This window comes from Tenrec ecaudatus, chromosome 2 (assembly GCF_050624435.1).
Source record: "Tenrec ecaudatus isolate mTenEca1 chromosome 2, mTenEca1.hap1, whole genome shotgun sequence".
NCBI lineage: Eukaryota > Metazoa > Chordata > Mammalia > Afrosoricida > Tenrecidae > Tenrec > Tenrec ecaudatus.
In genome coordinates this window covers 175,842,574-175,986,752 of record NC_134531.1, presented here as the reverse complement: position 1 = coordinate 175,986,752, position 144,179 = coordinate 175,842,574, and positions in this window count along the sequence as shown.

The following is a 144,179-nucleotide window of genomic DNA, read 5'->3' as shown; positions in this document are numbered from 1 at the left end:
TGGTTGGTTTCCTTACTTTGGGGCTCAAACAAGTACAGTTGTATCTTAGACAGTTGCTGCCAAGCTTTTAAAACCCCAGTCACTACTCACTAAACTAGGATGTGGAAATCCGTCATGCTGATTTATGAACTATGCTATGCAAATTGACCTCAATGTCCTCCAAGTATATCAATCATCGTATGCCCTTGAATGAGTCGTTATGTTCTCAAAACTCAAAAACTACCTGCCATTGTGTTAATTCTGACTCAAAGTGACCCTTCAGGATAGGATAGAACTGCCCCCTGTGGGTTTCCAAGATGTAGCTCTTCATGGGAATATAAAGCTGCTGGTGGTTTTGAATCAGTGGTCTAGTGGTTAGCAACCCAGTGTGTAACCCCTATGCCACAAGTTCTGGAAAGTATTTAAAACCAGTGCTTTATTATATAATATGAATGCATATACAACATGTATAAATATGAACACACCGTGTGCTGAAATATATATATATTTATAATATATATGCATAAATATCTACTTATGTAGCCATGCAGATAAGTTTTGGTTGTTATTACTGTTACTGAAAAGTTCTCTATGTTATAGAATTTGCCAAATGTGTCCCTGATTCTCGTGCACTTCTTATTGTCATTATTTATCTTAGCCAAGGTATGCAGACTTCACCCGGATTGCATAATATATAAAGAAATGGAATGTGGAGGTGACACATAACTCCTTCCAAGTACACAGAGGGAAGGAAAACTCACAATCATTGGCATCAGCTTCACAAGCATGTCTCACTCATCAGCCTTCCTTCCAATGCTGAAACTAACTATCCTTTCCACAGGACTCTTGGCTCTTCAGCTCTATTCAATGATTCATTGCAATGGGCCCACAGAACTCACAGGCAACACTGATGATTATGGCGTTTTTAAAGGAAATTAACACAAAAGCCCAGGAAACAACTATTCCAATAATACAGCATCTTATCAGCCATGTCCATAAGCTGGCTGGCCTCTTTCTGGTCAGTGGCTTTCAGCTACACAGCCCTCTGTCCTGCTCCTGCCAAGTTACAAAGCTCTTTTAGGGCTGCCAATAGTGGTCAGAGGGCATGACACTCTGCATTAAGCCTTAGCCTAAGGCAGTCAACTCCAACCCTGAAGGTCAGCAAACCCAGCTCCCCAAATTAAGTGCCTGGAGACACCCTCCTATATAAGCCAGCCACCTGTCTCGGAGGCATTCAGCTGTACTCGTTCCATGGACTGGGAAGTCTACCATTCTGTCCGTGCTCTGGCTTCTTGTTCTGCTGTCGCTGTGTCCCTGTCACCTCGTTACTGATACCCCAGTGTTAGAGCTGTCTCGGGGATCTCGGGGTCCAAATGACACACTCAACTCCTGGATCTTCTCCCCTTACTGCTTCGGAGATGGCCTGTAGTATGCCTAGCAGGATGGCAATCACAATTGACCATGTTGACAAGCACTCACAGCTGAATCCCCTTAATGTCTTCCCCTACTTCTTTTTTACCGAGGCTCATCATCAAAAGCTTGTTTGGTGGAAATAAAAAAGACTGTGGTTTGAACACTCATGTTAAAGAACTCACTGCACTGCAGATATTGTCTTTTCCAAGCCCTAAATTAGCAAGTGACTGCTATCTAGGAAGTGGCTCCCTCTCCCTCCTTAGGCTCTTCTCTGGCGACCATTAAAGTATGTTGCCTCCTGTGCATATGCCTATTCTTGTTGGTCTAGAAAGCACGAGCCCATGAATTATGTTCAATATAGAATGAGTTTTCAAGTGTTCATTCTTTTCCATCACATGACAATTGTATAAGCATAATAATGCTCCCCAAAAGTGCCCACCTCACAACCCCCAAATCCTATAAAATAGCATTGCTAAATGGAAATGAGAGTTAAGTCAGCAGATGTTCTTAAGATTGCTAATCATGTGACCTTGAAATGGGAAGACTAATCTGCATTATCAGGTAGAGCCAATGTCCTCCCAAGAGTCCTTATCAATGAAAGAAGCAGGCAGGAGTGTTAGCGTAAAGCAGTGTAAGAAAAGCTTGAAGGGGCAGTTCTAGCTTTGATGAAGGAGGAAGGCTCTGTAAGTCAAGGGAAGTGGATGGCCTTGAGACGATGGGGACGGCAAGAAAATCAATGCCCCTGTAGAGCCTATGAGAAGCAAGGCATTCTTCCTGAAACCTTCATTTTACCCAGTGAGACTCATTTCAGATTGCTGACCTTCAGACCAATAGGATGACGTGTGTTGCTTTAAGTCAATGTATTCGCAGCCATCTAATAGAGCAGCAAAAGGGAGTTGAGAGATATTGGGACATTGAAATAGGAGGATACTATTATAAATACCTAAAAGTGCCGAACCAGCATTGGGAATGAGAAATGTGCAAAGGAGAGTAGAAAATGGAGGCGCATTCTAGAAAATGCTAGATAGCCATTTAGATAACAGTAGAGAAATTAGGAAAATAGTGAGTGACAGTGAGGAAGCAGAGGCAGTAAGGAGAATGATAGAACGACGCTGTGTAGGAGATAAAACCTGAAGTCGTGTGAACAGAGTATTGGTGAGGAGACTATGATGGTATAACTACCTGCCAGCCATGAGAGGTAAACCTCGCTGAGTATTTTTAAGAAATTTTGAAAGACTGATGGGAGTTTTGGTACTAATTTAGGAAGTAGAAATAAAATTGCCAAGCCTTTTTTCACAGGATACAGAACTATATGTGTGTGTTACTCCACGAGAGCAAACATATTGCTTCATAAAGTCCCAATTGCTTTTCAAAAGAAAGCCTCGAAATAGAGATGGGCTGAGGTCCGAGACTGTGGAGTCAGCAGCGAGAGGAAAGTAATATACACAACGACAGCTAACACTAAGCTACACGTGAGTGTCTGCGTGGCAAGGCCAACAAGGTGGGCATGGCTTGGGTCATAGGAGAAACTCCAGAGAGCTTCTGGCCAAGCAGCTCAGGAGACGTTGGTAAATAAAAATTACTGAAAGACTGAACCCTTATTTCCACACGCCGAGGGCTCAAGTAGAAAGAAAATGTTTTGAGAATGATGATGGCCACATATATACAAATGTGCTTGACACAGTGGATGGATGTGTGGATTGTGATAAGAGCTGTAAGAGCCTCCAATAAAATTATATAAAACAGAAAAAACATAATTACATGAATAACAATGACACAGGGAAGAAGAAAATGTTCTAGAATCGAATATGGTGACAATTGTACAATTCTTTGGATATGATTGAATGAATTATATGACGTGGATAAAACGCTAATAAAACTTAAAAAATAAAGCATATAAAAATAGTCAAAAATAATGGTAACGATGATGGTAACATTTGTATGAATATACTTGATATAATTAATTAATTAATTTTTAAACTATCAAATATTTATCACAGCTTTACTGAAAATTTCCTAAAATTGGAAGCAACTGAGATGTCCTTCAATAAGAATCTGTTTCTGTTTCATACAAAGAAACATTATTCAGCTACAAAATAAAATTAAGTATCAAAACATGAAAAGCCACGGCGAAACCTTAAACACAGATTTCCTATGTGAAATAGGTTCACCGTAAAGTCGATGTACACCACAATTTAACTTTATGGCATTGTGGACAAAGGAAAGCTTCAGGAAGAGTAAAATAAAAAATTAGTGGTTGTCAGTAGTTTGAGGCAAGTAAAGAGGGATGTATTGATTATGTATTGGTATATTTTAGCACAGTGGAATTGTTATGTATGATACTATAAGAGTGGATACATGGCTATGCATGCAAACTCACAGCACATCACAGAGAATGAAACTTAAAGTAACATATGGATTTTAATAAATATTAATGTATCATTTTTGGTTCATAAATTGGAAAAAATATGCCGTCTATATAAGATGTTAATAACAGCAAACTACGTGTACAAAAAAGGGGGCAATAAGAGGACTCTGTATAACTGCTCAGCATTTCTGCCAATCTAGAATTATACTAACGAATGAAGTCTTTACATTTCTAAATATCAGAGAGTATGTCTGACCATAAAAAGATTGCATTAAAAATCATTCATAGAAGTGCCAGCTATCAGATAAAATAACATCTGGGTCTTAAAGGCTTGTCTCCAAACAAGCAGATATGTAAGTGAGATGACAAGTCCACATGAAAGAAGGACACCATCATCAGTCACAAAAGGATTGTCAATCATATAATCTGGAGTCGAAGGAGGGCATGGAATCACAGCCTAAATTGTGAGAATCCAGTTTGCAGAAGGCTATGGATGACAGTAGGAGCCCACGATGCATTTGTGGGAACTACATGGGAAATAAGCCTCTGTTAAACTGACCCCATCCATAATAGAGGGGTGGAAAGGAAGAGGTGACTGAAGAGTGCATTGGAGAAAGCTAAGGTGCCCGGCTATCAAAAGATATAGGCATCTGGTCTCAAAAAGGCTTGAAGATAAACAAGCGGCCATCTAGCTGAGAAGCATCAAAGCCCACATGGAAGAAGCAAACGAGCCTGTCTGACCACAAGGTGCAGAAGGGACCAGTTATCAGACATCAAAGAGCTAGAAACCATATCAGTGGGTGCCCACCTCCCTGATACGATCAATGAAGAAAAAAGTGTGCATAAGCAAATATAGTGAAGAAAGCAGATGGTGCCCAGCTATCAAAAGATATAGTGTCTGGGGTCTTAAAGGGTCAAAGATAAACAAGTGGCCATATAGCTCAGAAGCAACAAAGCCCACATGGAAAAAACACACCAGCCTGTGTGACCACGGGCTGTCGAAGGGATCAGGTATCAAGCATCAAGGAACAAAAAATCATATCATTGAAAATGTGGGTGAGTGCCGAGTGGAGACTCCAAGCCCAATGCTAGCCAACTGGACACCCCTTGCTGAGGGGTTGTGTGGAGAAGATGAACCAGGTAGGGTGCAGGGTAACAACGATGAAACATACAACTTTCCTCTAGTTCTTAAATACTTCCTCCCCGGCCCCCACTATCACGGTCCCAATTCTACCTTGCAAATCTGGCTAGACCAGGGGATGTACATTGGTACAGATAGCAACTGGAAACACAGGGAATCCAGGACAGATGACTCCTCCAGGACCAGTGATGAGAGTGGCGATGCCTGGAAAGTGGAGAGAATGTAGGGTAGAAAGGGGGAACTGATTACAGGAATCTACGTATAGCCTCTTCCCTGGGGGAAGGACAGCAGAAAAGAGGGTGGGGGAAGATGTCAGACAGTGTAATATATGACAAAATAATAATAATAATATATGAACGATGAAGGGTTCGTAAGGTAGTGGGGAGTGGGGAGGGAGGAGGAAAATGAGCAGCAGATATTAAGGGCTCAAGTAGAAGGCAAATGTTTTGAGAATGATGATGGCAACAAATGGACATATGTTCTTGACACAATGGATGCATGCATGGATTGTGATAAGAATTGTATGAGCCCTCAATAAAAATTTTTTTAAAAGAAATAAAATCCTAAAAATAATTTTTAAAAGAGGGGGGGGTGAGTGCATTGGAGAGATGAGTATAGAAGACCAAAGGGTTAAACCTGACTTGAGCTGTTAAAATCTTGTCAGTTGATCTGATGCACGCTGGACCTGATCTCGTTTTCAACATTTTCTGTATTTTTTGTTTTGTTTGTTCATATTAGGGTTTATCTCAGATTTGTTATGTCACTGAGGCTAACTCTTTTGAATTTGTGTTGTTTTTCTGTTTTTCAGTATATGAAACTCAGGATTTATGAACTTATAGCAAGTGGAATAAAGGTTTCTGAGGGGATGGAGGTGCAAGTTGTGGTGGAGGTAAAAGGGAGAGGATGTCAAGGAGTCCAGGAGCAAAGAATGTTTGGAAACTGATTGTGAAAGCAATTTTTACAATACTGCTTGATGTGCTTGAACTATGGAATAATATGATATATGTATTGACACCAAATTGTAAAAAGTAAAATAAAATTTGTTGCAGCAAAAGACAGTAAATTTAAAAACCAACCACAGAATATCCAAGAGAACCTCAAATAATTGTAATTTTAAAAACCCTTGGATTAAAGAAGAGCTCACAAAAGAATTTAGATAACATTGTGAGCTAAAGGAGAATAAACATACAAAATGCCTGGAAGTGTAGAATTCAATTAAAGTAGTGCACATAGGGACATTTTCAGGTTTAAACAGTGACACTTACTAAAGAATTGTGGATGCTAAAGCTGGCTGTTCAAACCCACTAGTTGCACAGCTTGAGAAAGATGAGGCTGTCTGCTACTGTAAATTTCACCATCTTCCAAATTCTATGCAGTGGTTTTATTCTGCTTTATAGGGACACTATAAGAAACAACTCAATGGCAGGAGGGTAATAGGATTAGGATATTTTAAGTCATCAAAATCAAAACTTAAAAGAGGGTACATTGAAGGATCGCAAGGAAAAAACAAGACAGCCAGGGTACAGCAAAGCACCAATGAAGCACATCACATTCTTCTAGTTTTTAATGCTCCCCCCACCCCCACTATCATGACCCCATTCTGCCTTACAAACCTAGATAGACCGGAGCATGTACACTGGTACAGATAACAGCTCTCCATACATGGAATCTAGGATGGATAAATCCCTCAGAAACTTCCATAGGACTAGTGATACCATAAGGGTAGGGGGAAAGGAGGGGGGGAAAGAGGGGGGAGAAGGGGGAACTGACTACAATGACGTATATTCCACCCACTCCACCCATAGGGGACAGAGTGTGGTTACATGGATGAAGGGAGACAGCAGGTGAGGTAAGATATGTACATAATAATGATTTATAATTTATCAGGGGTTCATGAGGGTAGAAGGGTGGGAGAGGGAGGGGAAGAAAAGGAGCTGATACCAAGGGCTTAAACAAAAAGAACATATTTTGAAAATGATGATGGCAACATATGTACAAATGTGCTTGATACAATTGATGTCTGGGTTGTTACAAGAGCTGTAAGAGCCCTCAAGAAATAGATTCATTTATAATAAATAAATAGAATTAAAAATCAAAAAGAGAGGGTATATTGAAAAGATCAAAAGTCAAATTAAATCAAGAAAATAAAAAGAACAGTAATAAATGAAATGAAGAATTTTAAAAGTTAAGCCAGTATTAATGTCAGGCAACAATATGTGAAGATCGATAATATTGGTCAACCCATGGCCAAACCCTTGAAGAAAATAAGAGACACAATATGAATCACTCAGGGTAAGCATGAAAGAGGATGCCCTCTAGGGCTCTTATGAGCAATAAAGAAACATAAATAAGTGATTACATAATCTTACCCCAAAACTTTGATAACTTACATAAAATGGACAAATTTTCTAAAAGTTACATCTCAAAAATATGAAGTTTATGGGGAAATAAAGTAGACACAAACTACATGATATACATATACATACATATTTCTCAAAATATATTTAACTGAATGATACATTTAAGTGTAGATATCATTTAAATAAGTTTTATATAATTAAGAGACTAAAAGGTGAGCTATATAGTAAGAAAATAAATGCATAACATATAAGTAAGAAATGCATATACAGAATGAATAAAATATCTGGAAATAATAAAATGGGAACCTCCTCAGAACTCAATTAAAAAGTAAGTAAAAGCTATTCCTTGGCCCTTCACAAATGGAGCTCTGAATGCACCCGGTACCAGAAAAGGGCCTCCGGTGTGTTGCTGGGCGCTCCCAAGTGGCCTGTGACCCTGGGCAATGCATTCATGACCAGGAATATGCAAAAAGAAAGAAAAAGAAAACAGAGAAAACTAGACCATGTCACACACCTTAAAAAAGAGCTCAAAATAAAAAGATGAGCAATATGAAGAATAAGAGGATTGTGGAGTGATTCAGATTCAAATTCTCATAACTGCTATTAAATTGTGCAACTAGCGATCAGACCTATTGCTGTCACATTGACTTCAACTCACAGCATTCCGATAGGAAAGAACAGAACTGCTGCCTGAGTGTTCCGGATGATAATCTTTACGGAGGTAAACAGCCGCACCTTACTTCCCTGGAGCAGCTAAGTTGGTGTGTTCGAACCAAAGATCTTTAGTTAGTTAGCTGCACATGTGTAACTAGTGCATCGATAGTCATTGCACAACTATTCCTTGTAGAATGGTGGTTTAGAAACTGTACCCCAAAAGCAACATTACACCAGAAGTTTCAAAAATTTAAAGAAAAAACAAATGAAAATATAATAAAATTTTTCTGTGAACTTTTTTGAAGCCACCTAATTAGGATCACAGATCTAATGTGGAACCCACCTACTGCCTCTCCAGAATGGAATAGACAAATCATGTGGTATGATGTACAATACAATAATACACAATGAAAAGTGAACTGTAGCCATAGAACTACGTAGTTGGATTTTGAACATTTATTCATGAACAATATCAAACTGGAGTTCTGACATAAAAAATGTAAGTGGTCCTCCAAAAGGCTGGGGAAAAGACCATTATCTTTTATAGTCATTTTCCAGGAACCTGTTGAAGTCTCCTTATATGTCCTGTGGAACTGTCCATATTAACTACAGACAAAACTAATTATATTGTAGTGCTTTGGAATGTATAATTTGGTATTAAAATTATAAAGAATATTTAAAAATATAATAATAACTATAAAAGTCAGGACAGTGATAATTTTTAGAGGAATTGGGTTGTTTTGAGGTGCCATCGAAATAGACCTGACTCATAGCGACCCTACGCACAGCAGAATGAAACACTGCCTGCTCCGGTGCCAGCCTCACGAGGCTTCCCAGCTTGAGTGCACCATTGCTGCCACCGTGCCAATCCCCCTCGTTAAGGATCTTTTTATTTTCCCATGCCCCTCCACTTTGCCAAGCGTCATGTCCTTCGCCAGGGACGGTTCTCTCTGAATGAGTCTGAAATATTTGAGACTAAGCCCTTGCTTCGAAAGAGCATTCTTGGTGGTCTTCCAAAATAGATGAGAGGAATGGGGAGGGGACAGAATCACACATATTTGGGTTATGTATGTGTTTTGTTTCACAATAATAATAGAATGGTTGCTGTTGTGTGCTGTCAATTCCAACCATGCCAACTCTCTGCAATGGAGCTGAACTGCCCTCCATGGTTTCCCATGCTTTCATTTTTAGAGGAACACATAACTGCCTTTTTCTCCTTCGGAGCAGATGGTAGGTGGAAACACTGACCTTTGAGTTAGCAGGACAGGGTTTAACCATTGTGTCTCCAGGCTCCTTATAATAATAAAGTACAATACACTTAAATCTGCAAAGAGAAAAAGTTCTCAAAAATGGCTACACACCATCCTGTTTAAATCGCAGCTTTCTTTCTCCAGAATAATTATTGACTCAAGTCATGATTTTAACCCATGGATATAAAGCCTTACTGTGGGCCTTATTATACATTTGAATCTTCATTCCACACATGTGAATGTGTGTCTCTATGACTCTCTGTACGATATTTCATTCACAGGGCAATTCAAACAGCACAGAACCCCAGTGCTCTCAAATATAACATTGTGTGTGGTATTGGACTCAGTCGTACAATTTATAGGGCGCTACATAAATTAGGGAGAGTAGGGAAAAGTGTGTTTTTCAAACAGTAGCTTTCAATATGTAGTGAAAAGGAATATATAGCTAACTACAGATTTATAATTTATAACTAGAATTAATTATACTAATAGCATTATATGTGTTTCTTCTAAAAGTTTCTACAACTAATTCTGCTTCAGTTACATCAATGAATATTACATGACCATTATCATCTAGTTAGTAGTTCCAGGTACTGACAGAATAAAGGCAACAATCTAACCCTTTGATGAGACCTTTAGATATATTTCTTCCGTACAAGGGAATGCAGTATCAGTATTCCATGTGTAAATACGTTCAATTAACAATGAGTTATAATTGCACAGGGAGATGAAGATTAGTTTAAACAAGTCAATTAAATCATAAACATTTCAGAAATAAGAGGATGTGTTTGTAATCCAATTAGTGTGGTAATGTACTAATAAATTTACTGATTCAAATGGTATATTAATTGTATAGTAAAGCACAAGAAGAAAAAATAGTATATCTTAATTGTCATTAAGGGAGCTTTGGCTGCAGTATGACTACATAAGTTTGGAGAAAATTATCCATGTTAATGAGATCAAAATGCTTTCATCTAGAATAATAAATAAGGTTACTTGATGGTTCGGCTAATAAAAATGCATCCAAGGGACAGGGGAAATGACTGAACACAGTGTTGTCTGCCAGAAGCTAATTACACTAAGTTCCTGATGGGAGAGAATAGGACATTTTACAGTATGACCAAAAGAATCTTAAAAAACACTTCCATTGCTTACATTCTCAGATAACCATGGGACTCAAATATTCCAGGGATAATTCTTTATTGCTACCTCAATTATCACTAATTAAGCTGATATTAATATACTTTACTGCTGCTCAACCTTAAGTGAAATCAGTTGCACTTCACTGATGACTCAAGTGAATGAGCCTCTCCTATTCCGGCGTAATTGCCTATAATTTACAGGGCACAGAGAAACCTGTGAGCAGTCTAGTCAAGGTCATGGAAGAAGGTTGACTCATGTTGTTTTCAATCACTCTCTGGGATCTGGGCTGTAGGTGCTACCTGTTCACAAAGGGCATTGAGGACCAATCCTCAGGTCAAACGGCAAATTGATGACGAGCTTTACAGTGTACAGTTTAATACCTACAAAGTATTCTGGCTAAAATATTATGTTGCATAAATCATTTTTTAGACTTGCAATATTTTAAATCAATTTCATTGCCTGCAAATGGTCTTGATGATCAAGTCTGGAAGAACTCCAACTCATTTCTGTAAGCGTGGCCTGCTCCTCAAGGCTTCTACACTAGCATTGAAGATGGCTGTATCTACCTCTCCAGATCCCTCCCACTGGATCACATATCCAGCTACTTCAAAACTTCACAAAACACTATTCTTCTTCTTCAACTACTTCCTAATTTTACCTCACTTTAATAAATCCATTGTGAGAAGTTTCTATTTGCTCCTCGGCTTATTTCCCTGCTTTGTTTAGTCTAGTGCAAAATCATCTGGAAAGTGAAATGCAAGGAAATCATTATATCCAGTGATTAGCTAGGAGTCATTGAATATGAGAGAAGATGATGATCTGACATTTCTTGGTGAATCCTTTTATGATGAATTTTAATAAAAGGTAGTATTTTCGTAAGCCCAAACCAGGAAACCATGATAAAGAATAATCTCTTACCAATCCTCTAACAAACCTATATGAAACACTGGTTTTGTGTCAGGCACCAAACACAACAAGGTTCCTAACAGTGACAAGTCCAAATGTATTGCTTGGAAGAAAGATAGAGTAAACAAAAATAATCAAATAGAAAAATTATAAAAATATAGAAAATGTATTGGTAGATGAGGATAAAAATAAAGCAAAATAAGGAAGAAGGGGAATAAGAAAAAGCAAGCGAGGGAAAGGTACATTTTTTTTCTCAGTGGTCAAAGAAGGCCTATCTATTAAGATATTTGAGCACAAACGAGAGCATGTCATATGCCTTTAAGAGGGGGACTGTCTCAGGCAGAAGCAAGAAATGCAGATGTTTTCATATGAGGTTGAGGTGTGCTTGGTCGATTGGAGGGAAAAGAGAGCATAATGGCTGGAGTTCGGCAAGCAAAGGGGAAAGTTATTCATTATAAAGGAGATATTTCAAAGGGCAGACATTAAAAGATACTGTGAACTATTCTAATAAAGCTGCCCTTTACTTTTAGTGAAATATGAAGCCATGGAAAGATGCTGTGATCAGATTTATAGTTCAAAAGAATTCCATCACCCCTGGTTGCAAATGGATGCTAGTGGAGCAGCACAGATGAGAGACTAGCTAGGAGATATTTGCAAGAATAATGCGTAAAAGAGTTATGCTGCTGAAGGAATGGAGGGAGGTACGCATTTCAAATCTTACAATGATGCACATGTTAGAGCCAGTTGGCCAGATTAGGTGATGTACAAAATCCAATGGGGATGGAAATCCAAATCATAAGACATGACTAGGGCAGGTTTAATCTTCATGCTGAGGCTACAATATATAGAAATGGAGGGGAAAGGTATAAAATGAGGACATGAATAGGGTTTTCCCTTGTCATATTGCAGAAAGAGAAGACTGTGAGTGTGGGAAGTAGAGAGAGAAACAGGGATCCGTGATATTACATTTCAACCGTTGTTTCTTTATTCTTGGCATTATCCCTGGTAAAATCACCTTAAATGTTCTCTAATGTGTCCATGGTCCTGAACCTCTAACCCTGCTTTGAGAAGCCATTTGCATAAGAAAGCTGGCCCTTCTGTAGACTCAGGGAGACTAAAAGAGGGCTAGATGGCCTACCACTCTGTCCAAAGCCCCCACATGGACACAAGCGCCAGCTCTCATCACACTTCACTTGCACCCACACAGACGAAGAGGCCAGCCAAGATCCGAAGCTACAATTTCATGCCTCTAAATCAGTATTCAGTCATTTCTCAGCCAAACTGTCCATTTTGTTTCTGTCTTAAACCTTGTGCCCAATTTATCACCTTCCTATGTTGTTTCATTTTCTCAGCAAAGAGTTATCAACCACCTATTAAGCATTTGTGCTACAGGGAGTGCAAGGATAAATAGATAATATTTCTGCCCTAGAGACGCTCAGACCCTTGGGAGAGAGGCAAACATGCAAACAACATAACTGTTTGTGAAATGAGGCCTAATAGAAAACTGTACACCACACAGTGCTTTTTCAACAAGCCAGCACTCACTTTTGAATTGGTTATCAGAATTTCTAATTGCCTCCTTTTGCCTGCTGGCTGTTTTCTCAGTAAACGTGAAAGTGGTGACTTTCTTTGTTCTTGTATTCAAAGACCTCTTTAATTAAAGCCAGGATTCAACATCCCCCAAATGACTTTTCAATAACGATCATCACCCAGTCCTTCTGACAGGTTTGAGTTCTTGTTGTTGTTGTTGTTAGCTGCATTGCGTTGTTTTTAGGTGCCATCCAGCCAGTTGCTACCCATAGTGGCCTTATGCACAACAGAAGGAAACATGGCCCAGTCCTGAGCCATCCTTGCATTGTTCCTGGGCTTGAACCCATTGTTGCAGTCAATAGAGTGTCAATACATCTCCTTGAGACCCGTCCTCTCCTTCACTGCCCCCTCTACTTTACCAAACATGATGTCCTTATCCAGTGACTTGTCTCACCTGAAAACATAACCAAATTAAGTAACTTGCCTCTATGGAACACCCTGGCCTAATTTCTTCCAACACAGGTCTGCTTGGCCTTTTTAACAGTCCATGGTCCGTGCAGCATTATTCTCAAGTACCACAATTCAGATGCATACGTTTTCTTTGGTATTCCTTATTCAATGTGTAACTTTCAGAATCATATGAGACAATTGAAAATACAGTGAGCTACCCTTGGAAATTTTCTACTCATTTCTTTCACATCATCATTTATTAGCTACTCTATGATTAAGACCAAATCTCAGAGTCTCTTCTGACATCCACTTTGATCTTTTCTTTCTTTCCCATCTAATGACCTTTTGTTTTTTCATGAATGAAGGCCTTGATGTCCACAGTTCGTCAGATATTCCATTATTAGTGCTCATTTCACCAAATCTTGAGATGCTCTCAAAATTCAGCTGTGATGGATTCAAGGTCGTTTTGGCTCTCGAGAATATTTTCAGCTATATCCTAAACTTCCACAGGAGCAAAGGTACCTATGACTGTCCCACTGTCAGCCGCTAGCCTGGTTTTAGTTGCTGATATTGAACTTCTCCATTTTCTCTTCTCAGAGATATAACTTTTCTGATTTCTGTATATTCCATCTGGAGAAGTCCATGTGTATAGTCATTTTTTGAGTTATTGAAAAAGTGGTACTTGCTATGAACGAGTTGTTGTTTTTGCAATATTCTATCATGCGATTTCCAGCTTAATTTCTATCTGCTGTTCCTTCCTCTTTGTATTCCAATTGCCTATAATTATCAATGCATGTTTGAGCAATTTCTAACTGAACTCCAATTTTTTTTCCTTCCCGGCTTGTGTGGTTGGTACATACATTTGAATAATAGTTGTATTGATTGGATGTCCTTGAGAGCACCTGGGTATAATCTTATCAGAGACAGCATGGTACTTCATGATGGATTTTGAAATGCCCTTTTTGACATGGAATGCCGCACCATTCCTCTTCATTGTGTTTTCCTGCTGAGTAAATCATATGGTTTTCTGATTCAAAATATCCAATACCAATCCATTTCAGCTCCCTAATGCCTAAGATAGCGATGTTCATGTGTTCTTTCTCATATTTTATGACTTTCAATTTTTCTAGTCATACTTATCACATTTTAAATTTCAATCACTAGCACATTATTGCAGCTGTTTTTCCTTAAGTCGAGTCATTCCCATCAGTAAATGAAGATCCTAACGGATGTCTGCCTCTACAGAATCATATTTGGGCTACTGTGCAGCTGGACTGTCCTCTTCCCTGGGGAAGGCAGGGGAGGTCAGACTTGGTACTCCTGCCTCTTTTTATTCGAACTCATGATGACACCACGTGTGTCGTGTTGAATTCCTCCAGTGTGTGTTCTAGGATGTTACATTTTGGAAGCTAATTTCCTAGTGTAGCCCCCAAAGAACTTCTAGTCAAACTGAAAAACTCTAACCTAGTAGTGGAGTATTTACATTTGGAGTGACCTAAGGATTTGCAGTCTTATTGTTTTCCCCCAATAACAAAGAAAAATAACCAGAAATCAAAAGCTATTAAAAAAAACAATGGCATGAGTACCAAGTCTGACCTCCTCCAACTTCACTAGAAAAGCCCAGCTGCATATTGGCCCCAAGATGATGCTTTTGAGGTAGAGATTAGCTATGCCTCCACACTCCCATCTTCTTTTTCCTGTTCTGAGACTAACTGTCCATCCCCTGGCACTCTACTTCCTGCTAGGTTTGATAATACTTTCCAGTGGCCACAGAGAACCAAGAAACAACCTGATTATGATGGTTATTAGGGAAGTTAACTTATTGCAAGTTAAAATTAGGAGTGTTAAGATATAATTGTTCTGTTCACAGAATCTCTTCTCAACCATGATCACAGGCAAGTCTCTCATTGACATCAGCCACACAGTCCCTTGACCTCTCCCCTGCTCAAGCAAGTATTACAAAGCTCCTCTAGGGCTTAGATTGCTGGATACTCCAGCCCCTGTAAGGCAGCCTTCTCCCTGGACATCCTCGACTTTACTCATAACATGTGCTGGGGAGTCTCCTACCTTTGTCATTCTCTTGGTGCAGCTGCCTCCCCTATTGTCACCACCTCCCCACCGCTACAGCAGCCACCACTTCCCGACACAAGGATCTCAGATATGGTCTGCTCATGTCCCCTCTTTCTTGATGCTTCTGAGATTCTCCCTTCCTGCTTCAAGTCAGCTTCAACCCACAGTCCTACGCACAAGAGAACTAAACACTGCACGGTCCTGCTCCATCATCATAATCGTCCCTACGTTTGAGCCCATTGTTAAAGCCACTGTGTCAGTCTGTCTCCTTGAGGGCCTTCCTCTCTGTCACTGCCCCTCAACTGCGCCAAGCATTATGTCCTTCTTCAAGGACTGGTCTCCCCTGAAAATATGTCCAAAGTAAGTAAGACAAAGTCTTGCCATCCTGCCTCTAAGGATCACTCTGTATGACCTTCTTCCAATACAGGTCAATCTGTCCTCTTGGCAGTCCATGGTACTTTCACTATTCTTCTCCAGCTCCGCAAACCAAATGGATCTGCTCTTCTACAGTCTTCCTTACTCAACGTCCACCTTTCACATGCACAAAATACAATGGAAAATACTATGGCTTGAATCAGGCACACTTAGGCCGCAAAGTAATAGATTTGCTCTTACATGCACAGAAGTGGTCTTGTGCAGCAGATTTCCCCAATGCAAAGTGTCTTTTGATCTCTTGACTCTTTCTTCCATAAGCATTGCATGTGGATCGAAGCAAGACAAATTCTTTGACAACTTCACCCTTTTCTCCAATTAACATGATGCTACCTATTGATAAAGTTCTGAGGGTTTCTGTCTTCCTTACATTGAGTTGTAATCCATACTGCTGGCTACAATTCTTAATCTTCACCAGAAAGTGCTCAAATTCCTCCTCCCTCTCAGAAAGCAAGGTCCTGTCATCTGTCTCAAAGGTTGTTAAGAAGCCTTCCTCCAATCCTGATGCCACATTCTTCTTCATATAATGCAGCTTCTCTGATGATTTACTTAGCATATTAATTGGACAAATAAGGTGAGAGGATACAACCCTGTTGTTTCTAAGATATCTCACTTTATACCCAGCAAAATAACAAAGCTAATCAATCTCCAAGTTAGAATCTTCTACACTTTATTTTCATCCTCCCACCCAGTCCTTTAGTGGGAGTTTTAAAAAAAACTATTCTTGCAAGAACCCTACCAAGTAATTCAACTGGGTCATAAAAGCAGAGGATTTTCTTTAAGAACTCTAGGTGGTTCATATTTATTTCTTTATCTATTCAATGACCCTCACATTTGTTCAATACAAATGTGGATAAAATAAAACCTATGTGCTAAGATGGGAAAAGGCACTGAAACAAATCATGGAGTGCTTCGGATGACAGGATATCCACTGATTTTAAAAAAACTATTTTCTTGATTTGTATGGTCATCTTAAGTAAAGAAAAAGAATTCTCAAGTTGAAGGATATTGAGATTGGGAAAAAGTTTTACCAAACTTCTAATGACTATTTGCAGAGATGGAGGGATGTGTTTGTTTGTAAGGAGACAAAAACCTAGATTATGTGTTGCTTTTTAGCTGGTTTTCAAGGCTTTCTCCACGTCTCCTTCCCTGAACCCATGCTTCTCGTTTCTCCCCCTCTCCCCCCACCTCTAGTCTGTGCTTTACGCTGTTGTCACTGTATTGAATGTCTGTTGCATTCCGTTTCTTACATGACCTTCAAAGAACCATTTTCTCTTTTGCTTTTCTTCAGCTTCTCATCCCTTGTTTTAAGAACACATTTCAATTCTTTCTTTTCTCAGGAATAGTACTATGTGCTGAGTTGAAAACTTGAGTAATAGACTGTAAAAACTTGCATGCTGCTGATGGGGGATGACTGATATTTAAATACACGATTTTAATGTGATGTGATAAAAGCATAGTCAGGAAGCAAGATGGGAATATTATTTGGCTGATAATGGTAAATGCAAGAACAGGAAAGTCATTAAGAAATTTATCATATCTTCTTTCCATATTACTCATTGCAGAGCTTTCTGTGATTCACATTTGTTGAATATAGCCATTAGTTTACTTCATTCTCATTGAACCCCTATGAAATAAAATTATGAAGACACAGTTATTGTCAGCATTTAATAGCAGAAAAAACATATTTAGAGACTCTAGGTCAATATCAATGTTCTTAACCAATATGCTACAAAGCTTCAATCATTCATGGTGATATACTACACACTGTGCCACAAGAATCCCAGCATAGTTCTAGACATGTAGTAAATTGTGCTAGACATATAGTAAATATAGTGCTGGACATATAGTAAATTGCTTTAAAGTACTCATATTTCTTTGCTTTTATATATTTGAGCCCAAAGTCCATCTGTATATCAAGTTCAGAGGCAGAAATGAAACTCATACCTCTTAACTCCCCACCCCAATAACATATACACACATCAGACCTGGATTTAATTTCTTGCCAACTATGCATCTGCATGGCATAAATGGTAAATGGACTTGCATTTGTTTAATGGAGGGGAGCCTCTAAGAAAAGAAGAAATGCCATAGTACATATATAAAAATTCACCATCTTTCCCCATTTTTTATTACAAAAATATGTTCCTTCTTGTACAATTTTGAAAAAGAAGTATGAAACTAAAGCACGTGTTGAAGAATGCAGTTGATGTCATTGAATTGTACAGGTGGTAACTGTTGAATAGGTATATATTTACCTATGTATATTTTCAAAAACACGGAAACTTTAAAAAGAACATTTCCCTCTGCATTTCTCACTATAGATATTGAGGCAGTCAGACCATTTCACCTCATCCTCTGTGCACAGTTACCTGGTAGGGCTTTGATCCAACTGCCCTTCTGATTTTTCTCTCACTGTTTGCATAAAAGAAAAGCTTGAAATAAAATTTACTCTTTGCTCTCAGCAAGAACTAATACTTATCAAATGCCCTGGTCAAACACAATAAAATCACACTGTGTAAGGAAATTGCTTTTGTAATTGATTTACTAGTTTTCATAGAGGAAAAAACATTTCAGTAGCATTTTCATTAAATTGCTTGTCTACAACAACCAGAAATATATCTAGTTTTCTGTTTTAAAGTATCTCTAGAGTTTGAATTTTTAAAATTTAATAGAATAAAAATATTAAACATTATAGCGCATTGAAAGGTAAAGAAGAAAAGATCTCAATGTGCTTCTTTGTAAAGTGTAGAATTAGATGCTATTTATTAAGAAGACAGTGATTTTTACCTTTGCAGTTTCCATTTCAAAGAAAGCATAGTAATAGTAATAGGCTAGCTTTGTGTATACAAAAACAAACAAACAAGTCCCTTACCATTAGACCTTAGCCTAAAAATAGGGCCCCTTAAATAACAACAAACTCAACAATTGTTAAAATACTAAAAGAGGTCAAAGTAATAATGTGCATCTAAATTTCTTATGGTTGCATTCAGTTAAACAAAGCAAAACCTCTGCCCTGTTGAGCAAAAATTTCTATGAGACTGCAAGCTTCTAAGGACATGGTCTGTGGATAGGAAGGAAAGCGTGTCCCCAGCGCCAGACATAAGAATGTAGTCTAGCGTCAATGCTTGCCTTTTTGAGCAAGTAAAAGCCTTCATTTCCCTTTGAATCAAAATCAGAAGTATTGATGAAAATTGTCACAGTAGTTTTCACCAGCAGCTCATCAGAATGGAAGCCCTCTTCTCAGCCCCCTCCCCTTTGACTTCCCATTTTTAGGACACCTCAAAGAACAAGGTTAGTGCCAAGGTAGGAGAGTCAGAAGAATAGAAAGAAAAACTAGATGAAATTTAAAAAAATAGCTTGGGATAATCAGATCAAATGCTTGCCCTCTAAACCTCAAATGGTAATAATTTATATATATATATATATATATATATATATATATATATATATATATATATATATATATATATATATATATATATATATATATATACAGTTGAATCTGTAAATCTGTGAGCATTGTAATGAATTTGACAAAGTAAATGAATTTAAGTTGGACAAATTTAGTCTTCCAAGAAACTTGCTGGACATATTTATAAAATTTAAATGCATTCATTCCATTAGAAAAACATTTAATGAAATTTTTATTTGCTAACCACTGTGCCAAGTGTAATGGATTCAAATGCTATCATGCAATTCAATCTGAGAATATTTGAATATCATGGGAAACTTTAAATGTATTCTAAATATTCCCTTTCTCCAGAAGAAAAATATATTTGAAAACATATAAGAGTTGCATTCTGTTTCAAGGAAGGCATAGATCCTCCAAAGCCAATTCAATTGCAGGTAAAAGTGTGTTGTTGTTGCTAGGTAACATCAAATTCATTCCCACTATGCCCAAGAGAATCAAACACCACCTGGTGTGCTATCCTCACAATTGTTGCTGTGTCTGAGTCCATTGTTACAGCCATTATGTCATGTCATCTGGTTGAAAGTCTTCCTCTTTCACATCTCCCCCCACTTTAAAAAACCCACTCCCTGCCATCAAGTCAATACCAACTCATAGTGACCCTGTAGGACAGGGTAGAATTGCCCCTGTGAGTTTCCAAGCCTGTAACTCTTTACTGACATAGAAAGTCCCTCAGAGAAGTTGGTGGTTTAAAACTGGTGACCTTGGGGATCACTGCCCAATGCGTGACCACTAGGTTGTCAGGGAAACTCATCCTCCATGTTACAACACACATTGTCCTTTTCCAGAGACTGGTCTCTCCTGATAACATGTCCAAAGTTCTTGACATATAATCTCACCATCCATTCTAGGTTACATTCTAGATGTACTGTCTTTCTAAATAGACTGTTTCTTCTTCAGGAAATCCATAATTTTTTCAATATTCATCACCAGTGCCATGATTAGAATATATCCATTTTTCTGAGACCTTCAGTCACTGTCTAATATTCACATTCACATGAAAAATGGAAGACACCATGGCTTGGGTAAAGCATGCCTGTGTTAGACTGGGTTGACTAGAGAAAGAAATCCAGAGACACTCATATGTGTGTAAGAGAGAGCAATATACAGGAGAACAATTGTATATTGAGAAAATATCCCAGCTCAGTCCAGATCAAGTCCATAACTCCTATATTAAATCATGTCCAATACCAGTCTATAAATTCCTCCTCATACACAGCACATGCACTGATGGTGAATGCAGGAGACCCGCAGGCTGATGGGTGAGGCGTTTTGTAGATCCAATGCTGGCAGAAGCATCTCAGTGCTTACTTGGGTCTCCACATGGCTCATCCAGTTTTCCAAGGGTCTCAATGGCAAGAAAATGAAGTAGAGAGTGTATGGCCCAGCTCTAGGAAGAAAGAGAGGATGTTCCCAGAATCCTCATGAGAAGACCATGCCCACAGGAGGTATCATCAGACTGTGACCTAATTGACAGGCTAGACTCTGTCTTTATTTATCAAGTTGACATGAAAATATGTAATTACAACAATGCCTTAATCCTCAAAATGACATCCTTGCTTGTTAACATTTTACGATGTCTTGTGCAGCAGACTTGACCAATGTAACAAGTTCTTTGATTTTACAACTGTTGCGTCCATGAGTACTGATTAGATATACAAGCAAAAGGAAATCTTTAGCAATTTCAATATTTTCTCCACATATCCTAATGCTATCTATTGGTTCAGTTGTTTGCATCTTGGTTTTCTTTACACTGACTTATATTCCATATTTAAGGCTTCGGTTGTGTGTTTTTGTTTTGTTCTGTTTTCATCAGCAAGTGCTTCAAGTTCTCCTCACTCGGAGCGAGCAGGCCCCCACCACCTATTGTTATCCCGGCTTCCTCCAGTCCTGATGCTGCATTCTGCTTCAGATAGCCTGGCTTCTCGGACTGTTGACCCGGCACAGACTGAATACGAATGGTGAAAGGGTCCAAGCCTGACGCATAGTTTTGCTGATTTCATTTTTATTAAAAGATCATTTCATTAGGGGCTCTTGCAGCTCTTATAGCAATCCATGTATCGACTGTCTCATTCATATTTACATATATCGCCATCGTTATTTTCTAAATATATATTCTGTTTTAGCCCTTAGTATCAGCTCTTTTTACCTTCTCTCCCCCACTCTCACCCTTGTGACCCCTTGGTAAATTATAAATTATTATTGTCATATTTTACACTGAATGTGGTCTCCCTTCCCCCACATTTCTGTTGTTCATCCCCATGGAACGGGGTGGTGGTTATGTGTCAATCATTTCAATCAGTTCCGCCTTCCTCCCTTCCTCTCCACTCCTCAGCCCTGCTGGTATTGCTTCTCCCATACCTATTCCCAGAATCCATGTGTTGAGACCTCTTATCGCTTATCTGTACCTATATACATGTTCTTATCTATCCTGCAATGAAAGGCAGGACTGGGGTCCTGATAGTGGGGGGTGGGGAAGCCTCAAGGAACCAGAAGAATATTGTGTGTTTCATGGGTGTTATACTGCACCCTCGTTGACTCATCCCTTCCTTGTGACCCTTCTGCGTGGGGATGTCCCATTTTCTCCAGGTGGGTTTGGGGCCTCTCCTCCAACCCCACTTGTTTTCAAAAATATGGATTTTTTGGTTGGTTTGTTTATTTTGTGTCTTCTGATGCACACTATATCTTTTTCTAGCTGGGCACCATCTGCTTTCTTCACCACATTTGCTTATGCACTCATTTTGTCTTCAGTGATGCTGCTGGACGGTGAGCATCACAGAATGCCAGGTTGTTAAAACAAAATGTTCTTGTATTGAGGCAGGGCTTGAGCAGAGGCCCAAAGTCCATTCACTGTAGACAGTGGAACAACTATGGAATTAAAATCAACCATGAGGAGGATGTAGAGATCCTGGGGGTGTTGGAGCAACAGCAATCTAGCTGAGACGAATTACTAAGAGACAGAACAAGGGTGAGCATGATGGTGGCACAGGAAGAAGATGAAAGGAAACAGAGGAAAGATCTAGGTAGCAAAGCTGCAGACAGAGATATAAATATTTGTATGTGCATATGCAAATACATTAATTCATTAAAATAGAGGTATTGGCCTATGTACATATATTTATATAGCTCTCCTGATTTTAAACCACCCAGCATTCCCTTGTTCTGTTCAAATGAGTGTAAATCCTGGTAGCTTAGTGGGTTATGGACTAGGTTTAACAGTCATAGGGAGATTGGGGCTTTCTAATGCCATAAATATTTACATTTCCAGAAACCCACAAGGGCAGTTCATCTCTGCCCTATAGGGTCACTGTGAGATGGAATTGACCTGATGGCAGTGAGCGAATTCAAATGACTGCCTCTCGGTCCATGTGCAGGGTCTACATAAACATAATGAAGTGTTCCAGAATTCCTATTCTTCAAAAATCTAATTTCCTACATTTCTCCACCTAAAAATATTATTGCCCCCATTATGTATAAATGTGTTTTTCACTAACAACTTCAAGTCCATTTCAGTTTTACATTTCTTCCTCTTTTTTTTGTCCACTCAGACCAATATTTAGGTCCATGGTTGTGTTTATTCTGGGTTAATTAGAGAAACAAATTCATAGACACTCATATGTGTATAAGAAAGAACTTTATATAAAGAGTAATTGTACATTAAGAAAACATCTCAGCTCGGTTTAGATTAAGTCCATAAGTCCAATACTAACCCATATGTCCAATGCCAATATAAAAAAGGCCTCTTCAGACCTTTAAATCATGTGCAATGACGCCGAATGCAGAAAGATCACAGGCCAGTGGGTAGGAAGTCTTATAGATCCAGTGGCATTTTAAGCATCTCAGTGCTGACAGGGATCTCCACGTGGCTTCTCTAGCTCCCAGGGCTCTGACTGCATCAAGGTAGGTCCATGTGGCTTCTCCTCCGGATGTCTCACAGGGAGTGAGCCATGTGTACCACTTCCAGTGAGCTATTTATCTCCTGAACACTTCCAAATGATTGACAGGCTAGACTCCACCACTTCACTCTTAATCCTCTCAAGTTGACAATAGATTACCATAGTGATTTAAGGAATCTAAGGGGATTTTTTTCCTTTTCTTTTTTTGTTTTTAAGAAAGCACAATGTATATATTTACACAGCCCATATCTCAAATGACATCAAAAACACTATCACATAAATCCTCCGTAAATGTGATTCTTTTCTATCCCTGCCTCACTTTTCCTCCCTCTCTTGTCAATATCGCTTTTCTCCCCTCTCTCTGTTCCAACCTCCTTACCTGGCCTTTGTATAGTCACCCAAGTCTTGTTTTTTGCTATTAAAAAAAAAACACATTTCTTCTTTACTTTTCCTTATAATATTGGTAGTATTAAATATTTATCTTTGTAAGATTAAATTTTCTAAGCATAATGTTCTCTAGTTTTTTCCTTGTCTTACTATGTTTAAAAGAGTTGTCCCTATTTTCATTGATGTATAATATTCCAACATATGAATGCACCTGACTTTGTTTATTCATTCCTCTATTATCAGAGTCAATCGTGGTAATGTTACCCATAGTTTGTGATGATCCAGATAGCCCAATTCCTTTTCATAATAAATAAAAGACATGTAAATATCTTTCTGGTGTTCCCTTCATTCAATCAAGATCCATCTAATGGTACTGAAGATATCTTTGGTACCATGTCATCTTATGATTCCAACTCAAATGTCTGGCAGCTCTTTGTCAATGTACTGCTGCAACCTTGTTGACTTATCTTCAGCAAAATTTTGCTTACATATAATATTAACGATAATGTTCGATAATTTCTATATTCTATTAGTTCACTTTTCTTTGTAACAGGCATAAATGTGGAATTATTCCAACCCATTTGCCAGGTAGCTATCTTCCTAATTTCTAGGCATAAATTAGTGAGTGCTTCCAGTGTTTCATGAGCTGTTGAAATATTTCCATTGATAGTCCATCAGTGAATAGAATCTTGTTTTTCACTAACATCTTCAGTATAGCTTAAACTTATTCTTTTACACTACTTATTTTTTAAATAATATTCTACTTGGTAAAATGATTGAAAACCGACCAACTCTTTTTGGCAAAGTGATTATTTCCATTCTCTATTTATGTACATGGCATTGTTTAATATTTTCCCCATTACATCCTTTAATATTGGAACTTGAAGCTTGAATTTTTTTCTTCAATTCTTTCAGCTTGAGAGATCCTGAGTGTGTTTTTCCTCTTGAGTTTCTAACTCCAGGTATTTTCGTATTTCATTATTTGAATTTTCATCTTTTCTTCCATTTGCTTTAGCTAATATCTGTTCAAGAGTAACTTTAATATTCTCTTCGAACATCCATTTTAGTCTTTTCTCTTTCCTGTCTTTTTAATGTTTGTTTTTACATGTTCTTGATGCCATCTCACAGCTTGTCAAATCTTTGTGTTTAATATGTCAGATGTGCACTTGAAATATCTGCTGAACTCAGTGGAATATGACACAAGTTCTTTTTTTGTCCAGGTGGACGTGCTTTAATTTTTTTCAACTTTAGTCAGAGTTTTCATAGAGGCATTTGATGGTCTGTTCCACAATAGAATCATAGAAATGTTTCTTAAACAGTAATTTCAAAGAATTAAGCTATTGATTTTCAGAAATGTGTAGTTCTATCTCTAGGATATATACTTCTGAAAGTTGTATTTCCATCTCTCTACCATTTCCCTTGAGAATGCTGTTTTCTATTTAGATCATCCCAAATGGCAGTTTTTAAATCCATGAAGAATTCAAATCATGTTCCTTGTCAGTATACTTTGAATTTTGGAAGCACAAACAAGTTTGAAAAGGAAATACCGTCTTTATGGTCAGTGAGGTAAGTGTCCTGATAAAATCTTTGTAGCATGCTCTTTGGTACCCTGGAAGAATAAGTGAATGCATTCTTGGGATTGGGAAAAATTCCTTGGTGCCACATTTCTGGCCATTTTCTCACCAATACATTATTTTTATTTCTCATATCTTCTTCCTAATAAAAGTTATGTTCACTCTGTAACTTTTGAGCAAACTATCAAGATTGTCTGACCTCCTCTGTCAGTCTGTCCTCTTGTGGTGTTTTGTGTGTTGCTTCAAAGCTGGTATTTCACTGGTCGATGGAATTACAAAGGCAGCAGGGTAACCCAACGTGAACAGGGTGGGTGGGTGTTAGAGGAGACTTTGAAACTTGCTCTTAATTGAAGAATGTCAATGGGAAATGAAAGAAATGAAGAAGTTAACAACAGAAAAGAAAATTTTAGAGAGCACTCAAGAAAACAAAGTCAAGTAGAATAATAACTATGAGCAGCCCTGGAGTTAGAAAAACAAAAAGGAAGAACACACTCAGCATATCACTCAAAAGAACACACAAAACTAATTCAAGCCTTGAATTGCAATATTGAAATATGCCTTCCGCAAAATATTGAATGATGCAGAGAACCTCCAAAAATGGAAAGAATACACAATCACTTCCCAACAAGAACTTGTCAACATCCAATTGTTTCCTGGAGATAGCATATGAGCAAACAAATCAATAGTGCTGAAGGAAGAAGTTTAAGCTACATTGAAAACCTTAGCCAAAATCAAGATTCTAGGGATTAATGGCATACAAATCAGAATGTATCAACCAGCTGATAAAGTACTGAAAGCACTCTTTTATGCCAAGAAATTTGGAAGACAGCTATTAAGTTAACTGATTGGAAAAGATCCATATTTGTACCTATTTCAAAGAATACTCTAATAATAGAGCAGTATCATTGATATCATATGCAAGCAAAATTTTGCTGAAGATCATCCAACAACAGTTGCAGCAATACATTGACAGGGAGTTGCCAGTGGTCCAGGCCAGATTCAGAAGAGAATGTGGAACAAGGGATAGTATTGCTGACATCCGGTGGATCGAGGCTAAAAGCAGATAATACCAGAGGAATGTTTACTGTGTCTTTAGTGACTACGCCAAGGCATTTGACTGTGTGGATCATAGCAATGTTTGGATAGCCTTGAGAAGACTGAGTTCTCCAAAATGGGCTTCACTATACCTGTGAACAACTTGTACACGGATCAAGAGGCAGTGGTGCCAGACTGACAAAGGAATTCCACATGGTTTGATATCAGGCAAGGTGTGTGTCCTCTCACCATGTCACCATACTCATTCAAACTCTATGCTGAGAAAATCATCAGAGAAGCTGGATGTTATGAAGAATAATCTGACATCAAGATTGGAGGAAGGCTTATTAACAACCTGGGGTGTGCCCACGACACAACCTTGCTTGTTGAAAGTGAGGACTGAAAGCCTTTGCTGATGAAGATCAAGGTCTTCAGTATGAATTACATATTAAAGCCTTTAGTATAGATTACAACTCAAAATGAAAAAAGGCAAAAATTCTCAAAAATGGGTCAATAGGTAACACCAGGATAAATGGAGAGACGTTTTAATTTGTCAAAGATGTTGTTTTGCTTGGACCCACAATTATTCCTCATGGAAGCAGCAGTCAAGAGATCAAAAGATCTGTTGAATTGGGTAAATCTGCTGCACAAGACCTTTTGCCTGTATTGAAAAGCAGGAAGTTTACTTTGAGGACTGGGTTGTTACTACCACGAACCAGGGTATTTTCATTTGCCTCAAGCACATGTGAAAGTTGGATATTGAATAAGGAAGACTGAAGAAGAAAAGTTGTTTTGGATTATGGTGCTGCCCAAGAATATTAAAAGTGCCACGGACTTCCAGAAGAATGAACAGATATTTCTTGGAAGAAGTACATTCAGAGTGCTCCTTAGAGGAAAAGATGGCCAGATTTAGTTTTGTATACTTTGGAAGTGTTGGCAGGTGAGATAAGTTCTTGGAGACATCATGCTTGGCAAAGTAGAGTGGCAACAAAAAAGCGAAGGCCCTCGTGGTGACGAATTGCATCGACACAGCGGCTGCAGCAACGGCTCGAGCCCAGGAACAATCGTGAGCATGTTTTGTGGCCCAGAGGGATGGCTATGAGGTGGAATCCACCTGATGACACCTAACAGCAGCCACAACATCAAGACTATCATTTGGAATCCCAAATAACTGTCTCCAGAACCTTTTCAGCTGACTTCTCTGCCTGGAGTTTCACTCACCCAACAGATTGCCCTCCAAGAGAATTATTTTAATGATTTTTAAAGCATCTTAATGAGACTAAATAAATTACTAATAGAATTGGTTTGTATCCATCCACTGATTTTGGAGATATGTTTAAATGTGGTATTTTGGACTTGGGGGGTGTTAAAGTGCATGTGTATATTAACTGGAAACTAGTACAGTATTTTTTTACTTACCTTCACAGAGAAATTGTATTCATTCTTCTGCTCTCTTCCCAAGTAGTACTCTAGCACACTGCTGTGCATTGTCCTTTTGATTTGAATTAAATTCAGACTTTGTTCTGTACAAAAGCATCTTGATTAAAACACGTTTCACTAGGAAGTTCACAAGGCAGGGAAAGAAGGCAGTGATCTCAGGCCCTTGCAAACCCAGTGTTTACAAATGTTTGCTCACCTAAATACAATCATAGTCTGATTCTATTAAAAGAGTTATTATTAACTTAAAGCTATTTTTATCATTTCCATGTGTAGATAACAAACCGTATATGATGCAGAAGGTTTAGGAAAAACAAGCTTAGATGCTCAATTCCACATGGAAAGAGAACACCCCCAAATCAATATTTAGAATACTTGTTTGCACAAAGAACACTTTTTATAAGTTTACTTATCCTAAATTCACTTCGTCCCTGTATTATAATTCATGGATAATTCATGGATTACTGAAATTCATAACTGAATAATATGTAGATATCACCTAGAGATGCTAAGCAAATTCTTCTACTTGAAATAGCCTGTCTAACTAAGAATGGCATGACAAGAACCTTAGCATTTTCTCTCTGATTAGAGACACTATAGATTTTCAGTCGCTTCCATGTAATATAAATCAATAAAGAATAATTTTCCAGGCAGTAAATCAATTGTCAGTTCACAAACCCTAATACCCTTGTGCAGGATTTATTGAAAAAATGAGTGGCAGTCTTGTTAGGTGATGTACAGCATGCTTTATAGGACATAATAGAGCCAACCCCAGACTACTACATTCACCAGCATGATGATCCCAACAGGAATAACCCTTTCGTTTCCACGCAACACAGACTCACATGGATTTTCTAAAGATGAGTTGAAGCGCTTAAGAAGTAGAGAAATGTAAGAGTCTTAGAGTAGGAGAGTGTGTCACTCTTCAGAACGCTGTCACCCTGTGCTGGATTGCTCTGTTCCTTAGGTGTAATCAACTTGAAAACTTCATAATATTCTAAACGTTTACTTCCAAAATAGTAACCTCTGGTCTCATGTGATTTTTGAACACTTGAAATTGGCCAAAATAAATGGAGATGTGCTATTAGTGTTAAATCAACACTGTATTTTAACAACTTAGGAAAATAAGAACAACCTAAAACATCTTGCCAGCGATCTTTTTGTTTGGCATATACTGAAACAATAATATTCTGGAAAAATTTAGATAAATAAGATATACTACTGAAACCATTTCAATTGTTTGTTTTTATATATTGTTTAACGTGGCTATTAGACATTTTTAAGGTGCCTAATGGGGTTCACAAAATCTTTGTATTGTGTAGCTGTGTTCTATGTGGGCATATCGTGACCCGCAAATTAAAGCACTAAAACGGTGAAGAGGGTCTAAGTCAAAGGATTAAACAAATACGTAAATCTGCATGGAGAAGTCCTTACAAATTTGGACAAAAAGATGAACTGAATAACATTAATTAGAATCAATGAAGTGACTCAGGTGACTGAATTTCAAATTATATCATGGTTAGCTATTATAACCTATGAAATTTCAAGAATCAGACAGTTAAGTAGAAGAGAACAATATGTGTATTCTTCAAAGAAATGGGGATAAGATGGTAGTTTGGATGTTCACGGCAGGGAGAGGGCTCTCATAAGTCGTATGGTACATGACACTAGAGAATTGAAAGGAAAGAAATAGATATAACAATGGTGACAAAACCAGATTGTAGCTCATGAAAGTTATGAAAAAGATTCAGATGACAGACGTTTAACTGATGCTCTCTAGATATTTCCGTTTGGTGTACAGCTGTGTTCACGATCGTATGTTTAACATCTTGTACAGGGTCTGACTTTAGAAAGCATCCAACAAGTACTTGCTCAACGAGGCACTAAAATGATTAAATGCTAGGTGGGAAAGTCCTACTACATATAAAGCATATATCAAATGCAAAGCAAATACATATACATAACTTCTCTACTGTACTAAGCAGTTAACAATGGAGCCCTATTTGTGGTTTCTGGTAGCATTGAACTACTAACCAGAAGATCATTGGTTCAAATCTACTAGATGCTCCTGGAGAGAAGGAGGAGGTATACCTGCTCATGTAAAGATTTACAGCCTCAGAAATCTGACTAGGCTTGCTAGGGGTCAAAATTGACTAATTTACTACCAATAAACTAATCGGGGTTAGTTTTTCTCGGTTAAGCAAGCATTGAGAAGATTGATGGAGTTTGGGCACTGGGGTTGCAGCAATGGGCTCAAAAATGCCAACTGTTGCGAGATGACACGGGACTATGAGTGGTACTGTTCTGTTACGCTGTATGTAAACATCAGTGCTTCAGCATTGATTCCAAAGTATCGAATAACACACGAGAAAGAAATATCCACAAAGTGGAGAAATGAAACTCCACATAATGAAGAAGAAATTAATGAGTACAAGTGAGTGAAGATAAGAGATACTTAGAGAATAAGGGAAAAACAGTGCTGCACTGAAATCCACTGCCATCAAGTCAGTCCCACTCACAGCAGCTTCAGCAGGGTTTCTAAGGCTGTAAGCCTAGCTGGGAGGATATCACTTCACCCAGCACCCCATGGTGGGTCTGAACTGTAGACCTGCAGCAAGCAATCCAATCCTAACTGGTCAAAACCATAGAAGACGCCATAAGGACTATTTCTACCATTTTATGACAACACTAAGCAAGCCAGTTTTCTGAATTTCAATATAATGAGATTTTAAAATCAATAATAAAATTTCAGAAGTGTGTAATATCAATGATAATGGGGAAAACCAAACAAATGTTAAAACTAAAATCACTGTCATTGAGTCAATTCTGACTCACACTGACCCTAAAGAACAGGGCAGAATTCCCCTTGGCAGTTTCTAAGACCTTAACGATACCGGAGTAGACAGCCTCCTCTGCTCCCTCCGAGTGGCTGGTGGTTTCTAACTGCTGACCTGTAAGTTGATAGTCCAACGAGTTATCACCGTGGAATCTGGACTCCTTTACGATTCAGTGAGAACACTCAGCTGAACTGTCACCAGGCTTCTTCTTTAAATCGCAGTCCTGCTCAAACGTGGGCATTTTACCCCCAACCAGGAGTTGGCATTGGCTGCAGATGGTTTGGGTCACATCGGGGCATGCTACTAGCTTCTAGAGAGGAAAACCAGAGTAGCTGGTAAATAACCTGCAATGCACAGGTTGGTTACCTACAACACAAACGTCAGTACTATATAAGATTGAGAAACCCTGACAAAAGTAATATTTATTAAATGTGGGGCAAGAAAGTAGCAGCAATTTTAGAGATGTGCACTGATAGGACAGGTGAAAAAAGGTGTGCAAGATAGATGTAAATTTAAAATTAGAATGCAACACTTAAAATTCCTCATTCACCCCTGGGTCTCGTTGTTAATATCACTTCAAAAATTAGGAAGAATCATCTTTAAGATAATGAAAAAAAACCTCACCTTTATATGAGAGATGTATGCACATATTATACAAAAGGAGAAAAAAAAAACCATTGCCGTGGAGTTGACTCAGGCTGTTAGAAACTTGATACAGAAGTGAAAATTAGGTTTATTCTATTGTGAACAAAAAGAATTGTCATAAATTTAGACTGTGTTCATTTTTCATGCTTAATAAAATTTGAACACAAGCACCTGGAGAGAGAGTAGATAGAAAATATACCCATTAAAATATTTACCCTTCCAAGTAACCTAAAGTGGTAAGAAATATAGGCTTAATTATCGCCTTAGATTTTTGGCCACAACATGAATTTCAAATCTCACTACTGTTGAAAAATAGAGTGCAGGTTCAGTAGTGAATTTAAATCTATTGTTTTAAAAAATACTTTCCTTTGGGCTCCAAACTATAATCAAATATTCTATATCTCTATGAGTTGTAGTGCATTATTATGATATAAAATATGCTTTAAAGATATATTCATGATTTATAATCATTGCAACTCTCAAAAACTAATAGCCAGAAGCTTTTGACTTTTACCTTCAAATATTCTAACTGAAATCCAGTTAGAACACTCTGAATCAGCATAAGAGTTTCTTTCGTAGGAAACAATCATCGTTTTTAAAAAAGAACTCCGCTAATAGGTTCGTCATTATTAATAGCTTTATGTGTTACTCCCCATATGTGACATTTTTTAAAAGGACTATATTAAGAATATGCTTTAATTGCATTATAATGGTGAACTTTCCAGCGACCAAAGCAGGAAAGTTTATATGTGTATGAGCAGGGATCCTGAGAGACTAGGAATATGCAAATATTTTTAAATCTCTCACCATATTAATTTCCTGAGGCTACTAGGACAAAGTACCAAAAATAGGTGTCTTCATATCACATATTATTCTTTCACTGTTGTAGAGGCAAGGAGTCTTAAATCAAGATATTGCCAGTGGTAGAGCCTTTGCGAGGTTTGAGAGAGAAGCTACCTGCTTCTCATCTAGTCTCTGATCCTGGCAATCTTCAGCAGCCCGTGATTTGTGACCATGTAATCCCAATTGCTCCCTAGGTCTCCACTTGGCCATCTTCTTTGGGTCTATTTCCTGTATGCCAGTCTGCCTCTCTGTGTCCTCTCCTTTCCTATGATTTAGAGTCACCCTAATCATAGAATTATTTTCACTTGAGCTCCTTAATGAATTCCATCCAAAAATACCCGATTTCCAAACTAGAGATAGACATGAATCTGGGGGGTCTGGTCACGCTATCACTTACATCAGTTATTTATGGTCAACTATTTTGTTTCAATAAAGATCTGAATCGAAGGCCTGATCTCATTTTCTTTATGGAACCAGGCAAGAGCTATTTATAGATCATTCTTTCTAGGGAACAATGGTCTCATCTATAAATTGGGATCATGTTAACATGTGTCAAATAAAAAATAATTATAACTGACTTGGAATAAAATGACCAATGTGCCATTTATGGTTTTGAAGAAACTAATGTGAAAGATTGGCTAACTTATTTAACTTCTCAATGTCTGTGTTGTCATGAAAATATACTAAATCAATCCTGATTTAATATACTTGGATTTTTTTACCCAAGGTCTTCCATTTGCATGACCTGCCACCTATTAGTATTTCCTTTCATCGCACTGCCTTTATTTATAAGGTAGTATTGATTTTAATGACCAACAAAAATGTACATATATAAATATGCCTGCCACTGTTGATCCAGTGACCTGAGCAGCTGAAAGCTTTTGTTTGGTCAGAACCGTGGAATTTAATTTTAACTTAAATTAGAATAACCCTCAACAGAGCAGGTGTTCTCTAGTTTTCCATGTACACCAACTTCCAGTATCTTAAACTGAGCTGATCTCTTCTACTAAGCCTTTGAGTCTGTGACCATACCTATGATACATAGCAAATATTCGATAAATAAACATGAAATCAGGAGTTCACTATCGCAATCACTAGAAATCCTGGTGATGTAATGGTTGTTCACTGAGCTGCTAACTCCAGGGTCGGCAATGAGAAACCACCAACTACTTTGAGGGAGAAAAAAGAGATTCTCTACTCCCCTAAAGAGTTACAGCCTCAGAAATCCACAGGGACAGCTCTACTTTGTCCTACAAGGCTGCCATGAGTCAGAATCGACCCTGTGGCAGGGAGTTTGTTTATTTTAATGCGTGCTTTTTTCTGGATTCTAATCATAATAATTCTGTTTGGGACAAGTAATTCATTATCTAGAGAAAGAGCTCATCCCATTAAAAAAATTCCAATGTCTGGTAAGTCCTTCCTTTAGTCCTACAGATTGGACTCACTTACCTTCGTTCTTATTCCTCTCACTGAAATGTGGTGGGCTCTGACTGATAGCAACCATGTAGGTGAAGGTGGAATCGCCCTTGTGGGTTTCTGAGACTACTGTTTAGTGGAGGAGAAAGCCCCATCTTTCTCCTGTGGGGGGGCTGGTGCTTTCAAACAACATACCTTGAGGTTAGCAGCCCAATGCATAAGTGCTAGGCCACCAGGGCCCCCTTCCTGTCCTATGGCAAGATTAAGCATATCAAACCCTGCCGTTGTTCAACTCTCTTTTCTTTGCATAATTATTCAAACCCTGTATTAGGGTAACTGTCCTTTATTTACATCAACTACTCATTTCTCTAACAACCCTTAAAAATCGAAATTGTAAACTGAAATTGAGTTTTTATCATTGAGCCATTATGCTCACAATTGTCAAAGGAAATTTTCATGCAATAAAATGATTCTGTTGCAACCTAATGAATACTCAGCCCTCTCACTCCTGAAAGTGCAATGCCATGGGGAATCCAGTGTTTACAAGAAGGAGAAGGACAACAAGATATCCCGGGGCAAAGTTAAGAGGGAATCTTTTGTTCACTATTCTGGACCCAGAGGTCATAGAATTAGACAAAATAGTGTTCAGATAAAACTAATCTTTAATCAGTCTTAAACTTCACATTTGACAATAATATACAAGTTTCCTATTTTCCTAGTTTTCCTATTAACCACATTTGTAGTTCTCCAGGAGCTCTAAAGAAAAGTTTGAAGCTTGAGGATCTGTGGAGAACATTAACTTAAAACTATTGACCAATGATCAGATATCAGGAGTCTGGAAGTTTGACAGGGAGTCTGGGTCTGTCATTCATGGTATTGAAAATGCGTGAAGGAGAAAGACCACTCCAGGGGACAGTGATGTCTCCTGCTAGAGTGGTCATTGCCAGGTGAGCAGATGTCAAGATAGTCAGTGTCTGTAAGTGCTGTAGGAATTCTGTGGATCCAGAAGGCTAACACACTAATTTTGCTGATAGCTAACATCTGCTCATCAAGCCCTTGATGTTTACACCAAGGAGAAGATGGTTTCCTTTAAAGACAGAGTAATTCAAAGTGCCCCATTGTGAACACTGTGTGGAAGGCCATAGAGGGCCTCCTCTGGCTTCCCTGTTGCCTCTTGGCAGCAGTCAGATATGTCTGTACCTGTTCTTACAATGGTTCCTCCCCAGGCACTCTGATTTTCAGCTGGGTTCAATAATTAGTTGCAATGGAGGTGTATTAGGGAAGGTACCAGATTCCCTCAAATCAGGATCAGTCAACAGCAAGGGTATAGTCTTTAGTCCACAAGCAGCACCTCTTCTCAGCCGGCAGCCAAATCTCCCTCTGGTACTCTGTTTCTCAGCAACAAGGCTCTATGGAGTCTGGCTCTGTGAGCCAGGAAGCTTGTACGTGATGTACCTCGCAGTCTCGCTGTCCCATATTCTTGAAACAGCTTCTCTGGATCTGTCTCCTGGTCTCCTGGCGTTGGCCTCTGTACTCCGCTGGGGTCTTTTGTTCTGTGGCCGAAAGGTCTGCTGCCGCTGTTCTTGGGGCCACAGGATCTGATGCCTCTGTTTTCAGCCTTCAGAGAAGAGTACCAAACATGCTCTGCTTCCAAAGGTTCTGGAATGGTCTGTGTTCCTGCTTCTCTGAGGGAACTTTGACAAAGAGTAGCATGCCTTGACAGGGGTGTGATTTTTGTCTTTCAACAGACTACACCCACAAGAAAGCAGGTGGAACCTTAATCCCACGTTGTCACTTCCATTAGCATAAAAGAGAACTCCCTTCAAAATGTGATTGAAAACACACTACCTGTCAGTTAGTTCTAACCCAGAGCAACCCCATACACACCAGAATGGAACGCTGCCCATTCTACTCCGCTCTCACAGTTGTTCCTGTGCTTGAGCTGATTGTCGCCATCACCGTCGATCAATCTTGTTGAGGGCATTCCTCTTTTAGCTGCCCTCTACTTTACCAAGCACATTGTCCTGGTCCCTCCTAAAAACATATCCAAAATATCTACGACAAAATATTTTTGCCCTTCCCTCTAAGGAACAATCAGGCCATATTTCTTTCAAGGTAGATTTTTTTTAACCATCTGTCAGTCCATAGTTCTTTTCATATTATTTCCAGCACCATAATCCAAATCCAGCAATTCTTCTTTATTCATCCTTATCCGATATCCACTTTTCACATGCAAATGAGACCATTGAAAACACCATGGCTTGAGTCAGATGCACCTTGGGACCAAGTAACACCTTTGCTTGTCAACACTTTAAAGAGGTCTTGTGCTACCTAATGGTCCAATTGTGAGACTTTTTGTCTTTTTTACTTGAGTTGTAATCCAAACTGAAGGCTACCATCCTTGAACTTCATCAACAAGTATTTTAAGTCTTCCTCACTTTCAACAAGCAAGATTGCATCATCTGTTCATCACAGGTTGTCCCTAAGGCATCTTCTATCCCTTATCCTGCACTCTTCTTCATATAACCCAGCTTCTCTGATTATTTCATTCACATACAGATTGACTAAGCATGGTAAGAAGATACAGCCTTTATGCACACCTTTCCTGAAGCTAAACCATTCAGGATTCTCTTGTTCTGGTGGCACCTTTTCCTCTTTATCTATGTACAAGTCCATCATATCACAGTGATGTGTTCTGGGATTCCCATTCTTCTTGAGGTTAAGTAGTTTTTTTTTTTGTTTTTTTAATGATCCAGAGAGTTTACAGCCTTTATAATCAATAGAACATAAATAAACATCTTTCTGTTATTCTCTACTTTAAGTCAAGATTCAACAGACATCAGCACTAAGATCCCTTGCTCCACTTCTGAATCTGGTCTGAACCCCTGCTTGAGCTAATGAAATGGAGCTCTATTTCCATGCACTAAATATCATCAACTAAAACCAGAGCAGAGGCTTACTGGGGAGCAGGCCATTAACTGTTCATGTGTAAGCTCAGGTGAAGCTAAAGAAAATCCAAAATGGCAAAAATTTGAACTAAACCTAACCCACCTGAAATTCAAGAACAGATTTGACACATGGAACTTTAATGATGAGCTGTGGGAAGATATCAAGAACATCATTCTTGGAAAAAGGAAAAAAATAATGATTAAAAGTCAGGAAAGAAAGAAAAGATCATAGTGGATGTCAGAAGATACTCTGAAACTTGCTCTTTATCATGGAGTAGCTAAGGTAAATTTGTGAAATAGTTAAGTCAAAGAGAGTAGAAAATTTCAAAGGGCACATCTAGAAGGCAGAGTAAAATATTACAATGAAATATGCAAAGACCTAGAGTTAGAAAACCCAAAAGGAAGAACAAGCTCAGCCTATCTTAAATTGAAAGAACTCAGCAAAAATAAATTCAGTCCGCACGTTGCAATGCTGAAAGATCCTATGGGCAAAATATTGAATAACGCAGAAAGTATCAAAAGAAGATTAAAAGAATGCATGGAGTCACCGTAGCAAAAAAAAAAAAAAACAACAAAAAAAACCTAGTTGAAATTCCACCGTTTCAGGAGGTAGCATATGAGCAAGAACCAACAAAAGTGAAGAAAGAAGTCTAAGCTGAACTGAAAGCATTAGCCAAAAACAAAGCTCCGGGAATTGATGAAATACCAATTGAATTTTTTCAACAAGCTAATGAAACACAGGAAGCACTTACTCATCTGTGCCAGGAGATTTGAAAGACTGCTATTTAGCCAACTGACTGGGAACAATCCATATTTGAACCCATTTCAAAGAAAGATGACCCAACAGAATGCTCCCATTAAAACCATATCACTGATATCACATGCAAGTAGCATTTTTCTCAAGATCTTCCAAAAAAGCTTCCAGCAGTACAGGGAGCTTCCAGAGTTTCGTGCTAGATTCAGAAGAGGAATCGGCATAGAGATATTGAGACTATGATTTATAATACATCATTCAAGGGATCCTGGCTAAAAGAGCCATATTAGATATTTGACTACATCTCACCTATACATTAACTACTGGTGTTAGGAAGGACAGAGACACTGTTTCTAACACTTCAAAGTATGTAATATTTACATTTTCATTTTACCCCATTCAAGTTAGATGCTAACCTTGACCAAATAGTCTTTTTGATTCATGAAACAGTGGGTCAAAGTTTACACTTGACTCTTTCCTTGCATTCAATTATCCTTCCAGTCTGTCCTAGCTTTTTAGTCTCTTAAATGAGCCTGACAGTTTGCAAGACCTGTATGTGACAATAAGACTAAAGAACACAGGAGTCCCATAGAGAACATTCTCTAGAGACTGAGGGACATGATGGAAAATCCCAGAGTGCTAATGTTGAGCCAGAAATGAAAACTTGCTCTCAAGAACGATGACTGCATGAGAAGTGGTAAGATATAGACTAACAACAGACGAGGGGAAACGGCAATCCCAAGGCTCGGCTGAAGCACTCAGAGCTGTACAAACTGGAACTCTTCACACCAGGCAAAGTGTATAGATATTATGCACATCTTTATTAGCTTCCATTGCTGTGTCACAAATCATTACTAACTTATTGATTAAGTCCATGTGCATCTATTTTCTCACAGTTCTATAGATGAGAAGTTCAGGCAGTTGCAAAGGGTTTCTCAGAGGAGGGCCTGAGTGGCTGAATGGACCCTGTTTTCTGGCTATAGGTCAAAGGAGGCCTAGCATTTGCTATTAGTGGCCAGCCACACATTTCTCAAGTGGTTGTCTCCATTTCTAAATCCAGCCAGCAAAAATTAGTGGTTGCTTATAGATGTGGGAGAAAAGACGGTAAGAGAATTGAGAGATACTGCATAGGAGATTTCTTTAGTGTAAACAAAAGTGCTCTAAAAACAGGGAGTAGTAATGGTAGTAATGTTTGTTGGAAGTGAAGAGGACTTAAAGCAGCTACCGATGAAGATAAAGAACTACAGCCTCCAATATGGATTTTAACTCAGTGTAAAGAAAGCAAACATTCGCATAACTGGGCCAATAAACAACATCATGGTACATGATGTTGTAAATGAGAAAAGATTAAAATTGTCATGGATTTCATTTTACTTGTATCCACAATCAGCTTCCATGAAAGCAGCAGTCAAGAAATCAAATAGCATATTCCAAAAGACCTCTTTAAAGTGTTGAAGAGCAAGGATGCCGCTTTGAGGAATAGGTGCACCTAAATCAAGCCATGGCATTTTCAATCACTTCATATGTCTATGAAATTTTCAAAATGAAAAAGGAAGACTGTGGAAAAATTATACCTTTGAACTATAGTGCTAGAGAAGACTATTAACATACCATTGACTGCCAGAACAAACCAATATGTCTTGTAAAAATACAGCCATCATGTTCCCAGAGGTTTGTAGGTTTGTAAGACTTAATCTAATGTGTTTTAGACATGTTGTTAGAGGGATGACTTGTTGGGAAAGGGCGTCATGCTTGGTTAAGAGAAATGGGCAGGAGGATGGAGTAATCAAGACTCTCAATGAGCTAGATTGAAAAAGTGGCTCCAACAATACACTCAAACATAAAAATTGCGAGTATGGTCCAGGACCAAGTAGTGTACACAGGGTTGATAGGAGTTAGAACCAACTCCATGACCCCTAATAATAATAGCAATGAGTGCAAAGAAGAATCCTGGGTGTGCTAATTTACTTAATGGGCTGCTAATTTAAATATAAATGGTTGGAACTCACCTGTGGATCTTTGGAGAAAAATTACACCATCTCTTTTCATAAAGATTTACGACCTTTTGAACACTGGGGAGCAGTTCTACTCTGTTCTTAAAAGTCACGAGAAGCCAGAATCTACCTGATGACCATAGTGTTGATGTAGGCGAAGTTGTAAAGCAGCCATCTAGCTGAGAAGCAACAAAGCCCATATGGAAAAAGCCCCCCCAGCCTGCGTGATCAAGCGGTGCCGAAGGGCTCACCAACCTGAACACAATGGGTGCAGAAGCAAATGTGGCAAAGGAAGCAGATGATGCCCAGCTATGAAAAGATATAGCGTCTGGGGTCTTAAAGGCTTGGAGGTAAACAAGTGGCCATCTAGCTCAGAAGCAACAAAGCCCACATGGAAGAAGCACTCCAGCCTGTGTGATCACGAGGTGTCGAAGGGATCAGGTATCGGGCATCATCAGAACAAAAAATCATATCACAGTGAATGAGCGGGGGTGTGCGGAGTGGAGACCCAAAGTCCATCTTTAGGCAAATGGACATCCCCTTTCAGAAGGGTCTCAGGGAGGAGACGAGCCAGTGAGGGTGCAGTGTAGCAATGATGAAACATACAACGTTTCTCTAGTTCCTAAATGCTTCCTCCCCTCCCCGCCCCCGCCCCCCACTATCCCAATTCTACCTTAAAAATCTGGCTAGACCAGAGGATGTACAGTGGTGCAAATAGGAACTGGAAACACAGGGTATCCAGTGCAAATGATCCCTTCAGGATCAAGGATGCGAGTGGCGATACTGGGAGGGTGGAGAGAGGGTGAGTTTGAAAGGGGGAACGGATTACTCCTCCCTGGGGGACGGACAACAGAGAAGTGGGTGAAGCGAGACGTCGGGCAGGGCAAGATATGACACAATAATAATTTATAAATTATCAAGAGCTCATGAAGGAGGGGGGGCGGGGAGGGAAGGGAAAAATGAGTAGCTGATGCCAGAGGCTCAGGTGGAGAGCAAATATTTTGATAATTACAAGGGCAATGAATGTACAGATGTGCTTTACACAATTGATGTGTGTATGGATTGTGATAAGAGTTGTATGAGACCCTAATAAAACAATAAAAAAAGAATCCTGAGTGCACCATGACTAAGAGTTTGGCTGCTCACTGAAAGGACAGTGATTCAAAGCCACCAGCGGCTCCATGGAAAAAATGACTTTATAGTCTGCTCCTGTGAGAGGGGATGCTTAGGGAACTCTATGGACGAGTTCTGCTCTGTCTGATAGGGTAGCTACCAGAATTGGCTCATTGTCACAAAACATAAACAACAATAAAAGTGTTTTTTTAAATGATCCAAAGTAACTAAACTAAAAATCTACATAGTTTCTATGGAAAATATTGTATAACTAATGTAATTAATATCTGGATATAGCCAGGTTTAGATTAAATTATTAATAATTTTGAGTTGTTGAGAATGTTGGAAGGTTATACTTCTCTTATACATACATTTAATAATTACTTCAAACCAAAAAATCTGCTTTATACAATTAGGACACTGTAAATTTAACTATATTTTTTAAAAACTTACTTTAAAAATAGCATCTGGTTGTTCAACCTATAAATTATATTGTTTACTCTTGGCTTCTGGTTATTAGCAAATATTTCACAAGTGGTTTGGAAATTCAATTCTAACTTATACTTTAATTATCAAGATTTATTGAGAATGTTGTATCAAGGGAAATCTGAAGTGTAAGCACCCAATATTTTGAAATATGTATTATTCCTTAAATAATATAAGTAATTAAGTTTGCATGTTTCAACTTACTTTCAAAATAAATTAGGTCCAGGTCACTCTTCTTTTACACACCACATTCTTGCATTTCGTGTGGACAGAGAAAGGGTTGCCCAGTGCATAGGAAAGCTTTTCAAAGGGAAACTATGGCTTTCTTACAAACTCCCAGGTATATAATGTTCACTTTCTATGTGAAACTTTGTGGGCTAGAGACTATACGTATACTGTATTCTCTGTCCTCCAAGAGTTGATATGCTAAACAAGGAAACAAAAGTAATGTATTAAAATGCATCATAGTGGAATGGTCAATGTCTGAAGAACAGAGAAAAGTTAGCAATGACATTAAATGTTAGCGAGGAGTATCTATGAGTTCAGAGGCAGCAGTGGTTTGGGTTTCCCGTTGATGTTGAAATGGGACCTTGTCACAACCTCTCATAGTTGCCTGCTGACTTGTTAGAGTTCCCCACTATAATGTAAGTTTCCTGCATTGTTACGAACTGGGCACGATGTCTTCAGTGCTCACCTCAGTGCCTTAAGAAAGCATATTAAATATTTGATAAATAATATATTCTACTGGATGTGATTGAACTATGGAATAATATGATCGATCAGACTAAGTCTCACAGACTTTTGCCGCATAATATTTGAGTGCACAAATAAGGTGATGTCAATTTTTGACACAGATAATGTTAAGGAAAAGATATGCTTGGAAAAGCAGAGTGTTTTAATAAGGAAGGCTAGCCCCACCTGGGTAAGAAGCATGCAGAACGAGATATGATAGAGTTTGAGTGGTTATTGCTACCTAATTGATACTAAAAGTAATATCACCAATTAAGAAACAAAGAAACCCAAAGCCAGAGGCAGGCCATAGAAAGAAAACTAGTTTTAAGTCCAATGTTTCCTACAAAGAAATAACTAGAAGTACATATTGATTATGTGCAGTGAGAGCATCAAGCAGTTTGAAAGTCAGAGATACCTGAATCATCAAGTTTGAATTACAGGGGTGTCTTTTAAATACTGAATGAGGAATCAATTTGTATAAGAGAATTATCCCTGGTATAATAATTTTGTATTATGATTGCTGTACACTATTTAAAATTTTCAGAAAGAAAGTGAGATTGTAGACAAGGTTTTGGAGAGATCAGATCAAATCCTTACAGCAACCATGAATCTGAGATTTGGGCAGAATCCAGAGTGGAGGCAATCTGTATGGGATATCCATAATATGGAGTTTCACTCAATATAAGCAGGTCATTATTTGATCTGACACCATTATCCATGACGCTACCATGGTGCACAGTGCACTACAATATCCAGATTTGGATTGGTTTCTGCCAAGAATGCAAATGAAAATTCTTTACAAAAGATCCTCTTCAATCTCCTACTTTATTCACTACCAATAGTATCCTTCCTATTCATATTTACACATTTTTAATAATGTTATATCCATAACTTCACCCACAGTGGATCCAGTAATTAATAAAAACTAGACCTGGTTAATAGGAGGACAGAAATTTTGAAATTATAAGAATGACCATAAACATTACAGAATAATTCCACGCTCACCTTCTCCCTGAGTAGAAAATTGGATTTTTCTGGCATGTTACTCGCTTTGAAACTCTTATTGTTCTTTAGCAACTAGTAAGATAAGGGTAAAGAAAATCAGTAGTAGGAAATAAATTCAAACTGCACTTTAAAAATATTATTAGTTGGGAATTAATGCATAATCATATATCATATCATTCCATAGTTCAATCACATCCCCGGCAGAATAGTGCATTTGCTACTACAATCAGTTTCCAAATATTCCTTTTCTACATGGACTCCTGGACATCGTCTCCCCTTCACCCCACCACCACCACTTTAAACCCCTCCCCTAAAGTCTTTATTCCACTTGCTGTCTCTATAGGTTCATCAATCCTGGGTTTCATATACTGAAAAACAAAAACACATATAACACAACTTTAAGAGGTTGACCCCCAAAATGAGCTGACACTTCTTAGATACACTCTAATGTGTACAGACAAAAAACAAACAAGACAATACAAATCAAAAATACAGAAAATGTTGTAAGCTACATCAGGTCCAGCTTGCATCATAGAGGGGATCTGCTGACAAAATTTTAACTGATTTTTTTGTTCTTGTTTTTTATGATGATGATTTCTTTTTAGATTTCTCCTTTTTGTCCATTGGGTTGACCTCCCTATACAGGTAAAACGTATGTGTGGCTAAGAACAAGGGGAACAGTTTTAACAATTCTCTAGAATTGTCATATGATTTTTAAGACTAATCCAGTCAGCTTCTATCTAATAGTTAACGTGGTTACCCTAAAATCTTTATATATTTCTTAAATTACTCCTTCTTTCCATTGAGAATTTCATGAAACTGAAAATCCCCAAGAAAGTTTTTTTTTTTCAATTAATTGGCTTTTCAAATTGATCCCCTTACCTTAGAACCCCCTTCCCCTCCATCCCTGTCCAGAATTTGCTATTTCTACTCAGTTCATAACTTAAATGTCATACCCTTATTGAGGTCTTATTTGGTCATTCCCTGCCACACCAGCTGATACTAACTCACTGTCATATCACCATGCTTTATTTCCTTCACGGCATTTACCTCTAAGAGAAGTTATCAAGTTCTCAATATGCTTGTTCCATATTGTCTGCATCCCCCACGTAGATCTAGAGTGAACGAAATCATTTAAAGTGAGTGTGTGTATGTGTGTTCATCATTCTATGCCTGGCATATTGTAGGCAGTCAAATATTTATCATATTAAATGAAATCAAGCTTCTAGACTTAAAACATGGTACAGAGAAAATGCATGCTGAGAGACTTCAGGATGAAGTCATCAGATACACAAGAATGCAAGAAGTTTTGCACGACAACTGACTTTAAATTGGCACACGTCAATATCATGTGGAAAAATAAAAGAAGAAACTTTAGATTAAAAAAGCATAAAAATAAAATTATTTGTATTAATCTATGTTAGATTTTTGTTTGGTGGGAAGCTACATAAAACACATTCTTCAGAAAATTTCAGAATTTTAGGGGGGATTACTCAATGATTTATGGAATTATTATTTTCTTGGGTATTATGATATTATGATCAAATGAATGGCCTTATTCTTAAAGGATCCATGATAAATTATTAGAGGTTAAGGTTTTTGATATCTGAAACTAAAACTTTCAAAGGAAATGACAAAATTACGTGAGAAAGAATATGAGAAAAAAGAGAAAAGGAATCTTTAGAGACAAAATTAACAATGGAATCTTGGAAGAGATGAATGGTGTTTATTGTTCTTGCTGTTGATTCAGTTACAGGTCTGAAAATTTTTTAATTTTAATCTTGGGAAAGATGACATTCGAATTAGTAACTTGCTAGAAGACAGAGAATAATTTCGATTGATTAATCCCACAAACTATCTACCATTGCTCCATTTCTTCATGAAACTAATGTCTGTTTTCATTTATTTAACAATAACCTAAACCATTAGTTGTTAAAAATTATTAATTCACGTCATTTCTATCATGTAGTTTCTTTATATTCACCTGTTATTCTCTTGTAGAATAATAGCGCATCAATTTCCTATTTGTATAAGTCATGAATCCTGAGTATCTCAATAACTTAGAGAGAGTTCCAGAAGAGGCAAGGGAAGAAAATTCACTATTGTATCCAAGTAACGTGTGCCTCACTGAGAGTCCCTGAGTGATACACCAGTTCAAATGATTAGCTAATAGTCGAACAACTGGTGGTTCAAGTCCCTTCAGTTGAAAGGTCTGGCAATCAGCTTTTGAAAAACAAGGCAGAAAAAGCCTATAGAACATAGTTCTACTCTGACACCTTTGGAGTTGCCATAAGTCAGCATGGGCTCGGTGGCAAATGAACGTTTTATTCATTTCCTATATGCATGCATCAGAACTTTCCCCAATGGCATGCCATTAAAGTCCCCGTGATTATTGCTGTTGGGTTCCATCAAGTTGGCTCTGATCCATAGCAACTCTGTGCACAGCAGAACAAAACACTACTTTGTGCTACGCCAACCTCACAATTGCGCTTACATTTGAGCTCCTTGTTGAAACCGCTGTGTTAACTCATCTCCCTGAGAGCCTTCCTCTTTTCTCTGCCCCTCGACTGTCTCAAACATGACACCCTTCTCCAGAGACTGATTTCTCCTAACAACATGTCCAAAGTATGTGAAACAAGTCTTGCCATGCTTGCCTGTAAGAGTCACGGCTGCACTTCCCCCAAACAGATTTGTCTGTCCATTTAGCAGTGCGTGGCACGTTCAATAGGCTTCTCAAATACACAACTCACATGCATAAACTCTTCTTGGGTCTTCCTTATTCCTTGGCTGACTTTCACATGCATGTGTGGTCATTGAAAATACCCTGGCTGGGGTCAGGTTCACCTTAGTCCTCAGAGTAACTATTTGCATTTTAAAACTCAAGTGGTTCTAGCAAAGCACATTCACAAAGTGCAATGTGTCTTCTGATCTCTTGACTGTTGCTTCCGTGAGCATTGACTGTGGATCCAATGGAGATGAAATTCTTGACAACTTCAATCTTTTCTCTTTGTACTGGTTTTTGTTTTGTTTGTTTGCTTGTTTTTACATTAGGTTATATCCATATGAAAGCTACACTTCTTGATCTTCATCAGCAAGCGCTTCAAGTCCTCCTCACTGCCAGCACTCAAGCTGTGTCAGCTGCATACCACAGGCTCTTAATAAGCCTTCCTCCAACCCTGCTGCCACACTCTTCAGATAATCCAGCTGCCATGACGGTGTGCTCAGCATACAGATCGCACAAGTATGGTGAGAGGATCCATCTCTGATGCACTCCTTTCCTGATGTGAAACCACGCAGTATTCCTTTGTTCTCGCAATTGCCTCTTGATCCATGAACAAGTTCAGCATGAAGACAATGAAGCATCTGCAACAACCAGTCTTCTCAAGGCTATTTATAGCTTGCTATGATCCACACTGATCACTGAAAATAACAACCTGCTGGTCCTAAATGGAGTACTCAAAACTTCCCATTTGAATGGAAGTTACATGTAAGGAAGAGTTTTGCCTATTTGTTCACACTCTTCTATTTCACAAGCCTAAAAGAGTGCCTGTAACACCTTGGGTGCTGAATAAATATCAGTGAATTAACGAATGAATTGAATTTCATAAAACAATGGTTCTCCAACTTTGAGCATACCTCAGAAGCACCTGGTGTGCTTGTGAATACTTGTAGATTGCTGGACGATATCCTCAGGATTTCTTACTCATTGTTCCTGAAACAGCTTGTTGCAATTCTAACACGCTAACAGGTGACGCTAATGCCGCTAACCTGGCAGCCACATCTTGAGAACCGCTGCTATAGAAATGCCACCTTTAATTTTCCCCCTGCCTTAGACAGTGGCTGCTTCAGAAAGTAAACAAAGGTGAAGACGAAGAAGATGAAGAAGAAAAAAGCAATATGCAACCTTAGGTACAAGATATTTAATGTTCCTCCTTGTTTATTTAACAAATAAACTTATTGTATTATAGAAACATTTAAGCTTAAGTTTAGTCACTCAAATTCCAGACATTTTCTCATGAATCAAGCTAAATATTTACCCTCCATAGCTTTGTCTCTGCTAGGGGAGACTGGAATTCCGTACTAGCAGCTCAGCAGATTTCTACTGAGGCTTCTATCTGTGCACTTGGACAGGGTTGGGAAGATATACATATCTCTATGCAACGCAATTGCTTCATGAACCATGTCTGCCCCCAGAGAAATCAGGTGCCTCATGCAATGCAAAAATTTATGTTAAAGAACTTCTGTTTATGAGAGGTGAGTGTGCAAACCAAATTTATCTCCCAGTGACACCTTTAGAATCAGAATTTTTCCAACTTCTTCCCCTTGTGAGTTGCTTGAAATTGCTGTTTTTCAAGTCAAGAACACCTGTTTAGTGTTTTCTCCTCACCCTCCCTGGCAAACGATCCACTAGGAAAACAGCATCTGAAGGTTTAATGAACAAGAAACACAAAGTATTGACAGGTTTCAGCACATTAGACAACCCTTACCCTGTCCTCCTAATGAGGTAAGATCAAAAAGGAAGAAAACAGTTGTGAAATTGGGCTCTGGAGTTTGTTTTCAAACTGCTGCAAATGAGCTCAGATAGAGTATCATTCTACGGGGTACTGTCATAAGCAATTTGCACATTGCTGTGAAATAACATATACAGGCATGACTTCAGTAAGTTAACAACTAGAGGTTTGATGTTCAGCACCAGGCACCCATCCAAATAACTTTCTATCTCAAATGCACAATACTATGGCAATCAAAACTCTACTTGTATCTTTCCCACTGGGTCAGATCTAACTACAATGCAAAGAACAAACAATAGCAAAGGCCTAGTCATTCTGAATTTTATTCTAATTTCGTGTGTATTGAGTATGTTGGCTGACACATACTGCACTGGGTAAATCTGTGGCACCAGACCTCTTCAGGGTCCTGAAGAGCAGGGATAGTGCATTGAGGACTAAGGGGCACCTGACCCAAACCTTGGTATTTTCCATTGCGCAACATGAATGGGAAGGCTGGATGTTGAATAAGGAAGGCTGTAGAAGAATTGATGCATCTGAAGTGGGGGGGCTCGAAAATATTGAAAGTACCATGGACTACTAAAAAGAAAAACCGATCTCTATTGGAAGAAGTACATCCAGAATGCTCCTGAGAGGCAAGGATGGCAAGACTTCATCTTACATGCGTTGGACCTATTGTCAGGAGAGACCCGCCCCTGGAGAAGGACACTATATTTGGTAAAGTGAGTGGGGTGGTGAAAAAGAGGAAGGCCTCAATGAGCTGGATCGACACTGTGGCTGCATCAATGGGCACAGGCTTGGGCACAATTGTGAGGATGGAGCAGGACCGTGGAGGGGTGCATCTGGTGTACACAGGGTCGCTTTGGGTTGGAGCTGACACGATGGCTCCTAAGAACAACCGAAACAACTTTATCTGACAACGTGCAGATTTTAGAGGAGAGAATAACAAAATATCCAAGGTAGACTAAAGGCTTCAGTGACGTATCTGCATGATGTAAAACTTCTGCAGCCCGTTTCTTTCACTAGTCTAAGTGAACATTTTTTGGCAGCTCCAGCTATCAAATGCATCAACTCCTTGTTTGGTTTTCTTTACTCAGTGTTCAACATTCATATGCCTCAGTGGCAATTGAATATACCGTGACTTGAGCTAAGCATACCTTGTCCTCAAAATGACATCCTTGCTCTTTAATATTTGTAAGAGGTCTTGTGTAGCATATTTGCTCAATGTAATGCATCATTTGATCTCTTAAATACTGCTTACATAAATACTGGTTGTGGGTCCAAACAAGATGAGATAATTGGCAATTATAAACTTTTTTCCATTTATCATGATGTTACCTACTAGTTCAATTGTGGTCATTGTTTTCCTTTACATTGATTTGTAATCCACATCGAAGTCTGCGATTCTTTATGTTCAACAGCAAGTGCTTCAAATCCTCTTAACTTGCAACAAACAAGCATGGACCATCTGCGCCAGATACTGCTAGTCCATTTCCCCTCACACGCCATCAACAGGGCAACAGCGGGGTGTGTGTGCTGGGTACACGAGTGGATGGGTGAGGCCTAATTGGAGCTATTGGGCGGCTCCTCCCCACAGGTCCAAGGCAGCAACTGCTCCTGGGGTGGCCCTTGGGCAGACTGGTCTTGGTTGTGCCTGCGGTGCCTCTCCAGGAGCATGTGGGTGGGCTGCTTCTCCACCTGCACCCGGGCAATGCCGTGGCCTAGCAGCCGGCCCAGAAACTACTCAGCAGGCCTTGGAGACAGTGGTGTTGGCTCTTGGTCTCCAGCAGGTCTACCTCAGCGCAGGTCTGGAGAGCCACTCTCCTCTCCAGCACCATCTGCCCTATAGCCAGAACCACGAGGAGAACCATCAGCAGTAGCAGCAGGAGCCGTTCAGGGCCAACAGCGACTGTGGATGGCATCTCCTTCCATGAGATGCTCTACCTGAAAGACGATAATGGCGTCCCCTTTGTCTGTGCAATCTAGGACACGGGTACCCTTGTGAGCAACAAGGCGGCGGCCAAGGGGGTGGTGCCTTTGGCGGCACTGATGGAGGAACCACCAGTCAGGGGCTGGATAGTCTCTTAGCCCTATAACGCCGAGCGCAACGTTTTCATAACATTTCATTAAAACGTATCTGGTACCGAAATGATTAAGCTTTTGGAGCCGACAAAAATGCCGACGAAATCGTCGCACATTAATAGTACAAATGCGTGTCGCTAGTCACACATTTCAGTGGCAAAATGCTTGGCTAGTGGCCCATGTTTTGACCGATTGTGCGTTTGTGGTTAAGTGGGCGTTGGCTTCAGTGCATTTTACGATAATTTTCAATCTAGTGAAGTTTTAGTGTTGATATTTTTTGTATATGTTCATAAAACTGTAGTTTTATATCAATGGTGTAATACTCATAAAAATATTATATTCATTATATATTTCCGCTTTTTCGAAACGTAATGAATTTATTATGTTTGTCTTTTGAATCAATGGTGACAAAAATTACCACAGCATGGATTGTGATTTGTTTTATGGAAAATGGTGAATTTATAACCTAGATGGAAGCGGTACAGACTCAGCCAAGGAACTAGATGCTAATGTTGATGAAATTGGTATATAAAATGTGTATTCTATTTAAAATTTTTGATTTTACAATATAAAATTTTAATTATATTGCTATTCAAACTATTTTGATAACAATATTTATTTTTCCCATAGGAAGTGAATATATGCCTGATTATTCTGATTTGGATGAATTAGAAGATCCTGCAGTTAGTAATGATAATACTAGTGAAGATGAGTTAGAAATTTCAGTTGTTGATATTGAAGAATCAATTCCAATAACTACAAGTTCCAAGCCATCTACATCAAGAAATTGAAGAATTCCTCTTTGTTGGCACATTTCTGGAGATGGTACAGCTAGGCCTATGCCTGAATGGTTAGGACAGATAGATTCTTCTTGGTTAGTAAAACATCCTGTTGAATATTTTAGACATTTTTTTCTTGAAGGATATATTACTCGTATTGTCTACTAATCAAATTTTTATGCAATTCATCAAAATCCCTAGAAATCTCTGACACTGAGTAGCCAAGAACTTGAGCAATTTTGGGGTACAATGCTTGCTATGTCGATGGTGAAGCTCTCAAGTTCACGTTTATCTTGGAAGAGCAAACTAAACTGTCCTATTGTATCAGAAGTGATAAGTAGAGATAGATGGGAAGATATAAAGTCCAAGATTCACTTCAATGATAATTCACAAATTCCCAAAGTCTGCAAGAGCTCAAAATGAGCATTGCCGAAGCTCTTCTTCTTGAAGCAAAAAGTAATAGACCAACAGAAAGAGGCTGACCTCTACGAGCTTTACTGATGTTGAGTTTGCTGACAAAAAGAGAATAGGTCCGGCCACCAAAAGTATCCCTGGAAGAGATACCCGTTTGGATGGTCTTCACCATTACCCTGAGGTCACAAACAGAGGAAGATGCAAAAATGTAAATTGCAAGAGTGCACCAGTATTTTTCTGCAGCAAATGCAAAGTTCATCTTTGTATCACAAAAGAAAAAAATTGTTTTGTTCAATATCACACTAAAATTATAAACAAATAAATTTTGTATTATATTTTATAAATAAAATAAGTTTTCAGTTTGTTTTTTCATTTAATAATAAAATAAGATGAAAATATAGAAATTAAGGTGCATTTTTTGTTTTGTTTTTGGTTTGGAATTTTTTTTCTTTTCTTTTTATTTTTTATCTACTTTCTTTTTTTGAAACATTTTATTAGGGGCTCATACAACTCTTATCACAATCCATACATACATCAATTGTATAAAGCACATTTTTCATTTTTTGCCCTTATCATTTTCAAAGCATTTGCTCTCCACTTAAGCCCTTTGCATCAAGTCCTCTTTTTTCCCCTCCCTCCCCGCTCCCCCCTCCCTCATGAGACCTTGATAATTTATAAATTATTATTTTGTCATATCTTTCCCTGTCCGGTGTCTCCCTTCACCCCATTTTCTGTTGTCAGTCTCACAGGGAGGAGGTCACATGTAGATCATTTTAATCGGTTCCCTCTTTCCAACCCACTCACCCTCTACCCTCCCAGTATTGCCCCTCATACCCCTAGTCCTGAAGGTATCATCCGCCCTGAATTCCCTGTGTCTCCAGCACCTATCTGCTCCAGTGTACATCCTCTGCTCTATTCAGACTTGCAAGGTAGAATTCGGATCATGATAGTTGGTGGGGAGGAAGCATTTAGGAACTGGAGTAAAGCTGTATTCTTCATCGGTGCTACATCGCACCCTGACTGACTCATCTCCTCCCCTAGGCCCCTGTTCAAGGGGATCTCCAGTGGCTGACAAATGAGCTTTGGGTCTCCACTCTGCACTTCCCACTTCATTCACTATGGTAACATTTTTTTTTTCTGATGATGCCTTATACTATATCCCTTTGACACCTCATGATTGCACAGGCTGGTGTGCTTCTTCCATGTGGGCTTTGTTGCTTATGAGCCAAATGGCCTCTTGTTTACCTTCAAGACTTTAAGACCCCAGACACGATCTCTTTTGATAGCCAGGCGTCATCAACTTTCTTTGGCATATTTGCTTATGCACCCGTTTGTCCTCCGCGATCGTATCATGGAAGTGTGCACCCAATGATATGATCTTTGTTATTTGATCCCTGATAACTGATCCCTTTGGAACCACGTGATCACACAGGTTGGTGTGGTCTTCCATGTGGGCTTTGTTGCTTCTGACCTAGATGGCCACTTGTTTATCTTCAAGCCTTTAAGACCCCAGAAGCTATCTCTTTTGATAGCAAGGCACCATAAACTTTCTTCACCACATTTACTTGTTCACCCACTTTGTCTTCAGCAGTTGTGTCAGGAGGGTGAGCATGATAGAATGCCAATTCAATAGAAGAAAGTATTCATGCATTGAGGGAGTGCTTGAGTAGAGGCCCAAGGTCCTTCTGCCACCTTAATACTCAACCTATAAATATATGCACATAGCTCTATTTCCCCATCCATATAAATATATATTTGCATTTGTACATGTCTTTATCTAGACCTCTATAAATGCCCTTTGCCTCCTAGCTGTTTCCTCTATTTCGAAGGTGCATTTTTTATTCTTATATTATAAATCCATGGATGAATGTGACGATTGGTTACATTTGCAAATTTATGTTTTTTTCCATGTATTTTGGTTGCTATACATATTGATAACTATGAAAGTAAAGAATAAAAACAAAACTTTTTTTTCTGCATTATAGGGTTAGAATGCTGTGCCCAAGACCAGAAGGGTAGTGCCAACTTTGCTAAATGACACTGTGTGCTGAAAATCAATGAGCACTCTCCCTCAGCACTTGCCTATCTGGACGATGCCAATGTGCTGACCTGCTATGCCAGCATCTGCTAGCAGAATGGACTTGTGCCAATTGCAAAACCTGCCTGATGAAGACCATAACCCCAAAAGTTGCCAGTATGTCACAGAGAAGATCCTGGCTGCTCTGTGCAAAGCCCTGAGAGACCGTCATGTGACCTTCCTATCTGGGGGTCACAATGAAAAGGAGGTATAACTCAACTTTAGTGCCATCAACTGCCACCTGCTTCCCTGGGCCTGGGTGCTCCCTTCTCCTATGGGCATGGCCTGCAGGCCTCTGCATTTTACATTTGGTGATGGCAGCAAGAAAATGTGAGGGCTGCCACTGAGGAATTCATTAAGTGGGCTGAGGTGAGCGATCTTGCAGCTTCCGCATGAAGGGAGTTGTGAAAACATGGGAATGATAGCACCGACCCTCTACATTGCCAGTCATACCTGCTGAGCACCCACCTCACCCCACAGCCCTTGACCTGGCCACCTGCACCCAATGGTGCCTATGGTCGTGACCCAGGCCGAACAGCCATACAGAGAAGAGTTGTACTGCTTCCCTTCCCACTCTCATCACTGCTCCTGTGGCCACAGGATGAGAGGCTAGGGGGCCTCTGAATCTGGGTTCAAGAGGACCGGCTAGAAGTCAGAGCAGAATTCCTGGGTCTTCATGTGCTCCTATAGCCCACATGTAACTTCCTCACAATGGGGTAGCTTCTCCTTGGACTCCCCTTCTAGTCTGTCTTCTTTTCTGGAACCACAGGTCTGGACACAGCCCTGATTCATGTCCTGAGTACATACCACATAGCAAAATAAATGGTAGCAAACAAACAAAAATTCTGCTCCATGTCTGTCACTGTGTTAGACAGTGTTCTCTTTAGAAACAAAACCAGAACACTTGTGGATAGATAGATATAGATAGATAGATAGATAGATAGATAGATAGATAGATAGATACAACATAAGAAATAAACAACTAATTAGTCCACAGAGCGGTACAAATGGCTCAGTTCAACTCACTTCCATGAGACAGTTAATACACTGTCAGTCCTTCAAATCAAGAGGGCTGCTGGGTGCAAGTCAAGGAAGCAGACAGCTGAATCTTCTGTAGAGCAATAAAGGCAGTCCAACCACAGATAGCAAATATCAGGGTGGATCACCAACAGGCAGCCAGATGACAGCGTCCGACAGTTTCCAGCTCAAGCGATGTATACACCAGCAGAAGGAACCTCGAACTATAGTGACACAGTCCACAGGTTGGGTGTTCCATGAGTAGCGTAGCTTGCAAATTTAGACAGAGAGCTAGCTAAGGTAGCCGCACATTGGTCTGATCATCAGAGAGCAAGAGACAGAAAGGCGAGGCTTCTGAGCCATTTAGCTTTTTGCTCTGCAATTAAATTGAAACCTTATTAATCCCACATGTGTTTATTAGCCAGGTTGGCACAATAAACCTACCCATCATAGTCACTAATATATTAGTAATTTTTTCTTAGAAATAACAGTGTTTATTATACACTCTGGGGGATGCTGGACCCTCAGGAAGAATCTCATAAATAAAAATGGTTAATATTTTGCATGGCTTTTTGAATTTGCTTACTACTTTATAAAATAAATATCCCTAAATTCATAAGGTAGTACAAAAGTATTAAACAGAAATTATAATAAAATAAAAACATATCAGTGTGGTGAACACAGATTTTAATTAATGAGTGTGTTAGGCTGGACTATCTAGAGTAACAAAATCAATGATTTTATATATCTATAAATTTATATATCTATATCTATATCTATATATGAATTTCATATTAAGAAGGCATCCCAGCCTCGTCCAAAATCAAGTTCACCGATCTGATGCTAGCCACGGCCCTCTTCAGACTCAAAGCTGCAGACTGGCAACACTGAAGCGTGAAGCCGGACGCAGACGGATTGGTGGCTGCAGAGGTCAGTAGGTACAGAGTTGCATGGATCCCCAGTTGGTGGAAACACAGCAGGACTCAAAGAGCTCCCCGGGTTGAGCAACCCAATGGGGCCACCTCTGAGGGCAGGCCCAGAATCCCAATAAGCAGGAAGGTGAGGGTGCAGAGAGAATAGTCCTCTCACTTGAACTCACTACCATCAAGTCAATGTCAGCTCATAGCAACCCTATAGGACAGGGTAGAATGGCCTTGTGGGTTTCCAAGACTGTAACTATATGAGTAGAAAGCCCAGCTTTCTCCTGAGGAGTGGCTGGCGGTTTTCCCCTGCTGACCACGTGAATCGGTGTAACCATTACACCACCAAGGCTCCTGGAGCGGCCACCAGGGTCTCTTACAAAAAGGCCACATCTCTCAGAGGCAACATCAGGCTGTGACCTGACTCACATGATTGCCAGGCTGGATATCACCCCTACACAAGTGCAAGTTGACATAAACTTTAGCTGCCTCAGTGGGTTACATGATCAAAAAGTTCGGCAAACTGTAACCTATGAATGCTGTATTACATGGCAAGAGAGAACGCGGCTGATGGAATTAAGGTTGCTAGTTACTGTTGTTGCTGGTAGGTGTCATCAAGTCGGTTCTGACCCATAGTGACCCTCAGGACACAACAGAACGAATCACTGCTTCTGTGCCATCTTCACAATTAGTCCTGTGCTTGAACCCATTGTTATAGCCATGGTACCAATCTATCTCCTTGAGGACGTTCCTCAAGTTAGCGGGTAGTTGGATTAAAGGAGATCAATAAGTCAGTTGTCCTTAGAATTAAAGTTAAAGATATTATCCTGCATCATCTGAGTGGGCCTCGTTGTCTTTGAGATGGTTCTACCCAATAGGACTTTACTGGAGCAGAAGACTTGAAATTTCTCCCCCAGAGAGACTGGTGGGTTTGAACTGATGACCTTGCAGTTAACTTTTTAATACTTACCCAACAACAAAGAAAACTGTTCAATGTTACCCACTTGCGTCAGAGTGATGCAATATGAGAAAAACTTGATTGTATATTGCTGTTTGTGAACATACAAGAAGGTTCCAAGTGAAGACAAGCAGCCGACCTCCAGAAGCAAGAGCAACATTCTCTCGGAGACCACAGGAGGGATAGTGACCCTACCAACACTTTTTATTTGACTCCCATGAAACCCATTTCAGACTGACTACTCGCCTCAGAAACAATAAAAAATATAAGTGATTGTTATTTGAACTTACTATTTTTTAGTAATTTCTTAGAGTCTCAATGAGCATCTAATAGAAGTATTATGGAAGAAATATGAAATACAATAGTTAAAAGAGGAAAAGTGTTGATTTGTAGGTTTAGAGTTCTGGAGATTAGGAAAATGTAGTTCACAATTACAGAATCAAAGAAGAAAGGGAAAGAAATTTTTGAAATATGCTAAAAATGACATAAAATTTTCTAGCATTCTGGTTATATGTTATGACATTAATAAATGTTGGCTATAATAAATCAACTATAGGGGGAGGAAATTCTGTGGCAGAAGCATCAAATTTCTTCATTTAACTTCACAAAGTTGGAGGAGAATCATTATCATCTTCAATAGCCTAAAGTTGATTTCTTTGAGGTTAGACATAATGTCTTCTCATTAACATTTTACCAATTCTGCCAACAACGTTCCCTCCCTCTCATGATACTTTCTGCTTTTCCGCTGAGTTCAGGAATTCATTGCAATGGCCACACAAAGCTCCCAGATAATGTTAGTGGTTACAGACTATATGAGGGAAGTGTTATTGTTGTTTGTTAGGTGCCGTCAAGTTGGCGCAGACCCATCGCAAGCCTGTGCACAGCAGAACAAAATCCTGCACGTCCTGTGCCATCCTCACAATTGTTCCTGTACTTGAGCTCTTTGATGCAGCCACTGTGCCAATTCATATGGTTGAGGGCCTTCCTCTATTTCACTGCCCCTCCACTTCACCACACATGATGTCTTCCCCAGGAACTGGTCTTTCCTGACAATATATTCAAAGTATATAAGATGAATTCTTGTCATCCTTGCTTCTAAGGAATTCCTTTCAAAATAGATCGGTTTGTTGATTTAGAAATCCATGGTAATGTCAATATTTATCTCCAGCACCACAATTCAAATGCTTCAATTCTTCTAGTCTTCCTTATTCAGGGTCCAACTTTCGCATTCATATTACACAATGGTAGATACCAGGGCTTGGGTCAGACACACCTTAGTCCTCAAAGAAACATCCTTACTCTTCAATATTCTAAAGAGGTCGTGTGCAGCATACTTATCTAATGCAGTATGTCTTCTTGATTGCTGCTTCTGTGAACATTGATTGTGTGTCTAAACAGGACAAATCCTCGACATTTCCCCATTTATCATGATGTCCAGTGGTGAGGATTTGGGTCTTTCTTACATTGAGGTGTAATCTATACTAAAGCTACAATCCTTGATGTTCATCAGCAAGTGCTTCAACTCCTCCTTACAGTTGTGTCGTGGCATCCTCAGGTTGTTAGTAAGCCTTGCTCTAATACTGATGCTGCGCTCTTCCTCAGGTAACCCAGCTTCTCTGATGATTTTCTCAGCATGAAGACTTAATAGGTACGCAAAGATGATATAACCCCGATGCACACCTCTCCTGATTTTAAACCGCGCAGTATTCCCTTGTTCTGCTTGCCCAGCTATCTCTTGATCCATGCACAAGTTCCAACTGAGCACAAAGAAGTGCTCTGAAATGCCCATTCTTCTCAAGGTTTCCACGGTTTATTATGGCCCACACAGGCAAATGCCTTTGCATAGTCAATGAAATGCAAATAAGCATCTTTCTGTCATTCTCTGCTTTGAGTCAAGGTCCAACTGACCTCAGCAATGATGTTCCTTGTTGCACATCCTCTTCTGAATCCGGCCTGAACTTCTAGCAACTCCCTGTCTGTGTGCTGCTGTAACCATTGGTGGATGGCCCTATGTAACATTTTACTTGTGCGTGATATCATTCTATACTTTGATAGGGAAATGTGATTCTTCTAGCAACAGTTTTGGTAACTCCCACTCAACAACTTTTTCCTGATTGCTCTAGGAAAGAGAAAGTGCTGACAGTATTATATAATTCAGTTGTGATTGGTTGTTAACAGAGATCATTGTGATTATAAAAATGTGTCACTATAATGAGGGTATTAATCAGTGTGCCGTCCTGCTGGGTTTAAACTCACCATCGCAGAAACAGGAAGGGAGACCTCACTGCCTTCAGGAAAGAAGAGTCAGCAGCGGAGCACATCCTCTGGACCCCAAGATCCCTGCAGGTTGAACCGCCCTGGTGCAAGGACAGAGAGTGGCCATGTCAGAGAAGTGGCAAAGGAGCAGCAACAGCCGAACCAAAAGCCAGAGTGTGAGATGGAGTGGGGGCCTTCCAGGCCCTCAAAGCGAGTAAATCAAAGTGCCTTCAGGCAGGAGGCCTGTTGGCAGGATGGGTTGTTTCCGAAGTCTTAGTTGGAGAGCTGGCGTGCTGACCCGCTAAGCTAGAGCCACTCTCTGTCGGGCCGTGGCATTCTCTGGAAAGGCATGTCCTATGGGCCTGTGTTGGCAACACTGCCGAAGCTCTGGAACATTGTCTGAGCGGAGGCACGGAATGAGAGGGAAGTGAGCTTGTGTGGTGCACAGCTGAGAAGAGGTTGCCCTGACTGGAAGAACCATATCCTGAACATTTCTGATCCTTACTTGCAATATGCTAATTTCCCTAATAAACCCTATAATTATTATTACAGTCTGTGCGTTCTGTGTGGTTAATGAATTATCAAACGCAGCTGAAATGTACAGGGTGCAGTGGGTGAAGGGATGCTTTGTGTCAGATTGGGTAAGGTGAAGGCTGGAGGTTTCCTCTCATGTGAATATGCCTCCGACTGATGAGTTTAAGTCCCACTCCTATCTCCCGCAGGCCATTGTGAAATAGAGGCAGTCGGCGCCATCCCCACTCCGTTTTTCATAGGATGAAGTTATAATAGGAGTGCTTACCTTTGGTGCAGTGTTTAATTGCAAGGTAAATCGTTCAAAAGCATCAGGCCCTCCTCAGGAAAAAGTTCTTTCTATCTCCCATACATAGTCACAGTCTCAGAAAAATAGGGGAGTAATTCTACCCTGTTCTATAGGGTCAATATAGGTTGGCATTGAGTTTATGGCAGTGAGTTTGACTTAACAAGCTGCAATTCAAGTTCAGGAAAGACTCAAGATTTAGTTCTTGAGTTATGAAGGCTTCTGGGTTTTGTCTGTAGGCAGACTCTCCTTAGGCCCCAAGATTCTCAGCCTATCAATCCCTCAGAATTCTTAGAGCTCTCGAGCAGACCCAGATTCCACCCACTGAGGAAATTGTTACACAGCTCTCTAGTTCCATTAATAAATGACCACAGGTACCCCCAACTTTGCCAGTAAGCCAAAGGGGCTTAGCTGTCAAGCTCAATGGGATGTCCAGTCTATCTCTGTAGACAGGTGTGCAGAAGTACTCAATCCACCAGCAAGCTTTCTCCCCAAATGTACTCACATCTTGGGGAGCCATCCACACTTTATAAAATATCTACAAATAGGCACATTTACAACAACAAATGTTATGTTAAACCTTATCAAATAATGGTACTTTATTAAAATTAGCCAAGATATAAAAGAAGTGAGAAAGCTTCTACTTGTACAGTTACCAAATGTCAATCTACATAAAACTATTAGTGATGCTGTTCTAAGTATATGGAACTCGGTGGTGCAGTGGGCTGCTAAATCATGGTTTGTAATTTAGACTTAGCAGCTGCTCCAAGGGAGATATGGGCTATCCTATTGGGACCCACCAAAGAGCCCTGGGGGCATCGTCAGTTACTTGTTGAGCTACTAACCACAAGGTTAGCAGTTTGAAACCACCTACTACCCAAAGACGGAAAGATAAGGCTTTCTAACCCTGTAAACACTTACAGTCTCAGAAACAGGGGCAGTTTGACCCTGTCCTATAAGATCATTTTGAGTCAGAATCGACTCAATGGCAGTTGAATTTTTTATGTTGTTCTTAATTGCGTCACTCTAAGTCAGAATTGACTTAATGACAATATTGTTTTATTTTTGTTTTAATCCTAAATATAATGTTAACATATTTTAATTGTTCTTGTCTTCAAATTCTTTATTATTCCCTTTAGAGTATGCTTCCATACCTAAATTTAAGGCAATATCATATTACAAAAGAAATTTGGGATAGAAACAAGTGATTCTCATAAGGAATGAAATTGATTAATCTAATAAATATCCACCAAATATCGCTTATTTCCTTCATGCTATCCATTCTACTACCTGACCAATTGGAGGATCAGTACAGACTAGATGCTATTGGACCACAGTGTACAAGTGTCACTCCGAATGGATACTGGGTTACATATGGAGATATTGACAGAGTACTTGCTATTCAGTCTATACAAATAGTCTATACAATTTGCTATAAGTCTATACTTACGGACTCAGAAGAGAATAAAGGTGAACCATGACTGTGCTGTAGAACTCTGTTTTATTAGTTGGCTACAAAATCTGGATAGTGTTCAACTCAAAAATTCTGCATATCTTAGTAGTTTGGCAAGATGCTCCAAGTTCATTTGAAAAGTATACCTCCTGACCCTGAAATCCCCCTTATTCAACTCTATACTAAAGAACAAAACACAAACCAGAGACGTGAGTGTGTGAGTGTGATTATGTACGCCAGCATAATTCTACAAGTGTTCATTTGATTATTTTCCTGTATTTTCTCACCATTCCTCACCCCAGTTCTCCAGTGTCAAGCAGATGGCTAGGCTGCTTGCTCTCTCGTCTCAGAGATTTCGAAAGGCAAAAAGCAGAAGTAGCTCATCTGTATTTCTTTATAGAGATGGTAGATTCATAGAATAAATGATAGTTGGTTTTGAAATAAACGGGGAAGAAATATTAAAAATCAAAGAAGCAAAATTGTTGCAGACTAAAGTAATGAGTAAGTATTATGAATCCCATGAACAGCCAAAAAAAAAACACTCCCTATTCCCAAAGTATGTGTAAGAATATCAAGAAATCGAAGTCCAAGAGTTGCCTCATCAAAGCGTCCAATGCTTTTTATAAATTCCCTTTGCCTCTTTTTTTCACCCCTCCTTTTTAGTTAGCTACCATATATATCCCTGGATTGGGTCTGGCCCTTGTCATTCTACCTGGACCTCACCTCAGGAATGTTTGTATATAGTAGCTTTTTCCCTATGCCCCTTTGTGTTCTTAACCTTACCTCAGCGGACTCATGTTGTACTTGTCCTTTTATGTTTGGCTTACTTTGCTTAGCTTAATTTCCTCCAGTTCTTCCCATGATATGATGTGCTTCATGTTCATCACTGCTTTTTAGGGATACACAGCACTCCGTTGTATGTATGTGCCCCAGCTTTTTAATCCATTTGTTTGTTGATGGAAATTTGAGTTGTTTCCAACTTCTTGTGATTGTGGACTGTGCCGCGATGAACATGGGAGCACAGATGTCTGGCCGTGGTTTGTTTCTTACCTCTTCTGGGTAGAAATCTGGCTAAGCGGATGGATGGATGGATGGATTGTGATAAGATTTGTATGAGTCCCCAATAAATTGTTATAAAAAACAAAGAGTTCCATGGCCTAATTGTGACAGAAGTAGCCTAATGGAGGCCCTGGAGAATGGGATGCTGATGACCACAGTTGGACTGGACTCCCCGGAGCATAAAAGCAAGTAGTGGGATCCAACCTCACTGGTGGTACGGTGAGTGGTTTTTTGATTGTTTGCTTGTTTTGGACAGTGACTGGGTATCTTTCCATTTTCTTTTTATCCTTTCAATGTCACTCAATAGTTTGCCCATAGAATCTTCCAAGATCGCAACTCAAGGCTTAACTTTTTCTTTGAGTTCTTTCAGTTTAAGCTCTGCTGAGGATGCTCTTCCTTTGGATACCCTAGCTCTAGCTCTCAGCACATTTCATTATAAAGTTGTACTTTGTTTTCTGGAGGTGCTATCGGGAAATTTATATTCAGCTCTTTGATTCATCCTGTCTTCCATTTTCTTTTTACCAATCTGTGATTAAGAGCAAGTTTCCGAATGTCTTCTGACAGACACTGAGGTGCTTGCTTGCTTGCTTGCTTGCTTGCTTTTTAGTGACCTTTCTGCTTCTCACGCGAGTGATGTTTTTGATGTTCTCCCACAGCTCATCAACGTGTCATTACTGTTCAAATCTGCCCTTCACACATTCTTGAAAGTCATGTGGGGTAGACACAAGGTCATATTTTGGCCCTAGTGCACTCGCTTTATTTTCTTCACTTTTATCCTGAAGTTATAGATGAGAAATTGGTCTGTTTTACAGACAGTCCCTGGCCTGGTTTTAGCTTCTGATATTGTGCCTCTCCATCATCTCTTCTCACAGATGCAATAAATTTGATTTCTGTGCACTTTATCTGGAGAAATTCATGTGCAGAAGTTCACCATTTGTGTTGTTCAACAAGAAATGTATTTGTTATGAACAAGTCATGCAAATTATATCATACAAGCTCTAAATTCAGTTCTATCACCAAGATCATATTTTCTAAATACTGTTCCTTCCTCGTTGTTTTCAGCTTTAGCATTCCAAATCACCAGTAATTTTCAATTTATCTAGATTATATGTTTGATCAATTTCAGCCAGACATTGTTAGTAGTTTTCAATTTCTACATCACTAGCTTTTATGGTTGAGGCATAAATTTTAAGAATTGATGAATTGATTGGATTTCGTCAAAGATGGATAGATATAATCCTATCACAGAGAGCTTCGAGCTCTAACTTGAAAGGCCCACTTTGACAATAAATGCAACCCCACTTTACTTGATTGTGTCATTCCCAGCATAGTAGATCAAATGATTTTCTGATTCATAATGGCCAATACTAGTCCATTTCAACCCATAGCCCCTCCCCTTTATTCATTCTATTTTTGACAATATCCAATTTTCTTAAATTCATACTTTGTTCATTCCAAGTTCAGACTAGTATCTTTGTGTAGCTCTTTCTTCTCACCTTGAGTTGCTCGCATTCTAAATGAAGGCTCCATTCCCACAAGCTTTACTCCATTCATGTCACCATGGTCAACGCAACTGTAAGAAAGCAGCTCCTTCGCTGTCACATTTCGAGGACCTTCCGACGTTAGGGTCTCCACCAGTGTTTTGCTTCTCTTCATAGGTCTTCAGTCCCTGACAATATTTGCGTGTTATACGTAAGGCTTTCTTTTAGTGTGTTCTTAGTCTGGAAGTTCCTTTGGCATCTGTTCACTTTGGGTGACCCAGAGCAAATTTGAAATACCAGAGCTAAAACTTCCAGAATCCAGTAACACACAAGTCACCACCTATGCCACAGTGACAGAGAGATGGTAGAGAAACCCAATACTCTCTAAGAATGCTGCCCCTTGCTCCTCCCAGGCCACCTCTGGATACCACTAATAAACATTGGTCTGTATGCCGTTGCTGATAGTAAACACTTTATACAAATGAAGTAATAAAATATTTGTTATATTATTGACATTTTTATATATTATGGATGAATCAAGCATTCATCACCAATTTTAAATGGGAAGAGTGCTCTTCTGAAGAATATAATTGTGACTTCTGAATGTATGCTTGCTTTTCTTCCACTTGCAGAAATGGGCCTGCAGGGATGTTGGCCTGCTGAGACGGGGTGAAAGAAGTGACCCATAAAAACACCCCCGCAACCAGCTCTGATGCAGAACTTCTGCCCAGAACCAATCGCACCAGATAGGGGGGCAGTTTTCTTCAGGGCAAATAGGTTGTGTTTATTTTCTTTTTAGAGAAAGGAATCCTAATGGCATTTTGTTCTTTCCTTCCCAGAGGGAGCCAAACTACCTGCCTCATTTTCTCCCAACTGTTTACATCTCAGCCAGTGTCAGATTATTCTTTGCTGTCATGCTTGGTTGCCTCCATGTTGCTGGCTTAATAAATCAGACTTCCCTGAATGTCCTCAAATATGGCCAGGAAGGTGAATCTGATTTTCTTTTTTTAATAAACCTACGCTCGCCAATCATTTTGACGCCTTTGCATTTCTAGAGCTAAGAGATATTCTTGGTACTTCACTATGTCCCCTATTAGTCCTCTCTGATTTTATTAAAAACCTTTTCTCTTTCATTAAAAGAAAAAGCCTCTGAGAAACCTCAGTTACAGATTTTTTGCAACCCACAATTTATGACTGCTACTTGCAAACTTCAAAAGCTTTTAAAAATAGTATTGGCTCTATTATTCTATATTATGGTAATTGTAGTAAAGATTTAAGAGGCACTTTAAGACTTTTTAGCTCTACAGTATATTTCTGTTCCAATTTCTTGCTTAGGCATTTGGGAAAGAGGCCTTATTTAAAAGCTTTACCCTCTGGCCCCTGATATACAGCTTTCCTCTTAAGTACAGTTGCTAGCCCTCACTGCACAATTAAGGAAGGTGGGTCTCCAATTAAAGCTCCGCAAAACATGGAGCAGAGCGCATCTTTCCAGAAGCCCATTCCATTTATGTGCACCTGACAATAATGACTATTTTCCTCATGTGCTAGGTACCTTTGACCCCTTTGTTATGTTTCAAGTCCCCTGGTAGCCCCCCACCCCTCCCTAGCTCTCCTAGGAAATCAGTGCAGATAATCACAAGATTAAATAACTCCAATGTCACAGCAAAAAACGTTCAAAGCCACTCTTTTCACAAACACTCAAGTGGCCCAAGGAATTGATGTTGTATTGAAATCAAGCTGACCTCATCCTACCTTCAGTAAAGACCTGTTCCTCCTCTTTCGTCTGCTTTTTTCTCTTATTGTCTCTTGGAGCATGGTTGCAATTCAAACCAAGCAAGGAAAACAGCTAATGCAATTCCCACCACTCTTGAGCATGGGTAAAACCCCAGTATAAAGGTTGCCCGGAGAGTGTCCTTTGCCTTCAAGGCACCAAATGGGATGAGCATTTGAAACACAATGTTCTCCACACACCCCATGACAGGGACATTTTTCTTGGGCACTTCTCGTGTGGAAAAACCATATATTTCCCACATCGCCCCTTGCCTCAAATCTGTAACAGTCTCCCTCTCTTAAAAGAATCAAACCAAGTCCCAGGCTGTCCTTATTCGGAGGAGAGTCCTCCTACTACAGAGCCACAGTCTTCTATTATGCCAGCGGTTGTCAGCAGGTGAGCTTTTCAGGTGAACTTTCTCACTGAGCACATCCCGCCCCCAACCCCCCACAACTCCCAGCTTTCTTCCACAGACAAGATGCGCGCTATTCCATAAATAATCCTAAATGTTTCCTCTTCGTTTTGCTTTGCTCTAAGTTTCCATGTAAATTTCAGAATCATGAAACATACAGCTATTCCGCCCACTGGTATTTTATGTTTTTAATTTGCTCAAAAGCTCTGAATGTCATTATATTTCCCCATTTGGTGCACGGGATTTTTACAGTTAACAGATGTTCACTTAATAGAGCCTCCTAGTGAGCAAATCCGTTTTTCCCTCTGGTATTCATGTAACTTTCGCGTCCTGCAGTAGCTGTTCTGGTGCCTGCCAAGTGATCTGGCAGCGGAGGCTCAGATCGCAAAGTGCAGCGGCTCTTTGTAAATGTATATTCTGGTTCCTTCAGCCCTACCCGTTCCAATTTAACTCCTTCCTCATTAACACACTGTGACAAAGCCCACAGGGGAAAGCGCCAGCTTCGAACACCAGACAGGTTTCATTTGCTGGTAAAGAGACAATCTGTACCCAATAAATATTTCCTTAGCCTCCAGCCACTGCACATGCCAAAATTTTGAATACATTGAAAACACTAAAGGAAAAGTTTCGCAAACAACTGTCCTGGCCAATCTCCTACTAACAAGTTTCATACTCAAATATATTGCAAGGCATCCAAGCAAATCACAACTCGGAAGCAAGTCCCAGTTGGTTCCTTAACTAAGAAGGTGATGTGGGTGTCTGTAGAGGGAGGGTGTTTATTATAAATGACCTTCCAGTTCCAAACATGACCTAAAGGTTTGAATATTCAGAGTCTTGCCAATAATCCCACTCCCCTCTTTAAAAAAAAAAAATCTCTTTTGAATTAGAGTACAAGAATTCTGATTCAAATTTCTCTCTGTTTAAGAGAAACCCAAAATATCAAATAAGTAGCTGGTATATATGGTAAATTCTTTACAAAGAAATCTAATATCTCAGCTTGCTGGAAATCCTTACGGTTGTTCCTTACTAAGCCCTAGAAGATTAAGGGTCTTGACAACTGAAGGATCAGGCAAGGTAATGAAGGACATGGGGATGTCATCAAATGCCATTCTTGTCCTCCTGTCTGTTGACTCCTGTACATCCACACAGGCATGCTGTGCTTTGCTTTCTGACAAGAGCTGTCTAACTTTCTAACCGGACCTTTCTCAATGACCTTATCTAAAATGTTGATGTCCATCTGGCTGGGCATTCTTGTCTTTTTGTTGTCCTTTGAGGATCAGCCAAATTTTCTATACACCATGAAGATTTCCCTGATCACATCACTCATCCTTAACCAAATTAAAATACAGGCATATCTCATTTTATTGTGCTTTATTACACCATGTGTTCACTTAGTGTCTCTGAGGTACATTTGATCATTCCCATAATATTTCAAAAAATATAATAATATTATTACACACTAAATAGACTATGTACAATATCATGTATATACAACTCTATGTGTGCTGGGAGTCCAAAAAGTGTGTGACTCATTCCATTGTAATATTTTGTGTATTGTGGTGGCTTGGAACTGAACAGTAATATTTCTGAGGTATTCCTGTGTACTGTTTTGTTGCTAAAATTTTTTTATTGTCCAAATGCCTGAGGCCTTTAACATTTATGTCATTTAATCAATATCTCAGAGATGCGTATCCTCAGAATAAGAAATTACACTCAAGAATCCAAAATCCCACTTGAAGCACTTTCTATTACCTCACACTCTTCTTTATTTTAATTCTTTTCATTTTCAACATCCTAACCATCTTTGTACCCTTACATGTCTTGGAATTTATTTAGAACCTTCAAAGTGCTACATGCTTTAAATGTTTTTTTTTTTCACTTAATCCTTGTAATTATAAAATGTTTATTCATTAGTCAAAGTCTAAACAGGAAAAAGAAAATGGTTTAGGTGTTTCAAGCTGAAAGAATTTAATAAGGGAAATCAGTTAGCAAGTTGATAGAATTGAAAAGCCTAACAGAAAATAGTAAAACTACCTTGAATTTAGCAACAAAGAGGACGCTATTAGTCCTCATCTCTGAAGGAACAGGAGAAAGGATTATGTTACCAGAGCCTGAGGTCAATACCAAAGACACACACAAAGAGCTTTAGCAGTCTTGTCTAATGAGAGCTGGGGCAAGAGAAAGAAATACAACTGTTGCAAGAGAGTCTATCTAAAGCAAACAGAAGAAGAAATACTCTTAATCCTCTCTTTTTCCAATCTCCAGCCTACCTCCAATATTTCCCATTCACCAAACCCAGAGGAAGCTAGTTCACAAGGAAGTCAAGAGGTTCTGAGAGAAAATAGTCCTAATTCCAAAAAACATAGTCAATCAATTTCTTTTTACACCTGAGAAAATTTAGACTGAGAATTGAGATACTCAAGTTAGATAGCAAAAAAGTGCCTGTTTCTGCATTCTAATGTCAATATTGTGTAATTTATTCCAATGCCCATAACATCACCCTGTCTTCACCCTTACACGTGAACGGAGCATTGCTGCTCACTGTGTGCATCTTAGTCAAGGTTCTTCAGAGAAGCCCTTCAATGTGGATTGCAACTCAGTGTAAAAAAATATCATTATAACTGGACGAACATACAACACGATGGTAAAAGGAGAAGTTTTCTATTAGTCCAAGATTAAAGGTGACAAGGATTTCATTTTACTTGGATTTACAATCAATACCCATGGGAGCAGTAGTGAAGAAATCGAAAGGCAATATGCAATGGGCAAGTGTCCTCAACAAGACCTCTTGAAGGTAAAATGGAACAAACATGGCACTATTTTGCAAATTACCCAGCAACTGGACTTGTGTTTTAACACATAAAATTAACCATCACAGTGTGGCTGGTGTCACACAAAACAACTTGGTTTATTCACAGGGAAAGACCTCTTTGGAAGAGCGTGTGGAGTATGTTGCTGCAAGGTTACTGGGAGCTCCCATCCACTGTATACAGTGATTGTCTTCCAACCAGAGGGGCTCATCTTGTGTCACTTTGAGCAATCCCTTCTTCTAGGTTTTCATTCCCTAATAGTTTTTCAGAAGTTCATTGTCAGGTACTTCTCAGTGGATCACAGTCTGGAAACTGCTGAAAGCTCTCCACTGCGGGTTAACCTTTGCGTCTATGAAATATCAGTGGCGTAGTTTCTAGTTTCATTATGAAACCTCACGCACCACAGCTAGAAAACTGAAAGATAGGAGGTGGACAAGGTTGTTAAGAGGACTACCTCAGATAAGTTACATAAAAGAGATCGTACTCTGGCCAGCACCATCTAAGTGTTCAATACGTATTTGTATAGTTGGCAATGATGATGTATATTCAGAATAAAGCTCCCCAGAAATGAATAGATCCTTACTCAGATAGACCAGTGAATTAGGCCGCTCTCAAGTACCCCTATGATGACTGGGGTTCTGTAACGATGAAGAAATAAGTCTACAATCACAAGTCAGTAACCCTAATCAGCAGCAACCCCCCAGGTCCTTACTAACATTGTGGGGCACTTAAATGGTTTTTTTTATTCTTAATTGACAAGTTACGAACCCAAGAATTGTAAATAGGTTTCCATTTATCTACAGCCAGCTGATCAATATTCACTAAGCATGCTTCAGCTCCTCGCTTCTCAGAGGAATAAAATAAATTGTCAGTCAGCAGCACAATTTTGTTGTGATGGTGGTGGTAATTTTTTTCCCTAAATTATTCACCTTCTCGAAAAGCAATTTGATAAATGTTTATTCCTTCATAATACATTCTAACAACCGCTGATTTGTGACCCTTGCTGTGAACAGAATTTAAATGCAGGGAGGTGGTAGGGGATTCACGACGATGCCCAGGCAGGGCCACAGACACGCTATGGGGCTGTCTCTCTCTTGCTCTCGGAGAGCACGCTGGCCTCCCAGGGTGCGCGGGCACTAATTGAACTTAAGAGGCATAATAAGGAAGGCAGGCACACAGCACAAACTGCAGAGTAACGCCAGCACCATGGGCTTGGCAGGACACCGGCTGATTCCGCAAAGAGCAGGCCCCCAGCTGAACCTGCTCTTGGAGTTGGTGCTGAGGCGTGCTCCAGGCAAGGGGTCAAGCGGCCTGGGAGGCAGATTCTGAGGGTTTCTGACCTTGTAAAGGTCACTGTTGGGAGGCCATGCTGAACAATGATAAAATACACACCAAGATTTCTTTCTTCTTGCTTCTTTCCGAATATATCCCTCCTCTATTCAGATGGTTTTCCAGGCACAAGGCAAGTAAAAGCTGCTTGCAGGTGCTGGGTGGGCAAACGGTGCACACAAGGGATTGCTCTCCTCCAAACGCGTCTCATCATCCTGACAGTGTGGAGGACAACAGTATTTTATCCAAGTGTGTAAGAGGATTTACGTTACAAAGAACTGACTCTGTGTGCCAGTGCCAGGAGGACCCATTGTTATTTGCCTTCACGCAGGAAAAGTACAGAAGTTAGAGCATGATGCTTGGCACTTGGCCCTATGTTACGCAGTCCTGCAGACAGAAATTCCTCTGCAGTGAAGTGAAACACACCTTGACTTTTGTCCTGCCTGCAGCAGGAGGCAAACAACTGCTTAGCTTTTATTTGGTTGAGAATTCACACTTTTAAACAATTAAAGGTTTCCCATAGTCAAAATATCTAACATAACAACGTTCTAGAGAAAACTCACACCATTTAAAAATTATAGCTATTTAAATATAGATTTTAAAAATTATATAGACACAGGGAATCCAGGACAGATGATCCCTTCAGGACCAGAGTGGCGATACCAGAGGGTGGAGGGAATGTGGGTTAGAAAGGGGGAACCAATTACAGGGATCTACATATAACCACCTCCCTGGGGGACAGAAAACAGAAAAAGTGGGTGAAGGGAGATGTCATACAGTGTAAGATATGACAAAATAATAATGATGTATAAATGATCAAGGGTTCATGAGGGAGGGGGAAGAAGGAAGGGAGGGGGAAAAATGAAGAACTGATAACAAAGACCCAGGTAGAAAGCAAATGTTTTCAGAATGATGAGGGAAACAAATGTACAAAGGTGCTTGATACAATGGATGGAGGTATGGATTGTGATAAGGGTTGTATGAACCCCCAATAAAATGAAAAAATAAATAATGATGGCAACATATATACAACATATGTACAACTGTGCTTGATACAACTGATGTATGGGTTGTTACAAGAGCTGTATGAGCCCTCAATAAAATATTTTTAAAAGAAAAAATATATATATATATATAGCTACTGAGCTATATATTTTAATATTATATTTTCTTTTATAATACCATATTAGAAGTATAACTTTTCAAATATTGCAGTGAAATTTATTCATGAGTTAGGTATATTACACAGCACATTACTAGTTGCCTCTGCCAGTCTCTAAACACTTGGTGTCCGAATCCATACTGCTCAATTAGGAAAACAAACAACTGTCCACAGAGGTCAGGAACAAATGAATACGTAGGCAAAGCCAGCCAGACCAAGCATGGCAAGGTTCTCTCATACACACTGTGGGCACGCTGCCAGGAGAGGCGAGTCCCTGAACAAGGACATTTTTCTTGATATAACAAAGGGACAACAAAAAAGAGGAAGGTCCTCAACGAGCTGAATGGACACAGTGGCTTCCACACTGGGCTCGAGCAGAAGCGCAGTGGCAGTGTTGCATCCTGCTGTGCGTAGGGGCTCTATGAGTCGCCACGGCCTTTGCGGCACTTCACAGCAACAAGGGTGGGGGGCATGGCAAGATAGACTTACAACGAAGTAGGATAGATTATGACATCTGGGCCCTCCCACAGCTAAAGGGAGTCATGATGCCTGGTGAGTCTCCTAGGATTTCGAAGACAACTTCTGCTTCATTTGGGCATGCGACTCAGACTATTTTTCCAGGGACTGACAAAGCTACTCATTTTATGTAGGGCCCAGAAGAAGAGAAGGCTCTGAAATAGTTTAAGACTGCTGTGCAAACCTTTCTACCATCTGATCCATATAACCACGCTTGACTTACAGATGGATCTGCATGATCGGCAGGTACCACTCCAAAGTGGACGGCAGCAGACCTGCACCCCTTCTCTGTGACCCCCATGAAGCATAGCGGTGAAGGGAAATCCTCCCAATGGGCAGAACTTCAAGAAGCCCACCTGATTGTTTATTTTTCTTGAAATGAGAAATGGCCAGTTGTGTGATTGTGGCCAATGGTTTGGCTGGATGACCAGTAACTTGGAAGCAGCATGATTGGAAAACTGATGGTAAGGAACTTTGTGGAAGAGGTATGTGAATATATCTTTCTTAATGGGCAAAAAAAAGGACGATATATGTGTCATGTGCACGCTCACCATACGGTTCATTTGGCAGAGAAAGATTTTAACAATTGAGTGAATAGGGCGGCAGGTTCTGAGGAAACCAGTCATCCTCTTTCTGCAGCCATTCTTGACGTTGCCCAATGAGCTCATGAACAACGTGTTCAAGGAGGCAAGGTTGGACGCTGTGCACAGGCTCAGCAATGTGGACTTCCACTCTCCTAAGCGTACATGACCACTACCATTGCTAAGTACCCAATCTGCCAGTGGCTGAGACAAACCCTGAGTCCAAGAAACTAGATCATTCTTCAGGGGGGTCCACCTGCAACCACATGGTAGCTTGATTACATAGGAATACTTCCATAATAAAAAGGCAGTGTTTTGCTCCTATTGGAATAGACACTTATTGTAGATAAGAATCTGCCTTCTCTGTGCACAATCCTTCTACCAAATTTACTATTAGTGGGTTTACAAAATGCTTTATCCAATGGCATGACAGGTTGTACAATATCACCTCAGATCAAGGAATTCAATTTCACAACATATGAAGTGTGACATTGTTCCTATATTCATGGAATTCACTGATGTTACAATATTAGTGGAAAGGCTTTCTTAAGAAATATTAATAGCACCAGAAAAGTTCCAATACCTTGCAGGGTTGGGGCAGTGTTTTGCGGGAATCTGTGTGTGCACTAATCCAATGTCCAATGCATGTTGCTGTTTGTCCAACATCCAGGATTCATGAGTCCAGGAGGTAAGGTTTGAAAATGGGAGAGAACCACTTACCATTCCTCTTGGCTTTGCTTCCTGTCCCTTTGAATACTATGCTTTGTCTTTAGAAATCACCCTTCCAAAGAGAGAAATAGTCTCACTTCAAAGACATCAATTCTATTTCACTAGAAGTAGAGAATGCTTCCTGGCCACACTAGACTCCTCATGCCTCTGGACCAATAGATGGAGAAATTACTCGGATGAGTTGTGTGATTGATCTAGATTACCAAGAGGAAATTGGATTGGTATTACCTAATGTAGTTAAGAATAATGTCTCAAATACAGGAAATTCCCTAGGACATCTCTTAGGATTACCATGTGCATTTATAAAGTAAATGGCAAACTACAGCAAGCCAATTCTGTCATGACCCACACCCTTCAGAAAACACGTTTGGGTCACCTTACCAGGTAAAGAACCACAAACCGTTGAGGTGCTTACTGAGGTTAAAGGGATTACGCAATGAGTGATGGAAGAAGGTGTTCTAAATACCTGTGACGGCCACGTGATCAGTTGCAGAAATGAAGGCTGTAATTGCTATCATTATTTTCTTCCTGTGCATATGTATCAAAAATTGCTGTCACTTATGAAACAAACTAAACTCATTGCCAAAAGTCGATTCCAACTCACAGGGACTATGTAAGAACGAACAGAACTGCCCTGCTGGGTTTCTGAGAGTGTAAATCATTTTTTATATGAGTCTTAAACAGTATTTCTTTATAATAAATCATTTTAGTAGGGGCTCTTACACGTATTATAACAATCCATACATCCATTATATCAAGCGGATATGTACAATTGTTGGCATCAACAGTTTCTAAAAGGAATGTAAGTCTTTCTGGGAGTAGAAAGCCTCATCTTTCTCCCATGGAGCAACTGATGGTGTCGAACTACTGACCTCACAGTTAGCAGCCCATGTAAGTCACTACAAAAATAGTGCATTTCTATTATGTACATCATAATTGTTTCATGTGAAGTACAAGTATTATTTTATAATTGTCTAGAGATTAGAGATTACGTGTGGGTTAAGGAGATGTGTATAGGTGCCAGGTTGACAAGAGATGGATTGTAGTACTTAAAATTCTGTGTCAATTTGGCTGGGCCAATATTCTCAGTGGTTTGCTAGTTAAAACTTAGTAATTCCCTATAATGAGATTGTTTGGGGGGTTTGGCCCACTTCCACTACAAGTATAGGCTGTACAAAGCTTGTTTTCTTTTTGGTTGGTCTGGATCTTGCACCTGGTGCATCAATATCTAATTCTATGGATTTAAGACAAGGGTCTGCTAACTTGCCTGTCAATTCTCAGAGTCTCCAGTGAATTATCATCTTACCTTGGATTCATTCATCCCTGCAGCCACAAGCCTGACTCACCACCTTGGATTCATTTGCCTTGGTGGCTAGAAGGCTGCATCTACCTGCTGCTCTGTGGTTCATCAGCCCCTGCAGCTGCATAAATCAGGAGAATCCTCGAGCCTACCATCTGACCTGGAGACTTGGAACTTGCCTGCTTCTACAAGTGTTTGAGCCATTTCCTTCATATAAACCTCTTATATATGATACATTAGATGATAGATAGATAGATAGATAGATAGATAGATAGATAGATAGATAGATAGATAGATAATTAGATAGAGATATAGTTCTCTTGTTTGGCTTCTCTAGAAACTCCAACATAAAACACCCAGGTCTTTTACACATTTCACTATAATATTTTATTTTCCCAAGCTGGCCCTTGGAATCTTCCTTCACTTCTCTTACTTCACCATTTTATTCATAATTGATTCATCTCTGCACATTTTATAAAAGATGCTACTGATGATGCCAATACAGAGAAGAGCAGAGTTAGCAGATGGAGAGGGTCCTCTGCCTGACATAATCATTGAAGCCTCTAACTGTAGGGCACTTTAATCTTTCTTTATTTTTTGCCTGAGTGTGTTTGAATAGAGTACTAAGAAGTCTTGCTAATAGCGAAAGGATTACAGAGGAATCAGTTACCATACCCAAAGGTGAAGAGTCTAAATCGAGTATCTATGTGTGATGCATTGCCTCTGAGCAAAGTCCCAGCGGCTTCAGGAGGAGGTGCACCATGGACTGGGGCAGTTGTCAGTCAGAGGACTAAGTGTTCTATACTGAGCTCTGAGTCCCGTACTGTTGAAGAAAAACTATTAATTTATGAAAATTTCACATCCCTTTGAATATATCTTGTCACCATCTGTATTCACCAGTAACTCAACTAAAGTTCGCAGAAATAACTTGCTCAATGCTATAAAATTAAGAAGTGGCAAAACTAATAAGAATAAAACCTTACATCTAGAATTTTTTTAAAAATAGTCCTAATTCCACTACCTATTATTTTTCCTTCAAAGTGATCAGAGACCCCGGTAAGACATTGCAAATGATACAAATGATTTTTCCTCAAATCTGAAGGACAATGCACATCTCCTACTGAGAATGGTATCTAGTTTAGTTTTTCATCACCTGAAGATAATAAAACTAGCAACCGTGCAGCTGCGTAACTGCGTAATCAGCAGGAATCAGCAGACCTGAAGCAGGATCGTTAATCATAGTGTCCCAGTCAGTCCCATGCCTTGCACCAAGAGTAAAACCAGACACGGTAGTCCTGACGGAAAACCCAAATGCGTTCAATGACTGCTTCAAAATCTGAGCCTCAAGCATGGCAAAGGTAGAATTATAAACAAGTTCTAACGTCCATGATATCCAAAAGGTCAAGGCCACATCCTCCTGGGTTTCTCCTTTCACTCAAATCTGTTGCTTTCCCTCTCGGTTCAACAAATAACTGTACCATTTACTTTTACCCAGGTCAAGGGTAAAAACCAAAAGCAGTATGTGATGGTAGATTGATTTCAGACTTTATTATCAGGCTTTGATCCGATTCTCCCGTGGCTTGTAAGGCTCCATCTGTTCCCCGGGAAAGTGGGAGTAGATATCTATTTTACTGGATTGATACTGCAGTGCCCAGAACAAAACAAGGACTGAACAAATGTCAGGTCTTCCTCTCCCATTCCCTAAAATCTCAGGCTTTGAACACAGGCATCCACTCTGGGAACCAAAGGATAAAGGCAAAACTATATCATGGTGTTGGCTTCTACTCCTAGAACCATATAGGACAGAGTAGAACTGTCCCGCAGGACTTCCAAAGCTGTAATCTTTACAAAAGCAAGCTGCCACATTGTTCTGCCATCGAGCCGCTGGCGGGTGTGACCTTGTGATTAGCACTGGTGTATGTTACCATTGTACCACCCAGGCTGGCGGGATCGTATACACACAGGGCTACCCCTGCTGAGGCATAGAGAGGTGGAAGACCTCACTGGCACCGAGGCTGGCATGTTTGAGCTGCCAAAGGCATTCCTCCCTTCCCTCGCTGGTATTTGAAAAGAGCCAGATCAGACACTCCACGCCTAGTTTTCTCCCACAGCAAAGAATTGACCTAGAACTGCAAAGTGAGAATGCCAATGCTAAGTTTGTCAGCAACATGACAGAGATGATTAGCCAGAGAATGGGAAAAGCGTTTCTCGGCTGACATTAGAGGACAACTGGAAGAGAACCTGGAACGACCAAAAATAATTTTGAAACTCCCAGATAAAGTTAATAGAGAAATTTGAGAGTCTGCTTAAATAATACTAGCTTGTATTTCAGTAGGGAAAAAAATGTTATCTTTCCAAAACCCAGTGTGGCAGATACTGCTTATTGCTTTTCCCCCAACAAAGAGAGATGAAAGCGGGACACATTCTTTTCTCATGGGGAGAAAAATCATTATTTTAGGGATCTAGGTGACACAATCAGCTGCTAACACGAAGGTTGGTGCTTTAAACCCACTCAGCAGTACAACAGAAGACAAACTGATAATCTGCTTCTGTTATAATTACAGCCACGAAAATCCTGTGAAGTAGTTCTATCCTGTAACACGCAGGTTTGTCATGAATCAGCGTCACCTTGATGCCAAGGGCTCTGGAAGTTTTTCTTTGTTTAGGTTTTTGCTAATTTTCATTTTAGTACCTGTGTTAATCTGGGTAGAACTAGAAAAACAAATACAGGGAGACTCATGTGTGTCTAAGAAAGAGCTTTATATACACGAGGAATTGAACATTGAAAAAACATCCCAGCCTAGTCCAGATCAAGTCCTTAAGTCCAATATTAGCCCGTATGTACGATACCAATCTATAAAATCCTCTTCAAACTCACAAAACACATGAAATGACACCGAATGTAGAAGATCGCAGGCCAGTGAGTAGAAAGTCTTTGGATCCAGTGGCATTGGAAACATCTCAGTGCTGTCAGGGGTCTCTGCATCAGAATGGGTCCATGTGTCTTGTCAGCTGCTATGTCTCCCAGGATGTAGCAGAAAGAGAAGTGTCTCCCGCCTTTAAGGAGGAAGTATCAGATTTCCCAGGATTCTCCGGAGAAGGCCATGGCCAAACAGAAGCCCCTTTGGCTATGATCTGATTAATAAGTGAGACTCAACCCCTACACTGTCAATCATCAAATTGACAAGCAATTATATATCTTCCACAGACCACCTCTTGTCAATTTGACATTTTCATATAACTCTATAACCATATATAACTTTCAAACAAACTATAATGAAATCATATCTGTACTTCACCGAATAAAACTAAAATGCATACAATTCAATATGTGCCACCCTCATTTAAACATAATATTTTATAAATGAACACAACAAAAATATCCTATGTCTAACAATTGCAGTGAAGTCACACCTACACCTTGAGCCTATAATCCTGTGAATCTATTCCCCCACCTATGAAAGTTTGTAATCCAACCACTTCATGCCTTTATCCCCTCCCCCCCAATTTTGGGTATCCAATGTCTACACTACCCACTTACATCAAGCCAGTGCTCTCAGGAGACAATCATATTCTTCCACATGAAGAATCCTCATTCCAGTTGGTTCCTTGTGAAGTCCACATCCATAAGCAAAGTCAAATCTGGACAGGCCATCTATAAAATCAACAGCAATGTGCACCAGTTCACAGGCTCAAAAATCTTCTCTTCATCTTGTCAGGTTCTGGTCAACTCATTGTGGGCTGCCACTCTTAGCCTCACCAGGGTGTCCATGGGTCATGTTGGCACAACAAACCTACCTATCACAGTGTCTATTATGTGATTTCTTGAATCCTGGATGGTACAAATCATTAATGTTCTCAAATACCAACTGAAAGGTTGGAGGAACTGGAGTACCAAGTCCACCCAGAGGCAGCTTGGAAGAAAGGCCTGTCATTAAAAAAAAAAAATCTGGCATTGAAAACCCATGGAGCACAATTCTGCTCTGAACACATGGTCCACAATGAGTCAGAAGCCACTGGACCAAATGGTCATGGCCATGTGCTTTTCATGGCGCTTCACGTAAGACCACTGTGCCTCCATCTGTAGTAAGGCTTCCTGCTTCGATGGCAGAAAGGCAAACATTCAAAAGAAGATAAAAAAAAACTGTATTTGAAAGAGTATTTTCAGTTATCAGATATTTGATAAACCAAGGACTACAGAAATTTATAGCGCAGAGAAATCCTTCAAAACTCCACTCCTACTTCCTTTCATAGTCCTATCCAATCAATTTACAAATCCCACCTTCTCGATCTCCTCCATCACTCTGTTTATTCTTTCCACGGTCACTAATCCTCCCTTAGTCTGGTCACAAGTATCTCTGGCCTAGACATTTTGACAGTCTTCCAAACCTCCAGTTTTGCCCCACTCCATACTGAATTTTAATTAATGTTATTGTTTAATGAAAATTTAATCACAGCACTCCACCCTCTACTTGCACCACATTGATGCTGCTGCAGAGACCTCATGTTAAACTCAAAAACAATTTTAAAATGTTGGAAAGTTCTGCAGGCTTTCCCAACTGCCAGCTTTTTGGGGTTTGTTTGTTTGTTTGTTTGTTTGTTTGTTTCAATCTTTTTACCCTTCCTGCCTTGCATTCAAGACCAGACTGAATGCTATGGTCTCCTGTCCTATGCTTGACACACTGTCATCTATCTGCCCAGAAAAGCCTCACTCCCCAATTCCATTGCTGTGGACTGGATTACTACTGTTCACCCTTTGGGACTCAGCTTTCAATGTCACCTCCTCTAGGAAGTCATTCTTGATGATTCCCAGAGAGAGACAGATAGAGCAACGACACCAGACTCTTGAGTGGTTACCTGTCCCTAGATACTCCAGAGTGCCTTGTATTTACCTTAATAAAAAATCATAGTGGATTTCCCTTTGGTTCTCTGCCCCCTTTTAGACTCAGGGCTCACTGAGACTGGAAATACTTCTATTTTCATAGATTGTTCAGTGTATAATACAGAACTCAAGGTATTAAAATCTGTTACTGCTGAACAGATATTGAGTATGGTGCTTAGGAAAAATGCTTATTGAATGCATGAATAGAGAAGTTCAAGTATCTCCTTAAGAATAGAAATAATTTCTTACCTAAAGAAGTAGTATAGAATAGAAACAATGTCTTATCTAAAGAACTGTACTATAGTTCTAGTACTAGTATAGTAATTCCTATCGCTGTAATTAATTCATGAAAGAGAATGACAACAAGGTCACAGGAAGGGGCAGCCCACAAACATCTCAAGATGATGAAGGAAATAGACAGCTCTACACATGGTACTTGCTGTAGCAGCAAACACAAGGTGAGTTGACTGCAAGTCCCAGTAACCCTGCTCAAACTTACCTTCCAGAAGAAAACTTGTATTGGTTAGCACAGGCGACAGAATTGATAGGAAGGTCACGGAGCCTAGCGTCTTGGGGAAAGAATGGACACCTGTGTGCTGCCAGGACAACATGCTCTCTCTTTGTCTATCTTCTCTCGCTGCACACTGGTTCTCACTGCATTCAAGTGCCATTTCCTATTATTCAAGCTGGTTTCTTCAAGTGGCAGGGAGGGTGTGAACCAGGAGTCAAGCCCAATGTCCTTATTAGAAAGTGTGAACATTCTTCTCACGTCTATAATAAACCAAAATCATTGTGAAAACTCCTTGGTCTTGCACAGGGCATGAGACAAGTCTCAGTAGAAGTGGGTAGATGTTGGAATCAAGCTCTGGCCACAATTCTATCCACTCCTGAGGTCGACAGTCTGTCTAGGTATTACCCTAAAAGGGGAGATAAACAATGTGGATGTGAAGAGCAAAAAAGAACTACCACCATTCATTGATTAAATATGTTTCTCAAAAGCTGCCTGGATGCTTTATCTTTGGAAGCACACACCCACACACGCACAAACAACAGTTTTGTGTGTGCGGACGGGCAGAGCAGTGCCACGCGTTCTGTTTTGGCTTCAAGCATCTCCCCCCACTGTGAGAGAAGAGCCTTTCAAGAGCAAAGCAAAGCGACATGGGAATATATACTTAGCGTATCCAAGTGGAAAGATGCTGAGTTTATCCTTAAAATGCAAATATATGAATCCTTTTAAAACTCCCGGCAGCTAGGTAACAATAGTAACACCTGTCTGATAGGTTAACCATGTCAAGTTAAGACCTTACTTCATGTTTTTTTCAGTCAAGGGAGCACAATTTGAATCAAGAACTACACATACAATCTGAGTAAAAGCAAGCCAGTTATATATAACTGACATAAATGTGGCATTACTTAAGACATAGTTTCTACTAGAACAGGGAGCACTCTGGAAAGGGCCCTGAGATTCTAGTTTTCTGATAGTGCTTACCTAGATGGTTCTAGTTTTCAGTGGAGCAGAGTTTAATTTTGGGGGGCATAGATAGGAAAATTTAGAATTAAAATTTTAATTAGAAAAACTGTCTTAATCATAACTTTACTTGAAGATGTTTGAATGGATATAATAATAAGTTTAGGTATCCATTAGTTTCGAAATTGAATGAAAATATATTGAATGCTATTTCAAGAATCTGAAGGCAGCCAGCAGGAATTATGGAGAATTAATGCAGAATGGGAATTATCCGGGTCTAAAGGGGTAGAGCAGATAACACAAAGCAAGGAAAGATTACGGTATTTTTGCTGACCTGAAAGAACAAAACAGGGAAACTGCTAGTAATTTATAACAAGCCATTATACTAATATTGCTGTTTACTCTAAAGCTGCATAAGGGGGGCCCTTTGGATTTCACACATCACAATAGCCCAGGCTAACCCTCCTCTCTGCTCCTTCCCACAGGAGGCTCATTTCTCTGCCATTTGCTGTGTGCAGGAGGAATGACCTGTGGTAATTGCTGGGGACATTTTCACCCATATTTTTTTAGCAAATGTAATTTCCTTTTGATGCTGCCACATCCTCTCCCCACCCTGCTGTGACAACCAACTCCAGTAATCATGCGACTAACATTCAGATAAGAGATCAAGTAATGCAGCCAGCTGTATCACAACTTTTGACTTTGAACCTTGTACTTACTTGGATGCACATATTACTATTTGAGGAAATGAAAAACATTTTTTTTCTTTAATGGAAATAGCTTTGGGCCTGGGGTGAGACTGGCAGAATTGTCCTGTACTTTAAAAAAAAAAAAAGTTCTTTTATTTTTTTTATCTAATTGGACACTAACCAAAGCTCTAAAGAAAAAGTGAATGTTTTCCTGTAGCACATATTTTTTAAGCACCCCATGATAATTAATTATAGTTTGAAGAAATGGTTCTTGTTTCTAGATTGACCTCCAAATATTCTGAATCTTGTGTCTATGTGAGTGTGTATATGTGAGTGAGAGAGCTGGTGAGAGAAAAGAAAGGAGGGAGGGGGAAAATTGTTGCAAAACAAATTACTCCAAAACTTAGCTCATAAAACAACAGTTTATTATACTGATGGATACTTTGGGTCAGGACACAGAAGTGATGATTGGGTGGTCATGTTGTGTGAAGCGCCGGTAGGAAGAATCAAAAGCTAAAGTCTGAGAGTTCACCTCCTCAGATGGCTGGGGTCTATGCTGACTACTAACTAGAACTTAACTCGAACACAGCGAGATCGAGAACACATACACATTGCCGTGTGTTGGTCCGGCTTCCTCACACACAGGGAACCATGCCCCAGGTTCCTCACTGACCGGGTGACACTAGCCACATTTTGGTATGATTTGGCCAAAACATCTAATGCTTTCAGGCTGAAAAAGATCTCCTTGATGCCAGCGAGGACATAAAATATATAATTTGTACCAAAACTAATCCCTGAGGGTATAATCTTGTGAAAAAAGAAAGAACAAAGACGGCTTGAGATGCAAATGGTCTTGGTGAATTCCTGATCTTTTTTTTTTCCTGAGCTTTTAATTAACTGAATGTTTACCAAAACCGGAAATATAATATCTTATCTTTTGATCTCCCTTTTGGCCCATTTAAAGGTTGTTTCCATTTTTAAAAAAGAACAAAGGTGGAGAAGGGGAAATACCGTGGGTGAAACCCCTGGTGAATCCCCTGCCTCGCCATGGTGCACATCGCACTGGGAAGCGGACTGTGGCAGGTGCAGCTGGATTCAAATCCAGTGTCCTGTCAACGGGCTCCCTTGTTTGGATCTGATCTAATTTTGTCCTAGAGGCTTTCTTTCTGTTTGAAGGTTTTATATGTTTTACTTTGTTATTGCCAGCAGTTTTTGCTTTTCCCTAGTTATTTTAATGTTTTTTTGTATATGAAATCCAGAATAGGTCAATCTATAAGGACATTAACTGAATTAAGAGTCCATTGGGGATATGGCAAGGGAGAGCAGGGGGGAACTAACAGTAATGAGTACAAAAATGAATAAAATGTTCTGAAACGGATTGTGGTGATGATTTTATAGATCTCCTGGATGTAATTGAACCATGAATTGTATGATATGCAAAATGTATGCCAATAACACTTTTGAAAAATAAAAGAATTGTTTAATACTAAAAGTGATGGACTTAAATTTTAACAATGAAGTTTCTTTTCCCATTTTTAAGCATTTTATTAGCAGCTCTTACAAATATTATTACAATCCATAGTTCCATTAGATGAAGCATAATTTTACAATTGCTGCCCTCATGATTTTCTTTTCTTCTTGAGTTCCTTGATATCAGCTCCCCTTTATCCCCACCCTCCCCACCCTCCCACCACCCCAACCCTCAATATATATATATATATATATTCCTTAACCTACACCATCCCATGTATCCATTCCTTTCCATTCTAATGTTCGTTCCCTTTGAATAGGGTTATCGTAGCTGTTTGTTCCCCCTTCCCCACTTTCCCCCTCTCTCTTCCCATCTCCTCAGGAGCTCATAACCCCCTTACTGTTTCTGAGGGGATACGCTAACTTAAATTCTGTGCACTGATAGATCTTGGTTGTACCATGCACATATGCAGGACAAGATTAGTGAGGTAAACTAGGGCCACAATGGTGGGAGGAGGAAATTTTAAAGAACTAAAGGAGAGTTGTGTGGCCCTTCTGTGAGGCACTGTCCAATTGTCTTACAGGTGAGCTCCGGGTCTCCTCCTAACCTATGCTCCTCCACATCACTTTGAGAGCTTGTTTTATGAACTTCTGATACCTTTTCTCATCCATACCTCATGTTCACACAGGCCAGCATGCTTCTTCCATGTGGGTTTCCTTAGTTCCTTGCTAGATGTCCACTTGCTTGGCTTCAACTCTTTAGACCCCAGATGCTGTATCTTTTATTAGCCAGGCACAATCAGCTTTCTTCATCAGATTTGCTTATGCACCCATTTTGTCTTCAGCGATCGTGTCAGGAAGATGAGTATCCTACGTTGCCACATTATTAGAACAAACCATTTTGTATTAAGGTGGGATAGGACAGAATACTTCCCTATTCTACTTACTTATACATACCTATGAGAGCCCAGGAGCAAGAAGAGCTCACAGTGGAGCATCAATACCCATGATTTAAAGACTTTAGTGGAGAAAACAAGGATAGTCAATGTTCTACATATACCGGGACAGTATACAAAATCCACAGATGGGCCTTATCATCTCCTTTGCTCAGTTTGTTATTGCGGAGTAGCAATAGTCAGGATGTAGGTCCATTCATGTTGTGGGTCAGTTAAATCTACACACTGATGAGCTCTGTCCCCTAAAAAAAGGCTACATTACTGACTCCAGTCAGTTATCATTTTGAATGTGCACAGTTCAAAGAAGATGGGTTCCCACACGTGCAGGCTAAGATTTAAGCATTATTGATTGTGGTACTGATAAATGAGGTCACCATGAAGCTACAGAGGTGTAGCTCTGTAGGGAGCTATGTAAACAGTGAATTATTTTGTAAATTTAGAGAATCACATTTCATCCAATCTGAGATATCCTTGATTATAAGCTGTAACATTATTTTATTTACCACTATAACTGATGCTAAATAAGCTATGGCACTATAAGACATTCTCAACTAAAGGTCACCGCTCATATTCACAGATGAAAAATGGATGAAAAATTTTAAACCAGGTAATCAATTGTAATAGTTAGGTTTATTGTGCCAGCCTGGCCAATAGGAACGTGTGGGATTAATCAGATCACCGTTTGATTGGAGGGCAAAGAGATAAATGGCTCAGCAAGGCCCTCACCACTCTCTCTTACTCTCTGGTGAGCGGACTGTGCTGGAATGCGCTGCTGCTTCAGCTAGTTATCTGCCTTAACCTGTGAACTACCCCACCTGTGGGCCAGGCCAACCCATGGATCCTATCACCTCGCATTGCTTGCATTTGATATCCCATCTGATATGCCAACCCAGCCTGCTTTGCCAAGCCCCTGAGCCACTGACTTTGATGATCCACCCTGCCGCTGGCTGCCTGCCTTGCCCGAGGGAGGACTCCTCTGTCTGCTCCCTTGACCTTGGGCCCAGCAGCCTCTGTCATTTGAAGGACTGCCAGTGTATTAACAGTTACATGGAAGTGAGTTAAACTGAGCCCTCTGCACTGCTCTGTGGACTAATTAGCTGTTATTTTCCTTCTCATTGTATATGCTGTGTGTGTGTGTGTATTTATCCTAAGTGTCCTGGTTTCATTTCTCTAGAGAACCATGCCTAACACATCAATGAAATATTGCATCATGTGAATATCTCTGAGAGATTTCCAGGGAGAAATTATAGGAAACAAGCAATCTTCTTACAACCTAGGAATAGAAATTAGTAAATAATTGAATAGCCCTCTATGGAGGGCCTATTCATTGAAAATCCAAACTCCTTGCCATGACTTACAGAGCCTTGGACAATGTGGTCCCAGTTCCCACTGCAGTCTCATCTGGGCCATCTCCATCTCCTCTCAAGCCTCTCCAGCTTTGCTGGGCTTCCTGGCTGCTGTTTGAACATAATAAGCTCATCGCTGACATGGCTTGCCTTGTATATTCTTTTCCCTCCATATTTATTTATTTTCTTGTTTATATTATATTTCTCCCACTGATAAAAACTACTGTGTTTGCCAAGAAACTATTTTCTGTTAAATAGACTGTCTCATCAGAACCTCACGGTCGGCCAAGTGGAACTGTGCCCACAGGTCTGCCATGACTAAGCTTTTGAAAGCAGAGCTCCAGGGCTTCCTCTGAGGGGACTTTGGGTAGACGCAAAATTCCAAACCTGCAGTTACAGCTAAGGAAATAGAGTATTTGCACCTTCTTGGGACTGTGAAAACTTAATTAAGAAATAGGAATTGTTTTTTTTTATTGCTGTCTTTTCATGCTAAAATGAATATAATGATATAATACATATGAAATAAGCATGTTTTGATAAATGACTGATTCACCAAACAAAAATAGCTCAGATGATTAACTTAATCCAAGTCTGATTAACATAAATAGGAAAATAATTTTAAATATCAAATTGGATGATGCTTTTTGAGTTTTTGAATATTTGAGAATTGATGCATTTAAAGTGTGGTGCTGGCAAAGTATATGGAAAGTGCCATGGACTGCTAAAAGGACAAGCCAAGCTTTCTTGGAAGAAGTACATCCAGAGTGCTCCTTAGAGGAAAGGATGGCAAGATTTGTTTTTACGTACTTTGGACCCAGTGTCAGAAGAGACCAAGCCCGGAAGAAAGACATCATGCTTGGTAAAGTAGAGGGGCAGGTAAAAAGAGGACGGCCCTCCATGAGATGAAGGAACAGCTGTGTGGGCACAGGACCAGGCGGTTTCATTTTTTGAGCATAGGGTCCCTGTGGCTCGAAGCTGACTCCACAGCACCTACGACAGCAACAACATTAGAGTTACTTTCCTAGAGAAGCCCTACAAGAACTTTTCTTAAATTTAGCCCTATAACACCTGAATATTTAATTTCAGGGAAATTGTTTTTGTTTTTAGTCTTTGCTTTCATAGTTATCAATATATATTAATATATACATTTAATTAAATGTTACAAAAATGTCATGCTTGGCATGATTGGTTTAGGGACCTTTAGAAATGAAAAGCAAATCATGAGCTGTAACATAAAGAGGAACGATTGAAGAGCCTAACTTAACAATGTTAATGTTAATTCAATGGACTAACTAACTGCCACTCAAATGCGAGTGTTCACAAGTCTGGGGCAAGAAGAATGCGAGCTACTATCACCAATTACTCTGAAAGTAATCATATAAGAAGGTTCCACACAGAATAGGAGAGAATTATGGAAAAAACTCAAATTCATAAATAAACATCTTAACAATCAGACAAAAATGGATGAAACCCACTCAGTCAGTCTACAGGTTGTAAAATGAACTCATCCCCAAGGCTCGGTTTTCAACACACCTCTAGGCAAATCATTAAAGGAGACTATCACATTAGGATGCTACACGGACCTTACAATAAGCAGCCACTTGCTATCAAAGGGACAGCATTAAACCAAGGACAAAATGTTAAGATGGTGGAGAAAGAAGGAAGGATTGAAACAGAAAGCACAGGGAAGAAATGGAATAAGTGATACAATATCATAATCAATGACATGAAACCAAATGTATGTGAACTGTTTAATTGAACTTGATTTGCTTTGTAAACCTTGACTCAATTCATAACATTTTTGTCTTTTTCTTACTGTTAATAATTGTGAAAAGGGTTTTCTTCTTATCTTCACATCAAGGGACTCAACACCTTTGGCTATGTGAGAAATCAGGTTATTACAGATAAGAATAGGAGTGTTAACAATGTGACAAGTTTTCCTGCAACTGAACGATCAGGCTGATTTGAGGATCACAGAAATGATTTGAATAGATCAAAAACATATCTCTAAAAGATGCTAGTACCATCTGTCATCCTGAGAGTGATCATTGCCTGAGCGCTTGCACGTGCTATGGGTGTCACAGAACACCTGTGTGGGCCACCTCCACTCACCTCACCTCGAATGTTCCCCATCTCATCAGCATTGATTAAGCCCCTTTTAGACAGACATGGTAAGACTAAGCAAAAAATAAATAGTCTATTCATTGGGTGTCTGAGAAAAAAATAGATTAACATATGAACAATCTCTATTACCTTCACCTGTTCTTAGATAATGGGTTCCAAGAGTCAGGAAAGTCCAAGAATGATGACTTGGATACAGCTTACAGTAAACTTGATGGCATGGTGTCCTCGAAGCATGTTTTATTCCTACAAATTTTAAAATCTTGAGTAGGGCCTTGGGGCTTTGTTCTAGTGTAGTCAATATAAAAACATACCCTGAAGCTCATCCATTTCAAGATATCAGAAAGTTGAGAGGCCCTCCCCTAACTTTTCTGCACCTGAGGAGAACCAGTTTCATCCCAACATCTTTCTCCTGAGAACTAAATCCCACAATGAAGGACAAAGGAATTCCTGATGCAGTGTGACGATTATTGAACTAGTCAACATTGATCAGCTAAGACTCTCAGTGGTGTGGCAAACAGCCTTGATGGTGCCTAAGAAGAACACACCATCCTGAGAAGGTCCAGACAGCTTTAGTTCACCAATTTCATGAAGGTTGACTTTGAGGTGGAAACTCTTCCCCAATCATATTTTGAGTGCCTTCCAACTTTCCACATTCATCCTCGAGCACAATAAGCATGGTGATGGCCGGCACAACGTTGTCCCCCCAACTCCTCAGTATGTCTGCAAATTCACTCTCAACAGTCCTAGACTGTAGTATGACTGTTTTTTTTTTCTTTTGTCAGGTGAAAGAAACTATGAAGGAAAATTCTCATGGTGCTCTGCATGGGGCAGTGAGCCCTTAGTCAGTCTGTGCTTCCGGCTGAAGAAAAATGTGGGCAAAGCTGAAGGTTCACCAAGTCCAGCTGACTCAAAGCCATGTGTCTTCATACCGGCAGAGGGCACAGTCCTTTAATGGTCAGAGTTTCATGATCTCTAAATGATGGCTACCAGAACACAAAAATAAAATGAACAATTGTCTACTACAAGAATTGGTACTCCCCTCATCTGAAAGACAAGGACATCTATACAACACAACAAGTAGCCACATAGGTAGTAAGTAGCAAAGCCTTGGTATAATATATACATGTCGTCCTAACCTTGAACAATACCAATGAGAAAAATGAGGATAATTAAGGTCAAGGGCACAGAACAAAGATGCTGACATCATAGCTGGAAATATCAGAGAACCTTTGAAAGGTAGAAGAGCTCTATTAGAAGTCAGAGAAACCTGGAGAAATGGGTTTCAGTGACTTGACTGAATTTTAAATATTTCAACCAATTATAAATTTACAATTCAAACTGGGCTCTAGGGTATTCATAGAAAGGCCTCAGGATATGTCTTGGAGAAAAAAGAAAAATGGATTTCAACCACTGCCTCCTGACATGTGTTTTTAAAATTAAAACTGAAAAGTGATATTATTACAACTAAAAATGTAGGTAATACATATAGAAAAATGTGGAGTATTAACCAAAATTAAACAAATACTAGGAAGGGAGTTAATTTGCACATCTTTCACTATCCACATTCTGTATCTTCACTTTTTTATATTGAGCATGTAGTACTATTATATTTTGGGGAAAATGATGTGATTTTATTTTTTTTAATCATTGCAAGGTAAGGGAGAATCAACAAATTTTCCAGAATGTAAGTCATTAAAAATAAAACAAGAAAATAGTGTAGATGTTTAAAAACAGAAGTGAAGACATTTGAGCCAAGGGGAAAGATCTGGCATTTTAATTACTAGCACTCTAGTCTTTCATTTTCAGGAAAATAGACAAGGTGCTATGTAAAGGGCATAAGAGGAAAATAGGCCTTTTCTTATTACTTGGAAGAAGAGGATTCAAACAGAACAAAGGATCTCACTGACAGGCCTAACTTTAGACGTGTTATTAGTTGAGGGGGTAGGGAAGATTTGAAATCACAGACATTTGTTTTATCTGTCATACTTCCTTCTTGAAAGAGACACAGAATTTGCAAGCCAGCTATGAAAGAAGAGTGGCCAAATAAAATAGAGATGGAGCAAGAACCAACTATTCCCCTTAGGAATTCAGTCAATTAAATGCAGCCTGGAAGGGATCTAATCTAATATCAAAGAGGCTGTCAGGGGATCAGTTCCCCAGAGTTTAGGGTTAATGATGTAGAGCATGGCAGTCTGGCCAGGAGCAGAGAAAAAGAAACTTCACCAAGATCAGGTGTAACTAGAAAAGACCAAAATAAAATAAAATAAGCATTTCCCAGAGTAATGAAAGACTTTGGGCAAAACCTTCCTCAGCCATGTCACAACATCTTGTGCTTTTAGGAAGCTTTAAGGTGTCAGGATCTTGGAGATTGAGCAAGTTTTATTGTAAATCAGTTTCTGTACCTAAAATCATAATCAGTATGAAGGCTGACTTCCCAAAATACCTTGGGGATTTTAATCCAGTAGACCCTAAAATAAGTCCCTTTCCCATCCCAGATACAACTGGAAGAATCATGTCACTCATTAATTTGATGACAGCCACTGGGAAAATTGTATCTGATATTTGAGAGAGTTAATTACCTATCAGGTCATTGTCCACTGTGACATTAGAGAAAACAAGTGCCCAATGCGAATAGAAATAAAGAACTATAAGGTACCAGGCTTTCCTTTCTGCAGCCTCAGAGGGCTGTGAATTTCTGAAGAGTCTGCCCCATTGAGGTGATATGAGAAAGAAGTATCACGCAACCAAAAAATGGATATCCTAAAGCATTTCTAATTTTCAATCATTTTATTAATTTTCTAAAATTAATAAATAACTTGCTTTTCTAATATTTTACTATCTCCATTTCCAGCACTACAATAATAATAATTTATTTTAAAAAACCTCACTCAAAAATCAAACTGGCACTGAGCCATACTGGCTCATTGTGACTTTATAGAACGGGGTAGACCAAGTCCTGTGGGCTGCCAAGAGTGGAACGCTTGTGTTTTGGACATGTATGTAACAAATTTTCTACTAAAAAAATGAAGACTTGAAATAGAGACTTAATTGTGCAAAAGTAAGGAATATCTGTGTAAATCACAAAGTTGATACAAATCAAGCAAAAGTGAAACATGCTAAATTACTAAAATAACAACCAACCATAAAGAATGTTGTGGATTTTGTTGTAAATTTCACATTTTTTCATATAAAATTATTTTTAGTATCATACACAAGACTTGGGGTACTTCTTTCAATCATGTGGCTACATAACTGTACTCCCAGGAAAAAGCATTATAAGAAAAATTCTCCATCAAATTGGACTTTTTGGCATACATTTTTTTAATCATTTTATTGGGAGCTCTTAAAGATATCATAACATTCCGTAGTTCCATCACATCAAACAGTATTGTAAAATTGCTATCACAGCAGTTTCAAAGTACTTTCTTCTTAAAGTCTTTGATATCAGCTCCCCTTTATCCTCTCCCCTCCCCATTAACCACACCCTCTATTATTTGGCCACATCTTACATCAAGTGGGGTTATACAGGTTATTCTATCACCTGCTCCCCCTCCCCCACCTCGCTTTCCATTCCCTCAGAGAACAATTAGTCCTGTGGCTGTTTCTGAATGGTTTTCTATCTTGACTTTCATGTATCAGAAGTTCTTAATTATGAAAATGAATATATGCAAGTCTTACATGATTAATGAGGAAGAGCAAATAAAAAACATAATAGTAAGGGGAGGAAATATTAAAGAACTAGAGGATAGCTTTGTGGTTCACCAGGACTATACCATACCCTGGATTTATCATACTTCCATGTGGCCCTTCTGCAGTTAACCTGCAGGTGGGTTTAGGGTCTGCACTACATCCCCACCCCTTCACATTGATTTGGTTGCTTGGTTTTGAACTTCTGATACCTTCTACCATCCATGCTAGATGGCTGCTTGTTTAACTCCAAGCCTTTAATACCCCAGACGCTATATCTTTTAATAGCCGTGCACATCAGTTTTCTTCACCACATTTGCTTATGGAAAGCTTTATGGAAGGAGAAAGCTTTGTTTCTCTCTCTTGAAGCAGCTGCTGGTTCTGACTGTTCCTCCGGTCTCAAAGACCTTCTTTCCCTCTTTGTCATTCCTTCCTCTTCCTGATCACAATGAAGAAGTTAATTTGGTTATTGGAAAGAAACAAAAGAGACACTTCCATGGTGTCTATAAAACTCATAGTAACTCTGGCTAGGGATTTCAAGACTGTAGATATTTTCAGGAACAGATAGTAACAACTTTCTCCCTTGGAGCACCTTCTAGGTTTGAGGCCCCAACCTTGATGCGAGTTGTCCAGTGCTTATTCATCAACACTACCAGAGCTCCTTTTTGGGAACGAATATATCTTAAAATGACAACTCTCTTTAGAACATTGGCATCTATTATGGCTCATTTTATTTAAACTATGAATATTAGCTTGCATCAAATAATCAAAGGGCAATATGAGAGACAGAGAAAGCACTTTGCAAATATTTGCTGGAATTACTCTCTTTCGTGGAAATAAAAAAATAAACAACCCAATGATGAAGCTTCAATACACCTTTAGAAGGGAGAATGGCAGGGGTCTTGGGGGAAGTATATTTCCCAATACTGTCATGGAAGCCTTACCATTACTTAGAGCTTAATGGCTCTTAAAATAGTACTGATTGGGGAATAAACTATGCTTCCCTTTTAGAAAAAACTGTTAACTCTTCTAGAATATCATTCAGAAACCCAAATGAGCCTGTTTACTCAATGGTACATTAGTGGCCTCTAAAAATTAATGGACCTTTCAGAGATTGCTACTTATTACCTGATACTGAGATCCAGAGTTAGATAGTATAGAGAAGGCAAAACCAAAAAGTATTACAACACAACTCTTTTGCCACTAAATTAAAATTAATATGAGTTTTGCTATAACTTATTATCTAATTCCAGGAGTCCCAATGAATTTAATAGGTAACATTCCTTTACCATTTATTATATATCACATAGAAGAGAGATGTGGCAGTTTTCTTTCATAATATCTCAGCTTCGGAAACGCTGTGAGGCAGCTCTACTCTGTCCTAGAAGGTTACTATGAATTGAAATCGTTGGTTTGATAGCTATATGCCATACAGTTGCCTCATTATTTTATTTATTTATTTTAAGTTTAAGAACTTTAAAAGATTTTTGTAATAGCTTTATTAGGGGCTCATACAACTCTTATCACAATCCATACATACATCAATTGTGTAAAGCACATTTTTACATTCATTGCCCTCATCATTTTCAAAACACTTGTTCTCCACTTAAACCCCTGGCATCAGTTCCTCATTTTTCCCCTCCCTCCCCACTTCCCCCCTCCCTCATTAACCCTTGGTAATTTATAAATTATTATTTTGTCATATTACTTTATGTATATTAGTATATTTAATCCTCACAAGAATCCTGTGAGATAGCTCCATTTTAGAGAGGGAAATTGAACCTTATAGAGATTAAATACCAGAGGGAAATCAATGGACACACACACATATTAAGCATGTTTTGTTTCTAGTATAATTGCCAGTGGCTTATTCCTCTTTGACACTCAAGAGTTTTGTTTGCAAATGGAAAATAAACATCAGTGGGTGAGCACAAGAATACAATGGACACAAATCAAGAATTCAGAAGATTTAGCACTATTGGGAAACTACAACAATTAAAATTAATAATATCACATGGATGCTATCAAACCATATTTATGAGACTAAGAACTACAGACTCTGTGAAATGCTAACTAAATGACATTTTAAAAAATAGGTCAATAAGTCTAGACACAAAATGAGATGTGGCCTATTATTTAAGGTTGATATCAATCACTAACACTAAGTATTTTTTTAAAAAAGAAAACTAAGTAAGTCCAGCTAGTTATTAAGCATTACTGGCAACCAAGAAAGATGAGGCTTACTACTCCCCAAAGGTTGACAACTTGGAAACCCACAAGAGCAATTCTATTCTGTTCTGTAAGGTCGTGATGAATTGGAACCAACTCAATGGCAATGAGTTATTGAAATAGCATGCAGGCCTGCAAAGAAGATGGTCAGACAAAGAAGAGCTATACATATCTACAGCATCAGTAGATGTTGTCCGTAGAAATGTCAATTCGTTGAAAAATTGAATCTAAAATGTATACAGATATAATAGTAATTATACAAAAAGGAATCGTAATTTAGTTTAAAAGTAGGTAGACATAATTTGGGATCCCAGGTTTGTGTTGGACTTGGGTTGCTGTTGTTGTTGTAAGGTGTATACCCAAAACTCAAAGCCTAGATGACAATCAATTTGGTTACTCTTTACTTCACTTAGTATTATATACCATAACTAATGTTGTCTTAACTACACTGGAATGGGAAACATAATGGTTTGGGAGTCATGGAGACACTGACGCATATCTTGCCTCACGTCTTCCCTCCATCCGTCTGCTGCTCTAACATCCTGCTGTGTACTGGAGGAAGAGCCCTCAGCTGAACTAACAGGGAAACTTTCGGTCTAGCTATGCTACTGGTCTAACCGCTTCAAGCTTCAATCTCATCATTGTTGAAATGAATGCAATGATACAAATCACAAGGTTGTCCTAAAGTATAAATGAGGGTGTTTTATGTAATGTCTGTTATCCGCTAACAAGAAGGAGGCCTGCTGAAGAACTGGTTATGCTTTAGGCTGCTAATTTCAAGGTCTGTAGTTCTCAACCACAAGCAGCTCCTTAAGGAAAAAAAAAAGAGGATTTCTACTGCTGTAAAGAATTACAGACTCAGAAGCACAGAGAGGTGTTTCTCGCCTGTCCTATATGATCCCTATGGGTTGGAATGGACTCAGCAGCAGCGGGTTTGGTTTTTTCAGATAAATGCTAAAACATATTAGTTCCCTTTCAATTTTGTAGCGGAATCAAGAATTACAAGAGGCCAAGAAGGATAACTGCATATCCTCTTTCAAACATACAAAATGATTTCTCTCAAATTATTTGGTAAGCTAGGAAATTAATGTAGAAAGAAACTGGGAATAAGAATGGCATCATAGGGCAGACTCCTGTTCTTGAAATATCTACTCATATATACACTCACCATTAAATTGGGTTTTAGTAAGGTTGTAGTATGTCCATAACCTGGACTGTGGCTTCCAAAAGTCTGGAGAGGGTTTCTTTATAAAGGAATCACTCACAGCCATGGATAGAGGTAAATAAAATGCAATACATAGTAAAGTAGAACTAAAAGCAGTAAAGTTATTTTCAATTATTGTCATTGTCAGGTGCCATAGGGTCAATTGCAACTCACAGGGAATCCATGTACAACAAAATAAGATACTACCCAGTCTTGTGCCATCCTCCCAATTGTTTTGCTAGGGCCCATTGTTGCAACCGGTGTGTTAATTCACCAGCCTGAGAGTCTCGCTCTTTTTCGCTAACCTTCCATTTAGCAAGCATGACGTCCCTTACCAGAGACTGACCTCTCCAAAGTACCTGAAACAAAATATTACCATGCTTGTTTCTAAGAAGCATTATGGCTGTACTCCTCCCCTGACAGCTTTATTTATTCTTCTAGCGGTCCATGATACTTTAATATTTTTCTCCAGTACCATAATGTGGATGCGTCAATTCTTGTTCAGCCTTCCTTATTCATTGCGTGATTTTCATATGCATATGAGGTAATTAAAAATACCATGGCTTGTGTCAAATACACCTCAGACCTAAAAGTGCATAATTGTTCTTCAGTACTATAAAGATGCCTTGTGCAGTAGATTTAACCAAGCATTATGTCATTTAAGTTCTTGACTACGGCTTACATGAGCATCTGTCGAGGTGAATCCATTCAAGCCCAATAAAATGCTTAACCATTTCAATATAACTTTCATTTATCATGATATTGTCCATTGGCCCAGTTGTAAGGGAGTTGGTGTTCCTTGAATTATAATCCACATCAAAAGCCGACATCCTTGATCTACATCAGCAAGTGCTTTAAATCTCCTCACAATTAAACCAGGTTGTGCCATGTACATGCTATAGCTTGCTAATGAGCCAATTCTAATGCTTAGCTCTTCTTCACATATTCCGGTCTTTTTTGATTATGTGCTCAGCATACAGAGTGAATAAGCTTTGTGTGTGGATACTACCAGGGGCAGTATTTAATTAATTGCACATTTGGTCCCCTGCCCTAAGGGTCATTTTAAGTGTTACAAAAGTACAGTAAAAGGTAATTTATTATATCACACAGTTAAATAAAAACAAAAGAGGTACACAAAACTAAACTGTGTCATGGAATGAGTTGTAAAATATTAATGAAATGATATTAAATAAGACCTAACAAAAACAATAAAACTGTTATCTAAGTTATTTCCATATCGTTTCTTGATTGGCTTCCTCAATGGCCGTATTCTTCACCTTTATCTAAGCATCACCAGCTGTATAGTTTTTCTTTATCTATCGTTTCCCTGTTGTGGTAGGATCCTATTCCTTTAGAGATAGTCCAATTAAATTAATAGTCATTTTGTTTGATATAGTAGACAATTGACTTCTCTGAACATATTCTGTACAATTTTGAAAAAGTAAAACTCTTTCTGCTTCTGCTGCATTTGCAGCAGTTGTCCTGACAATATTGTTAGCTTCTTGAGCATTATCAGGAATTGCATAATTCACCCATAATGCCTTGTGAGAATTTGCGACATAACACAAAGCTGAGATGAATGACAGTGTGTCATCCTTTGGTTGTTTGGCACCTTTTCTCTTTATGTTCTATGTTTGTTTACTGAAGGAACAAACACAAAGGAATAAAAATGTATTTCATCAAAAGTATAATGAGTTGTATAAAATGAATTAATAAATACTACAAGTATAGTTTTGTCTAAATTTTTATACCTATGGATGGAATGGACATTACTACAGGTGCTCAGAATGCACTGTTTTCAATATGAATGCTATAAATGGATAAGGAGTGTAAATTTATGATTTTCATATTGGACATTTGGCCAGCTGTCTTCTTTCCCATCTTCATCTGAGGCTTCCTACTTCATTCAATATTTTGCCCATAGAATACTTCAATATTGCATTTTGAGGCTTGAATTATTTTTTGGTTATTTCAATTGGAAATATGCTGAGCATATTCTTACTTCTGGGCTTCCTTACTTCAGGATTATGTGCAATTTACTATACTAATTTGATTTGTCTTATTTATCTGCTCTTTGCATTTTCTTCTTGAATCTTTGCTTCATTTCTTCCAATGGCTTAAGCTACTTTGTGTTGAAGAGCAAACTTTAGAGTCTCTTCTGACTCTTTTCTTTCTTTACACCTTTTTAAAATCATTTTATTAGGGGCTCATACATTCTTATCACAATCCATACATACATCAATTGTGTGAAGTACATTTGTGCATTCATTGCCCTCATCATTCTCAAAACATTTGCTCTCCACTTAAGCCCCTGACATCAGCTCCTCATTTTATCCCCTTCCTCCTCACTCCCCCCTCCCTCATGAACCCTTGATAATTTATAAATTAATATTTTGTCATATCTTGCACTGTGAAATTTTGCTTTCTTTATATATTATGTTCTTTGTGTCATCCCACAGTTTATTTGATTTGGTCACTTGTGTCCAATGAATCAAAATTATTTTTGAGATGTTCTTGAAATTCAGATGGGATAAATTGAAGGTTATATTTTGGTTCTTGAGAACTTGTTTAAATTTTCTTCAATCTGAACTTACATATGAATAATTGATTGTCTGTTCCACAATCAGTCCCTGTCCCCATTTTGGCTGCTGATAATTGAATTTTTTTATCATCTCCTCCATGAGATATTGTCAGTTTCATTCCCTTGTAATCCATCTAGTGAGATATATGAATAATAATGGTAGTGGGTAGAATTATGTTCCAAAAAATTATGTTCAAGTCCTAACTCCTAGAACCTATGATGGTGACGTCTTTGTAAATATGGTCTTTACAGATGTAACCGAGCTATGATGAGGTCTTACTGTATTTGGATGTGTCCTAATCAAAAATGACTCGTGGATTAGAAGAAATTTGGACATAGCAGGAAGATACTCAGTAGAAGACAGCGACATATTTGAGATAGGCTGTCACAAGTCAGCGTGAGCAGCAACAACCTCCAAATGCTAGAACGCATGAGGAGGGATTCTTCCCGATAGCCTTTGGAAGAAGCACAGCCTGTCACCTTGATCTCAGATATCCAGTCCCCACACTGTGACACAATAAACTTCTGTTGTCTTAAGCCACTTAGTTTAATATGTTAGCGAAGATGCAGGAAACCAGGCACCACCTTTAGATCAAGGAAATCCACAGAGGACGCATTTCTCAGAACATGCGGAAAGTAGATTTGTTCAAAGGAATCCATCTTGAGGGAAACTATCCATCTACTTCAAGGTGACCTTGAAGGAAGGAAATCAGAAGAACTCCTCAAGCCTCGATCTTCCCCATCTCCAACAGAGGTACCACATTAGCCAAATCCAGCTGAAAATCAGTAGGCAATTGTTCCTCATCAATGTAATTTCTAATAGCCAGTTTCCAAAAAATAAAAAAGTGGGAAGACAGATGGAGAGTGGATTGGAAGATGTAAGATGCCCAACACAAACACTAAAGATGCTGACTCAAAATTTTACCATTGTTATTTACACTTTTGGTCACAAATTTTAAGGGAGATTAGATCTTCAGACTCAGAAGAAAGGCCTACAAATCTACTTCCCAAAAAATCAGTCATGGAAAAGTCTGTGGAGGAAAGTTGTACTCTGGCATACATGATGTTACCGTGAAACAACGCTAATCCCAAAACAGCTGATTTTCAGTCAGTCAGATTAAGCCACTCTGCCTGTTAAATTCATAACACACCTCAAAGATGCTCTTCTCCAAAGTAATTGGAACAAATTGTTAGTAAGTAAATCACAATAGTCATTTAAAGGGGTTCATTAATTGTAAATCATCTATGAAGAGGCAAGGCCTTTTGTTTGACCTATGTCTACAACTAATTGAAGTTTCACATTGTCTTTCTTTCGTAAAAGAATCTTATAAGTAGATCACCTTATTTTCCTTATATTTTTTCCTTACAGTTTTTAGAGACACCAAAGGCACTTGTAAGATATTGTCAGAAAAACCCGTCTAGATTTTTTTAATAAATATACCCAATAGTTCATGCTACTCATCCAAATTAGACAGCCATTTTTATAGTCTCCTTTGAGAGTTTTCAAAGCATTCACTGGAGTTTTCAATTTTACTCTCTACGTTCATTAGTTTATGTAATATTTAATTAAATCACGTAACTACAATAAAATGAGCAATGTCAAACATGCTTAGGAACAAGTACAACTAATTGTCTTTTCTTTTGTACAAAATTCAATTAGTGGAAGCAGACGTTCATGAGTATACTAGAAAATAAGCAGTTTGTTACAAATGTTCATGGTGCCCAAAGCAGCAGCAGTACATTTCACAAAGGGAATAATCTAGCAAATGGGTTAATAGAATTCAGGTAAGATTTTGCTTCAATAAATAGTACTAGTGTTCTACCAAATCTACCATTTGTAATATGGCCTATAAGAACTAATGTGCCTCATTTAACTCTATAAGTATGTAGTGGATGGGCAAATAAATCAATGAATGGAGTAATAAATGGATGGGAGAAAATTGAGATGGAGTCAAGCAATTGGAGATTCAATTGAAATCACCATGAAATGCACACCCACTGCTTTAGATAACAAGATGGGGAAGCACACAGGTGAGTGTGAGAGCACTGTACACGCACATTGAAATTGAACAATTGAGTAAATGATAGCCAGTTTCTCATGGTTGGAGTAGGATTTTACAGATAAATGCCTGAAATAAGAATGACACAAATAGTGAGATATGATGATTCATTTATGTGTGCTTAACACAAAGATGAATACATATAGAAATATTTCCAGAAATAGTTATATGAAGTAAAAAATACAAATAGATTTCCTTCTATTTCAGCTGAGAGAACCTAGAAGCAACACATAATCTAAAGTCCAGATCATAGTTGATAATTCCACTCACCAGAAAAATGAGACTTATTAGAGAAGTAGATTCTTCTCAGCCTCAGGTAGGATTTATATAAAACAAACCTAGAGTATCTTAGAGCTCTAGAAATTAAGGAAATGATAAAACAAAAAAGTGTAGGGGACAAAAAGCTAGGAGTATGTCAAAGAGATACAACAGTCAAAGAAAGAGCTCATGATGAACAAAGCTGGGCAATTTTGATCAAAAAAGAAAATAAAATAGTATTAGATTTTAATCCAGACTTAAAAAATAACACATCATGAGTTACACTGCTACAAGGTGATGAGTTCAAAACCAACACTACTTCTGAGGGAGAAAGAAGAGGCTGTTACTATAAAGATTTCCAACACCTCAGAAACCCTTCTGAAAGGTCTTTATTAGTGGGAATTGACTCAATGGCAGTGGGCTTCAGTTTGGTTTGATGTTAATATCAATGATCTATGGAGTAAATGGGGTAGAAGAAATAAATCTTTCATGCAGGAAATTCCCAAATAATTTCTGAAGATACTCCACTACTTAAATGATGAAACAGAACCCCTCACTTTATAGACTAAATATAATAACTTTCTTCCAAAAAGTATAATATGGAAAGGAAGGGAAAAAAAAGAAAAACTTCAGATGGGAGAAACCTGACAATCCCTACTTTAAGCAAGTGATCAAATTCAACATCCACAGGATAAGTCATGTTGATAGTATTTGCCATTGAAATTATGTGATGAAACTGTCACTTTACCTCTGTGTTCCACATCAAAGAAAACAACAATGCATAAAGCTGGTGTAATCATGAGAAAAACACCCAGCAAATCCCAATTGAGAAACCAGCACATCAATATTCCTCAGAACTGTCATGGCAATCAAAAACATGGACGTCAAAGAAAAAGTCAGAGTCTAGATGAATCTAAAGAAAGGCATGACGACTAAATATGTCTGTGTATCCTGGAGAGGATCCTAGAACCAATAGTGAAAACTACAACTATCTCAATAAAATTTGGATTTAGCTAAAATGATGTTTTAATATGGCTAAATTAATTATGACAAACATCATACGAATGTAAAATGTTAATAATAGGGAGAAATAAGTGTAAGGTAAAATTCACTGCACTATCTTGCACCAAAAATTTAAAAATATTCTATAATATAACAGATTTTTAATAGCACAATAATATTTTGGGCAGCTGCAAACCTGTAATTTCCACATCTGTCCTAAGAAAAAAACTAAAGTCATCCTGCCTATTTCTTCAGGCTCGTTCCACCAAAGTTTTCTACTTTTGAATTCTATAAAGAAGAATGTGGCATCTGGTTTGGAGGGAGACTCATTAATAACCTGCATTATGCCAATGATATATTTGCTTGCTGAAAGCAAAGAGAAATTAGAGTACTATTGATAAAGATAAAAAACTATAGCCTTCAGTATGGATTTCAGCTCATCATAAAATGCATATATTACAATGGGGTCAATAGTCATATCATAATAAATGGAGAAATATTGAAGCACTCAAGAATACCTTTTTATTTGGATTTATAATCAACACCTATAGAAGCAGCTGTGAGAAAATCAAACAATGTATTCCATTTGGCAAATCTGTTGCCAAAAAAGCTCTAAAAATCAAAGATGTCACTTTGAAAACTGAAATGTGCCTGATCCAAGTCATATGTTCAATTTCATCATATGAAAGTTGGACAATGAATAAAAAGACCAAAAATGGATGTCTTTGAATTATAGTGTTGGTGAAGAATAGACTGTCAGAAGACTGAACAAATCTTTCCTGGAAAAAACTACAGCCAAAATATCCCTTAGAAGTGAGGTTGGTAAGACTGGGTCTAATGTATTTCAGACATGTTATCAGTAGGTACAAGTTCCTGGAGAAGGACATCATGCTTGGCAAAGTAGAGGGTCAGTGAAACATAGGAAGACTCCATGAGGTGGATTGCTCTACAGGGGCTGCAACAGCAGGCTCATAACATAGGCATAGTTACATAGATGACAGAGTACCAGGCAGTGTTTTGCTCCATTGCCATCACACCTGGGAGTCTCTATGAATATAAATTTATATGAGGGTACAAGATATTATTATGCCTAAAAACTCTACCACCCTTTGCATATAACTCACATCTTCTCTTCTGTATGAAGTTATCTATAGGGGTTAGTGAAAGAACATTCTCATAAAAAAATCTAACTCACTGCCATTGAGTTCACTGTGATGCATGATTACTCTATAGTACAAGGTAGAGCTGGGCTTCTGAGAGAGTAACTCTTTTTTTATGGGGATAAAATGTTGCATCTTCCTCCTGCAGAACAGCTGGTCAGTTTGAAGTGCTGACTTTGATTTAGCAGCCCAATGCATTACTCACTTAAGAAAGAAATAAAAAAAGAAACCAGCAAAAGCCACTACCACAGAGATTAATATGATTTAGATCAACCTCCTACCACTAGTCTGTCATACTGTGGTGGCTTGTGTTCCTGTGGTGCTGGAAGCTAGATCATTGGCATTTCAATGGCCGGCTGGGTCACTCAAAGTGAACAGGTGTCAGAAGAGCTTCCATATTAATTAAAAAAATATGAAGATGAAATAAGATAGGCTGGATGAATAATCTGGAGGAGAAAACAACAGGACCAACAGCTCTGGTGGGGGGCGGGGGGAGGACATGGGAGAGGGGAAGGTGTAGGGAAAGGTACTGGTGTTAACAAACCCAGGAACAAGGGACAAACCAGTGACCCAAATCAGTGGTGAGGAGTGTGTGGGAGGCCTGGTAGGCATGATCAAGGGTAATGTAACCAACAGGAATTGCTGAAACCCTGGTAGGGACTGAGCATGATAGTGGGGCAGAAGGAAAGTCAAAGGAAATCGAGGAAAGAGCTGGGAGGCAATGGGCATTTATAGATGTCTAGATAGAGATATGTAAATAAATATAGCTTTAGTATTAGGGTAGCAAAAGGACATTGGGCCTCCACTCAAGTACTCCATCAATGCAAGAATACTTTCTTCTATTAAATTGGCATTTTATGATGCTCACCATCCTGACACAATTGCTGAAGACAAAGCTGATGAATAAGCAAATGTGGTGAAGAAAGCTGATGGTGCCTGGCTAGCAAAAGTGATAGTGTCTGGGGTCTTAAAGGCTTGAAGGTAAACAAGCGGCCATCTAGCTCAGAAGCAACAAAGCCCACATGGAAGAAGCACACCAGCCGGTGCGATCACGAGGTGTCAAAAGGACCAGGTATCAGGCATCAACCGAACAAAAATCTTACCCCAGTGAATGAGTTGGGGAGTGCGAAGTGGACACCCAAAGCCCGTTTTGGGGCCACTGGACACCCCCTTACAGAAGGGTTTCTTGGAGGAGATGACCCAGTCAGGGTACGATGTAGCAACGATGAAAAATACAACTTCCCTCTAGTTCCTAAATGCTTCCACCACCACCACCACCAGCCACTATCATGGTCCTAATTCTACCTTGCAAGTCTGGCTGGACCAGAGGAGGTACACTAGTATGGATAAGAACTGGAACCACAGGGAATTTGGGGCCGGTTATCCCTTCAGGACCAGTGGTGTGAGTGGCGATACTGGGAGGGTAGAGGGAGGGTTGGTTGGAAAGGGGAAACTGATTACAAGGATCAACATGTGACCTCCTTCCTGGGGGACGGATGGCAGAAAAGTGGGTGAAGAGAGACATCGGACAGGGTAATATATGACAAAACAATAATTTATTAATTATCAATGGTTTATGAGAGAAGGGGAAGGGGGGAGGGAGAGGAAAACTGAGGACCTGATGCCAGGGGCTTAAGTAGAGAGAAAATGTTTTAAGAATGATGAGGGCAGTTAATGTACAGATGTGCTTTATACAATTAATGTATGTATGGATTGTGATAGGAGTTGTATGAGCCCCTGATAAAATGATTAAAAAAATAAAAATTAGATTTCAGTAGCTCTAAAAAATAATCAACTAAGTATATCTTCAACTAAAAGAACTAAAGAAAAATGTAAATCTCAATTTGCAATATTTAAAGATTGTGGGAAAAATAATGAAAGATGTTGGAAGCACCAAAAGAAGATGGAATGAATATAGTCACGGTACCAGAAATAACTAGTCAACATTACACCAGTTCATAAGGTCGAATATGAACAAGAAACACTGGTACAAGCAGGAAGAAGCTCAAGCTCAACTAAAAGCATTAGCCAAAAACAAAGCTCCAGGAACTGATGGAACACCAATGAAATGTTTCAACAAGCTACTGAAGCACTGAATAGATATACATATTTGTCTATGGCAGGAAATTAAAACAACTAATACTTGGCCAAATGACTGGAAGAGCTCCATATTTGTTCCCATTCCAAAGAAAGATGACCCAACAGAACGCTCAAATTATAGAACAATATCAATGATATTACATGCAAGTTAAATTTTGTTGAAGCTCATCCAACATTGGTTCCTGAGTACGTTGGTAGGGAACTGCCAGTAGTTTAGGCCACATTCACAAGGGGACAAGGAATGAGATGTTTACTTGCGTTTCTTTGATGATATCAAGGCATTCTACTTTATGGATCATAACAAACTATCAACAGCACTGAGAAGAATGTGAATTCCAGACCACATCACTGCGTTAATGTGATACTTGTACATGGGAAAAGAGGCAGTTTTACCAACAGAATGAGGAACTGCTCCGTGTGTATAGAATCATGTGTATGTGTCAGCCTTGTATCCTCTCAGCGTACCTTTTCAATCTATATGCTGAGCAAGTCATCAGAATACCTGGATTATATGAAGAAGTATTTGGTAACCAGATTGGAGAATGGCTTATTAGCAACCTGCTGTATACAGATGACACAACTTGACTTGCTGAAAGGGAGGAAGAATTGAAGCACTTGCTGATGAAGGTCAAGGACTGCAGCCTTCAGTATGGATTACATCTCGATGTAAGGAAGGCCAAAATCCACACACCTGGAACAACAGGTAACATGATAAATGAAGTAAAAGTTAAAGTTGTCAGAATTTTGTCTTGCTTGGATCCACAATAACACAAGACCAATTTAGAGTTTTGAAAAGCCAGGAAGTTATTTTGAGGAAACTGACCCAAGCCATGTTATTTTCCATCACTCTCATATGCACAGGCTGGGCATTGTTGTGAAAGTTGGACATCGAATAAGGAAGACCGGAGCAGAATTGATGTATTTGAATTGTGGGGCTTTCACAAACTATTCAAGTACTACGGAGTGCCAAAATGATAAACAAAAACATCTTAGAAGTATGATCTGGGTGCTTCGGAGAGGTAAGCATGACGAGACTTTGTCTTTACATACTTCAGACATGTCAGGAGTGACCAGTCCCTGGAGAAGGACACCATGCTGGTAAAGCAGAAGGGCAACAAAAAAAAAAAAAAAGAGGAAGACCAACAAGAAAGAATTGACCCAGGGGCTGCAACAATGGGCTCAAGCATAAGACCAATCGTCAAGCTGGTGCAGGACAAGGCACTGTCTCATTCTGTTCTTCATAGGGTAGCTATAGGTCAGAAGCGACGGAAGGGCAGCAAACCCATAGAGCCATGGGAGGAAAGGTTAGGGGGAAATGAGTAGCTAATAACGATGAGCGAGAGTGAAGAAAGTGTTCTAAAATTGAATGTGATGATGGTTGTACAGCTCTTTTATTATATTTAAACAATTGATTCATATAGGATATCAATTATTTTGTCAATAAAATTGTTGTATGTTTTTAATGTTTAAAATAAATTTGCATATTTTCAAGGGCCTAGGAATTTTCTCAATTGTTTTTTTCTTATAGCAAAAAGATTTTCATTATAATTTCTCATTCTACATTACACCCAACAATGGGCATTTAAGCAGATATTTATTTTTAATTATTTTTTCTTCAAAATGTAGAAAAAATGTTTGTCAGTGACCTTGAAGGACCTGGCAAAACATCTCCATAAACACTCTCATTAATTTCACCACAGGGAGTATTAAATATTTAGGACTGTGATGCCATTTAGTTTGTCAGAGTAGTTCCATTTAAATGATGCTCCCCTGTTACCAATTGTAGCTGATGATTTAATTAGGTGAATAGAGTTAGTTACAATGATCATTAATAAGCTGTGTTAATGTCATCAAAATTCCTATTCTCCAGAGTTGGCGAAGATAGAAAGAAAAAAATAACCACCCCTGCATATCAAGAAAAGTGGCCTATTTCTCACCAAATTCACTCTGCTTTCTCCCCCTTTTAGTAATTAGCCTTGTTTGTTTAGTATGCTAACACTAATTATAGCAACAGCCCTGTTTTGCTTTGTATAAAAGATCGCTTCACTTGATTGCTTTCGCAAAGAGTTTCTACACTGTGTAACTATTCCAAACTAGCCGAAGCTGGCTTTGTGTTCCTTTGCCAATGTATTACTAAGTACTGTTTTATTATTAAATCAAGTTCAAATAAATAAAGAATATCAGAAAACTAATATATAAATACTATTTTATTTTTTGAAACTCAATACTTAACTACCCTTTTAAAATGCTCTATTTTGGAAACTAGATGTAAATAGTAAAACAATGTTTGTCAACTTCTAACTACAACATGAAGGTTTAAGGGTGTCTGAAAAGAGTACCCTGACAGGACTCCAAATTTAGGAATCAGTGAGTTTCTGTTTACGGTCATAGAAAATATGATAATTATCAGATATAACTGAACAATATGATTTATGCAACTAAGATCACTAAATTGTGGAACTAGCAAATGTTGTGTTATATATGAAGAAGCTTCATAAAGTTTGCATATAAGTAGAATTAAAAGATAATGACATTTTCCACAAAACTGTTGAAGTCCTCTCACATGTTTTTACAAAGATGCAACATAAATAAATGAATAAAACTTGACTCAAAAAGAATTTATTTTAATCATCCTAAAGGAGCCCACTGAGAAGAATTTGGACACATATTCCATATACAGTTTTGGCAGAATTTATTTTGACCTGGTGGTCATAATGATTCCATGTGGTACCCACAAATCAGAAGTTTTATTCTTCATCTAATTGGAAAGTGATTATAGCAATACAGAATTCTATTTCTAATTGGCCAGTCACCTAAATGAAAAACTCTCTATGATTAATTCACATGGACAAGAGAAAAAAATGCAAATAGTATTAGATCTATGAATAAAAAGAACAGCAACCTTAAGGGATTCTACAGGAAGTCCACATATCCCATGTAATTCCATTCAAACTGTGGTGGAAACCCCCACAAATGAGTCATCATTTATAGGAGTTTCTGCGCATACATTGATTATAACTTATTTGGCCTTAGAGGAAGAGACATCAGACACGTAACTCAATAGCAAGAATCCATTGGATTCACTATCGCCTAGGGAACTTAACGTGGACTGAGAGCGGACCAGAGCTCTGGCAGCTTAGTGAGAAGAGAGGAAGCACATCAGATAAAAGCATGGAGAGAACAAGACAAGGCCCGCGCGTTGGTGGGGTCTTCTAGGGTTCCACTCAATGCGAATTCTCCATTAAGTTTTTTGTATTCTGGTTTTGTTTGTTTGTCTTATTTTTACAGAATATCCAATAGAATTGTGCAGCAAGAAGTTTGTGGAAAACTAGAAATAAAAGGCAATGGACTTTTCCTATGACCTCATGGAAGACCTATCATATATTCAAAGCCCTGCATTCACACCTGTGGGAAGAAGGTAAAATTTAGCACTGGACACAAAACACATGCTAGATTCAAACTGCACAATTCAAGAAATCACAACATCAGTTACTGAAAGGCTTGTGAACTGCTGGTTTGAGGACATAAAGTCTAAGTACATCTCAGACCCAATAATTGTTTTTAAGGTCACAATTAATAAAAATTGTTATTATTGAAGCATTCATTTTCACATCAAGATGCTAGACACATTGAAGATTTAAATTACAAGGAAATGGTAAGCAAAATATAATAAATTTAAATGGTGGATGCAAAAGGATGTAAAGTGTATTAATACTCATAAATATTTTAAGTGTTATATAAGGGGACTCAGAAATGTGTTAGAGAGAGTTTAATGTTATTTGTATAAACTAAAATCTCACACACACACACACACACACACACACACACACACACACACACACACACACCAACAGCAGCAGAATGCATTAAGGACATAAAGGAAAAAAAAACCAACCTAATTGTCATCAAATGGATTCTGCCTGATAGCAATATTGCAGGACAGGAGAATCACTCCTGAGGGTTCTGGGACTGTCATCTTCCGGGGAGTCAACACTTTCACTTTTCTCCCATGCAGCAATTGGTGGGTTGTAACTGTTGACCTTGCAGTTAGCAGCCCAATGCCTCACACACGTTATGCCATCTGAGTTCACATACATATCCCTAAAGAAACATGAAGGAATGATTACAAAGATGTGCTGTCAATGGATTGATTGATTGATGGTTGTTGTTGATGATGCTCTTAGGTGCCATCAAGTTGGTTTCAACCCATACTGACCCTACGCGCATGACAAAGGAACCACTTCCAGGTCTCCTGCATCTTTACAGTTGGTCCTTTGCAGGAGCCCATTGTTATAGCACTACGGTGGCAATCCTCTCATGGAGAGTCATCCTTTTTTTGGGGGGGGGGGAGGGGGGCTCCTCCACTTTACCAAGCACAATGTCCTTCTCCAGGGACTAGTCTCTCTTGACAACGTGTCCAAAATCTGTAAGACAAAATTGTGCCATCCAACCTCTAAGGAGCACACTGGCCACTGCTCTTCCCCAAACAGATCAGTTTGTCCTTTTAAAAGTCCATGGTACTTTCAATATTCTTCTGTAGGAACACAAATCAAATGTATCAATTCCTCTGTCTTCCTTACTCAATATTCAACTTTCAGATGCATATGAAGCAATTTAAAATACCATGGCTCAAGTTAGGCAGACCTCAATCCTCAAAGAAACATCTTTGCCTTTAAATACTCTAAAACAGTGGTTTCTCAACCTTCCTAATGCCATGAACCTTTCATACAGTTCCTCATAGTGTGGTGACCCCCCCCCAAAACCAAAAAATAATTTTCATTGCTAGTTCATCACTGTAATTTGGTACTGTTATGTATTAATCAGGAGACCCTGATGAATGTGTTGTTCGAACCCCAAAGGGTTTGCGACCCACTGGTTGAGAACTGCTGCTCTAAAAGATTTTGTGCAGCAAAATTTGCCGAATGTTTGATCTCTTGACTGCTGCTTCCATGAGCACTTATTAGGTTTCCAAGAAAGACAAAATCCTTGACAACTTCAACCTTTTCTCCATTTATCATGATGTGAACTATTGGCCCATCTGTGAGAATTTTGGTCTTTTCCCCTTAGAGTTGCAATCCACACTAAAAAGTTGCAATCCTTGATCTTCAGCAAATGTTTTAATTTTGCCTCCCTTTCAGAAAATCAGATTGTGTCATCTGCATATCTCAGGTTGTTAAGAAGCCTTCCTCCATCCCCAATGTCACACTCTTCATATAATCCAACTTCTCTGATTTGCTCAACATACAGATTGAACAAGTAAGGTGAGAGGATACAACCTTGACTCACACTATGGTAGTTACATAATCTGGTGTCAATTTGGGACTTAAGAGAATTAAGAGTGAAGGGGTGGGGTCTAGTCTGTCAATCAAGTTATAACCAATGAGGCTTTTGTGTGGGCATGGTCTTCTCCTGAGGATTCTGGGAACTCCATTATTTTTTCCTCCTTGAAGGCACGAGACACCTCTCTCTCTGGTACTTCGCGTGAGATGCTTTACTGACAAGACACATGGCACTATGCCCTGGGAGCTGGAGAAGCCACATGGACCTACCCTGATGCAACCAGACCTTTGAAGCTAGAGAAGCAAGTAGAGATCCCTGCCAGTGCGGAGATGCTTACAATGTCACTGGATCCACAAGACTTCCAACCCATAAGCCTATGATCCTCCTGCATTCAGCATCATTATTTGTATTTCGTGAGTCTGAAGAGGACTTTATATATTGGTATCAGACTTATGAGCTAATATTGGACTTATGGACTTGAATTTGAACTGGGCTGAGATATCTTCTCAATATTCAATTTCTCCTGTATATAAACCTCTTTCTTATACACATATGAGTCTCCTTGGTTTTGTTTCTTTAGTCTACACAGACTAACACACACACCTTTGCTGATTTTCAAACTCGTGGCATTCCCTTATTCTATTCGCATAATTTCTTCTCGATCCATGTACAAGTTCCACATGAACACAATGAATATTTTGGAATTCTCATTTTTTTCTCATGATTATCCTTAGTTTGTTATGGTCCACACAATCAAAAGACTCAGCATAATCAATAAAATACAAGTAAATATATTTGGGGGAGGGGTCTATTCTCTGCTTTCAGTCAAGATCTATAAAACATCAGCAATGATATTCCTTGTTCTATGTCCTCTTCTGAATCTGGCCTGAACTTCTGGCAACACCCTGTTAATGTACTACTGCAACTGTTGTTGGATGATCCAACCATGATGGATTGAATACTCTGCTAGTCTGGGTAGAGAAACAAATCCATAGATACTCATGTGCGTATCAGAAAGAACTTTATATACAAGAGCAATTGAATACAGAGAAAACATCCCAGCCCAGTCCAGATAAAATCCATCAGTTCAATATTAGACCATAGGTCTGTTACAAATCTATGAAGTCCTCTTCAGAGTCAGGAAACACATGCAATGATGCTGAATGCAGGAAGAACATAAGCCAGTGGGTGGGGAGTCTTGTGGATTCAATGGTGTTGTGAGCATCTCATGGCTGGCAGTGGTCTCCACGTGGCTTCTCTGGCTCCAGAGATCTGGTTGCATCAGCCTCTCTCCGTGTGTCTTCTCCTAGGGATGTCTCACAGGGAGTTAGCCTTGAGAGAGTCTCCAAATGAGTGAGAAAACAAAGAGAGTGTTTTCCATCTCCAAGGAGGAAATATCATAGTTCCCAGAATCCTCAAGAGAAGTCACTGTCCACACAGAGGCCTCATAGGCTATATCCTGATTGGCAGGATATTGACTCCACCCCTAAACTCTTAATCCTCAAATTAACACCAGATTACACAAATACCACAAATACATATACACAAAATTAAGTAATTTTAAGGATAGATGATAAAAGATAGAGACATAATAAAAGAAAATAGTTTTAAAGGAATGATGAAATTACCAGGAATTGAGTAAAACAGCTTAACAACTTCATAAAATAACCTGAAGCTAATAATAAGAAAGAAAGTAAAGTCTAGACCTTTTTTCAGGCACCCCTTCCTGTGCTAGAAGAAAAGAGATCATTTATATCACCTAACTAAATGTCAGTTGGCAGGTTCAAATCTACCCAGTTATTTCCAGTTTGATGAAAGGTCCTATGTGCTGATGATTAACTTACACCCCCAAATGAAGAGGAAGAGACTATTTTTGCCACTCTCCCCCATAAAACAAACAAACAAAAGAAAACTCTGATATTGGCTTAAAACAGGGCTGTCATCTCTAAATAGTAAGCAGCTTATTAAATCACAACTTTATTATCCTCATACTTTTGCAAATTCCCCAATCTCCCCAAAGGAGTAACTTGTATATCTCAGATTCTGTCAGGGGATACGCTTAAAGTAAAATAAGGCATAGTTTTTCTAGAAATTTTTCATTTGAAAACATCAACATCTCTATGCAATTATATTGAGAACTGAAAACTGCTACAGATGGCTTAGTAAGACTATTAATACCATACAACCGTTATAAGAAGTTTGTCCTTAATTGCTAAAATCCCATTGATTTTAATCTACAAAAGTAATAAACCCACCATAATTGATTGTATTTTTAAATCCTAGGAGATTAGATACATTAAATATTCTTGTCTCTGCCCTTAATTCCAAACCTACCACCCTGAAGCCCATTCCCACTCATAGAGTGATTTGTTGCATAGAGCAGACTTGCTCCCTAGAACTACAAGTCTCGATAGAAGCCAAATCCCACAACTTTCTCCTGCGGAATCACTGGCTGGTTAGAATGCAGGGCTGTTGTTGAGCACTTCTTAGCCAGTGTGCTGCCAGCTTCAAATTTGGAATAAATGTATAAATTTCATGAGGGAAAACATAAAATAATTGAATTCACTATGCATTATGCACTATATCAATGGATCTATAAAAGTGCAATGGAAAATTAGACATTAGCAAATTTTCACATTTTTAACTCAAATTTTGATTCAGAAGAAGTCTAACTAGACATTGTTCTCAGATCAAATATTTAGAAACCATTCTCTAAGTGTTTTCTGGTATATTTTAGAACACATTTACTTCAGTGTGTTTATAGCTAGATACATTTTGATGTTTTTGTGCTTGTAGATCATCACAATGATGTAATTACGTTTTGGAGGGTTTAACAGTAGTCAAACATAGAAGAGTCAGTAATATACAGCAGATTGTGTCATGTGGAAACCTATCAGAGAAAGAAAACTAAGTATTTCCCACTAAAAGATGGTGATAGAAAAGTGGTAAGATTTCATTCAAAGGTGGAAAACTTTCAAAACCCAGAAAACAAGACAGCGCCCTCAATTTCTGGCTCTCCCAATTTTTACTATAGAATAATATATTGAACATGAATTATTTCATGGAGCCATAAATTAGGGTGTTATGGCTGAGCCTAATAACACATGTCCTATGTTTTAAAAAAGAATAAAATAAGCAAAATTAAATATGCATATTAAAATGCCTACTACAAGCTTTAAGAGTGAAGAATGCTTATTTTCATACCAGTTTTTAAATAGTGTTCATATCAGCTCAGGATATGCTAGATCATTGCTATAGAGCAGAGGTAATTATACCTTAATTGATGACTGATACTGAGACAAATGTTTGTCCATAGTAGAAAAAAATTGTCAAATTCATACCATGCAAACTAAAATAACAGGGACAGATTTCTACACATCCATTTGAATGGCTAAACTAAAGAAGACTGAAAAGACCAAGTGCAAAGAAATGGGTACTCAGTATTTTGGGTCGTATTTTTATGAAGCTAGATATAAATCTTCCAGCTCTAGATATTTTTCTGCTATAAAAAGAAACTTGTGTCTATACAAAGACTTACAAGCAAATGTTCCTATAAGCTTTATTCAAAAGAGTAAAAGAATAAATAAATCCCATATATGACCCAGCAATTCCACTCATAGCTATATGCCCCAAAGACCAGAAAGCAGGAATATAAACACATATTTGTATGTCCGTGTCCATTGCAGTACTATTCACAATTTTTTTAAAAATGGAAACTACTTATCTGTTCATCAATAAATAAATGGATAAATGTACATGCCATGAAATTATGTCCAAGAATGAACTTTAAAACATTATACTAAGTGCAATAAGCCAGAATCAGCAAAACATGTAACCTAAGATCCTGATTCTACAGAGTCTCTGGAGGAGGTAAATTCATAGAGACAGCTCTTAGTGATTGTCAGGGAGTGGGGAAGAGACACAATGGCAGCCATTGATTAGGAACTTTGTAATTTTGATAACATAAGCAAATAAACTCTCTTGCGTCAAGTTGGTTCTGACTCATAGCAAGCCCGTAAGTTCTGGAGCAGTAAACCTTTACAGGAGGGGATAGTTACCGCCCTCCCTCGTGGATCCACTGGGGGCTTAAAAGACCGACCTTGTGGTTAGTAGTCTAGCACTTACTTCACAGCCCCATTAGGGTTCCTTGGACTGCTGTTGAGGGTGAGAGAAAGAAGTAAGAAATGAATAAAGATGATGTTTGCCCAACATGACGAACATAATCATAAACAAAGGTCAGCATTTTCAACCCATCAGCTGCTCTGCAGGAGAAAGATGTATGCGGCAGTAAGCTCTCATAAAACGTTTTAGCTGGGGACCCCTCTAGGGTGGTTCTTCTCAGCAAAAGATTCATAAATTTGGGTACATTAATGTTCTGTAAGAGCAATATCTATCAATAGTAGCATGCACCTTAACACACCCCTTGAGGATGCATTCAAACAGATAGCTCTGAGCCCATCCTCAGAGTTTCTGATCCCTAAGTCTGGGATCCAAACCAAAAGCAAAACTCACAATCACTAAGTCACTTTTTACTCATAGCAACCCTACATGACTGAGTAGAACTGCTTCTGTGAGCTTCTGAGACTGGAAATCTTTGTGAGAATCAGAAACTTGGCCTTTCTCCTGCTGAGCAATCAGTGTTTTCAAATTGCTGACCTTGAGGCTAAGCAGTCCAAGGCCAAACGACTATACCACCAGGGCTCCTACATCTGGGATAGTGTGTAAGAATTCATATTTCTAACAAGATTCTAGGCAATACAAATACTACTGGTCCAAGAACCACAATAAGAATCCACTACTCTAGAGCGATATGCCTTTCAGGATTTATAACGACATTTATGCTTATATCAGAAATACAAGGGGGTATCCCCCCAAATGGAAAAGCTCTGCTGGGCGGAACTTTCATAGCACACTTTTTTTTTTCTTCTAGGCAAGCATCAAACAACTCACTCTGAGTTAATGCACACAGTGGCATCGCCTAGGAAGGTGCTCTCTGGTCCCAGTGATTTTTTTGTGAAAGCTGTTTCACTTGCACCTCATTTTTTTAAGTAAATAAACAAATGAACAAGTTTAAATAAAGCAGAAAATCAGATCAAATACCAATAATCAAAAATAATGCAAACAATCCAAATACTCCACTGAGAAGACAAAGATTCAAAGAAAAATATCAAGTATTTCTGTTAACAAAATTCACACTTAAATGATGAAGGACCAGAAAATTAAACATTGTTTAATCTCTGTCAGTACCAAGCAAAGAAAGCTGTATAGTTATATTAATATCAGAGAAAATATTTGTCTACCTAAAATATTGAGAAGATCTGAAATATTCCAATGTATTAATGAAAGTTTCAATTTACATGGAAGTCAAAAAAAAGTCTAAGCTTCAGGCATTGGGCTTCTACTTAAGTATTCCCTCAAATCAAGAACACTTTATTCTAATAACTCGGCATCCTGTGATGCTCACCTTCCCTACACGCTCACTGAAGATAAAACGGGTGCATAAGCAAATGTGGTGAAGAAAGTTGATGGTGCCCAGTTATAAAAAAACATGGTGTCTGGAGTCTTAAAGGCTTGACGATAAACAAGCATCCATCTAGCAGCGAAGCAACAAAGCCTATATGGAAGAAGTACAGGAGCCTGTGTGATCATGAGGTGTCAATGGGATCTTACAGCTCTTAGCACCTCATTTTTTGTGATGCCTGATTGAAGAGAACAGTATGGGGCTGTGAAATTTGTTTCCTGCTTGGGAAAAATACCACAGAAACTGTTGTGATGTTGAACACAGCTCACAAGGACAGCACTCGGGGAAAACTCAAGAGTGTCAGCAGTTTTCTCATTTCAAGAAAGGTGAAAGGTGAAATGCTGATTGATGACAAACCTTGTTCTTCATGTCCATCAACTTCCTGAGCAAGCGACAATGTCAACTCCTAGTGCACCTGGAGTTCGTTCCATGAGGACAGACTGTTAACCAAACTTTCTATTTAAAGGTTTTGAAAAGATAGCCTAACTGTGTGATGCAAACGGACTGATTTGTAGCAGACAGGGTACTGGTTTTGACACCAAGACAATGTACCTGCTCATACAGTCATCTCAGTGCACCACTTTTGGGCAAAAAACAATGCTTCTCTTGCCCCACACACCCTACTTACCTGCTCTTGCTCTGTGTGACTTCTTTTTGTTTCCATGAATTAAGGACAGTGATTTGATGATGTATAAGAAGTGAAGAAAAAAATGTGTGTGTGGGTGGGGGAAGGTTGGTCAGCCATCCAAAAAGATGAATTTGAAAAATGTTTTTGTGGTAGATATAATCGTTTGACAATTTGAGGATTAAGAGTTTAGGGGTAGAGTCTAGCTGGTCAATCAGATCATAGCCAATGAGGACTCTGTGTGGGCATGGCCTTCTCCTGAGAATTCTGAGAAATCCTGTATTTCCTACTTGGAGGCGGAAGACACTTCTCTCTCTCTGCCACTCCCTGGGAGACATAGCAGCTGACAAGACACATGAACCTACCCTGATGCAGAAACCCCTACCAGCGCTGAGATGTTTCTAATGCCATTGGATCCAAAGACTTTCTACCTACTGTCTTGTGATCTTCTACATTCAGCATCATTGCGTGTGATTCGTGAGTCTGAAGAGGACTTTATAGATTGGTATTGGACATATGAGCTAATATCGTATTTATGGACTTGGTCTGGACTGGCCTGGGATGTTTTCTCAATGTTCAACTGCTCTTGTATATAAATCGCTTTCTTTTACACAGAAGAGTTTCTATGGATTTGCTTCTCTAGTCTACAAGGACTAACACAGTTTCCAAGTATGGAACTGCATATTTGATTTTAAAAAGTATTAAGTGTAATGGAGAGCATGTTGAAGATGATAAGTTGTTTTGTAAAAAAATTAAATAAAAATTCTGGATTTTTTTGGAGGGGGCGTGCACACCCTCCTACTTCTTTTGCTAAAGAGGTTTCTTAGATGTTTCAAGGAGGAGCATTGTCTCTGAGGTACAAAAGGAAGACAGAAGAAACAATGAGATTACTGTACCCCAGAAGAATGTACCCCAAAGGAATTGTACACAGAAGGTCCTACTGGTTAAAATACTTGCTTTATAGCATTAGAACCTGAAAACATGACACTAATACTTTAACAACTGCAAGAAACTAATCAATTATTTTCTAATTGGAGCCTTTTCTGCCAACATATCTAGTTTCTCACAAATCTGCGCATTGCTTTTAATAGAATTGTTAGTAAATTATGCAAAAGATCTAATTATATCCATTTTTCAGAATACATGATGGTTAAGCCAAGGACTTAAACATCTGATTTTCATTTGCTTGCTTTCAATATCATAAAAAAGAAGAAAATTTGCAGAATCTAATACAGACTGATAACCTCTAAAAAATTAATTTAGGAACAATTATTTTGCAATTTCCAAAGATATTTCCCTTCAGATTTCCCATGGCAATTTTAAAAGCATAACATTAAATACAAATGGTACAAGGCAAATAGTGTTGGGCCAGGTTTGTCATTTCATATTCTTGCATCAGCAAACAATGTAAACAGAACCTAATAACCTTCTTGAACTAATCAAAGAGAATACATGATTATTCTGAAAGATTTGCATTTTTTGGTAAAGAATGATTTTGTCACAAAAAGAAAACTTCAAACATGAGTTTCATGTGTCTAAATGCAAAAATATCACATATATAGGGATCCATTAAAGGTGTTATATTAACTATGTTGTATTAACTACCATCTATAACTCTCATTTCTATTAAAAAGATGAATATAATTATATGTGGCTGCATTAAAAACTAGTAATTTAAATCAATATTAGTAGTGTAATAACTGAGATTATTTCATGTTGATACATCAATGAAGAAGGAAATAAGTCTGAATAAATATATGAGAGTGACTGGTAGATAATAAGAAATAAGTGAAAAAAAATTCAAGGATTTAGTTAACCAACCCCATTTCCCAATAGAGCTACCAAGCATGGCAGTGGGAGATGGGAGGGAATAATATTATCTTATCAAAAGATAAGAGCCATAGAATATAACCTTGAGCAGATAATTTGACTTTCTACAGCTAAAGTTTCATATTGTAAAATGGCAGCAAAAATTGACAAGGCAATCTCATCCAGATAGAAAGTAATACACAATACAGAGAGTGCTTGGGAGATGCCAGGGCCATAACTAAGTCCTACTAAACTCAGCCAGCATTGTCCCCTGCCTCCAAACAAATGTTGCCTTTTTCTACTTTTTCACACAAAGGCACCTATTTGACTAATAGCAACCCTTCCCATAAAGCCAAGCTCACCCTATGGGTTAAGAATTAAAATAGGCAATATGTAGCACATATTTTCTATATCAACTAATGCATAATATGCACTTCATAACAGAGACTGTTATTAAAATGTTAGCTTTCGTTAAAAACTGGTGATCAGCAAAATACAAAAAATTTAACTCTATGGAAATATGGATTTCAAGACTACCAGTTAAAAGAAATTGTACCCCACTTGTATCCATTGAAATGGAATGTGATAGTTGATGATCTTTGTCAAGGATCAACCAGACACTCTTGTCAAGTGGGGGTAAGGGGGTGGGTGGGGGGAGTGAAACATGTCAATCAAATGGTAGTTTGATGAAACTGTGGTGTGTCCTTTGATATGAGAATGAGGGACTCTGGGAATGACCTCTTTCTCTGCCACTTCACCGTCCTCCTCACTGCATCTGCACTGAGAGTCTCTGTCTGCCTTCAGCCCCATGTGGCCACTCAACCCTGAGAAATGTCTCTGTCCTGCCATGCTTCCTCCAACCAGGAGAACTGCAGCAAGCAGCCTGAGGTCGCCTGCTTCCTGCTTCACCTTGTACACCATTGGTCTGCAGCTCTGTGAGTCTGAGAGGGGCTGGCCAGCACTGGCTTTATGGACTTGAGTTGGACTGGGCTGGGGTGCTTTTATAGTCTTAAGTTGCCTCTTAATGTAAAGTTTTTTCTTGTACAGAGATAAGGGTCACTGGTTTGTTTCTCTGAACAACTCTGGGTAGCACACGGAGCATCTCAACTTTTGTGGATGAGAAAAAGGTTCTAGATGATGATTATGATGTTGGCTATGTGACTGTATACATTAGAGATCATTTGTTTTACACACTTAAAATCGGTGAATTTTACTGTTATGAGTACTTTTTAACAAAGAAAGAAACCTGGGGAATACGAAAATAATCCATCTTAACTTCTCAGAGATAGTGTTTTTCCTATTTAAGGACATGAAAGGAACTTCTTTGCATTATTTTCTCAATACTACTGCAGAAGCTGGCTGCCTGTCCAGCAAATTTAACTAAAGTTGTCACAAAAATAATTTCTTTTATAAAGATTAGTTCATTAGTCCTGGTGAGGTGGAGATTAATGATGTCCCCAATACAGGCTTTTCCAAAATACTAAACCACTGCCCTATCCCTGATATCAAAGCCCACATCCCGGAATTCTACAATCGATTGCCACCTCTCCCAGAACTCAGGATCCATTAAGGAAATATTTGATGAGGTTGTGGCACCTGGCAAGTTCCAACTCTGAAGTTCAGGTGTTCATCTAGAGCAGCGGTTCTCAACTTGTGGGTTGAGACCCTTTTGGATCTATCCCTTTGGGGGTCGAACAACCCTTTCACAGGGGTCACCCAACTCATAACAGTAGCAAAATGACAGTTATGAAGTATCAAAGAAAGTACTATTATGGTTTGGGGGTCACCACCACAGGAGGAACTGTAATTAAAGGGCCGTGGCATGAGGAAGGTGCTCTAGAGGATCCTCCTCACCCACAAGGTTGAAGAAGCTGGTGGGATCGGGTTAGGTGACAGGCTGGTGTAACTCAAGCCCTAAGAGCTGGAGGTTGGCAGAAGCAAGCCAGAGCAGGATCCTGAGCAAGAGAGGAAAGCTTACAAAAGAAAAAGTCGCTTTTGCTTGTTTAGCCATGAAAGAAAGCATGCTGGAACTCATGTCATGATGCCACCTGAGTCCTGAGCCAGCAGTCTTTTCAAGTCATTGATGTTTGTGCAGGTGACACAGCACAGCGCTCTGTGCATGGTCAGTTAGGAAGGGCAGGTCACACAAAATGACTTTGATGGGGGTGAGGTTTTGACTTCTACTGACCATACTCCTAAAGGAGTAAAATATGTGGACTTTAGTCATACCTCCCAGTAAGAAGGGATCTCAAAATGTATCTTATCTTAATCTTATTCCAGTAACATAATAGATCTCTCCCTCCAAAGTGGAATGAGAACCACAAGTATAAATGCTGGAATTTATAATACATCACAAAGGGGAGTCCTGTGTTAGAAGGGCCATATTAATAACTACATCTCAGTTGTCTTTGCCTGGACTTCTCAGCACACGGCTGTGAAGTGTGTGCACAAAGCTGTAGGGAGCTGAAAGTCTGAGGTATGCTAACACTGCGGAGCACCTTGAGACTGAGATATGTTTTAGACTTCTATACTCACATCTACGCAGTTATGCCTAAGCTCTGGTGGGGCTGGGGTTTAGGTATTGCTCTTTGGGACACAATGTTGGCCGTTCAAACCCAAAGCTACACCAGGGAGAAAGATGAGCTGATCTATTCCCAGAAAGATTTACAGTCTTGAAAACCCTATGGGTCAGAATTAAGTCAGTGACCATGGGTTGTTGTTTTGTTTTGTTTAATTATTAAGACGTAACTCATTTTAAACCATGCATAATTTCAAGTAAAGATAAAGTAGAAGAAACCTAAAGCTTTCATGTTTCTCTTTCCCTCTGACTCAAATTCCTCAGATTCTTCAGGACCTGACTTGGACCACCACTGTGACGGAGATGTCTTGAGTAATGCTTGCTTTTCCTTTCTCTTACATCATACATTATACCTAAGCTATGAAACTTTACATTTTGGCAATTTCACATTTATTACTTTTAAATGATATTCTATTCCTCCTAATACAGCATGTAATGTAATTGTCTTTGAAAGTACCTTTTTTTTACTCAGAGATGCAGATTTATTTTTCAACAATTTTATTGGCATAAAATTAACATATCATATAATTCAATCGTTTAATCACATCAAGAAGAGTTATACAATCATCACCAAGTTTTCTTGCTAAAATTTTATCTTTAAGTTAAAACTTCAAACCTTAGAAATAGAGTATAAAATTTATAAAATAATAATCATTCAAAACCAATGGTTTTCTCCAGGGCCTATTATTAACCTATTCGAAATACACTATTGTATATTTTAACTATTCAATTACTTTGAAAATTAAGGTATTTCATATTTTCTTTGAGTGGTTCAGGAGGTATCTTATGACCTGTTATGTGGGAAGACAGTGAAGCCACAGCATCAGAGTTGGGATCTCCTATGTGCCGGCTCTTTGCCTGTCTCTGTAGAGAGAGAGTGGGAGACAGGATTATCTCATCATTCTAAGGAAGCTTAAGTCCTCAGTAAAGCTCAGGGGCCACAAAACTATTGGCTACTAACACAATTCTGTCCCTTTATGTATGGTTAAAATCAATCTTTGAGAAGCACTGGAAGAAGATCGCATCTACTTAAGGTGACACTAGTGGTACTGTTAGAAATTAAGTCCCCAAATTCCTATATAGGTAGCCTGCGAACAAATAGAATCATAGAGTTTTAATGTTAGAACACATGAGTACATGTCGCTAAATATTACGAGTGAAAATTGAAATGGAGCTGCTGCGTTCCCATTTAAATACCCGCAATCCTCCTCCTCTGCAATGATGATTGCTCCGAAATAAACATAACGTTCACCAAAATACCTACACCAAACCTTGAATTTTGGCTTCATTTCTAAACACTGCTTTATGCTCCTCGGCATTTATCTACATCGTATTCATCTTCATCCTACTAAGTGCCCGACAGAACAAGGAGCACCCATTCTTCCTCTCTAAGAGATTTCAGTTTGTTGGCTTCTTCCTCTCTTCCTTTCTAACGAAGCTCCTCTCCCACAAGTTGCCTTCTAATCGGCTTATCCTCGCTGCCATGAAGCCACTCGGCCACTCGTAGTGACCTCCTGTACAACAGAGCTGTGAGGCTGACCAGTCCTAAGTCATCACCATGATGGATTGCAGGTAAGCCATAGAAAGTTTTCACTGTTTGTTGTTCAGAAGTAGATAACCAGGCCTTTTTTCCTAGTTAATCTTAGCTTCATCCTAGCTTAGAAGCCCCACTGAAACCTTGTCAACATTTCAGCAACACACAAGCTACCACTAACAACATGGTAGTAGTAGCTGCTACCATAAGTGCTTCGGTCAGGAACTGAACCCAGGTCACCTACGTGCATGGTGAGAATTCTCCCAGTTAGCCATTATCAAACCAAAACTACTCCTTTAAAAAGGGAAAATTCTGAACAGTCACGTTATCATAAAATCTTAAGGCTGTGTCAAGATCTACCTCCTCCTTTATCCATATCCAGTTATTCGGTCTTGACAACTTCCCATCTTCCACAGCTCTCATATCCCAAGGGATTATTATTTTGATGTGTCTAGCCCATCTCAGGACTTCTGCTGCTCTTAAAGAAATGTGAATGCTTCCATGGCGAGCCCTCATTCCTTCTACTCAGTCCTCCTTCCCCGTTGCTATTTTAATCTAGTCCAACGGTTTTAAATATCCTTTCTTAGCAGAAGACTTCCTAATGCAAAGCTCATGTCTCTCGAACCAGAACAGGCATCCTTCAAACTCCAGTCACTCTCCTGGTCAATTCAGCTTCCAAATATCCATTCCCTATATTACTCTGGGAAGTAGCATGATGGAGGAATATATACAATATGTGTTTGCTTTGAACAATATATCGAAACATAACTACAGGATTTCTCAGCCCACCTCCCGCATCTGGCTTTTACTTGGGTGTGTCAAATTGCTTTAGCTAAAGGTGAAAGCATCTCACTATTTCGCAGGCCGGTCATCTTTTCCTATCATTTACTGTAAAAATTCTTCTGTGTGTGTTCATTTTAGTTATTGACACAGTCATTCAAGGTGTGAATTCTGTAAAACGACTCCTTTTTATTTACTGGCTACAAAAATTTAGTCTTTACACCCACTCTTTTTTTTTTTTCTGATGCATTCCTGCGAGAGCCTGATTCAGCCCATCACTTTTCAGGGAAGTGGGATAGGTGCCGTCAGAGTGAACACCTTCCTCATCTTAGGGAGGAATGGACTGCAGAAGCAGAGCCCTGAGGAACTCACAGGAACGGGGAAGCAGTTTATGACACTCGCTTGAAGCCTAAGTATCAAGACAAACGGCAGCTCTGAGAGTCAGTAAGAAAAGTGTTTTTGTTTCCATGGTTATTATCAACAGAAAAGGGAGAAATAATATTATCAGTGAAAAAGGAGGAAGATATGAAAGCAAGATACCTACTTCAAATTCAGAATGAAGACCATTTTCATCATAGTTTCCGTACTTACATGCGTTATTTACATGGCATTATTATTTTCTCTCCCTAGAACCTAATGTCAATAGGTATCATTGATATGGAATTAGATCTGAACACTATGATACTGTCATGAAAATCATGATGCTTAAAAGAAATTCTGTATTTTGTGCTCAGGAACACCACTTGCTACAAATAACTTCCTTTCCTATATCCATGAGGTAAGATTCATGGATGCCCCTATGTTTACCTAATACAAAGACACACCCCAAACCAAAAAACAAACCCAGACCCTGGAGATGATTTCAATTCGTAGGGACAAAGGACAAAGGAGACCTGCTCTCTAGCATCTCTAAGGCTATAAATCTCTATGGCAGCAGACAGCCTCATCTTTCCCCAATGGAATACATGTTATATTTGGACTGCTGACATTGAAGTTAGTAGCTCAGTGCTTAACCCACTGTGACACCCAAAGCCCCAAGTCAAACCCACTATGATGGAGTACATGCTGGATCACAAGAACTTTGTCAGAAAGGGTACAACTTCCCCCTTTGAGTTTCTGAGCTGGTAACTCTTTAAAGGAGTCAAAAGTCTCATCTTTCTCCTACAAAGCGGCTGGTAGTTTTGAACAGTTGACCCACTCCGACCACTGTGCGCCCTGGGCTTCTTCACTGTGTCACAGACCTTCACAACATTTCCCCCTGCTTTATAAGTGAATAATTAAATTGTTTGTTCACATTGCTCAATCAGTCTTTTAAACCAAACTTTAGATACCTGGACTTGGGGAAATCCTGGGTCTACACTAACTCAAAAAGCAAACTCACTGGAGTCACCTGCAGGACAGGGTAGGGTAGACTGCCTTTGTGAGCTCCCAAGTCTCTATCTGTAACTATTTACAGGAGTCAAAAGTCCCATCTTTCTCCTGAAGGGCTTGGTGGTTTCGAACTGCCATCCTTGCAGTTAATAATCCAATACATCACTAGGTTGCCACCAGAGTTCCTCCTCTTTAATGGCCTCTCCCAAAGAATAAACAGGTCTCCGTGCACAACATTCTTACTCATTGTCCATTGATGTCATCCTTCCTGCCTACCTCCCAAACTTGGGTGTTTTTTCTTGCCTTGTTTTCCTGAGTCCCTATAAAAGAAAAAAATTTCCCCGAAATGTTATGAACTCCCTGTTGTAGTAATTCCTGTTTGCCATCATTCCAATAGTTCCTTTCTCAGTCCCTTCTTTACTTTCTGAATAAAACTCCTTCGTGTGAAACCCTGGAGTACTGTTGAACACAGCACTCAGACACCTGTTAAATTACTCTTCAGCAAAAGTAGGCAAATACCAAACAACTGCCATGCACAGGTACAGGAAAAAATCCCGTGCAGTAGAAATTCTTCATCCTGTTTAGACTGGGGAACATGGGGTTCATATGATTGAAATAATTCACTAATGTCCCACAAGTAGTAAGTGATGGGTCAGAAACTTTAAAATTCCAAATTCTGTTCAATATGAAAGCCACTACCCCACCCACTCTACCATACTGTTTTGTTGAATACTGAAAGGAATTTTGAGAGATCCTCCCTCCAGTCTCAACCATGCCCTAATGCTCATATGCAGTTTCATCATGAAAAAACATAATCTTCTCTGATACACTTTTAAGTAAAATAATTGTGCATGAAGAGAGAATTCTATTTAAAACACTTTTATTTAACTGTCATGTTTTTCAGGGGGGAAGAGAGAAGAGGGTATCGAAGTGAGTAACGTGGAGGGGGACACAGGCAGATGCAGAGGATCTCAGATTCCTAACTCAATATGCTCTGTGAGTTTGCCTAAGGCCAGCCCTGAATCATCCTCTCCAAACACCCTAGAAATCAGACTTATCGCAAAGAAGCAGCAGCATTCATTAAATATAGATGAACACGAAAGAGAAGATGTAAGAATGAAATAACACATTCTAAAAAATTGTTGTTAACCACCCCCCTCCTCTTTCTCTGCCTTGGATATAGCTCTGGATGTAGACATATGGCTCTTAAGAAAGCAAGATCCATGTGTTGACTCTTATCACTGTGAGTCGCCAATGTGAATTATTCAGGACCACTGGCCCCTTCATCTCCACTGCATCATGTGAAAAATCAAGCTAAACTACAGCACTGTGCATCTAAAGCCCCACCACTTAATAAGTACACTTGTGGGTCTGAGCCAGTAACTTTTTCTCCCCGTGTCTGGATATTCTTTTCTGCACCATGTAGGGAATAATAGGAATGCTGTTATTCTTAAGTTATTGGTTAAATATAATGTTTGACACAAAGCAAGCATTCAATAAATGTCAATTCCGAACCGACTTCTTGGCACCTGGTTATGTCCTTTTAGCTTATAAAATCCTTCATGGAGGGGTGTTAATGTTTTTTAATGAATCCAATTAAAGGAAAGAAGAGTTTTTTTTGCTTGAGTGCACTAAAATGATAAGCAAAGGCGAAGTTGCCTCTGCAATTAGCCAGTTGGTCAAATGCTTTGCTTCTCACTCGGCCAGATTACTGAGGACCACGCTGAAGTCCGCGGAGGCAGCTGCTCTTTGTTTTCCTAATCAGAAGGATGTAAGACCGTTTGACCCTCCTCCTCACTTACCTGTAGGTGCTGAATATCTCCCACCTGCTCATCAAGTTGAGCACATCAATGATGACCTCTAGGGAAAGCCACCATCGCTTTCATTTGGGGTTCTGACTTTTATGAGGCAAATACTGGCGGTACTAAGATAATTTCAATTAATGAAGATGAGGTCATCATCATTACTTGCATTATGAATCCCTCTCTCCCCGGCTGGACAGGTGTTTGATGGGCAATCACTTAACTGCTCAGACTCCCACACGCAGGAAATTCTTACAATGAATGTAAATGTGACTTTTCCTGTCTTTGGGGATAGTAATGGGAGGCGATGAACAAATGTTCACGAAGTACTTGGAGAGAGATCATGGCACTATATAAATGTTACAGATGATTACATCATGAAGTTTACACTCATGATAGGTTCACTGGAAAGGTAACAAAAGCTTTCTCAAAAAAGGCTTCTCGTCAAGGAATACCCAAAAGGCAATGCATGGCTGTAGCTTGTCTCTGAATGTTACAAAGAGCATGCTTTGCTGCTAATTGAAATGCAAGACGTTTGAGACCTCTTGGAAGAAGGTTTGGCTATCTACTCCTGAGAAACCTGTCCTACGCGGACACATATGGGGATGCCATCGTTCAACATCAACCCATGACCATTGGATGTTTACACCCGTGGTGGAGACATCAACAGCAGATTCTCAGGCTTCCATGCATGCCCTCAACAGGGTTATCACTGAGGAGAGAAAATGCATAAGATAAAAAAAAATTAAAGTAGTTCTCATACTTGCTTCAGACGAGGATAACGTCTGAAGGGCCTGACTTTGAACTGGCCCTTCACTATTTGGTGTTACAAAGACCATTTTTCTGCAAGTCACAAACTGTAACATTGAAGGCACTCTGTGCTGCGGTGCAAAGGGCTTGTGCCGGCCTTGAGGTCTCCAGTGTCAGCCCTTCATTGCTTGTGTCCTGCCTATCATTTACTCTGGACAGCTAATGAGCACCTCAAACTGGGTCCCCTAAACCTCTACCCCTCCCACAATATTTTCTCCTTCACCCATAGCAGCCCACTACTTCTAGTTGTTCTAGTGAAAAATCTTGGACTCGCATTTGGGTCTTTCCTTCCCCTCCCCCCACCTGCTGCATTTCTTACTCAACCCATTTGTAAAACCTCTTGGCTCTACTTGAAAATATGTCCAAAAGGAAACAACTTCTAATCTCCTCGCTGCTACTTTCCTCTTACCTGAATTAAAGAAATAGCCCCCCAATTGATCTCTCCTGCCTCCTTCCAGGCTCCTCTAGAGTGCATTTTTTCAAATCAAATCATGACATTTCTTTGCTTTCAAACCTGAAATGGCTCCGCATGCAACTGAACTATAAGTGAAAAAGTCTTTCTAATGGCTTCTCAGAACTTGACAGAGGTGGCCTCCTTATGCTTTCTAAGCTCATTTCCAACACCCTTCTCTTTGCCCTTCTCCTGGAAGCCACACGGATACCCTTGCTGCTCTAAGACCATGCTAGTCAGACATGCCTCAGGGCCTTTGCACTCACTGCCTCCACCATCCCAGATAGTCGCACTGCTGTTCGCCCTTAGCTTTCTACCCATCTCTATCCAAAAGTTACCAACTCAGTAAGAGTTTAACAAACCAAGCATTCTTCATTCTAAAATGACCAGCCCCATGGCTACCTTGACTAGCCCTTGTCTGCATTGGCTTCTTATTTAGAAAATCATAAAGATATCTAACATTACCTTATTTAGAATATCATAAAGCTATCTCACATTTGGAATATCATCAAGATATCTGGCTTAGAATATCATCAAGATATCTAACATTATGAGTTTATTGTCTATCCCTACCTCTACCCCTATAAGGGCAACACTTTTTGCCTATTTCTTTTCCTTCTTGCTCACTGCTCTCTTTCCATCCCCCAGAATAGTATGTGGCATATATAACAAACACTGAATAAATATTTTTTTTAATTTTGCCATTTTCCTGGTCCTTGAAACTCCAAGTGTCAGAATTACTGCACCAATAATCTGTACTAAAGAGCCACATGGCACACGATCAAGTAAAGATCCCAGAAATGCAGTGGGCCCGCTCTTAAACACCCAGATATATGGCTTCTGGGCATGAAGATATTAAAGAGTAAAGTTGGAATTTGATTTTCCCCCTAGTTATTAATATTGAACACTGGCCCTCTAATCATAAAATGCAAGGCTGGTTTTTACTTGTGAATCGGCTGCAGGGGAAGAAATCAAACCAAGGTGCTTAGTTCACACTCTGGCACCATCCCTTGGATATAAAAGACAGTTTTGTTCAGTAGCTAAAAACAATGCTTTTAATGTGCAAATTCTAAAAGAAAATTAAAACTGGCAGCTACTTGATATTTAGGGGGAAAACCAGATCTCCCGTTCAGCAATCATTAAAACCTAGAGTCATACTAATGCCCTCTAATAAAAAATAATTTATGATTTCTTTTGGAGCTAAGAAAATGATGGTGTACCTGAGCCTCTGATAGATTTTAAAAAATTCATCTCCAACTCTGTTTTAAACTGGATTTTTATTTCAGTTGAGCAGTCCTTCATTCATGGGAAATCGTAACTGTAATTCCTTTATGCCAAGAAAAGGTGCCCGAGAGAAGGAAGGTGCATATTCTCCATCGCAGAGAGAGAGGAATGTGCTAGTGAGAAATCCTGGTAGGGCCTCTCCATGTGACGCAGTGGTGAGTTGAGTACTGTTCCCCTCCAAGAAAACATGTTTGCTCCTAATCTCAGAAATGAGACCTTATTTGGAAATAGAGTGCACGAACACATAATTAATGATGTTAAAATGAAGTTATACTCTATTTTGGATGCATCCTAAATCCAGTGACTGGTGTCTTTATAAGAAGGCCAAAGAAGACACAGAAGAAGGAAAACAAAACAACACCCTGTTACCATGAAGCAAAGAATGGAATGAGGCTTCTAGAGCCTTCAGTTACTAGGAAGCACCATCAGTTCGTACAGGAATAAAAGAGACTCCCTAGAGCCTGCAGAGGCAGCATGTCCCTGCTGACGCCGTGACAGCAGGCATCTGTCCTCCCAAACTCTAAGCAGCAAAATTCTGTCATTTTCAGTTACTCAGTGTGTGGTACTTTGTCATAGAACCATGGGAAACCACTGACTTGGATTCCTAGAGTGGCCATCACCAAATACCCTGAAATGGGTAGTTGTAAAAGACAAAAATATGTTGTCATGGGAACACAGTAGTCCAAATTTAGGGCATCAAATTGCTCTCCACTCTCTCTCGCTCTGTCTGTCTCTTCCTCCTGTCTCTTTCTCTTTCTCTCTGTCATCAATCTCAGCTCTAGAAGATGCAGCCTAGCCTCAGATTCTGATAGTCTGAGTCATTTCTTGGCATTCCCTGGTTTGATTACATATTGTCTCATGATATTTTCCACCCACATGATCCTCTTTCCCCGGTGTGTCTCTTCTTGTGTAAGACAACACTCCAAGGGATATAGCAACTAGGACCAATTCCACTCCCCAATGACTTAACTGAAAACATCTAAGAAAGACTATTCTACAAACAAGGTCCCCTTCACAGAGAAGGCAGTTAAGACTTCAACATATCTTTTATGGAGACGGACTTTAGTCCATAGCAACCGCTCTGTCTGAAGCACCCTCAATACCTCCCTCTCATTTCAAATGATGTATTTGGGTGTTGTTGTTGCTACTATACACATTGAAATGAACGACACCACCAATGCAAGGTTCTGCATGCACAATTCAGTGATGTTAATTTCATTCTGTGAGTTGTGAACCACCCTCGCTCTCTTTTCCACGCTGTTCCTCCTTTATGAAATAAATGAACTGCCCCCTGAGGTTGTTATCTCAGCTTTTGAGTGGCTGTTATCAATTTGATCCCATACAGCTAGATCTTAATGCTCAAGGGAGACATTCCTTACTCCGTAAGCTAAACCACTGCTTGGTTTTAACATTTTTTTTGGTTTAAGTTTTTAAAAAAGTATCTTAGGGCAATTGTTCTGGGAGTTTATCCAGCCCCCATGGCTCACAAAATCTGAAATGCATGGTAATTTTAAATGCTTTTCTGCCTCCCCTCTCCTTTTGATTCTTCTACAGAATCTTTGATTGGAATGGTTAGTAATGATAGTTCTTGGCAGCTAGTTCTTCTGGTCTCGTGGGAATAGAGACAGTTGTTCACGGAGGCAATTAGCCACACATTCCATTTTCTCCTATTTCTGATTCTCCTTCCTTCGCTGTTGCTCCGGGAGAGTGGCAGCCAATGTGTCAATCTTCCCGTTTTAATTGTTGACAAAGCACGCTCCATTATTTTCTCGCTATGTATTACCCACCCTCCAATACTAGAACTTAAGTTCCAAAGACTCGAGCCTCCCTGATTGGTTTATTCATGTGCTCACAGTGGCCAAATGGCACTTCATAACGGACCTGGGCTGAGGAAACATTTGCTAAAAGAATGACTGAATGTCACAAGCAGCTGATTTTTTTTTCCTTTTTCACCTTATGTCCATGTAGGAGCTCTGATTGCAATTCTTGCCAATTAATAAATTCAAGCTAACAGCTAAGGAGATTTAAGGAAAGTACATAGCTTTATGAGGTCTAAACTCCCGACAGAAAACTTAGTGCCATGAAAAATGAAAGCCCATCTCTCTCCCCTCCCCAGCTCCCAGGGCAATAAATGAAATGTACATTTCTGTTGGCTTCTATTTGCTGGTGACATTTAGCTTTAATTCAGACCAGCCTTCATACATTCTGGTACTGTGCACAACATCCTAAATGTCTCTATTCTTTATTCAAAATCCTCCTGCTCATTCCCAGACTTGTAGTAAATAGATCTTCTAAAGGAGAAATAAAACTATTTCAACAACAGACCTATTTCAGCGGCTTTCCAAAAGGTATGTCTTTCATTCCCTTGACTGGAGTTTTCATTTTATGCTTGGGAAGTTGTGTTACATATCTATGTATTTTAGCCCATACTCGTGTGGCTTGTTGTTGCTATTCTATTGTTGTTGATTCTGGATTTTCTATTTTCCACTTCAGTATGTTTGCAAAAGCCAACTTCCCATTCCTCCATTTGTGAGTCTCTGTTAATGAACACTTGCTGTCTTTCAAAAAATGGATATTCTGGGTACCATGTGATTCATATTTTTTCCAATGACAAAATCAAACTTACAGCTTAGTACATTTACAGCACAGAATAATCTCAAATAACCTGTTTAATGTTCTACTCAAATTACATGCATGAGTCTTTTTTTTTAAAACAAGGACCCCAAATATAAGCGGGTTCCTTACAATCAGAATTTAACCAGAGACAAGGACCGGATATCCACACAAGACCGGCAGTGAATAGTGGACCTGAGGCAAACCTGTCAACAGTCATGGCTTCACTCCTTCTCTGACATTCAACACCATCAAAGTCTCTCTCCACCAACGCCGAGGTCCACAGTGACATCAGAGTGCCGGGGGAACAGAAAGAGCTGACTGATTTCACTTGACCTCAGGAAATCATAAGACTTGTACACGAAATATGCACACAGCCTCTGTTACAGCACTGTTTTAGTATCATAGCACACAAGACCACCCGTAAGGACGTGTACCATATTGAAGGGGAGAAAGACGCTGGAGCAAAATAGACCATTCAACGCTATGTTCAATCTCTGAGTGGGAGGATTGTCCATTCAGGTTTGCTTTACTGTCCTTTATTTCTATGACATTTAAACAAAAATTAACATTTAAATGTTTCCCAAAAATTTAACAATAAGTATATGTATATATATATATATATATATATATTCTTGTAATCTTAACTGTTGCCTTTTATCTCTTTTGATTATGAAATTATAAGAGAAAACAGAATGTCAGCCTAAAAGTTTTGGAGATATGAGATCATAGGGTAAAAATATGCCCCTAAAGGATCAGCAGGTTTTGAATATGAAAAGAGTTGGAACACAAATGATTATCTAATAACTACAAACATGTCGTCTCCTTTCAACATTTATTTCTTATTCTTTTAGACACCTATAGTGAAAATATTTCTTATTGATTGCACTTACTAGTCAATATGATTATGTCTTATGGTATCAACATGGTCAATGACTTCTCCAGAGAAATCTTAGTTTAGATAATGTTGTTGGTTGCTATATTTTAAATCTTATCTAAAATCCACATTTACACAATTTAATAAATTATCTACTAATAATATTAATTAATACTAAATGCACTCAATGCCTCCATGTATGTCATCCTCATTTACATGTGTTACCATGTTATTCACTTTGAACCGGCTAACAATGTTCACATTCTGCTCTCTCAGCTCAATTGTAGAGATGAAATTCTTTCTTTAAGCAATTGCATGTTTTTAATTAAAAAAGCAACATGATTCTGCAGAGCTTTGGATTAGGAATATATTTGGACCAAAGTATAAACCCTAAAAGTAAATGCAGCTATTAAAATTAATTACACCAAAGTGCTTCAGCAAGGTAAACAGCAAACCCGGGGCAAAGTGTTAAAAACTTGAGAGAGTCAATTATCAAGCTATCTAGTAAAAGCCTCCAAAAATCAATAATCCCTTTGCCTTACTTTTAAGATGACATTAGAAATGACATCTAATTTTTTATATAAGGAAAGATCTCATGGAAAAACTGGTTTATGGTAATCTTTTAAACCTATTACCGACATTTAATACATCCTAGTCCTAGCTAAGAGGTAGTATATATAGATATATACACTTTCAGGTTCCCCCAACAATAGCATTTCCTAAAAGGATCCTGGCCAGGCCATTCATTTACAATATTGCCTGAAGACCTAGCCAGGCATAACTCCCACTAACACTGATGGATGTTTCATAGTCATATCGAAGGTCTGGGGAACACAAGGGGAAAACGATGATTGGCTTTTCCCTTCTCATATCTATTTAACATGGATTATAGAACACATTTGAAACTGATCTGCTACACCTTGCTCAGTTGCCGAATACCACTAGGCTCACATTTTCAGAGCTGTTTTATCTTTCCCTTTGATCCTAGGTAGCAAAGGAAATTCCATGCCTTAAGTCATTATCTTAAGCATATTTCTTTATCACTCCTCTGTTGTTTCTAATTATCCTTTTCCATAATTACAAGTAAAGAAAATTTGATACTCAGAAATGTTGTTGTTGTTGTTGTGTGTACCTTAAAAAGCAAGAAGCATTGCATTTAGTCACATAACAGAATGACAATGTGTTACCACATAGAAATCTGTCAGTCTCCATACTTAGTACTAAATTCATTAAATAATGAAGTACACTGAGGCTATGCAAATAATTCAGTTAAAAGCACATCTTTCCAAACCTCCAACAATATGGTAGAACCAACTCTAGTCTATCCATTCAAGGATACATCAAAATCACTGAATACAATGAAACAGGTCCCTATCTGTTGTATAGGAAAGATTCATCGAACCAATTCAAAAAACAAGTCAATATGATATGTGATGGATCCCACATTGTGGCTTTACATGTGTGTTAGGCACAAGCACAAGAATGTATAAGGGGCTTCAAAGTGTTCATGAAAAGTCCCATTATCTTTTCATTCCATTTTCCATTAACTAATTGAAACCCCTTCATCTACTGAAATACTATCAGTGGTTTCGTTCAATGATGGAACATGTCTTTTTCTCTCTTTTACCCGCCAATCTTTTCTATAATGATAATTACCGGTCCACACACGTAAAAGCTTCAAGGGAATTTGAAGAGAAAATTATTTGCAGCAACTGCGACAGAAAAAGACAGACAAACCAACTGTCTTTCTGTTCACTATGAGACACATACATAGTTGCTACTTGGCACCACTGATAACATAATTGATTCGGAATGATCCACAATTTAATGATCAACTTGCCACTCCAGGATACAGACAGTTAAGCCTTCGAAAGCCAGAATGTCTGCCATTCTTGGTCTGCTACTGCAGTCTTAGTTCCATGTTCTTACCCACATGTCCTCCATTAATTGCCTTTTCAATAGATTACTAATAAGTTTTTGATGTTAAGCAAACATCAATGCTCCTATTAAAGTGAGACCAAACACTGTGACTGTTTGTTTAATAACACGGTCTGAATGAAGGACGAAGTTCAATTAGCACTGGAGCTGGCACAGGCTTCATTAGGAAGGAGAGGCAATTAAAAAGCGGAGGGCTGCAGGAGGCACTGATGTGCACCTCATGCAGCCAGCAGAAAAGGACAAGCGGCACTGAGTTCCTTTGAAAAAACTGCAACCTGAAGACTTCAGACAGAAAGAAGCATCATTAGCACAAAATTAAGCGCCTTAATAGGGTGATTCTTATCCAGCTTGCTCTAGAAGAAATATGAGGCCAGATCATGTAATCTAAATAAACTGCAGGGTGTCAGAACAATTGGAAGGTACAGAAATAATGTGACTGGTAGAACTTCATTTAGCAGAGAGCTTGGTTCGTAGACACTGTTCATTGGATGCCACTGAGCACTATCTGGGGAGTCAGAAAACCCACCTGTAATATTAACTTGCTGTGCGACCTTGAATAGGTCACACAACCTCCGTAGATTTATTTCCCTTTTGGCCAAATCAGGAGTCTATACAAATGAGCTTCTACTTCGAACCTCTCATAATTTAATGATTGCAGCACATTCGTAACATTGCTACCCTAGTGATTCTGGAGGCAGTATAAACCATAAATTACCTAATCATGAACATAAACAATTTTATTTCTTAAAAGATGAGAGTAAGGCCAAGAAAAAGAGGCAAGTGCTTAGATAATCACTGCCGTCGTGTGGATGCCGACTCTGAGCAATGCTGTAGGGTAGGGTAGAACTGTCCCTGTCTCCAAGCCGGTAACTGTTGACGTGGGCAGAAAGCCCCCTCTTTCTTCTGCAAGCAGGGGCTTAATTCTGCCTTTTTGAAGGTCTATGTGGGCAAAGCCTTCATTTCATGCCTAAAATCTCAGTATTGCTCTAATCTATTCAGACTTGAACATATATTCTAGGAATTTTAAACCAAAATGATAATTCAGATTTTATTTTCCTTTATATCATTGAGGATTTATAGCTGGGGGCCAGAATTCAGAGAGGAAGAAATGTGACTGGAGTATGAAGAAGGGACTCCTCTTTCATCTATTAAAGTGTTTAATGACAACTCAGTGAGACCCCAAGGTCACTCTTGAAATCACAGCCTAGTGAAGTGGTCCAGGGGGATGTGCCCAGCTGCCGAGTGCCTGCTCTTCCTCCAGAGCTCTCAGGAGGACACAGAGCCCAGCTAGCTTTCTGCAGGGACACAGCAGACAGGAAGGAGCATAGAAGGATCTTGAAGAAGAACGTGAGATTCTAAAGTAAAATCAGCATGTGGGAGGGTTAGCGTAATAACAAAGGATTTGAAAAGAAACCATAATTGCATTCAAGTACAAAAAGTAAACAATTTTGCTTCTAGAAAGTGATTCTATGGAGATATTTATTCATGAATAAAGATACATTCCTTGCGAATCCCCTCTGACCACAGTCCAGGAATGGGAACAGCCTTGCGCGCAGGCAGAGAGCGTTGTGAAGCCCATTATGGTATCAGTAGTTAGATTAAATGTAACACCCTGTTACTTCATCTTGTTTTTGACCCGTTCTAAAGTTGCGTTGACTTTTAATATGTTCTGCTTTCTTTCCATTTGAGATTTTTCTCTGTTTTACTTTTGTTATTGTTGTTGTTTGCTTGCTTGTTCGGGATGTTTTTGTGTATGTGAAATTCACTGTAACTATATGAATAGTTTCTTAGGGCTGTGGTAGGGAAGGTTGGCGGGAATTGGGTAGCTCACAACAGTAAGCACTAGAAAGAAGAACATATTCTAAAATTGATTGTGATGATGATTACACAACTCTTCTGTGTATGATGGAACAATGGAGTCATAAGATATGTGAATTATATACCAATAGGACTATTTTATAAAAGGTATATTCATTCAACAGTCATTTCACAAATTTGATAAAGTAACCCTTGAATTGGCCTAAAAGAGACTCTGAGTAAATTGGCACATATCAGGCAGGGGGGCTCAAAGACTTCCAGGCAGCGGGAATGAGAGTGTGACAAAGACAGACCCGTCCTTGCGATCGGCAAGAGGCAGCAAAGATTTCCGCGAGGCTGGAATGAGGTGGACCGGAAGGGGAGAGTGAGAGGGAAAAGTTGGAAAAGTAGCGGGTTGGTGGCTCCAGGAGGGTCTAAAAGATCCTTGTAAGGTTGACGGGGAGTCACTGAGAGTTTTACGCAGTCTTTTGTTTTATTTGAAATAGATTTTAAAGATCACTCTTGATGGATGTTTCCAAGAGGAAACTACCTAAAGGGAAGTGGCAATAATCCAAACAAGCGGCATGGCCTGGGCGGATGCTGTTGGTCAGAGAGGCTGAGATATGGCCAACATTTGCATATAGTTTTAAAATATAATCAATTGAATGTTCATGAACTTGATGTGAGTCATTAGAGGAAGTCAGATACCAAACATATGGCAAAGATTTGGGGACTGAACAGAAATAAGGAAATTGGCATTGACAGAGATGGAGAAGACTAAGTCTCCTATGTTCATACTGTTTCCTAGTGTTCCATGATTATAAAGCATCTAAACATCCATAAGTAGTGAAATAGCTAAATAAATTATGATCCCGTCATACTCTAGAGTAAAGAAATTAAGATGCAAACACAATACTCCTCCATAGATAGACATTCATAACATGTAATAAAATTAGTGAGTTTTCAGTTGCGATATCATGTTTATAGGTCATAATATGCAAGCAAATTTAACAGCAGCTTTATTCTATGATAATTTAGCAGTGATGGAACTTTTGCTATAAACTTAAATCTTACCAGGAATTGAGGTTTTTAACAACTTAATATATTTCATATTGTTTACTAATTATGTAGCAGGTATTATGTTTATAATCCAAAAACAAAGCATTGTATTATCCTCCATCAAGCTGAAACAGAACCATCACATCGGAAGAGGGGTATAGCAAAATCACTAATGAAAGGCTGGGATTTGGAAGCCAAAGTCTGAGGTCAAATGCTGGCTTTGTTGCTATTGACTAGGTGACCTGGAGAAAATTGGCCGGCATCCCTGTCTCAGTTGTTCGTCTGTAAAATGAGATAATAATAGTCACTGTGAGCATTAAATGGGAAAATGATCATTAAACCTAGTGGCACATAGAGCATGCTAAAAGAGGACAGTTTTAATAAAATTCTATCATGAAATAAGTCAACATAGATTTTGTAGTGTCATTTTTTTTAAACATTGAATGGTGTGTGGGGCGGGGGGGGGGGTGTGTGCATGCACGTGTGAGCGTGTAAAGTTGGTGGGCTGCATTCAGTGAGGCATCCAAGAAGCCATATGATGAAAGGTCACATGCAGGTATTGTGGTGACTGTCCCTGCTGAGACCCCGGATGGCCTGGTGAGTGATCCAGTTTTCAGATGGCCCCACGTCTGCAGTCTCCAGTCACGCCGACGATGCCAAAGGAACCAAACTGTTCTCGCCAAACTCTGTCCTAACTACAGCTCCAGGTAGTCGTTGTTTTAAGTGAAGAATAAAGTTGTTGGGCTGAGGTATGAAAAAATGGAATTTGCTTTTTGACAGTTCTAGAGGCTTGACGTCGGAATTCATGGTGTCCAAAGGACTATGTCATCTCTTCTTTTCTTTCCCCTTCTCTCTCGCTCTTGACTATATGGGAAAATCCTCCCTTGTTTCTTTCTTTTTTATTAGTTGGGATTTAATACATATGGCATATCATTCCCTATTTCTATCACGTAAAGTAGAATTGTACAATTGCTACCACAATCAGTTTCCAACCATTCGTTTTCTACATGGACTCTTGGACTTCATCTCCCTGTTGCTCCTTGTAACCCTGGGACTTTCTTGGCTTTTCACAGCGCATGGATAGAGCCCACTTGGATGCTCTATTCCCTTGCTTGTCGCTCTCCTTCCCTGTCTGCTCTTCTCTTTCGTAAAATGCTACACAGAATGGGATTGGAGTCAGGATTCCTCCATGAAATGAGCAACAAGTTTTCACTTAACTGACAGCATCTGTAAAGGACAGCCCCGGTGTCTATGAGCCATACATCATCCCCTTTCTTTGTTCATCTTAAAGAAAACCACTTTGACAGAGAAGGCTCGGCTGGGTCAGCTTCTCCTAATGACTGAGAAGTCGAAGACCATTCATTGCTGCCACACAACATTGTGCTAAGGCCACCCCAAATCAACACACCCTCCTACAAGGGACATCTGAGCACCTTACTGGAGAGTCACGTCAGGCTGGGGGCAGCAGCCTGTCTCTGAGAAGGCAGTGACACTTCTGTTGCTGGGGAAACCAGGTGAAGTAACCTCCCATCAGGGTGGTGGGTGGGGAACACTATACAATACGTACCGAACACAAAGGGAGAATGTGTCTGGCACTGTGTTCTTCATTGCATACTTTTGACCTCGTTTTATCCAGTCCTTGGTGGCGCAAGCCTTGTGCCACAGACAACTGGGATTTTAGACCTGTTCCTCTTGAGACACACGGCATCCTTTATAGGCCACCCCAGAAGCATTCAATGGGGAAACCTCACTAGGCAAACTTAGCTTTTCCTCAAACTCATCTGTAGCTGATGCAAGTACCTGACACACTACCATGGACTCAAGACTGAAACGCCCTACTGTAAGAAGAACCTTGCTATCTCAAGGCTATGGAATTGGTTGGTGGTCCCTGAACTTGGGGATCTCTGCTCTGAGGGTGTCTGATATGTAGGGACCCAGGACTAAAATATACTTACTGTTTTAATACTCTCCTTGCTTTCTTATAGCATATATTAGTCTGGTGGTCATGGTCATGAATATGCCTCTGTTAATGAATATTATTGTAAGTTTTTCCCTATCACTAACCCCTATTGTTCATGGAAATATGTCCAACCATGAAGCATTTAATCTGTACAAGTCAACTATTTTTATATTAAAAAAATTGGCCTGTACATGTATAAATTCCTTTTCTCAAAGTGTTTTAAATTCTATACTATTAGCTAAATTAATGATAGTATCAATAGAATCACCTATGCCTCAAAGGAATGATTTATAATGTTCTCTATCATTTTACGGTAACAATAGCTCTAAAGTGAATCAGAGACATATAAAACCTATAAACCTATGAATGGAATTTGCACTCACACTTCATTCTAACCCAATTTTGAGAACCATTATTTCTTATGACATGGCCTGACTCAATACTCGCCCTCAGGAGCAGATGACTGAAGATGTGGGTGCTATCATAAAATGTGGTGAAGAAACCAGTTGCTGTCTGGTTCTTCAGAAACAATGTCTGAGGTCTGAAAGGCTTGTCTTCAAACAAGCAGCCATCTAAGTGAGGGGTTAACTAAGTCCATATGGGAAGCCCACACCAGCCTGTGTGCATCAAGGATTATAAATAATAAGTTGAAATCTGAAGGAGGGAGTGCTATCAGAGCCTAAATTCTAAACCTTTGGTTTGCAGAAAACTGCAGGTGGCAGTGGAAGTCCAAAACCTATTGTAGCGTGCCCACATGATGGAGCCCCCAGTGACTTCCCTCTGACCAGGCATGAGAGCAGTTTTGCTCTCAGAAAGAGAACTCTGTAACCTCGGTATGACGGCAGTGCCTTATCACTCAATCAGCCTTTAGACCCATTTTAAAGTAGTTTCTGTTTTAATAGTTCCTCCTTTCCTTTCAACAGAGGATTTCCTCTGGCTTGTTGTGTCGTTGCTGTTGGGGGTTTTGCTTGTTTATCTGTGTATTGCATTTTCTGGATATGAAATCCAGGATGTGTCAATCTATTGAGACGGTAACTGGATTAATAATGACAGTACGGTTATGGCAGGGGAAATTATGCATAAGGTTTTCAGCAGCAACTTCCTCCAAAGGGGTGGCCGATTCCCTTTTCATTGTCTGTTCTTAGTCTGGGAGCTCCCCTGAAATTTGTTCGCTTTGGGTGACCGTGCTGGCATTGAAACATCACTGACATCGTTTCCAGCATCACAGCAACACACAAGCCACCACAGTAAGAAGAACTGAGAGCCTTGGTCACAGTGCTGTGAGGCCGGCGCGGGACAGCGTGTTCTGTTCTTTTGCTACAGCATCACTATGGGCCGGAAGCAACTTCAGGGCACCCAACCACAGCAACAACGAGAAAGGGGAGTTTGGGGGAAGTGGGAACTCACCACAAAGAGAATGAGAAGAAAGTGTTCTGAAATTGGGTTGGCACAACTCAATATGATTGAATGATTAGATTGCATGATATGTAAATTTTCTGTCAATTCAACTTTTTTTTAAAGGAACCACACTATTGAAGGGAAAGTGTATGCTACACTGAAGGCATTAGCCAGAAAAAGAAGACTCCGGATTGTTACAGCACGAGTTGAAATGTTCCACAGCACTGATGCGCCACTGAAAGCACTTGCACATCTGTGCTCGGAGACTTGGAAGACAGATACCTGTCCATATGGAATATGCAAGAGATCCATATTCGTGCCCATTCCAAAGGAAGGCAATTCCATAAAGGGCAGAACAATGTCATGAATATCACTTGCTAGTAAAATGTTACTGCAGATCATTCAAAAAAGGGCACAGTAGTACATCAACAAGAAACTGCCTAAAATCAAGGTGGATCTACAGGAGAACATGGACCAACCAAGGCATATCATTGCTGATATCAGATGGGTCTTGGCTGAAAGCAGAGAATACCAGAAAGATGTCTGCTTGTGTTACATTGATGTGCAAAGGCATTCAACTCTATGGCTCATAACAAACTAAGGATAAGATTGCGAATAGGAATTCATCACAATAGAACAATAGAAACATAATCATGCTTATGTAGAGCCTGCACACAGATCACATGGTGGGTGTCTAAACAAAACAAGGGGACCCTGTATGCTTTGAAATCAGCCGTTTGCCAGAGTTGTAGCCTTTTACCATTCTTCGTCGATCTTCTTTGCTGAGCAAACAACCCAAAAAGCTGGAGTATGTGCAGAAAGAAGAAGGCAGCATTAGAACTGGAGGAAAACTCATCAACACGGCACAGTGTGCAGACAACATTGCCTTGATTCTGGAGAGTGGTCTTAAAGTACTTTCAGCATGGGTTACACCCAATGTAACGAAAACCAACATATCCACAATTGGAATAATAGACAGCATCGTGGCAAACAGACAAGATTAAACTTGTCTTTGATTTTGTTTTGCTTGAACCCAAAGCCAATCAATGCTCATGGAAATAGTCAAGAAATCAAATTATGCATTACGTCCAAAAATCTGCTTCACAAAACATTTTAAAGTCTTAAAGAACAAAGACGACACTTGGAATCTGAGCCAACTCGTGACCTTTCTTTCTACTTGCCTCATGTTAAAGTTGAACAATAAAGATCAGAGAAGAACTGATGCATTTAAAGGATGGTGCTGGTGAAGTATATTGAAAGGATTGTGGACTGCCTCAAATAAAAATCGGTCCTGAAAGAAGTACAGCCAGAATGCTCCTTAGAAAAAAAACATGGAAAGACTGGGTCTCCTGTACTTTAGACATGTTATCAGCAGAGACCAGTCCTGGAAGAGGCACCGTGCTTCATGAAGTAGAGGGGAAGCTAAAACCTATTTTCTTTACACATAATAGGATGGTTTTACATTTTTCTATCTAGGCATGATCTTTGTCTCAAAAATTTTTTTTTCATATTTATACTGCATGGACTGACAAGTCCAAACCAAACTGTTCTTTTGGGGCCAAGAGATTGGCTCTATTGAGTCTTTCGCTTGTTCATACAGTCAGTATATATGGGTCTATAGTTTGAGAATTACTTCTCTCAACTAAAAGGGCAATTGGGTTTATAAATAAAGAGTACAAAATTAATAACAACACTATAAAGCTACAAAATTACCCTTGTTACCTACTTAAAATTGGGGGAATTTGACAATCAGAGCACTAAGAAGTTTGCTCTTTAGATCAATTTTTACAGATGAAGCACATGAGGCTCACAAAGCTTATAAATACAATGGTTATGTGACAAGTCAGAAGGCCAGGTCGGAGGTTTGGCATGAGCACATCAAAGATGCTCTGACTCCTATGTCTGTGCCCCACTCCTGGGGACGGGGGCTTGTCTCCAGTTAGAAGCTCCTGCTCAAATACTAATGTCCGGTTAGGGGAGAGGACGTGTGATGGCCCGGACAGCTTCTCAAGGAACAAATCCAATTGTATCTGTGGAGTCTTTCTTAGAAATGTAGTTGCCAGTATCTGCCCCAGTCTCACGACTTGTGATATCTGGATTTGCTCTGGAGTGGGACCCAGGGCTATGTCACATCCTCTGTCTTCCTGATAGAGGGCACTGTCAGATAACTGGTGAACTGCTAGCTGCAACGCTGGTGGTCCATGCCCTCAAGCCATAAAGGTTTGCAGCCCTGGACATTCTGTTGAAGATCACTATGAGTTGGAATCCACTGTTGTTTCTACACTAGATTTTGAGAACCACTAGGTGTAAGGGAAGCCATGGTGCTGTAGTGGTTAGGAGTTGAACTGTGATCCACATGGTCAGCAGTTCAAAACCACAGCAGCTCTGAGGAAGTAAGATGAAATTTTCTACTGCCATAAAAATTTACTGTCTCGGAAATCCACAGACACAGTTTTACCCCGTTACCGTTATAGTCTCAGAAATCCACAGTAAAAAGCTGAGTCAGCACTGACTCCTTGGCAGTGAGTTTGATCTGGTCTGGAGGTGGTTGTTAGAAGTCCTGGTGGTGTAGTGGTTAAACATCGGGTTGCTAACTACAAGGTCAGCAGTTCAAAACCACCAGCCACTCTGCAGGAGAAAGACAAGACTTTCTACTCTCATAAAGAGTTACAGGCTCAGAAACCCACAGAGACAGCTCTGCCATTCCTTGTAAAGTCCCTATGAGGAGAAACCAACTCAATGGCTATGAAGTTGGGTTGGTGTTTGGGTGGTTATTAGTGCCCTAGGGAACACGCACCACTTCCCCAGACTGTCCTCGCTGCTGTTCCTGCTCGAGGAGCTCTGATTAGGCACCCAGAACCTGGGCCAACATCAATTGCTAAACAACTTTGCCCTTCGTTCTTTGCTTCCTAATGAGCGATAAGTTGTGTGAATCAGACTAGTGTTGACATTTAACATCTTAGATAATCTGTACTAGAATGATGGTCCCCAAAAAACATGTCAATGCTGAATTTTTTAAACATTTTTATTAGGGACTCATACAACTCTTATCACCATCCATACATATACAGACATCAATTGTGTAAAGCACATCTGTACATTCTTTGCCCTCATCATTTTCAAAGCATTTGCTCTCCACTTAAGCCCTTTGCATCAGGTCCTCTTTTTCCCCCCTCCCTCCCCGCTGCCCCCTTGCTCATGAGCCCTTGATAATTTATAGATTAGTATTTTGTCATATCTTTCCTTATCTGGCATCTCCCTGCTGAATTATTTTTTTTAATAAATGTATTTTATATTTCTAGTCTCCCATGACTAGGACTCCTGATGGCCTAGTGGTTACGAGTTTGGCTTTGCACAAGGTCAGTAGTTTAAAAGTAGCAGCTTGTGGGAGAAAGACAAGGCATTCTACTCCTGGAAAGAGTTGCAGCGCGGGGTCACTATGGTTTGGAGCTGACTCAATGGCAATAACTCACTCAGGCTCTTCAGTAAGTATCTCTGGCACTTTTAGCCTGTCTAAACCAGAGGTGATTCTATTGTGCACTGAACTTGAATCCGATCAAGCTTTAAATCAGGCTGCGTGCATGACTATGAAAGAGGGGTTTGAACAGTATAGCTTTACTTAACTGACTCATGTACCCATTGATCCGATGCTTTCTCTCTGTGCTTGCGCTGTGCTGGGGACTGAGATCCCAGGGGAGGACAAAATCGTGGTCTCCAGCCTCACTGAGCCTGCATGCACAACAAGCAAAACAAAAAGCAGACCGGCTGCTCTCTCCCAGTGACCCCCTGTGAGTCAGACTAGAACGCCACTCCCAAGGGTTTTCGGGGCAGATTTTTCAGAAGTCGATCACCAGGCCTTTCTCTTGAGGTGCCTCTGGGTGCACTCGAACCACATGACTTTCTTTGAGCAGGCAAGTGTGTGAACAGTCTGCGCCTCTTCAAGCCCAGTGATGAGAACAGTGAGAAGCCAGTCTCTGCCTCCTTTACACATGTGAGGCAGTTAGTTGATTGTGCCAACCCGGCCGATAAACACATGTGGGATGGATTGATTGATTGAGCCTTGCCTTTCTTGCCTCTCGCTCTTTGATCATCGGACCAAGGTGCGGCTGCCTTGCTTGTTCTTGTCTCCATTTGCAAGCTACACTACCTGTGGGACACCTAACCCGTGGACTGTGCCACTGTAATTTGAGGTTCCTTCAAGACCTGCTTCACCACACCATTGAAATTTGCATCTCTTTAGCTGGGGACTGTTGGACCCTGTCATCTGGCTGACTGTTGGTGACCTGCCTTGCTGTTTGCTGCCTGTGCCCAGATAGCCTGAATTGCTCTACAGAGGACTACCTGGTGGCTCTCAAGACTTGAAGGACTGACTGCCAGTGTCTCACAACTGTCTCACGGGAGTGAGTTGCACTGAGCCATTTGTACTGCTTAATAATTTAACTGTTTGTTTCTTATGTTATATATCTATCTGTAAATATATATATACTTATCAGCATTCTGATTTTGCTTCTCTAGAGAACCCTGTGTAACACAACATACAAGAAAACCCGCAGAAATAAGGACCCACATCCAGTGTAAATCTGTCAAAGCAGGAAAGTTCCAATTCCGCCCCTGGTAGGCAGTGAGAGCGCATGGCAAAAATGTGCCCTGTCCCAGGTAAAAGGCTTGAAAGACTAATGAAGAAGGCAGTCCCGTGGAGTGTCCACTCTCACTGTGTTTGTTCCCTGTCCTCTTGCACTGCTCTCTAGTCAATGCCTTCAGAAGACGGGGCAGACCTGCCCCTGTGCATTTGTATACCTGTCACTCTTTGTCAGAGTAGAGAGGCCATCTTTCTCCCATGGACCTGCGGTGGATTCAAACTGCCAACTCAGTGCGTCACAGCCCGACTCTTCTCAGTTTGGGGAAATGGCAGTGTTAACCCGGAGTGTGAGCTAGCTCTGGCATTTTAAATCTAGAAGAGACACTGAGTATTTTACCCCTAAAATATACTGAATAAAATGCCCAACTTTTCCTTCCCCTAAAGAATTTGAGATACTGCTGACCAAATCACACCCTGAAGATGCTTGAAAATGTCTCTCCCGCCTAACTGTGCTGCCTAAGTCATCCCAACACTCATCACTCTCTATTGGCGACGCTCTTTTCCACGGTCCCTTCATAAAGACACTACTCCTTTGAAGATTCATTCCTTAAGCAAGGAGAGCTTTCAGAGGATAAGAAGTTCTTAGGGACTCGGACGCTGGAGAGGATGAGAAGTTCTTAGGGACCTCGGATGCTGGAGAGGATAAGAAGTTCTTAGAGACCTCGGACGCTGGAGAGGATGAGAAGTTCTTAGGGACCTTTAGAAAGCATGGCCTCCTGAGACTTGCCTCAAAAAGTTGTAGTCAGTTGTCTAGCATAAGATTCTGAAATACTCCTCTTTTTATTTTTTGGCTGTTGTTTTCTAGTTGGAAATCGATGTAACACCACATCTGCTAATTCCCCATTGTGCAGTTGTGCAGTTGAATAATACCACTCGCATTAATCGTGTGGTGCAACCATCAACCCAGAGAAATCATCATTTGGATGAAGCAACGCAGCACAAGTATTTTGACACTGAGCTTTATGCAGTGTTTAATTTAGGGCTCAGAATAGTCTTGTGATTCACAGGAGGAGATGAAAGTACAAGAAAGTGAAATACTTTGCCTAAGCTTTTCACAGCAAAGAAATGGCAGAATCAGGATCCGAACAGAGCTAACTCTCCAACCCCCAAACTCAAGGACAACCCAAAGTGTACCAGCAGGCCTATTCAAGAGGCCAAGGGCAGCTAAATGCACCACTTAATAAATGGTAAGGAGGAAGGAAGGAGAAGCTTCAGTTCAGAGAAGAGAGAGGTAAGCAATGAAATCAGAAGTTCAGAGACAGATTTTGACCAGCATCTCAATTTTGCCCAAGGCCAGTTCCCCTCACACTAAGCCTAGCCCAGGTATACTGTTATAAACAAAACAAAGCAGTTTCTACAAATGTGTCAGGAGGGAAAAAAAACTTGAAGTTTTACATGCAATTAATTGCAAAGACGTTTCTTAATGGCAGCCTCCTCTTGCCTTTCCAAATTAATGAGTCAGAAAAGCACTGCTTTCAATAGCATCTTTAGAAGTGGGCAAGCCCCCCTCCTGTGTTTCCATTAAAAGAGAGCAGAAGGACCTTCAGCTAAAAGCTGCTGCGTCCTCCTTTCAGAGAGGCCTCCCAAGCTGCTAGAGCCCAGCGTCCCTTTAGGCCCCAGAAGAGAAACCAAGGTTAGGGAGGAAGAGATACCAGTGTGACATTTGAGATGAAGTGTTTTCCCAGAGGAGAGGTCGTTAACTCATCCAAAAGATAGTTCTTTGGGGAAAGAAAACCGGTCCTTTTAGTTGATGAGCAAAAAGGTCAAAGTAAGGAGCATGAGGAAGAGGAGGGTGGGGCGCCGTGAACTGTTGCGTGCAGGACAGCACACGGAGCCCTGGCATTTTTAATGTCACCCTGATTGTGTGTGTGTGTCACTCAATGGAGGCTCTATTGCACTAATTTTCTTTTTGCAGCATCCAATCTATGAATAGACTAGTCTGGTGGGCTCCATCCTCTCTCCAAATTAAACTCCAAGTTACGGCCAAGGTGGCTTCCTGGAGGTTTGCATTCTGCAGAGCTTTGCCTTTTAAATGATCCAACAAGGGCCCACCTGTGTTTGTTACATGTCCCTTGGATAATTAATGCTGGTAATAACACCTAAGTGTTAGCACACAAAGCACTTGGAATGCGACTT